General features: G+C 35.7%; 2 protein-coding genes and 1 long non-coding RNA gene across 3 annotated transcripts; 2 read left to right on the top strand and 1 right to left on the bottom strand.

The window, feature by feature from the left end:
• Nucleotides 1-7,818: 7,818 nt before the first annotated feature.
• LOC115438241 (uncharacterized) lies at nt 7,819-21,158 on the bottom strand. Its single transcript, XM_030161685.1, has 2 exons — nt 21,081-21,158; nt 7,819-8,942 (listed from the first exon to the last, which is right to left on the bottom strand). Exon 2 carries the CDS (start codon nt 8,907-8,909, stop codon nt 8,124-8,126), a length of 786 nt encoding a protein of 261 aa, XP_030017545.1. The 5' UTR covers nt 8,910-8,942; nt 21,081-21,158; the 3' UTR covers nt 7,819-8,123.
• A 2,915-nt stretch (nt 21,159-24,073) lies between these two features.
• LOC115438242 (uncharacterized) lies at nt 24,074-32,867 on the top strand. Its single transcript, XR_003938053.1, has 3 exons — nt 24,074-24,084; nt 27,475-27,478; nt 32,793-32,867. It is a non-coding gene; the product is annotated as an uncharacterized LOC115438242 (long non-coding RNA).
• A 6,613-nt stretch (nt 32,868-39,480) lies between these two features.
• ccnb3 (cyclin B3) lies at nt 39,481-62,931 on the top strand. The gene is made up of 12 exons (XM_030161623.1): nt 39,481-39,620; nt 39,832-39,931; nt 41,690-41,773; nt 49,248-49,357; nt 49,467-49,638; nt 51,021-51,119; nt 53,379-53,471; nt 53,672-53,809; nt 57,263-57,418; nt 57,519-57,668; nt 59,740-59,870; nt 62,270-62,931. Exons 2-12 carry the CDS (start codon nt 39,851-39,853, stop codon nt 62,337-62,339), a joined length of 1,284 nt encoding a protein of 427 aa, XP_030017483.1. The 5' UTR covers nt 39,481-39,620; nt 39,832-39,850; the 3' UTR covers nt 62,340-62,931.
• The last annotated feature ends 52,509 nt before the right edge of the window (nt 62,932-115,440 follow it).

Genomic DNA, 115,440 nt, shown 5'->3' with positions numbered 1-115,440 from the left:
AATGGAAATTTTACTTTTCGAAGGAGGTTATTACCTCCACCAGAAGGTATTGTGATCACTTTGCTTTGTGTGTTTGATTGTTTGTTTGTTTGTTTGTTTGTTTGTTTGCGTGTTTGTCTGTTAGCAAGATAACTCAAAAAGTTATGGACGGATTTTCACGAAATTTTCAGGAAATGTTGATACTGGCACAAGGAAGAAATGATTAAATTTTGGAGGTGATCGGGGGAGGGGGGGATCTGTCTTGGGGGAGGTCTGCGCTCTCCGAGTGCTTTTCTTGTGTTTTCATTGGGATTTTCTTGTTTATTTGTTTGCGTGTTTGTCTGTTAGCAAGATAACTCAAAAAGTTATGGACGGATTTTCACGAAATTTTCAGGAAATGTTGATACTGGCACAAGGAAGAAATGATTAAATTTTGGAGGTGATCGGGGGAGGGGGGGATCTGTCTTGGGGGAGGTCTGCGCTCTCCGAGTGCTTTTCTTGTGTTTTCATTGGGATTTTCTTGTTTATTTGTTTGCGTGTTTGTCTGTTAGCAAGATAACTCAAAAAGTTACGGACAGATTTTGATGAAATTTTCAGAAAATGTTGATACTGGCACAAGGAACAAATGATTACATTTTGGTGGTGATTGGCAAGGGTGTGTGTGTGTGTGTGGGGGGGGTTGTTTCTGCTTTTGTAGTCTGTCAATGATTTAATGGTTCAGGCTTTACAGGGTTAATTAGATGTAAATGCGTTAGATTTCATTATTATTATCCGATTACTCCCAGTTATCGGACTTTTATGGTCATGAAAACAGGCTCAGTGTCTTCATGTTTGCCTACATTACTTCTGTTTCCTACGATTTAATTGTTTGCAGAAGGAAGGAATGTTATTTTAATTTTTTTTTTTTTTTTTTCCCCTGATTTCGGCTCCGACAGCTTTAAGTAAAGAATCTGAGTGTTATATCATTTGAAACCGTCAGAAAATATACTTAATGCTAGTGCGAAGTAGAAAAAAGAGTATGCTTCAGAATAAGCATAATTTAAAGGATTCTCATCTTCATCCTGTAAAATATATGTTGATATATTTTTTTGCGTACTTTATCACTGTAATATATAAGTGTGAATAAATTCAACTGATTAATTAAATTTATTTGTCTCTACTAGGACAGATAAAGTGATTTAGTACCAGTGCCATTTATTTCCCGTTGTATATAGAAGCCCTCCTGCTATAAATCCTCCATGTGTCATCACACTTTTTTTTTTCCACCTCCTCCCTCTGTCTCCCCTCGCTTTCTGGCAGCGAACCACCACCTGACAACACAACAAGCGGTTATCCAGATGTGTGTGTGTGTGTTTCCCCTCTGACACCACAGCTGTCCTGCCCAGCCCTGCAGCTTATCTGTGTGCACGTGGATCCCTCTGCATGTGTGTGTGTGTGTGTGTGTGTGTGTGTTAGCCAGTTAGCATCCCGTGGTGTGAAGACATAATGGCGATCAGCAGCGGGAGTTAAAAGTTCAGAGTAAGCATTCCATGACATATTATGTATCAGAGCCAAGGGACTATCACACACTGCAGCAAGGTCAGAACATGTGTGTGTGTGTGTGTGTGTGTGTGTGTGTGTGGCTTGGAGGTAACATCTATATTTTATCTGAATGTTTTGTCAATTTTTAAGTCTGGAGAGACACTAGTCGTTTTTTCATTGGATATCTGCGCAAAACTTTACCGATATTTACCTCCGCCATTACCTCCGTATTGTGATCACTTTGCTTTGTGTGCGTGCTTGTTTGTTTGTTTGTTTGTTAGCAAGATAACTCAAAAAGTTATGGATGGATTTTCATGAAATTTTTAGGAAATGTTGATACTGGCACAAGGAAGAAATGATTAAATTTTGGTGGTGATCGGGGTGGGGCGGGGGGGGCACTGATCTGCCTTGGCAAAGGTCTGCGCTCTCCAAGTGCTTCTCTTGTGTTTTCATTGGGGTTTGTCTGTCTGTCTGTGACAGATTTGGATGAAATTTTCAGGAAATGTTGATACTGGCACAAGGAACAAATGATTACATTTTGGTAGTAATCAGGTGGGGGGGACTGATCTGCCTTGGCGGAGGTCTCTGCTCTCTGAGTGCTTTTCTAGTTACCTCCGCCATGAGGTATTGTGATCACTTTGCTGTGCGTGTTTGTTTGCTTTCGTGTTTGTTTCTTTGTGTGTTAGCAACTTTACGGGAAAACGATTACAACCATCTTTACCAAATTGTACCCACAGATAGGCCTAGGCCCTGGGACCAACTCATTAAATTTTGGGCCAAGTAGGCCAAAGTTCAAGGTCACAGCAAGGTCACATTTTCCTCTCTGTCATCATTGAGCAATTTTCGAAAATTCATAAAAAATTCAAAATGACTCTGATTAGCCTCCAATTTGATCCACCTGTAGCTTATAACAATATCTTATATCTGGCACAAAATTGTCCACATCCACTGTGGAATGTGGACTCTGTGGACATTTACATTTAACATTGAAAATCCCATTTACCACACATTTTTCACTAAAACTCAACAAATATTGATTGGAATTTAATATAATTTGACAAACACATGACTGGTACCAAGCTTCAACTTTTTCTGCTGTATGGAACAACCTGGAAACTGTTTAATTTAAAAAGAAATAGTCGATCCACACATGCACACTGTTCGGGGTGCTTGGCGGAGGTTTGCGTTCTCTGAACACTTGTTACTAAATGTCGAAAAAAAAGAAGTGCGTAATGTCGGCTTTTCCATTAAATCACAAATGCGATGATTAATATGATTATATTCTTAGATAGTATTTTCTTATTCTAAGAAAACTTGATCATTTTCAAGCTGCACTGGCAAATAATTTTACTTGAAATAAGACATTTGAACCAAATAATGAGTTTAATTTTCGACTTTTTCTACAGGCCTTTTTTGCAGTGTGCATGTCATTTTTAAGGGAAAAAGAAGGTTTCAAGACATATTCCAAAGGTATTAAGTCAATTTCCAACACTGTATTTGGGATTCATGGCACAATATTTCAGGATAACATATTAATCCTTACAGAGAATTTCCTCTATATTGAACTTTTACTCAGTGATTTAGCTCAATTTACTCCATTACCCTGTGTATTTTGCATTTTTCATTGAAAATAAGGTATTTTCCTGTATTTAATTTACTGATCATGTAGATGTTTATAGAAGCTTGGAGTAAATGCAAAGGTTATTATATCAAAACAGAGAAAAACAAGTCTACAACTGTTGTCATTTGTCATACCTAACACAAGTGAAAAGCTGAGCATTTTACCTTAAATATTTCAATGTATTGATAAAATTAGTGGATTAACATTTTAGATCAGGAAATGCTTTTAGTTGCTAGCAGCTGTTTAAATGGTTTAACACATGAAAAGACAATAAATATCAGCCTTCAGTCCCCCATCTGGTAGTTCACCATCACTTGTGAAAGAGTTAAAGCAGTGAAATAAGACCAAAACATAACATAGAGCTAAATAAAACAGGAAGCAGGATGCAAAAGGGTACGCATTTATTCACAATACATTTAAAACGACTGTTGAGTTCAGGTTTGGTGCTGATATAACCAGGATTTGGTTGGTTTCTTTACAGTTATGTACTTAACCCCTGTGTGCAGCATTACTCCTGTGCTGCCATCTAAAGGACACTTATGGTTATTACTGTTAGACATCAAAATTCAACTGTTAGCCTTAACAATTTGTGAAGCTAATTATCCTGCCCCCCCCCCCCCCCCCCCCCCCAAACGGAAGGCAATGGGTATTGTTTTAGGTTTGGCTTGTTTATTTGTTTGTTTGTTTACACTCTAGCAGCAACACTATTGGTTGAATTCACACAAAATTTGGTTTAAAGCAGGAGTGTCAAACTCATTTTAGTTCAGTTCCGTATTTAGATAAATTTGATCTGCAGTGGGCCGAACCAGAAAAATAATGACATAATAGCCTATAAATAATGACAACTGCAAATTTTTGTCTTTGTTTTAGTGTAAAAAACCCCATTAAATTATGAAAATACTTACTTTTATAAACTATCCAAAAAAAAAAAAAAAAAGCCCTGAAAAAACTGAAATTTAAATTAAAAAACGTAAGAAAATTTAGTGCAATTTTAACAATATTATTCCTCAACTTACCATTTCTACATGTGCATTATGGATCAGATCTACAAAGACACTAAACACTGAGGAACAGGAAGAAAAATTGTTAAAATTGGGTTGCATTTTCTTTAGACATTTCAGGTTGTTCATATTTGTTCAGGTTATTCACATTTTAGTGTTACAGGATAGTTTGTAAATGTAAGTAATTTCATAATTTAGTGTTATTTTTTGCACTAAAACAAAGAAAAAAGTTTAAGTTGTTAATTCTAGATTTTTTATTTATTTATTTTTTTTTGGCTTAATTGAAGATTTTTTTTACTTAATTGAAGTTTTTTTTTTTTGCTTAATTCAAGATTTTTTTACTTAATTGAAGATTTTTTTGTGCTTAATTCAAAATTTTTTTTCCTTAATTGAAGATTTTTTTTCCGCTTAATTGAAGATTTTTTTTACTTAATTGAAGATTTTTTTTTTTTTTTGCTTAATTCAAGATTTTTTTTTTACTTGATTGAAGATTTTTCTGGCTGAATTCAAGATTTTTTTTACTTAATTGAAGATTTTTTTGGCTTAATTCAAGATTTTTTGCTAAATTTGACATTTTTTTTAGCTTAATTGAAGCTTTTTTTTTTACTTAATTGAAGATTTTATTTTGGCTTAATTCAAGATTTTTTTTACTTAATTGAAGACTGATTTTTTTTGTGTACTTCAAGATTTTTTTTTACTTAATTGAAAATTTTTTTTGGCTTAATTCAAGATTTTTTTTTTTTACTTAATTGAAGATTTTTTTTTGGCTTAATTGAAGATTTTTTTTTTTTTTTTTTACTTAATTGAAGATTTGTTTTGGCTTAATTCAAGATTTTTGCTAAATTTGACTTTTTTTTTTAGCTTAATTGAAGATTTTTTTTACTTAATTGAAGATTTTTTTTGGCTTAATTCAAGATTTTTTCCTTAATTCAAGCTAAATTTTTTTGCTTAATTCAATACAAGACTGTGGAATTTTTGCACTTGGCAAAAACATCCCAGGGGCCGAACTGGACCATTTGGCTGGCTGCATTTGGCCCCCGGGCCACATGTTTGACACCCCTGGTTTAAAGATTAAAAATAGACCCAGAATAGATGTCATTATATTTTTGGAAAAGTAGGTCAAACCAAGGTTACAATAGTTTTGGAATTTTCATTATAGTTTAGTTTTATTTAGTTTTAACTTTTTTTTCTCTAATTCAGTTAGTTTTAATTGGTTTTTAGAGCAGGTTTGTTGGTTTTTATTAGTTTTTATTTTTTTCTAAATGCTTAGTTTTAGCTTAGTTTTGGGTTTTTTTTTAATATCTTTTATCTTTTTCGCCATCGTATTCACATAAATCCCAGACAGGACTCACAACTTTAGTCTCCATGTTTCCAGGTAGAGTGGGGACCAGAAGACGACTCTAAACGACAAGTGACGAGAAGTGACGGACCGTGAAGTGTCGTACGGTGCTGCTAGCTAAAATTACTAAAGCAAAATAAATCGCTTTTGTATCAATCCGACGTTGACAAAGACAAAAACAAACGGAATTTTATCCATAATTTTTAGATGTTTTAGTTAGTTTTGTAAACACACAATACAGTTTCAGTTAGTTATCATTTTTTTCTTTTAATTATAGTTTTTATTTATTTCAGTTAACGAAAATGTTTTTTCAATTCTAGTTTTCGTCATTTCATTAGTTTTCATTAACGATAATAACCTTGGGTCAAACTTAAAATTGTTTATGAATTTTTAAAAGATTTTTTTCCCCCATTTACTTATAATGGGTGAAATTTCAAATGTTTGTAGCAGTAAAACTATTGACTGAATTCATACCAAATTAACTTTATAGATTTCCAGTGACCTAGAATGAATCTCATTATATTTTAGGAACAGTAGATCAAAGTTTAAATTTTTAATGAATTTTTAAAATCTTCCCATTTACATGTAATGGGTGAAATATGTGCAAGGGGCGGGGTTTGTTGTGCCTGGCACCGCTTGTTACATTTGTCTCTATTGTTTTTATCATTGCTCAGTATATACTAAGATTTATGAATTTTGCTGAAAATTTGTAGCATTTACTGTACTTCTAAAATTTGAAATTTCCCGTCTATAAAGTCCTTAATTTTGCTTCAATTCCCTTCAAACTTGGCACGTATATAGAGGCAGTTGATATGCTGACATCAGCACACGCATAGACATGATAACATCAGCTGGATCGATGCCAAAATAAGCTACAATACGTGCAAGGGGCGGGGTTTGTCGTGCCTGATACTACTTGTTTTTTGTTGGTTTTTGCGCTAACCCTTTCATGCATGAATTATGAGAATTATAGTATTTTTTTTTCCTGAGTGCTTTTATTCCTCTTTAGGAATGAAAAAAACAATGAGATTGAATTTTTTTTAATGAACCTATTTTTCATGGAGTTACAAAAATGTCCACTCAGCTGGACACCATGTGTTTAATTTTTGAAGCAAAGAAACATGCATTTAAAATGCAATATCAGAAAGAGATAAACTGTGTGAAAACTATGATTTTTTTTTTTTTAATGCAGGTCATCTGATGTTTTCTCACATTTGATCATACTCTAATACACAGCAAAAATTGGAGAGTTGAATCAACTCCCACAGAGTTGATTTTAACTCTTTTTCAGAGTTTATATAGGTCCACACTATACAGAGTTAAATTACCATTTTCACTGGAGTTAATTATTTAACACTATGCCAGAGTTGCCTTTTTAACTCAGAAACCTGAGTTAACTTAACACTAACTGATTTAACCACCAACACTCACAGGAGTGCAAAAATGGTAAATGGACTCAACTTTTATAGCGCATTTTCTACACCTCCATGGTGCCCAAAGCGCTTTACAATTACACACACACACACACACACACACACACACACACACACACACACAAACTCGGAGCCAGGATTCGAACCACCGACCCTTTGGTCATTGGGCTGAGCCACAGCCGCCCTTCATAATCTCACCGACCTGGGTTAAATGAACCCATATGGATTTATTATTTACACTGTCAGAGTTTCTCCTTTAACTCAAACAGAGTTAAATTAACACCATGAAAATAACAAAAATAGCACCCATTTGACTTAATTTTCACTCTGAAAGTAGTGTTAATTTTAATCATAAAAAAAGTGAATCCATTAAAAATGACTTAAAATTCAATGTGAACAGGATGATTCAAAGAAAGCTGATGCATTATTATTATTATTATTTTTTTTTAGAAAATGTATTTTTCCTCTTTCTTCTCTCTGACAGTGACAGTCTGATAGAAATTGCACAGGTTCACCTGGTTTGAAATGCAGGGGCCAGGCAAATTAACTATGGAGAGACGCAAAACAACACTTCTCCTGAGTTAATTTCCACAGGCTTGACTAACTCTTTTCATTAACTCCAACTCTTAGTGACATTTAACTCACAGTGAGTTAAAACTACACTTTGAGAGTGAAAATTGACTCTCAAATGTTTAACCCTGAAATTTCAACTCTCCAATTTTTGCTGTGTACTAGTTATTACTCACTTCATGGCGATAATATACAATTGTTTTTTTTTTGTTTTTTTTTGTTTAAGAAAACTGTCACTTACAGTTTAATAACAAATAGCAATTGATTTACACTCAAACATGTTAGTGCAGATCAGGTTTATCAAGAACAGCAAAGTTACAGTAATGGTATGAATTACAGTGTATTATGGGATGGTGCATAAGCATCCACTGTGTTGGCTGAAATGGAACTACAACAACAAAACCCATGAAAATACAAGAGAACAGCTGGAGAATAGCTGTCCACTGTGGTGACCACTATGCATGAAAGGGTTAAATTACTTGCATTTTAGGATTAAACTCTTCGCCTGATTGAGGTTGCAAATATTTTTATCGCAGTAATACTTTAAATATCGTTAGCCAAGTGCTCTCTACTGAGGTTAGTATTTGGCTGAGTGATGTGTTATTCTTCTGCGTGTCTACAAGCCAGAACTCACAAATCTCAACAATCATATTAAAAGTCTAGAAAAGCATTGTAGCTTCATCCAGGGAAGACGTGATGATGGTCTCAGCCAGTTGGTGGGCTAACAGCTGGAGATCGCAACTGTCAGCGAAGTGGTCTTTGTTCTCCACGACACAGTTTATAATGTCACAAGACAAAGCCTCTGCAAAAGCCTCTATCATATGGAGACATCCTGCGTCAGAGTAGTCTCTAGCCAAATCATCTGTGGACAGTGAATGCATCAAGTGTTCCAGTAGCTCCACCTGTGGATCGTGGGCGACTGCTCCGGAGTCGTCATCCTGTTCCTTTGGGGTCGGAGGAGGAGGCGAAGGCAGAAACTCCTTTGCCAGACCTCCTTTCAGCTTCCGGGTGAAGCTGTTTCGGCTCCTCTCCAGCTCGGGGAGCAGAGGCGTGGTAGGGGGGGTGTCGGGGTAGTCGAGGGATCCCACAACGGGGAGCCCTGACTGGGACAGAGGCAGGTGATGGGGATGGGTTTCACTGGAGGTCCAGGCATCTGCGTCTGAGTCCGAAACGAGTTGATCCAGATAAGCCTGGCTTTGACCTCTGCATACTTCCCTCAGAGCGACCCCGATCACCGTCGAGGCTAACTCTTCAGCTAGCATCTCCTGTTTTAAATCCACACCCTGAAGGTCCACCTCCAGCTCCAGCGTGTCCATTTGACTCGTAAATGGCTCTATTATGCTCTCAGCCATATTTTGGGCAAATATCTCAACAGCTCTGATGTTTAGCGGAGTTTTCTTGAGGTTTTCTGAAATGCCATGACTTTTCAACGTGAGCTCTGGCATCTTTTGATCTGCGCTCCTTGCCCGCTTCAGATCCTGTGTGAATAAAAGAAGTAATCTGGGTAAAAGTGGAGTGATATTTTGTGAAGATGTGACGGACAAAGCACAAGTACAGAAAGCTGTCCAAAGATGGTTTGAACCACTGCCTCGTTCCTATAATTAGCTCATATTTGTGTTTTTATTGGAATATTCCTCTCCAACATTTTCTTTTAAAGCCAAGCAAGACATAAATAATTGCCCTAAATGGAGTAGTTTTTTCCTGGAGGCTGCTCTTCAAATATTTCCACATTCTTATCTTGTGAAGACATAGATAAGCAACGAATTGAAAGAATGTCATCTGCACTCTGCACAAAACAGTACAAAGAAAAAAAAGAAAAAGAAAGTGCAACCAGGACACGATTAGAAAAGGGGAAGATAAACATAAAGAACAGAAAGTCCCCTCTGAAGCGACAGATGGAAAGTAAGATTTAGGCGTCTGACCACAGCCTGTCACCATATGAGCTGTCAGCCAGCCAGGATGTGACAAGCAGGAAGTTGACTTCAGTATTCGATTACTGCAAAGAGTTGCCTCCTTATCTGCAACCTGCTGCGCCCTTAAAGCCAACATCTATGGAGCTGCATTTGATTTAGATTAGGGGTGGGTGATAGGACAAAAATATCATATGACTGTTTTTTTTTTTGTTTTTTTTTTACCTCTGCCAAGGAATCTTGGAGGTTATGTTTTCATCTGGGTTTGTTTATAGGTATTGTGATCGCTTTGCTTTGTGTGTGCGCGTTTGCTTGTTTGTTTGTTAGCAAGAGGTTCCAAAGGTTATGGACGGATTTTCATGAAATTTTCAGGAAATGTTGATACTGGCACAAGGAAGAAATGATTAAATTTTGGTGGTGATCCCGGGGGTGGAGGTGGGGGGTTGGTCCAGTCAGAAGGAGGAGTGGACTCACATCATCAGAATGAACACAAATGAAGGAAAAAATGAACAAAATGCACAAAAATGATGAAAATACAGAAATTAAATGAACACAAATGAAGGAAATAATGAACAAAATGCACGAAAATGACGAAAATACAGAAATTAAATGAATACAAATGAAGAAAATAATGAACAAAATGCACAAAAATGAAGAAAATATACTTATTGAACAAAATTAAGAAAAGTGAATATAAAAACACAATGAAGAAAAATGAAGAAAATAATGAAGAAAATGAAGAAATATCAAGAAAATATAAAAATAAAATGAAGAAAAATGAAGAAAATATTGAACAAAATGAAGAAAAAAATGAACAAAATGAAGGGGGAGGGGGGGGGCAGATCTGTCTTGGTGGAGGTCTGCGCTCTCCGAGTGCTTTTCCTGTATCTATCTTTCTTTTTTCTTTCTTTCTTTGTGTTATCTTTCTTTCGAGCTTTCTTTCTTTTTTTTCTGTCTTTTATGTTTCTTTTGAGCTTTCTATCTTTCTTTTTCTGTCTTTTATTACCTCTGCCCGGACGTATTGTGATCACTTTGCTTTGTGTGTGTTTGTTTGTTTGTTTGTTAGCAAGATAACTCAAAAGGTTATGGATGGATTTTCATGAAAATTTCAGGAAATGTTGATACTGGCACAAGGAAGAAATGATTAAATCTTAAATTTTGATGGTGATGGGGGGGGGGGGGGGGGGGGGGGCAGATCTGTCTTGGCGGAGGTCTGCGCTCTCTGAGTGCTTTTCTTCTTTTTATCTGTTAGCAAGATAACTCAAAAAGTTACGGAAGGATTTTGGTGAAATTTTCATGAAATGTTGATACTGGCACAAGGAACAAATGATTAAATGTTGGCGGTGAATGGGGGGGGGGACTGATCTGCCTTGGTGGAGGTCTGCGCTCGCCGAGTGCTTTTCTAGTTACCTCCGCCAGGAGGTATTGTGATCACTTTGCTTTGTTTGTTTGTTTGTGTGTGTGTTTGTTTGTTTGTTTGTTAGCAACTTTACGGGAAAACTATTCCAACCGTCTTTACCAAATTGTACCCACAGATAGGCCTAGGCCCTGGGACCAACTCATTAAATTTTTGGCCAAGTAGGCCAAAGTTCAAGGTCACAGCAAGGTCACAAAATCTCACATTTTCCTCTCTCTCATCATTGAGCAATTTTCGAAAATTCATAAAAAATTTAAAGTGACTCCGATTAGCCTCCAATTTGATCCACCCGTAGCTTAGAACAATATCTTGTATCTGGCACAAAATTGTCCACATCCACTGTGGAATGTGGACTCTGGACATTTACATTTAACATTGAAAATCCCATTTACCACACATTTTTCATTAAAACTCAACAAATATTGATTGGAATTTAATATAATTTGACATACACATGACTGGTACCAAGCTTCAACTTTTTCTGCTGTATGGAACAACCTGGAAACTGTTTAATTTTAAAAGAAATAGTTGATCCACATACACCATTTGAGGTGCTTGGCGGAGGTTTGCGTTCTCTGAACACTTGTTAAAATAAAATCACGATTTTATCACAATTCTTTACATTGATCTTTGAGATTAATTTGCAAGTTTCTGAACAGTGCAACCAAATTATTTCCTTATGTAAAACATAGCCCTAAAAGGACAAAAATAAAACAAACAATTTAGCCCAAAGACTGTTCCAAAACATTTTTAATTAAAATAGTTTGTGTAATTTTGCTAAACATACTAAAATGTAAACAACAACACTCTGAGTAAGTGCACTCTTGCAGCAATAAAACAAAACTGCACTTGGTTTTTGAGGAAGCTTTCAAAAGTAAAAAAACAAAAAAACAAAACAAACAAAAAAAACAGAACAAACTTGAAAAGCACTCAGAGTGCGCAGAACCACATTTTGTGGGGCTTTTAAACTGCCTTCCAATCACCTACCATGTTAGTAGAGTAACCTAGTTGTAGAGCACAGGTGTCAAACATCCGGCCCGGGGGCCAAATCCAGCCCGCCAAAGGGTCCAGGCTGGCCCATAGGATGAATTTGTGAAATACAAAACTTACACTGAAGATATCAATCAATAGTGTAAAAATCAGTTTATTTCAGATTCCATACATACACATATAAACCAATTAGATCTCAACTGGGTCATAATAACCTATAAATAATGACAACTGCAGATTTTATTTTAGTTTTAGAGTAAAAAAAAAAGTAAAATTACATGAAAATGTTTACATTAACAAACTATCCTTTTACCAAAAAAAAGTGAATAACCTGAAGATTTATGAATAACATGAAATGTCTTGAGAAAAGTAAATGCAATATTATCAGTATTATTCCTGTTACTAAATGTTTTTTTGTATTTGTAATTGTAATGTATGTTGTAAACGATAAACTATTAAACTGATGCAGAATATTATTAAAACTGCACTTGTTTTTCTTAAGACATTTCAAATTGTTGACGTTATTCAGTTTTTTAATGAAACAATGTAGATATAAACATCATCATAAGGTCATTTTACTTTTTTCACTGGTATTATTTTACTGGTCCGGCCCAGTTGAGATCATATTGGGATGAATGTGGCCCCTGAACTAAAATGAGTTTGACACCCCTGTTGTAGAGTAATAAAGTAAAGCATTTGACATGATCCAGGGGAGTAGTGGTTAGCACTTCTACCTCACAACGAGAAGGTCTGGTGTTCAACTCCATTCATTAAAACAGTGTATGACTTTTATCACAATTTTTTTTTCAAATTTATAAAACCAAAGTGATATCCTAATTAGCACTAATCCATTGGTCTTTCCCTACTTACACTACTGAATCACTTCCCTCACGGTGAACAACTTTAAAGATGACTCCATCATAAACACAGTCCACTTGTTTACATAACAAGCTGAATCAACACTTGGGCCTTTTTCAGAAATTCTGTTGTGAATTGCATTGTGGGAAGTGAAAGTGGTTTGTCACAGATTTGGCAAGAAAATGGGCCAGATCGCTACGATGCAAAACTATACAGTCCACCAGGGTTGTTTTAAAGAATGAGTCTAGTCGGTGGATGGACGTAAAGGCGACATTTGGGTTCAACACTCACGAAGAAACAGTGAAATTGCTGCTGCATGGAATTCCCATACCCACAGTGCACTTTGTGACTAAATTTCTGAAAAGGCCCGAGTGACATTTCGGTTTGTTATGTAAAGAAGTGAACTGTGTTTATGATGGAGTCATCTTCAAAGTTGGTCAACGTGAGGGAAATGATTCAGGTGCGTAAGTACGGAAAGACTAATGGATTAGTGATAATTAGGATATCACTCGGGTTGTCCAAATTTGAAAAAAAAAAAAAAAAATTGTGATAAAAGTCATATGCAGCTTTAAACATGGCATAATTGTCCTTAAACGCTGCTCTGATGAAGATTTGGAGTGGGTCCTCAAGCGCCTTCAGTGGCCGCTCACTGAAAATATAGGTATAGGCTAATGCTAATGCAGTGGTTCTTAACCTGGGTTCAATCGAACCCTAGGGGTTCGGTGAGTCAGTCTCAGGGGTTCAGCAGAGGTCAAGACACACACTCGACTCATTAGTCGGGTGTGTGTGTCGGGCTAGGTCCGTGTATGTAAACAAACGGCTTTGGAGACTCTTTCTCTGATTGGCATCCAATATACGCGGTGTATTGTTGTTGCTTATAGCACTACAACACATCCAGAAGTGTTTATAATCTCTTCCACTCATCTGACGATGAATTATTTGAGTATTTTCCACATCGTTATGACTTTTGCTACTTCCTGTTAACCACAGAGGCAGCCATGTGTAGCGTTTGTTTACATTTTTCGGTCACCGCACTGGTCAGTTACAATCATGTGACGACTGATGCACCATCACGGATGGGGAAATCGTATTACGCTAAAGCCGAGCTAGTGCCGTAATAAAACAACGATCACAAAAATACTGAAGGAGTACAACGAGAACTTTTTTTTGATACACTACATGCAATTATCTTTTTTTTTATGTCAAAATTGCGTGGTTCGGAAAGTTCTGAGCGCGATGAAATGAAAACCGGGTTGACCTGACGGCCTACATATGATTCATGATGTCACGCCCCGCTTGGCCATCACTAAAGAAGGGTTCGGTGAATGCGCATAGGAAACTGGTGGGGTCCAGTACCTCCAACAAGGTTAAGAACCACTGTGCTAATGCTAAATGCTGCATGTATTAGGGCATGAGCAATAAAGCAACCCTCAAAAATCTCAAAACAAACTCTAACTTTTATTTATTTGCTACTATAAGTGAGTATGGCTGGGTTTGCTGTTGGTTGTAACCAGTGGCAGCTGCTCATCCTTCAGACAGGGGAAGCTCATGTCGGCTTACATCAAAAAAATTGTCAAGTTATTTAAACATAAATTCGGCCCTTCACTCCTTTTTAAGAAAATGGTCAGTGACCTTATCGTACCAAGTAGGCGTCTTTTCCAGGGACTTGATAGCTAGGTCACTCTGACCTAGCCAACAGTATGATTGATTTAACTATTTACAAAACGATATTAAACCCGAACAAGAAATGATTAAATTATGTAATTGAAACAAGAAACGTTGAAATTATGTCATATTGAAACAAGGAAGTACAATGAGTGTGTTTTATTTACAGTCCAAGAAATGAACAAGTAATTTCGTAGTGGTTTCTGCCTCGATTTCACAAGCAGAATGCATTACGATATTAAACTGAACTGCGTCAGTGAAGGAGTAGATCTCAAAATAGCTGTCAATCAAACAGAATTCAGCCTTTCGACTGATCCTCCAATCAGCACATGGAAGCCCGGCGTCCAGCCCGGCCGAGCTCCGCCCACTGCTCCATTTACCCCCAGAGACGCCGAGCGTCCGGGGGCGGGACAACATTGTGGTATTTATCCAATTACCGTCCAGTTTTGAGGCAATGAAAAAAACTGTTCCACTCAGTCCCATTGAAGTGCATGGACGCTGAGCGTCTACGGACAAATGCACTGAGCAGAGATGGAATAAGAAAACAGCGCAACGGGAATGTATGAGAAGTGAACAACATCGAGTCCACTGATTTTTGATAAAGCTGATTCTGAATGAACTCATCTGTGAGATGAACGTGTTCTAACACATTTATAGTCAATGAAATGTCAACACAACCGTACATATTTAACCATTTAATTTTCATAATTTTAGGGGAAGCTGAGCTTCCCTTGGAGTCTTTGATGACTCACCTCTGGTTGTAACTTACATCTTCACCACTAGATGTCCCCAAACATCACACATTGAACTTGTGATGCAGTCATATATTCCTACAAGCTACTCAGCAGATACTGTTGAAATCATTAGGGGGATGCCTGTCTGAACAATTAAAACAAGCACATTAATCCATATTATGAACCATATAAATTGCAAGCATACAATTCTCTAAGGAATGCAAATGTTTACTTCGTAGGGTGAAAGTAAAGGAAAGTAAAGAGTTAAACACTGTTGGAGTGCAGACAATAAAAGTAGATCTTCCAAGCTCAGTAGAAACATGTGAAGCTTCGAGTCAAAGCCAATTATTAGACTGGATTTGATATAGTCCAGAGTACTAAAGCTAGCGAGCAGATGGCAACTTCCCAATAAAACCCTTGAAGATAAACAAAAGAGAACAATAATTAAAATAAGCTGCACCATTAAAGATGAAACACACCAGCAGTCATTCTGCTCAACTTTTCTTTTAGCACTTTAAGAATACTTTGATCTGAATACTTGAACACTACACTACTACACTTGAACACCAGGAAATGCACAGGTAATAGTTGTGGTGTTGTTACTTTTACTTCTGTAAATAATAGTTGCACTTCCTCCACTCATGTTTAAGGGGCGTGATAATGTGAATCAAGTCATGTTGGTGTGTTCTCAGAGTATCCTGCTCCACATGTCAATGGTGTATTTAACCCATAAAGACCCAAACACTGTCTACTGAGCTAAACTGTTTAATACCTGTTGATCCACTAATCCTATCAATACATGTAAAATACAGTTTGTCATCTTTTCATGGTCATCAGATATGACCCATTTGGACGTTCAGAGGCTCTGTAGTTACCATGGAAACACCATCATCTTCTACCACATTGATTCCCCAGGAAAACCCATGGAGCTGGATCAATGACAGTGGATGGACACACTTGGTTTATGTTCAGTTAATGATAGATTTTACAGAAAAGTCACTTTTTCTTCAGTTTTCTGTTTTTTATATCATAACCCTCAACTTCAGTCTGAGCTTTTATGAACATCTACATGATCAGTACATTAAATATTGGAAAATACCTAGTTTTCATTGGAAAATGTAAAATATGGAGGATTATTACCCCACCCCCAGAGGGGAGGCAAGGGGTATTGTTTTTGGTTCGGTTTGTTTGTTTGATGGTAACACTCTAGCAGCAAACCTATTGGTTGAATTCACACCAAATTGGGTTTATATATGACCAGTGACCCAGAATAGACGTGATTACAATTTGGGAACCGTAGGTCAAAGTTCAAAATTTTTTATGAATTTTTAAAATCTTTTTTTTTTCCCCATTTACTTATAATCGGCGAAATTTCACATGCCTGTAGCAGCAAAACTATTTGTTGAATTCATACCAAATTAGGTTTATAGATTACCAGTGACCCAAAATAGACGTGATTACATTTTGGAAAAAGTAGGTCAAAGTTCAAATTTTGTTTGAATTTTAAAAATCTTTTTTTTTCTCCCATTTACTTAGACAGGACAAAATTTCAAATGTCTATAAAAACATCATTTCTGTTTCAGTTTACTTCAAACTTGGCACATACAGCACATCAGTGGCGGCTGCTCGTCTTTCAGAGAGGGGAAGCTCATTGTCAGCTTACATGAAAAAAAAAGTCAAGTTATTTAAACATAAATTTGGCCCTCTGCTCCTTTTTAGCTTACTGGCCGAAAGGCCGTAAGCTATTGTCATCATGTGGTGTCCGTCGGCGTCTGTCGTCTGTTGTCATTGTCTGTCGTACGTTACAAAAATTTCAATCATCTTCTCCGAAACTACAATTCCAACTGACTTCAAACTTGGTATACAGCTTCTTTATGATGATGTCAACAAAAGTTAGTGAAATTATTTGGATCCGGATCTGATTCTGGATTTGGTGCGACTTTGAAAAATTTTCCCATTATAAGAGATTGGATGTGGATTGATGCAATAAATCTGTATCAATGATATCAAGTTGGAATTTGAATTTTTTACAGATCTGATTGGAATATGACCAAAACATGGGCTATTTCTGTAATATAATAAATACACATAACTAGGTGATAATAAATGGCATCTGGATACATTTCCCAAAGCTTTTAATTTGGCCGGTAAGCTACAGGGCCATTGGTCCTATTTTTAAGAAAATGGTCAGTGACCTTATCGTACCAACTAAACAAGAAAACGTTGAAATTATGTTAAATTGAAACAAGGAAGTACAATGAGTGTGTTTTATTTACAGTGCAAGAAATGAACGAGTAATTTCGTAGTGGTTACTCTCTCCATTTCACAGCAGAATGCGTGACGGTATTAAACTGAACTGTGTCAAGTGAAGGAGTAGATCTCAAAATAGCTGTCAATTAAACAGGATTCAGCCTTTCGACTGATCCTCCAATCAGCACGTGGAAGCCCAGTGTCCAGCCCGGCCGAGCTCCACCCACAGCTCCATTCACCCCCAGAGACACTGAGCGTCCGGGGGCGGGACAACATTGTGGCATTTATCCAATTACTGTCCAGTTTTGTGGTAATGAAAAAAACTGTTCCACTCAGTCCCATTGAAGTGCATGGACGCTGAGCATCTACAGGCAAATGCACTGAGCAGAGATCCAATGAGAAAACAGCGCAACGGGAATGTATGAGAAGTGAACAACATCGTGTCTGTTGATTTGTGATAAAGGTGATTCTGAACGAACTCGTCTGTGAGATGAACGTGTTCTAACACATTTGTAGTCACTGAAATGTCAACACAACTGAACATATTTAACCATTTAATTTTCGTAATTTTAGGGGAAGCCGAGCTTCCCTTGCAGTCTTTGAGAAATCGCCTCTGCAGTATATAGAGGCAATTGATATGCTGACATTAGCGCACGCATAAATGTGATGACATCAGTTGGATTGATACCAAAATATGCTCCAAAAGGTGCGAGGGGCGGGGTTTGTTGGGCCTGGCACCACTTGTTTTGTAAGAAATGGTGTTAAATTGCTTAGGAAATAGTAAATATAGAGAAAAAATAATTTAGAAACTGACAAAAGTAGCACTGGGTCTTTATGGGTTAACAGCCCCTTGTTCATGCAGCCAAACCAAACGGCACTTTACCACAGCTCCCATCTCCCACCGAACAGTCTTTGCACCATTTGTCACACTCTTATCCTGCACATTATTCAGTACATGGAGCTCTGCCCAAAAAATCAGAATGGACAAGGTTCAGAGAGGAGGACAAGATAGAGAATGAAGCACAGATGTGGAACAAATTACGGCCAAAACAAAGAATGTGTTCTCTTGGCAATCTGATTTGAACATCCTGACGGGCAAAGCTGAGTTCATGAGCCAGAGATGCTGCTTCACTACTTTCTTCTTTTCTTTTTGTGGAGCGTTCCTGCGTTATCCAACACTGTCTAAATAAAACCCTTTTGACTGTCGACGAGAGTTCGATAAAGTCGATATGAATCACTTCATCTCCACACTCCTCTAATGTTCAGACAGGTTTATTGCCACTGTATTTTAGAGAAAATAATGGCCACTTTATCTGGAATGCACTAGTTGAGCATTCAATATAGTCAAACAATATTTAACAAGTGTTGCCAGGCATAACAAACCCCGCCCCTCGCATGTATTGTAGCTTATTTTGGGGCGGATCCAGCTGATATCATCATGTCTATGCATGTGCTGATGTCAGTGTATCAGTTGCCTCTATATATGTGCCAAGTTTGAAGGCAATTGAAACAATACAGATGTTTTCATAGACATTTGAAACTTTACCTATTATAAGTAAATGGGGAAAAAAAAGATTTTAAAAAATTCATAAAAAATTTGAACTTTGACCTACTCTTCCAACAATGTAATGACATCTATTCTGGGTCACTGCCAATCTATAAACCCAATTTAGTATGAATTCAATAAATAGATTGGCTGCTACAGACATGTGAAATTTCACCCATTAAAAGTAAATGGAGGAAAAAAAGATTTTAAAAATCCATAAAAAAAATTAACTTTGACCTACTATTCCCAAAACATAATGAGATCCATTCTGGGTCACGGGAAATTTTCAAAGTCAATTTGGTATGAATTCAACCAATAGTTTTGCTGCTACAGACATATGAAATTTCACCCATTGTAAGTAAATGGGGGAAAAAAGATTTTAAAAATTCATAAGAAATTTTAACTTTGATCTACTCTTCCCAAAATGCAATGGCATCTATTCTGGGTCACTGCCAGTCTATCAACTCAATTTGTTATGAATTCAATCAATACTTCTGCTGCTCTAGACATTTGAAATTTCGCCCATTATAAGTTAATGGGGGCAAAAAAAGATATAAAAAAATTCATTAAAAATTTTAACTTTGACCTACTTTTCCCAAAATGTAATGAGATCTATTCTGGATCACTGGCAATCTATAAACCCAATTTGGTGAGAATTCAACCAAGAATTTTGCTGCTATAGACATTTGAAATTTTGCCCACTATAAGTAAATGGGAAGATTTTAAAAATTCATTAAAAAAATTTAACTTTGACCTACTGTTCCTAAAATGTAATAACATCCATTCTGGGTCACTGAAAATCTATAAAGTCAATTTGGTATTAATTCAACCAAAAGTTTTGAAATTTCACCCATTATAAGTACATGGGGGAATTATTATTTTTTTTTAATTCATTAAAAAATTTGAACTTTGACCTACATTTCCCAAAAATGTAATGACAACTATTCTAGGTCACTGTCAATCTATAAGCTCAATTTGGTATAAATTCAACCAATAGTTTTGCTGCTACAGACATTTGAAATTTTGCCCATTATAAGTAAATGGGGAAAAAAAAGATTTTAAAAATTAATTAAAAATTTTTACTTTGACCTACTGTTCCTAAAATGTGATGAGATCCATTCTAGGTCACTGGAAATTTATAAAGTCAGTTTGGTATGAATTTAATCAATAGTTTTGCTGCTACAGACATGTGAAATTTCACCCATTATAAATAAATGGGGAAAAAAAAAAAATTGAAAAATTCATAAAAAATTTTAATTTTGACCTACTCTTCCCAAAATGTAAAGACAACTATTCTGAGTCACCTGAGTCACTGTCAATCTATAAACTCAGTTTGGTATAAATTCAGCCAATAATTTTGCTGGTACAGACATTTGAAATTTTGCCCACTATAAGTAAATGGGAAGATTTTAAAAATTCATAAAAAAATTTTAACTTTGACCTACTGTTCCTAAAATGTAATGACATCCATTCTGGGTCACTGAAAATCTATAAAGTCAATTTGGTATGAATTCAACCAAAAGTTTTGAAATTTCACCCATTATAAGTAAATGGGGAATTTTTTTTTTTTTTTTAAATTCATTAAAAATTTTAACTTTGACCTACATTTCCCAAAAATGTATTGACAACTATTCTAGGTCACTGTCAATCTATAAACTCAATTTGGTATAAATTCAACCAATAGTTTTGCTGCTAGAATGTTAACAAACAAACCAACCAAACCAAAAAATGCTGTACAGTAAACAAGACTTAACATTAGTAGAGCTGAATAAAGTGTGATAAATACACTAGAAGGTAATTCAAATAAAAACAAAACAAATCTACAAAAGCCAAATGGGTCAGAAACAGGAACCGTTAAAAAGTGAAAGGAGGTAACATTAAAAAATAAAGGTTCAAATGAAGAAATCAAACTTTCTCCTTCATGCTGTTCCACATCGCAGGTGTACAGCAAATACAAACTGACATTAATAATATCATGTACGCCGTTTAAATCTGTTCCAAAAGGAATTTTACGAAACTAAAATAGAGATTAAGATATTTGAACCAAGAACGAACACAGACACAACAAACACAACAGGTCAAAGTCACACACTCTGATTTACGGTGGTGCTTGGGTTGCAGAAAGAGGCTTTCTGAGTTCCAGTTGGACCAGATTAAAACCAAAAGTTATCTTAAAAACAAAAAAAAAAATCAGCCAAAAATAAGAAAAAACAGGCAGGTTGTTGAGCATCTGTCGACCAACTTACCGGGGAGTAACTGGTTTGCTCTGGTGTCTGCAGTGTGACTGAGGTTAGAAGGAAATGGGTCGACTAATGACATTGCGCTTTATTTCCTGTGTGTATGTGTGTGACAAAGATAGAGATGCAAAGAGACAGAGGAAGTATATGTGTGTATCTGTGGGTATCTGTGTGTGTGTGTGTGTGTGTGTGTGTGTGTGTGTGTGTGTGTTATTGCATCAGTCAAATTCACAACCTTTTGCATGTTTGATCCTCCTCAGAAGTTTGTGAAATTCATGGTGTGTCTGACGCGTTTATGAAGAGACACGACCAATGTCTCAGTAAAAAGAAAGGCCAATTCATCTGTTTTTATTTTACATATCATTAGCCTCGTAGCATAATCACCAAAGTTATACACTATATGGACAAAAGTATTGGGACACATTGAATTCAGGTGTTTCTTTTCTTTTTGTTTTTTGTGGCGGCTGCTCGTCTTTCAGAGAGGGGAAGCTCATCGTCGGCTTACAAAAAAAAAAAGCAAAGTTATTTAAGCATAAATTTGGCCCTCTGTTCCTTTTTAAGAAAATGGTCAGTGACCTTATTGTACCAACTAAACAAGAAAACGTTGAAATTATGTCATATTGAAACAAGGAAGTACAATGAGTGTGTTTTATTTACAGTGCAAGAAATGAACAAGTAATTTCGTAGTGGTTTCTCTCTCGATTTCACAGCAGAATGTGCGACGGTATTAAACTGAACTCTGTCAAGTGAAGGAGTAGATCTCAAAATAGCTGCCAATCAAATGGGATTCAGCCTTTCAACTGATCCTCCAATCAGCACGTGGAAGCTCAGCGTCCAGCCCGGCCGAGCTCCGCCCACAGCTCCATTCACCCCCAGAGACGCCGAGCATCCGGGGGCGGGACAACATCATAGCATTTATCCAATTACCATCTAGTTTTGAGGCAATGAAAAAAACTGTTCCACTCAGTCCCATTGAAGTGCATGGACGCTGAGCATCTACGGACAAATGCACTGAGCAGAGATCGAATGAGAAAACAGCGCAACGGGAATGTATGAGAAGTGAACAACATTGAGTGTGTTGATTTGTGATAAAGCTGATTCTGAACGAACTCGTCTGTGAGATGAACGTGTTCTAAGACATTTGTAGTCAATGAAATGTCAACACAACCGTACATATTTGACCATTTAATTTTCGTAATTTTAGGGGAAGCCGAGCTTCCCTTGCAGTCTATGAGAAATCGCCTCTGCATTCAACATACAGTCATAAGACTTAGATGGAAAGATACTCAAAAGACAACAGACTGAAGTATCACATCAGATAGATTCATACCAACTGATTTAGACACAGACAAAATGAAACAAAGCAAAACAAAACAGAAACAAAACAAAAATAAGACAAAACAAAAACTATTGGGTGTGTGTTTCTTTTCCAACAGGGTGTTAACCCCACAAACTAATAATCCACAAACATAATAAAAAATTGCAGCTTTTAACGTAATAATCCCACAATGTAATAACTTTCCCACAAATGAAATAACAGTGACCTTCCACAAAGATAATACTTCATTTTCACACAGTGTGCTCCTACCCTCTCCACGGTTATCATAATCATATCCAGACATTTTATTTACATGGTTCAAACGTAGGCTTCTATTATACTTAATGAGAATAAATAATATCCGGTTCATACAGAAGCTTTTATAATAAAACCTTTACAGCATTTTTGCCCATTCTGTTTTGTTCCTCCATTCGTATTTGTAATTCAACACCAATTAATCTGGAATTAGTACCATGTGGTGTATCCGCAACATTTGATCATTCTAAAAAGCAAGTATCCAAAGGACAAGAATAAATGGGAAGAAAAAGAAAGATGAATGAATATTCATGAATGCATTACTTAAATGTATGTGAGGTACTGATTTCTAGGGATGCACAGATTATGATACCAGTATCAATCAATCAATCAATCAATCAATCAAATCAATCAAACTTTATTTCTATAGCACTTTTCATACATGGTACATGTAGCACAAAGTGATTCACATCAAACCCCCCACTGTCCCGCAGTTGCAACTAAAAATAAAAATAAAAATAAAAGCAACAAAGTAAAGTAATGTTTATGGTAAAAATTTAATTAAAAGCTAGACTAAAAAGATAAGTTTTAATTTACTTTTTAAAATATGAACACTTGCAGCAGACCTCAGATCCTCAGGTAGGCTGTTCCACAGTTTGGGGCCGTAAAAGCTGAATGAGGCCTCACCAGGAGGTTTGGAGTGGACTCTGGGAACAGTTAAGAGATTACTACCTGAGGACCTGAGGGTCCGAGAGGGCTCATATGTTAAAAGCAAATCAGATAAATAAACAGGGCTAAGACCATTAAGAGTTTTAAAAACCAATAAAGGCACTTTAAAATTGATCCTGAAGCTCAGAGGGAGCCAGTGCACAGACCTGAGCACTGGTGTAATATGCTCTTTCTTTCTGGTCCTCGTCAGCAGTCGGGCTGCAGAGTTTTGGAACAGCTGCAGCGGTGCAATGGTCTTCTTAGGACAGTGGTTCTTAACCTGGGTTTGATCGAACCCTAGGGGTTCGGTGAGTCAGTCTCAGGGGTTCGGCGGAGGTCAAGACACACACTCGACTCATTAGTTGGGTGGGTGTGTCGGGCTAGGTCTCTGTATGTAAACAAACGGCTTCGGGGACTCTTTCTCTGATTGGCATCCAATATACGCGGTGTATTGTTGTTGCTTATAGCACTACAACACAATCCAGAAGTGTTTATAATCTCTTCCACTCGTCTGACGATGAATTATTTGAGTATTTTCCACATCGATGTTATGACTTTTGCTACTTCCTGTTAACCACGGAGGCAGCCATGTGTAGCGTTTGTTTACATTTTTCAGTCACCGCACTGGGCAGTTACGATCATATGACGACCGACGCACTGTCGCGGATGGAGAAATCGTATTACGCTAAAGCCGTCAGTCACACTGATTTGCAGTAAATATTCATTATTATTGTAGCCTGATGGAAATTAGGTGATGGGTGTGTGTTAAAATGTTAAAAATGATAAACAGCATAAATACAATAAGTTCATTATTGGAATACATAAGATTAAAAATTAAAACCATTTCAGTGTGGTAGTATTAAAAAAGGTCATGTCTTTGTGAAAAGGTATGTAATTTGTTGTGAGTTCATGCACTGGATTGGTTTTGTTCTTTGAACACAGTGATGTTAATGCACGGTTCATTTTGTGCACCAGTAAAACATGTACAGTACCTGTGTCTTGAATTTGAAAAAAAATCACATTTTATTTTTTAATAAAGAAGGGTTCGGTGAATGCGCATATGAAACTGGTGGGGTTCAGTACCTCCAACAAGGTTAAGAACCACTGTCTTAGGAAGACCAGAAAGGAGAGCGTTACAATAATCAATACGACTTGTGACAAATGCATGTATCAGAGTCTCTGCACTGGCTCGAGAGAGAAAGGGTCGTACTCTGGCAATATTTTTAAATGATAAAAACCTGTTTTGGTGACAGACCCTATGTGTGGCTCAAAGCTAAGCTCACAATCTAGTAAAACACCCAGACTTTTAACCCTCTCAGAAGGGTCGAGTGAATGGGTTTGGAGCTTAGCTTTGAGCCTCTCACTCTGAGCCTCAGGACCAACAATTAACCCTTTCATGCATGAATTATGAGAACCTTAATCATTTTTTTTTTCCTGAGTGTTTTTATTCCTCTTTAGGCATGAAAAAAAAAACAAAGTGATTGAATTTTTTTTAAAAAATCAACCTGTTTTTCATGGAGTTACAAAAATGTCCACTCAGCTGCACTATGAATTTTATTCTTGAAGCAAAGAAACAACGTATTTAAAACCCAATATCATAAAGTGATATGAAAACAGTGAAATGAAACCATGTTTAATGCAGCTAATCTTATGTTTTCTCACATTTTAACATATTCTAATAGTAGTTATTACTCACTTCATGGAGATAATATGCAAAAAATAAATATTAACAATTGATTTCCGCTCAAGAACCAGTCAAGAACAGCAAAGTTACAATAATGGTATGAATTGCAGTTTATGAGATGATGCATAAGTGTCCAGTGTGTTGGTTGATATGGAACTAAAACAACAAAACCCATGAATATACAAGAGTAAAGCTGTAGAGTAACTGTCCACTGGAGTGACCACTATGCATGAAAGGGTTAAAACCTCGGTTTTGCCCTGGTTGAGCAGGAGGAAGTTCGCTGCTGTCCAGGACTTAGTATTTAAAATGCAATTAAAAAGGGTATCGATGGGGCTAAGGTCATCAGGAGACACGGCAGTATCCGGCACCGGTGGGTTAGGGTTAGGGTTAAGTGAAAACAAAACTTGCTCATTTCTCTTTTCTCTGCCTCCTGAAGCTTCGCTTTTAAACCTTACCAGTGGAAACGTTGCAACATTAGTACCCACAATAGTGTTACATCTGTCATCTCCATGTTTGTTATTACTGACTTTCTGCTTTTCAAAAAACTTTACTTTTCTGGTATTTGTCTACTATACTTAATTCAGAGCAGCGCCTCCTGGTGGATTAATTAAGAAACACTCATTCCAACACATTAAATGTCAGTAGCAGCACTTCGACATATCACGGTTCAAACGGTGGTTGTAATCGGGGTGTGAAGGGGATTTTAAGTACAGTCTACTCTTGTTAAACCGCCCGCCGTTATACCGCCATTTTCGCTCACCGCCGACCAAAACCATTGCACAAAAATCCCCAATGCATTATTCCATTAGCTACCGCCATTTCCGCCTATCGCCATCCGCCAGCCCAGTTCCATGCACAAACAACACTTATACCATTGATTTCCCGACCGTTATACCGCCAGCGTGATTGCCATCAAGTACACATAAATTTTAACAATGCACTGAAACAAACGCGCCAGACGCTGATCGCGACAAGCTACGAGTAGGTCTACGGAACGGCCACCGTTCATTTATCGCAGAACACTCAGTAGGTCAGGATGTCGGGAAGAGGACGTGGGATTAAGCCAAAGCCTCAAGATGATGGGGTGTCATTTCCCGACACGGTATAATAATGCTTAAAATGTTTCCCCACTTTAAATGATCCCTTACAACATAACAGAATCAAGATTTATTTAGAAACGCAATTAGAACGGGTTAACGGAGACAGCATAGACATCATATAGTAAAGACATGCACATTATGGATGCAACCCGTTGTAACGCCATTTTCGCTATACCGCCAATTTGGCCGTGAACGGAAGTTGGTGGTATAACGAGAGTAGACTGTAATATAGTAAAAAATGCTCCAGGAAAAAAATCTCGCACCCCACCATTAATGAGGAAGGAGGTAGAATTTTGCCAATTTTGAAAAGGAATTACCAATTTGTTAGACATGTTTGTGTTATATTATGTTTTTGTTTGTTCAAAAATAAAAATATTTGAGCATTGAGACCCGATGTATCAAATATGATACAAAATTGAAGCTCATACATGGAAATTGATATTTGAAAAAACATTTTTTTTGGTTGTTCAGAAGGCTCCAGTTTCAAAGAACTGGAATTTTCTGTCAATGATTTAATGGTTCGAGCTTTTTTCTGCATTTTTTGTGCAAGCTATTTTTTTCCCCCAGAGATTAGATTAAATTAGATTAGATAGAACTTTATTGATCCCTCAGGAAATCAAGGTTCTAAAAGCAGCACAATACCGAGCATACACAAGAGAAACCCCACTAGAAAAATAAAAAAAGCAATACAATAACATAACTATTTGAAAACACTAAGCTATTTAGAACAATTTCTGCAAATTATACATTTTGAAAGTAATGAGGAGAACTTTTCCATTTCAGACATTCGTGGTCACATGTGCCCAGTGTAAATGGCCCCTGTGTGGAAAAGAATTCCCAGAAAATGATGTGATGCACTGACATGACCCTGAGTTTAGTCCGTTTACTTGAGCCGTGCTGATTTCTTCACTGTTTCAACCAAATCATACTATTGTAAAAGTCTTCCACCCACTCTAAGGGAGACACAAGCAATCTGGAGGAAACTGATTATGAAGGCTTTAGGTCTTGGTTTTTAGATGAAGACAGCAGGGAGAGGAAATGAAATAAAAGCAGTATTGTGCGATGATATGTCTCTCAAGACTTCATTAGACGCCAGATTGCACCGTGTGAACTCCACGCCTTGAAGCTGCATTAGAGTATCCTGCTCAAATAAATGGAATGTGGAGCGAAATGTAAAATGGACTGGACCCAGGGACTTGTTTGGTTTTATTGTCAAAACTGTTCATTTTTTGGCACAACAGGAAATGAAACAAAAACCAAGGGGTGTTATTTAGTAAAAGGGTCAAAACACAGTATTCGAAATCTCTCTAATGGGACATTTTAGAGACAATTTGACAGATTAGTGTTGCTAAATGACCCACATTTTTACTTTTTAAATAAATTTTTGCTTTAGTTGGATCATTAGTGGTTATCCAAAACAAGGAGCTACTTTATGTTGAAATAAATGTTGGAATGGCAGTCAATTAAAGTTCGCTCTCTGACGGGACATTACTGTGTTTTGACCAAGGTTATAATAGTTTTGGATTTTTCATTATAGTTTAGTTTTATTTAGTTTTGACTTTTTTTCCTCTAATTCAGTTAGTTTTAATAAGTTGTTAGAATAGGTTTGCTAGTTTTTATTAGTTTTTGTTATTTTCTAAATGGTTTTCTAATTAGTTTAGTTTTCGTTTCTTTATATCTTTTCTATTGTTCATTGTCAAATTCAAAGAAATCCCATTCAGGACTCTGTTGCTTTCTCCCAACTTTAGTCTCCATGTTTCCAGGTAGAGTGGGAACGAGAAGACGACTCGAAACGACAAGTGACAAGAAGTGACGGACCGTTAAATGTCATATGGTGCCGCTAGCTAAAATTGTTTGAGGGAAATACATCGATTTCATATCGATCCTATATTGACAAAGATGAAAACGAAGGGAATTTTATCCTGAATTTTTAAACGTTTTAGTTAGTTTTGTAAACACACAATACAGTTTCAGTTAGTTATCGTTTTTTTCTTTTAATTATAGTGTTTTTTTTTATTTCAGTTAACGAAAATATTTTTACAATTCTAGTTTTTGTCATTTCGTTAGTTTTCGTTAACGATAATAACCTTGATTTTGACCCACATTTTTACTTTTTAAATTAATTTTTGCTTTAGTTGGATCATTAGTGATTATCCAAAACAAGGAGCTACTTTATGTTGAAATAAATGTTGGAATGGCAGTCAATTAAAGTTCGCTCTCTGACGGGACATTACTGTGTTTTGACTGAGGTTATAATAGTTTTGGATTTTTCATTATAGTTTAGTTTTATTTAGTTTTGACTTTTTTTTCCTCTAATTCAGTTAGTTTTAATTAGTTTTTTAGAGCAGGTTTGCTAGTTTTTATTAGTTGTTGTCATTTTCTAAATGCTTAGTTTTAGTTTAGTTTTCATGTCTTTATATTCTTTTCTCTTCTTCACTGTCGAATTCAAATAAATCCCATTCAGGACTGTGTTGTTTTATCCCAACTTTACTCTTCATGTTTCCAGGTAGAGTGGGAACGAGAAGACGACTCAAAACGACAAGTGACAAGAAGTGACGGACCGTTAAATGTCATATGGTGCCGCTAGCTAAAATTGTTTGAGGGAAATACATCGATTTCATATCGATCCTATATTGACAAAGATGAAAACGAAGGGAATTTTATCCTGAATTTTTAAACGTTTTAGTTAGTTTTGTAAACACACAATACAGTTTCAGTTAGTTATCGTTTTTTTTTCTTTTAATTATAGTTTTATTTATTTCAGTTAACAAAAATGTTTTTACAATTCTAGTTTTTGTCATTTCGTTAGTTTTCGTTAACGATAATAACCTTGATTTTGACCCACATTTTTACTTTTTAAATTAATTTTTGCTTTAGTTGGATCATTAGTGATTATCCAAAACAAGGAGCTACTTTATGTTGAAATAAATGTTGGAATGGCAGTCAATTAAAGTTCGCTCTCTGACGGGACATTACTGTGTTTTGACTGAGGTTATAATAGTTTTGGATTTTTCATTATAGTTTAGTTTTATTTAGTTTTGACTTTTTTTCCTCTAATTCAGTTAGTTTTAATTAGTTTTTTAGAGCAGGTTTGCTAGTTTTTATTAGTTGTTGTCATTTTCTAAATGCTTAGTTTTAGTTTAGTTTTCATGTCTTTATATTCTTTTCTCTTCTTCACTGTCGAATTCAAATAAATCCCATTCAGGACTGTGTTGTTTTATCCCAACTTTACTCTTCATGTTTCCAGGTAGAGTGGGAACGAGAAGACGACTCAAAACGACAAGTGACAAGAAGTGACGGACCGTTAAATGTCATATGGTGCCGCTAGCTAAAATTGTTTGAGGGAAATACATCGATTTCATATCGATCCTATATTGACAAAGATGAAAACGAAGGGAATTTTATCCTGAATTTTTAAACGTTTTAGTTAGTTTTGTAAACACACAATACAGTTTCAGTTAGTTATCGTTTTTTTTTCTTTTAATTATAGTTTTTATTTATTTCAGTTAACAAAAATGTTTTTACAATTCTAGTTTTTGTCATTTCGTTAGTTTTCGTTAACGATAATAACCTTGATTTTGACCCACATTTTTACTTTTTAAATTAATTTTTGCTTTAGTTGGATCATTAGTGATTATCCAAAACAAGGAGCTACTTTATGTTGAAATAAATGTTGGAATGGCAGTCAATTAAAGTTCGCTCTCTGACGGAACATTACTGTGTTTTGACTGAGGTTATAATAGTTTTGGATTTTTCATTATAGTTTAGTTTTATTTAGTTTTGACTTTTTTTCCTCTAATTCAGTTAGTTTTAATTAGTTTTTTAGAGCAGGTTTGCTAGTTTTTATTAGTTGTTGTCATTTTCTAAATGCTTAGTTTTAGTTTAGTTTTCATGTCTTTATATTCTTTTCTCTTCTTCACTGTCGAATTCAAATAAATCCCATTCAGGACTGTGTTGTTTTATCCCAACTTTACTCTTCATGTTTCCAGGTAGAGTGGGAACGAGAAGACGACTCAAAACGACAAGTGACAAGAAGTGACGGACCGTTAAATGTCATATGGTGCCGCTAGCTAAAATTGTTTGAGGGAAATACATCGATTTCATATCGATCCTATATTGACAAAGATGAAAACGAAGGGAATTTTATCCTGAATTTTTAAACGTTTTAGTTAGTTTTGTAAACACACAATACAGTTTCAGTTAGTTATCGTTTTTTTTCTTTTAATTATAGTTTTTATTTATTTCAGTTAACAAAAATGTTTTTACAATTCTAGTTTTTGTCATTTCGTTAGTTTTCGTTAACGATAATAACCTTGATTTTGACCCACATTCTTACTTTTTAAATTCATTTTTGCTTTAGTTGGACCATAAGGGATTAACCAAAACGAGGAGCTACTTTATGTTGAAATAAATGTTGGAATGGCAGTCAATTAAAGTTCGCTCTCTGATGGGACATTACTGTGTTTTGACTGAGGTTATAATAGTTTTGGATTTTTCATTATACTTTAGTTTTATTTAGTTTTGACTTTTTTTCCTCAAATTCAGTTAGTTTTAATTAGTTTTTTAGAGCAGGTTTGCTAGTTTGTATTAGTTTTCATTATTTTCTAAATGCTTAGTTTTAGTTTAGTTTTCATGTCTTTATATCTTTTCTCTTCTTCACTGTCGAATTCAAATAAATCCCATTCAGGACTCTGTTGTTTTCTCCCAACTTTAGTCTCCATGTTTCCAGGTAGAGTGGGAACGAGAAGACAACTCAAAACAACAAGTGACAAGAAATGACGGACCATTAAATATCATATGGTGCCGCTAACTAAAATTGCTTGAGGGAAACACATCGATTTTATTTCAATCCGACATTGACTACGACAAAAACGAAGGGAATTTTATCCTGAATTTTTATATGTTTTAGTTAGTTTTGTAAACACACAATACAGTTTCAGTTATTTATGTTTTTTTTTCTTTTAATTATAGTTTTTTTTTTATTTCAGTTAAAAATGTTTTTGCAATTCTAGTTTTTGTCATTTCGTTAGTTTTCGTTAACGATAATAACCTTGGTTTTGACCCACATTTTTACTTTTAAATTCATTTTTGCTTTAGTTGGACCACAAGGGATTATCCAAAACAAGCTACTTTATGTTGAAATAAATGTCTGAATGGCAATCGTTGACGGGACATTACTGTGTTTTGACCCAAAAGAGATTTTTAAGTCTGATCTAATTTGAAGTGAGTGTACTGACAAAAAACATGGCCTTTTGTGGCATTTTAATGTTCTATGGGACAAATTGTTGTTAAAATAAATGAAGCTAAGATTTATCTGGTTTTCGTAACAAGCTGGAATAAATCTTAATGGTGTCAATTTGGAGTAGAAGTAGAAAATACTCCTCCTGAGGTCCTGGCAGCTGGATGAACATTAGCTGCCAGCTTGACCTACCCTCTGGGCGCACAGATATGATCCACAGTATTACAACCCGCTGTCTTCCTGACACTTACTGCTGTAACTCATTCTGTTATGAGCTCCCACAGTCCCACTGTGCTCTGTCTGCTCCAGTTAAAGACGCACTTATCTGTGTGATAGTTCACTCCTCACTCGACATTATCATTTAAATCCCTCATAGAAATCAGTTGGCTTTATGTGACAGCCAGTGGTGTAGTGGTCCCTGGAGAAGTGGGTATACTCTTAATTTTATGCCTTTTTTTTTTTAACCCTTTCATGCATCATGGTCACTACAGTGGACAGCTATTCTACAATGTAATTTAACCTGAACTTCTGTGACAGTGCCTGAATAATATCTGCATGAGTGAATATAAAGGCTAGGAAATAAAATGTTACTAATATTTAACCCATAAAGACCCAGAGTTTTCTTCTTTTTTTTTTTTTTTATGGCAGTTCCCAAATTATTTTTTCTCTCTATGTAACCTTTCTTAAATATTTATCACCATTTATTATTATATTATCCTCTGTATTTAGCATGGGGTGTCAAACATGTGGCCATCCAAAGGGTCCAATTCGGCCGTTGGCATGAATCTGTGAAATGCAAAAAAGATATACTGAACACCAAAGATACTAACAATCATTTTAGTTCAGAGTTCCACTAATACTACAGGGTGGGGAAGCAAAATTTACAATATTTTGAGGCAGGGATTGAAAGACAGTGTATGACCAATTAGTTTATTGAAAGTCATGAGAATTTATTTGCCACAAGAAAATTGACATAATAGAAAATGTTTTTATTCTATGTGTCCTCCTTCTTTCTCAATAACTGCCTTCACACACTTCCTGAAACTTGCGCAAGTGTTCCTCAAATATTCAGGTGACAACTTCTCCCATTCTTCTTTAATACTATCTTCTAGACTTTCTCGTAATAGTTTTGCTCATAGTCATTCTCTTCTTTCCATTATAAACAGTCTTTATGGACACTCCAACTATTTTTGAAATCTCCTTTGGTGTGACGAGTGCATTCAGCAAATCACACACTCTTTGACGTTTGCTTTCCTGATTACTCAAATGGGCAAAAGTTTCTGAAAAGGTATGGATAATAGTGTTAGGTATGATTATGACATAAATATATGTTTGGTTTCAAAACAATTGACGTAGTGCCTGCTGAGAAAAAACAACTAAATGTTCATTGTAAATTTTGCTTCCCCACCCTGTACAGTTACATTAGGACAATGTTTGCATTTATCAACTATACTTTCACAAATAAAAGTGAATAACTTGAACAAATACAAACAACCTGAAATGTCCTTAAAGAAGTAAATGCAATTTTACCAATGTTCTGCCTGTTAATATTGCCACTTCCACTATGTGGTACCGGCTCAACTCGACTCAACTCGGGTACCCCTTCGCCAGCTTTTTAGATCTCATAATAAAAGGGAAATTTAGACATATTTCCCCCCAGGATGTACCTAATGATGACCTCAGATAAATGCAAAAAAAATGTATACTCTTGCTCGGAGCCATCCCAAAATTAATGAATTTTTATCAAAATATTGGGGCCAAAAATAGGACCAAAAGTGGGACAGTTAAAGCTACCTAGGTGTCAGGTGCATTTGATCTGGAAACATGGCTGTAAATGGTCTTATATACCGCTATAAATAAAGACACTGCATTAAATTTGACGTTTCTAGTGGTTTTTCTAATCCACACGTGGGTTTTTCATGAATCGAAAGTCTCATTGCAAAAATCAAAATCTTACAAAGTGTATTTTTCTCATTTTGAGTCAAAATATCTCATCACACTTAAAATAAGACATAATCACCTAAAGAGTAACTTTTCAGTGAGATATAAGAACTTATTTTTAGACAATAGATCTTGAAAATCTTATTTCAAGAAATCTTACCGAGATAATTTTCACTTGTTCCATTGGCAGATTTTTGGCTTGAATTAAGCAAAAAAAAAAAAATCTTGAATTAAGAAAAAAAAAATCAGATCAATTCCAGGTTGAAGCGGTTATTTTCAGTTCAATCAAATGCTTATTTTAAGAATAATTTTCCACTGTTCCTCTTATTTTCCACTGTTCCTCTTATTTTCAGACATATATTCTAACTGATTTTTAGAAAATAGATCTTGAAAATCTTATTTCAAGAAATCTTACCAAGATAATTTTCACTTGTTCCATTGGCAGATTTTCGGCTTGAATTAAGCAAAAAAAAAAAAAAATCTTGAATTAAGAAAAAAAAAAAAAAAAATCAGATCAATTCCAGGTTGAAGCGGTTATTTTCAGTTCAATCAAATGCTTATTTTAAGAATTTTTTCCCACTGTTCCTCTTATTTTCAGACATAAATTCTTATATCCAGCTCAGTCAGACTAAAATTCCTCGTTTAAAGTAATTCTGTCTGAAATGAGTGTGATTTTATGTCTTGCACTAAGCACGGTTTGCTAAAATTCAAGCATATCTCATCACACTTAAAATAAGACATAATCACCTAAAGAGTAACTTTTAAGTGAGATATAAGAACTTATTTTTAAACAATAGATCTTGAAAATCTTATGCCAAGAAATCTTACCGAGATAATTTTCACTTGTTCCATTGGCAGATTTTTGGCTTGAATTAAGCAAAAAAATAAATAAATAAATCTTGAATTCAGAAAAAAAAAAAAAAAAAAAAAAATCAGATCGATTCCAGGTTGAAGCGGTTATTTTCAGTGCAATCAAATGCTTATTTTAAGAATAATTTTCCACTGTTCCTCTTCTTTTCAGACATAAATTCTTATATCCAGCTCAGTCAGACTAAAATTCCTCGTTTAAAGTAATTCTGTCTGAAATGAGTGTGATTTTATGTCTTGTACTAAGCACGGTTTGTTAAAATTCAAGCATATCTCATCACACTTAAAATAAGACATAATCACCTAAAGAGTAACTTTTCAGTGAGATATAAGAACTTATTTTTAGACAATCGATCTTAAAAATCTCATTTCAAGAAATCTTACCGAGGTAATTTTCACTTGTTCCATTGGCAGATTTTTTTTTTTTTTTGCTTGAATTAAGCAAAAAATCTTGAATTAAGCAAAAAAATCTGCCAAAATTCACATTTTTAAGGAAACTTTTGTAACTTTTTTTTCCTCTGTTATTATTTTACTGATCCAACCGTCTTGAGATCACACTGGGCTGAATGTGGCCCCTGAACTAAAAAGAGTTTGACACCCCTGCTGTAAGGCATCCCATCGTCACTATGTTTCTTGCTTCCTGTCCAGCAGATGGCGCCATAATAAAACACATTAGTCTGACTGGTAGCAGTTTGCATCTTCACTGCTTACATCTCAAGATCTATACCTTTGAAGTGACACTAGCCAACTCTGTCTTTCATCATGTGCATCTATGTTCCTGTCCACCACACAGAGGATAAAGGTCAGAGGTCAGTTGTTAACAGATCCAATGGACATTGTGATGTAGACGTAAATTCATTTTTTTATTATAATAGTAGTTTCTCTTCATGGTCATACAATATAGTTGATTATTATAGCATTTTATTTGGATAAATTGTCGGTATAAAATCTCTAAAATGCAACATAATTCTTATCTGGCTATTTTGTTTAGCAGAAACAATATTACATGAAACACTAATAATAAAGCAGCATTAGTCTGGATGCATTTCAGGCAGTGGAAGAAGAGCAGATCAAGTGTTTTGAGCAAAATTAAGTTTAAAGTAAAGGCAGTCAGTGTTCCATTTGATCTATGCAAAGGCTATATGGTAGTGGTGGGCGGATCGATCCAGATATTGATAGTATCAATACCAACTCGGTATCGGTATCAGATCGATACTTGCGTGGTGAGATCGATACTTTACTTTCAGTTTTTCTCTTGTACACAGGCTATAAGGTACAGATAATTTTGATTTCATTTTTGTATTGCAATTTCTGAACACTACCTGAAAAAAAGAATTTGTTTTAATTTGTTTTCTGGTGATCATTTTGTGCACTTTGTTTAAGAAAAAAATTCCAAACATGACAATGTATGAGGAAAAATTGTTTTGTTACTGTTGTATTGTTTCTGAAAAAACTTATTTTGATAATAAAGTATTTTCTACAGTATTTCCTTATAAATGTTGTCCTGATTCTGTCCTGGGTTAAACTATTTAATAATAAGAAAGGAAACATCACAAAACACTTAAAGGTCATGAAAATTTATTGAGAATTAGTAATTTGATGAGGCATCTACCTTCCTTATTGAAACGTATCGGTATCGGCGATACTGGCCCTGTATTTACTTGGTATTGGATCAATACCAAAATATACAGTATCGCAGACCACTACTATATGGTTTTCAATGGACAAAAAGGGGAGAACTGTAAATTACAGTGTAACTAAAGTGCATATCTTTGTCCCTAAGAAGTACTGGAAGAATAGAAATATAAAGCAGTACTACAAATGAAAATATTGAGATGATTGCATCTGCAAATTCCTCAAATTTATAAGCTACTAGAGCAGGGTTGTCAAACTCATTTTAGTTCAGGGGCCATATTCAGCCTAGTATGAAATAAAGTGGGCCGGACCAGTAAAATAATATAAATAATAGGATAAGAACTTTTGAGTGACAAAAGTAAAATTCTGTAATGAAAATGTTTACATCTACGAATTGTATGTGAACATAACATGAACACATATGAACAACCTGAAAATTCTTATGTAAAATAAGTGCAATGTTAACAATATTACGCCTTAGTTTATCATTTATACATGTCAATCACAACTTAGAGATCACAGTGGATCTACAAATACACAAAACATTAAATAACAGGGAGAATATTACTAAAATTCCACATACTTCTCTTAAGACGTGTCAGATATTCACATTTTTTGTAAAAGGCTAGTTTGTAAATGTAAACATTGTTGTGTAATTTTTCTTTTTTTACACTAAAACAAAGAGAAAAAAATTGCAGTTTTCATTATTTATAGGTTATTATGATAGTATTTTCCTTGTTCTGATCCACTTTAGACTGAAATTACCTACAATGATTTTAACACCATTGATTGCTAATATCTTCAGTGTAATTTTTGCATTTCACAAATTCATCCCAGGGGCCAGATTCAACCCTTTAGTAGGCCGGATTTGGCCCCCAGGCTGCATGTTTGACACCTTGTGTACTATACCAGGGGTGTCAAACTCATTTTAGTTCAGAGGCCACATTTCGCCCAAATTGAACTCAAGTGGGCTGGACCAGTAAAATAATAACAGTGAAAAAAGTAAAATTATATTCTGATCAGGTTTACATCAACAAAGTTTCCTTAAAAATCTAAATAACATGAACAACTTGAATTGTCTTAAGAAAAACAAGTGCAATTTTAACAATATTATACCTCAGTTTATCATTTACACATGTGCGTTACAATCGCACAAAACATTTAATAACAGGCAGAATATTAATAAAATTAGTTTGCATTTGTTTTTCTTAAAACATTTCCATTTGTTCAGTTTATTCACTTTTTTTTTTTTTTTTTTTAAAGTATAGTTTGGCAATGTAAACATTTTCATGTAATTTTACTTTTTTGCACCACAAGACAAAGAGAAAATTTGGGGTAGTCATTATTTATAAGCTATGATGATAATATTTTACTGGTCTGACCCACTTGAAATCTAATTGGTCTGTATGTGTCTGTATGTGGATTGATTGTTAATATCTTCAGTTTAATTTTTGCATTTCACAAATTCATCCCGTGGGCTGGATTGGACCCCTTGGCGGGCTGGATTTGGCCCCCGGGCCACATGTTTGACACCTGTGTACTAGAGCAGGGGTGTCAAACTCATTTTAGTTCAGGGGCCAGATTCAGCTAAATTTGATCTGCAGTGGGCCCGACCAGTAAAATAATAATATAATAATATAAAAATAATGTCAACTCCAAAATTTTCTCTGTTTTAGAGCGAAAAAAGGTAATTTACATTAGGAAAAGGTTTACATGTACAAACTATCCTTTCAAAAGATGTGAATAACATGAACAAACAATAAGTGTAATTTTAACAATATTATGCTTCAGTTTATCATTTCCACATGTACATAATAACTTACAGATCACAGTGGATCTACAAACACACAAAACATTGAGTAACAAGCAGAATATTGTTAAAATTGTACTTACTTCTCTGAAGACATTTGAGGTTACTCACATTTTTTGGCAAAACTATACTTTGTTTTAGTGTAAATAGATGAAAACATTTATGTCGAGGCCCAAAACGGAATCTGTCCTGATTCAGAATTGGGCCGGCCCAGAATGGAATTCTATTCTAGGCCGGCCTAGAATGGAATCCTGCTGCTATAATGTTATTTTTATACCATGTTTAATGCAAATGATCTAAATTATTACAAAAATCAATACATGGAATTTGCAAATATGTGAAAAAAAATGAAACAAACAACATTTAAATTTTAAACTATAATACACTTTATTTACAAATAGAACCTAGTGGTACTCCCCACCAATATATGGTACAGTGAAATCGACTGAAATTGACAATAGTTACTCAAGGTATGTAAGACTGAAAATGTAAATCGGCACTAATAGACCAAAAATGTCACATTGTTGAATATGCAATCAAACTTGGACTGAAGTCTTAGAACTTGTTCTGGCATCCCTGGTTGTTCACGTGGCACTTGGTAGAACACTTGAGTCCAGCTTTCTTGCAGCGGCATTTATTCAAAATACAGCTCCCACGGCACTGGCACTTGGAGGTAGAGGTACTCAAATATATGTATATTTGACAAATTATGGAATTATGGATCATTTGCATTAAACATGGTATAAAAATAACACTATAGCAGCAGGATTCCATTCTGGGCCAGGTTGAGTTAGGATTCCATTCTGGGCCGGCCCAGAATGGAATTCCATTTTGGGCCGGCCCGATTCTGAATCGGGACAGATTCCGTTTTGGGCCTTGACATTTACAGTTACAAAGAGAGAAATTTTGAGTTGTCATTATTTACATGTTATTATGATAGTATTTTACTGGTCCTGCCCACTTGGGTTAGGGTTATTGAGATTGAATTGGTCTGAATGTAAAACCTGAACTAAAAGGATTGGTAATATTTTAGTGTAAATTTTGCATTTCACAAATTCATTCCAAGGGCCAGACTGGACCCTTTGGCGGCCCGGATTTGGCCCCCAGGCCACATGTTTGACACCTGTGTACTAAAGGATCTACAGTACCAGAAGTAATAATAACATTCCACCACTGATGACTGAAAGTAATCCAAAACCAGCTGAATAATTCTTTAAAATATCACAACAAAAACATGTAAATGTAAAAAAAACAAAAAAACAAAACTATTTCTATGCCTGTCACTACCTCCTGTTGCTGTTATCCAGAGTATTTGTATTTCCTTATAAGTCAGTTTGATCCAGCAGAAATATGTGCAGGCTTTCAGTCATGTGAGTATTTACCATATGCCTATAATTCCACAACGATCAGTTAAGGATAGCGTGCTTTACACAGGAGGAGAACATGAAGAAAGTCTTTAAGGTGGAGCTGCTATTGGCTGCAACAAGTTTGAAAATTCCGCATATGTTTTGTGTAGGGTTCGCTTCTTTCCGTACAGCTTCACGGAGTGGCCCGGAGCTGATTGTACACTCAGCGGGGAAGTTCTGATAGGATATTTGTGTGAGCCTGTGGAGCAAATACTCCATTAAAATGACGATTAATTACTTTGTTTTAATAAAAGAACACTCGTGGTTATTTAATGTTTCCTTTTTTGTGGCATTAAAATGTGAAACCCCGCTTTATTGACAAAACGGGCTCATCCCGTACACAAACTCAACGCCCCCTAACAAAGGCATCCTACACGACCCGCTGATTGGTCAGCCCGGCTCAAATTCTAGCCAATCAGAGCGCGGTACAGCAAATTTTGATTCACAGCTGAAAGACTTTGTTCTCTCGTGCTCTGTCGGACACAACGCGATAATCTCGGACTTTTAAAAACTCTCGAATAAAACACACACGGAGACTTTTATTCACTAAGTAAAAGACGAGCGGGAATTATAAAACTACAGAGAGGTAGGTTTTATTTGACGGTTTTTATGTGTTCACGTTTACATACTCCACCTAGCAAACAACGTAAATAACGACACATTCTTCTAGCGGTGTTTACTTGTATTATTTTTCTCTGTTTTCTGTTGCTAGTTAGCTTGACTGCTAACTGAACACACCGGTGTTTTGTAGCTTGAATGCTAACTATGAAGTTTTTGTATGTTTTTCTGTTTTTAAGAGGGTAAAAGGAGCTAGACATGCCTTTACCGAGGGGAAAGAAGCCCACAGTGGTCGCTGGGAGCAAGATACCCAAGCCAAGTACATCGTCTGAAAACCAGGTAACTAAAAAAATAAATGTGCGTTTTGTGTTTTTTTTTTTTTTTTTTTTTTAATGGGCAGACTTTATCTCCAAATAAGTCTGTGCAGTAAACAAAACTCAATTCCATGACAAATGCCCACAACCTTAATGAAAAAAAGAGACAAATGCCCACAATTTGTAGTATGGCATTATTCCAATGGGGGGAACTATAAGAAGTATGCAAATACTACAGATATTATAAGTGCATATGTACTGCAGATATCTACATATGTAATCAGTATTCAGTTGTTAAGCAACAATAGTCCAAATACAGGGTGTCCCATAAGTCTCCATACATAGGAGACATAATACATATGGTTCTAACATGTATTTCTTTATATTTCTTCCTTATAGTTCTTCAGCAGTGGCAGACATGCATTGAAATGTGTTCCTGACAAAATGGCAGTCATATAAAGCGTATTATATAAATAAAAATGGTTTATGTCAAGAAACGTTTATTTTTCCTATGTATGGAGACTTATGGGACACCCTGTAGTTATGTCATTGTAACATTATTGATACAGGATCTGAATTAATGGACAGTTCAATTTAACATGTAAATGCAAATACAGATTTTTCTTACGTGGGACTTTAACATATTCTCTTAAGTTTATAACTTGTCGAGGTGAATATTTCACATATGAATCCTCAGGTGATGGGACTTGTAGTATTTGTTTAATTTAACATGTAACATTTATCCTTAGTAGCTTTGTATATGTCTACATACTGAGGTGATGGGATATCACAGGTACTGTTTTTTTACAGTTCCTTACTAACAGTGTATATAATTTTGTTATTTTAGTTGCTAATAAAATTTTATGAAATAAAGTTGTGGGCATTTGTCTTTTTTTTTCATTAAGGTTGTGGGCATTTGTCTCTTTTCATTAAGGTTGTGGGCAATTGTCTTGTGGGCATATGTCTGCACACCACAAAATTCGTACGTGTAATCTGTATACATGTCTATATATGTAATTATGTGTGTAGATATGTGTGTAATTGTATAGGTGTACATCTGAGTATCTCCCCTATCTTTTTTCTTTCCTCCTTTTCTTTCTTTGTAACCTTAATGTAATTGAAGGAGATTTTACAAAGTGTTACAAAACATACCCATCTATACGGAATGACCGCTTACATATTTCCCCACCTGTATATACATCCACTCATAAAAATATACACTTACCCATGTTCATGATGATTAATGAAAATAAGACATATGTAAATACACTCACACATAAATTTCCAATAACAAATGCATACACGCTTAGAAACAATGTCCAATGTTCTTCTCCACTTTCTAACCTGTGGCATGATCAGCATGTGCACAGGTGTAAATAATATTTATAGCTTTTTTGATTATTTTTGATTTTGCTCTTTTTTGCTCATGTGTGCCACTATTGCTGCTTTAAATCTAGAATTTAACTTGGTGGGACTAATAAAGGACTATCTTATCTTAACTATGCTGAAAATGATGTAAACAAAGCAGGCATTGCAGAATTTGCTCATTGTAGGTCATCATAGGATACTGTCGTTGATTAAAAAAGGGCAATTAAAACGTTGTTTGCCTGTGCTATACATTTAAGTTGGACTTAATAAAAATATTTATTCCATATTGGAGTTATTTGTGTTCTACTGCTGCGGTCTTTACTCTTCTAATGCTCTCTTAAAGTATTGTTTTGAGGCACCTTAGAAATAAATGCAGTTTTCTTACTTGGTATTAATTTTTGTTTGTGTGTCACAGGGGGAAGGCCCACAGGTGAAGAGGTCATCCTCCCCTCCTCATGGAGCTCCGAAGAAGAGAACAGCTTTTATTGACATCACCAATGTAAGTGTTATGTGGCAGATTTGTGACACAAAGAGAGTACTGGTTGTGTATTTAAATTCATACTATGCTGTAAACAAATGTCCTCAAGATAAACTCATCACAGTTTTCTGAATTGACTCAAATGTAGCTGAATGTGCAGATCAAGGGGTAACAGCTAAAGAACTGCCTGCTGCGTCTTATCTATTGTGATTTGGAATTGGTAATGGTCAAGTGTTTTAAAGTATACACTCGTGAACAAAATCTTAAAACTGGGGGATAAAGTACGAGAATTTGCATTTTGCCGTTACGGATTGTAACCAGGTTATTGGTAGGTCTTCAAAGTGCAAAAAGAAGAAACTGGAACAAAAGATAAAAAATAGAGAGTAGGCATTTTAGCTCAAACAAGCTGTTCATCAGCTGATCTAAAGTTTAAGAGTATACCTCAAAAACAGAACTAAAAGTGTCAAAAAATGACTCTAGTGAGTGGCCCATCCATTCTTGTTGATCACTTCAAAAATTCCATCAGGCCTGCTGGATACAAGTGTTTCCAGGACACTGATGGCAACATCACTCTATGGTTATGTTCAGACTACAGGCCAATGTGGCCCAAATCAGATTTTTTTTTTTTCCCCATATGTGACCTGTATCCGATCTGTTAAAGACAGTCTGAACAGCACAAATCTGATTGATTGATTTTCCTTCTGACCCAGGCCACTTTTATATGTGGTCCTACATCCCATGTGTATCAGATACTTTGTAATGATACTTCAGTGTGAAAGACCAGGTCGCATTTATCCAATCTTTATGTCATTGAAATGTGACAAACGTCTCAATTCTGCATCCCATGAGGAGGAGCAGCGGGAAAAACATATATACTTCTGTAAACAGAGTGCGTGTCTGTGTGGTCACATATTACATCAAGACCTCTTTTGCGCATACAGATCACTTCAGGGTCACATTCAGTTCATACCCAAAACTGACAAAAGTAGCATTTAATGTGTAAAATGAATGAGCACACAAAAAATTGGAATTCACCAAAAAAATCTGAATTATGCATTAAGACCTGTTGTCTGAATGTAGTCTAACGTATGTGATGAAGATGGCTTCACAAAGTTTATCCACGGTCTGGAAATGATGTTCTAAATGCAATTTAGATTAGGGGAACATGCAGGGCGGTTCAAAAGAACAATATTATTCTCCTGGAAGAAGTCCGTTAGGAGGGCGTTGTCCTGTTGAAAGACCCAGACGTTATTACACAAACTAGGACCTTCAGTAACGAGGGACACCCGCTGCAGCATCTCCACGTAGCCAGCTGCTGTTTGAGTGAATGGCACATAGACTGGACTCACAGTAGTTGTACACTCAGTTGTGAATGTATGTTTTGTCACTTCACCTTGGTGTTAAACCAACTGTGTGTTTGTTCTGGGAGCTGCCAAAGCTCCTCTTGTCAAACAGACGTAACCCAGACTTGTTCTCCTAAAGCACAGGTGTCAAACATGTGGCCTGGGGGCCAAATCCGGCCCGCCAAAGGGTCCAGTCTGGCCCTTGGGATGAATTTGTGAAATGCAAATATTACACTAAGATATTAACAATCCTTTTAGTTCAGGTTCCACATTCAGACCTATTCAATCTCAAGTGGGCAGGACCAGTCAAATACTATCATAATAACAAAGAAATAATGACAACTCCAAATGTTTCTCTTTGTAAATGTAAATATTTTCATGTATTTACAGGAAAACAAAGTATAATTTCGCAAAAATGTGAATAATCTAAACAAATACGAACAAGCTGAAATGTCTGAAGAGAAGCAAGTACAATTTTAACAAGATTCTGCCTGATACTAAATGTTTTGTGTATTTGTAGATCCACTGTGATCTGTAAGTTATAATGTACATATGTAAATGATAAACTGAGGCGTAATATTGTTAAAGTTACTCTTATTTTTTCAGTTTGTTCATGTTATTCACATCTTTTGAAAAGATAGTTTGCAGATGTAAACCTTTGCATAATGTAAATTCACTTTTTTTGCTCTAAAACATAGAGAAAAGTTTGGAGTTGACATTATTTATATATTATTAGGTTATTATTTTACTGGTTCGGCCCACTTCAGATCAAATTTAGCTGAATGTGGCCCCTGAACTAAAATGAGTTTGACACCCCTGTCATAAAGTGTTAATGGCTGTGTTGACATCTGGCATTATTATGCGTCCTGAATGATCCCATCACAGGAGCCAGATCTAATACCAGGAGTGGAAACACTTAAGATGCAGTGAGTCCCTGTTTAGACCTGGCATTAACAACCATTCTGAAATATTCAATCACAGCTGGAAGCCAAACTTTCACACCAGCCATAAACTGCATTCCCAGATATGCAGGGTTATTCAAAAAGAATTCAACATATTTCATGACACAATATTTTAATAAGGAAAAGCAATAGAAAACTCCAGCCAAGTCACAAGTGTTTTACTCACAATCAACTTTTATTTCCTGTCTTACAAGTGTTCAATGTGGCCACCACCTGCAGCACGGACAACATCCATGCGATAAGAGAATTCCTCCTAGACGCGTATCAGCATATCACGATCCACTGAGTTGATCTCTGTTGTTATTCGATGTTTAAGGTCATCAAGGCAGCCATTCAAAACTTAGGAAACTCCTCTTTCAACTAGTCGCTGACTCATTACATGACGATGCTTGAGAACTGAAGCAATGCGTCATGAAATCGGTTAATTCTTTTGAATATCCCTGTATCTTGAGCGATTTTCTTGCAACTGGATGGCTAAGATTCCCGTGCAAGATGCAAATGAAGAAGCTCTTCTATAGCCTAAACTCTATCAGACACAAGGGACGTCACAATACCAAAAATTCAGGAATCGATACCGATACCACTAAAAGTACACAATTCTCAATACCAAATTGATACCATGGCAAAAAAATAAAAATCAGAAGAACCCATAAAGTTAAACAAGAAATACGTTAAGTATTTGCATATAATCGAATATTGCTATTCCCTCTAACTCTCTCATCACTGTCAGTCACAGTTTACTGCTTTGAATGCACAGATGTGATTGGCTGAGTGGTATCATGTGGGATGGTTCTAAATTCATGTAATTGGTCTGTGCGTTTCCTCATCTACTGTAAGCTGCGCTGGTTAAAATAGAAGCGCTCCACCACCCGCTGTAGGTCAAGGTCCGTACGGAACGGCTTCTGGGTCTGGACCCAGACCATGGTCCGCCTGTTACTGATCGCTGGTATAGTTTCTCATTGTCAACATTTCGTATCAGCGGTGGTCCGAATGAGCCAGGCTGTAAAAACTGTGTCGGACCATTGGACCGTTACCAATGTAGAGCCCTGATGATATCACATGTCTAATGTTTAATGCTGAATAACTAAACTCACCTTGGATTCTTTAAACAGATCTGGGTGCCTGTCTCGAAGGTGCTTTGCTAGGTTTGTGGTATCCCCCCCCTTCATTTGAATTCCGTGGTGGCGGCGTTTACACAGTGGCTTATGCGTGTTCATAACCACGTCATGGTCGTCTACCTGAAATACTTCCACACGTGACTTTTGGTCGTTTTTTGTCCATTAGACAAGGCAGAGCTGTAGCTGCAGCTGTGTCCATTCTTTCATGAGTTGCTGTATCTGTTGCATGCGTACTTTCAGTGCGTACTGACCCCATCAATTCCAGGAGAGCAGTAGACCAGCAATGGTATCGATTCTTACGCAGGCATCGGTTTTTCCATTTATTAAAATAAGTGAGTATCAACGATTCTTTTTTCATCATAGTATCGAATGGTATCGTGAGCATCGGTTCTCATGACATCCCTATCAGACACGAGAGTATCAAGTTCAGCGGGGTAGATTTGAGATGTTTTTTCACAAAGTTAATTCACTGTGGTGCTCAGAGGGGACCAGTTCTAAGGTGGAGTGTTTCCTTACTTGCGACTGTATGAATTTACATAGAATCAATCAATACAAGACTGATATGACATCTTTCACCATTCCATTTGTTTTGTTGGCATAATAACATGCAGCCCATCCCAGGAAGTCTTCCTGTTCATGCTTAAAGAATGTGGGCATGTGTCCCAGTTTAGCCCTGAATGCATCACGTCAGATCAGATCGGAATGCATCCTCTGTGCTTTTCACATGTCGTGTTACATCTGATAACTCATTGTGTTATCTGCATGCAAATGGATCACCCAGGATACATGTTCATGCCTGGTCTGACCACAGCCTGAGGCATCTATGGTCACTAGAGAGGGTTTTCATGTGACTGGAAAACTTGGAAAATTAGTGACCAATTTTCCAGTTGTGGAAAACATGGAAAATGAGAAAGAAAGGTCACATGTCCTGAAAACGGTTAAGTTATCCTGGAAAATTATTTATCTTCCCTCTGTCTTGTGACCTTGTGTGCCTAAACTGAGAAGAAACAAAGGAAATAGTTTTTTTTATTTTGTTTTTTTACTTTAGTTTTTATTTAAATTTTTTACACGTTTGACAAAACAACAAAAAAGAAACAAACCAACATTGCTTGGGTACATTACACATTTTTCAGTACATTTGCATTATCCAGTCTTTCCACCATTCTGAGCTCTGTAAACAGTCTATTTGTTCCACTTTTTGTCCATTTGAGTTTCCTGTAGTCTCAGTCTGTGAGTCACCCTTTCCACTGTATATATTCCTTCAACAATTGCGATAGACTGGTCCTGTGTTGATGGTTCTGTCTTTCCCCAGTTCCTTGTAATAGCTTTTTTGCAAACCACTAAAAGTATCTTAACCAAGTATATGTCATTTCCCACTACATTTCCATCAGATAAGTTGCAAAAATACAGAACATCACAGTACATTGGAATCTCATACCCCATTATTTGATTTAGTACTTTACACACCATTTCCCAAAACCCAATTATTTTATCACATTTCCTAAAACCATGTGTGCAGTGGTGCAGCTTGCCATTAGGCAAGGCAGGCAGCTGCTTGGGGCCCCTAAGCCAGCAGGGGCCCCCAAAGGACCAACAGACTTGACACAAACAGTCTAAAGCAGGGGTCACCAATCTTGGTCCTTGAGGGCCGGTATCCTGCATATTTTAGATGTTTCCCTCTTCCAGCACAGATGAGTCATTATCAGGCTTCTGCAGAACTTGATGATAGGCTTACAATTTGAATCAGGTGTGTTGGAAGAGGGATACATCGAAAACATGCAGGATTCCAGTCCTCGAGGACTAGGATTGGTGACCCCTGGTCTAAAGAATTAATTCACTAACCCTAACCCTTCTACTGGCAGGATCGGAGTTTCTACCAGTAGAGACTCTGATCGGAGTTTCTACTGGTAGAGACTACGATCGGAGTCTCTACTGGTAGAATCGCCGATCCTACCAGATCGCAGTCTCTACCCTTACATATATATGTATGTATATGTTTTTTTTTTTTTTTTTTTTTTTTTTTTTTTTCATTTTCATTTTTTTGCTTGGGGCCCCAGGGGACCCTTTCTGCACCACTGCATGTGTGTGATCTACATCAAATTCTTCACATTCCCTCTAACATTTCTGCTCTCTGTTTAACTGCTTACTTTTCTTCTTGGGTGTAATAAAGAAACACACCAGATTTTTCCAGGAAAACTCCCTCCAGATCCATGAGCTAGTGGATGTTTGGTGTATCAGGAAATAGTTTTTCAGTGATTTATTGAAAATATGCAAATATTTTTAGAGGAAGTGCAGGAGAGAAAGTAAGAGAAGAGAAAGTTGAGTTGGGAATTGTCCAGTTGAACATTGTAACTCCAGGTTGTCAGGCTAATGAAGTGCTTCGCTGTAATCTGTGGGTGTGTTTGCATTATTCTATGATACATTTGTCACAATTATTTTTCATAGATAAATTATAGCCATAACTGGCGACTCCTCCAGGGTGTACCTCGCCTTCGCCCATAAGTAGATGGGATAGACTCCAGCGTCCCTAGTGAGGATAAAGCGGGTTCAGTTGATGAATGAATGAATGAAATTATAGCCATAGACTACACATCAAATGTCTGAGTAATAAATATAGAAAAAATCTGGATAAATTCAAGTTACGACTGTAGAAAAGAACACTTCCAAAGAATGAGGGGGACAGGGGAATGGATTCGTGTGTGACGTGATAACTTGTCTCTGTAGTGGCTGAAAATGTCCTGGAAAAGAATTTCAGGGAAAGAGTGGGAACCCTGCGCTTGACCACATTTCTTAATTCGAGGAATCACCTACATCTAAATAGTCAGTGTAACAGCGGTGTCTAATCAAAGTGTTTTTCATAGTTGCAAAGACATCCAAAATTTCGAAAAGCCTATGGAGGTGACATTACTACATAATCATATATGTAGTGGTGCCCGAGCGCACCTGAACAGCACTCCGCCACTCCAAATGAGGAAATGGATTATCCAGTTTACTGAGTCCACTTCAAATCTATTACCATGTTGTAACCACTTATACAGACACCTTCATTACTAAAACTTAGGCCATATTAGAAAACAGTCTAAACAAACTGATTGAATTTTTCATATCAGCATTTAAGGCAGTGTTTTTCAACTGTGGGGTTGCCTGGAATTCAAATGGGGTCGCCTGAAATTTCTAGTAATTGAAAACAAAAAAACGAACAAACAAAAACAAACTAATAAAAAATGTATGGTGAGTTGAGAGAGACAATTCCAATCCATAAAAGACGTGACAAACTGTGAAGCCGAAACTGAAGCACTGTGGTTCTGTTTATCTGTCAGATGTTCATTGTGGTCAGTTTCAGATGCTGCAGCTCTTTCAGAATTCATAGTTTGAGTTCTTGTTTGTTCAGTATTAATTGTCAGCCTTGTAAATCCAAGCTGGACTGACTGTACATATCCTGACCAAGGAAAATAAAATTCTCACTTTGTGCAGTAATCGACACCTGGCTTTTCTGCGTCCGTCCATAATAATATATATTATATAGACTAAATGTTTAATAAAATTAACGTTTATTTGCAACATAGTATAGCAAACTATGACATGATCAAAAACAAATCAATTTTAGCAAAAAAAAAAAAAAAAAAGTCTGTTTTGAATGTCTGGGGTCGCCAGAAATTTGTGATGTTAAAATGGGGTCATGAGACAAAAAAGGTTGGGAACTACTAATTTAAGGTGTGTTGACTAATTCTTAGCTAACTCATTCATTGAGTAATCAGCAAAAAAAAAAAAAACTGTTTAAGGGTGCTAGATGAACTTTTTTGTTTTCCAATGTTACAAGGACATGTCAACTTGTCATGGGAACATGATAAACAAATGCTAATACCACATCTGATCAGGGTTGATGTTGAATGTGAAGTTATTTATTTATTTATTTTTATCGTTAGTCAGTTTTATCCTTTGTGACCTCCATGCAAAGGCCTGAATCTTGAGACATGAATATCCAAAATGTGGTTTCACAGTTAGTCACTAAATCTTGTGAGTGAATTAGTAACACCCCAACTATTATTCCTGTTTTCACCTTTGTCCATAGGCTCATAAAGTTCAGATCAGCCTTCCTGGGAGAAAGAAGGAGCAAAGTAAGAAGCTGGTGAAGAAAACAGCCACCTCCGTGTCTGCCAAGAACCAAGCCAACTTGAAAAAGTAAATATGGCCATGTTTTCCTCCTGCTGTTTCCCATCTTTTGATTTGTATCCTCCCCTCTCTCTCTTTGGCAGCAGAGACCTTTAAATCAGTGTCTCGTATTGTGTAGGTCTTCCTCTGTGGAGACAACTGCAGACACAGACAAGTCTGAAGTAGACGAGGTCAAAGTGTGCAAGGAGGAAGCAGAGGTGCTGAACGATGCAGTGGCTCCAGTTGAAGAGCTGGTGGCAGCTGCGCCCCCTGCTGTCCATGAAGTGCCAGCACACCTCCAGAAACAGAAGGTAAGTAATATAATGTACTTGTTTTTGGGTTTTTTTGGATCATTTTTTAATTTATTTTCATTGTGCATCTTCAAAAGTACAATACAAAAAAAGAAAGAAATTCACATTTTATGATATAAGATTTTGTGACACACAAGGTTTAAACCCACCCCCCCAGAACTAATGGTGACCCCCTATACCAGGGGTGTCAAACTCATTTTAGTACAGGGGCCACATTCAGCCTAATATGATATAACGTGGGCCAGACCAGTAAAATAATATAAATAAAAGGATAAGAACTTTTGAGTGAAAAAAGTAAATTCTGTAACAAAAATGTTTACATCTACAAATTGTACTAGAACATTACATAAACAAATACGAATAACCTGAAAATTCTTTAGTAAATTAAGTGCAAGGTTAACAATAATATGCCTTAGTTTATTATTTATACATGTGAATCACAACTTAGAGATCACAGTGGATCTACAAATACACAAAACATCAAATGACAGGGAGAATATTATTAAAATTCCACATACTACTCTTAAGACATTCAGATATTCACATTTTTTGTTAAAGGCTAGTCTGTAAATGTAAACATTTTTGTGTAATTTTCCTTTTTTTTTTTTTTTTTTTTTTTTTTTTTTTTTTTTACACTAAAACAAAGACAAATTTGCAGTTTTCATAATTTGTAGGTTATTTTGATAGTATTTTACTGGTCTCATCATTTTTAGATTGAAATGACGTAAAATGATTTAAACACACTTGATTGTTAATATCTTCAGTGTAATTTTTGCATTTCACAAATTCATCCCAGGGGCCAGATTAGACCCTTTGAGGGGCTGAATTTGGCCCCCAGGCCGCATGTTTGACACCTGTGCCCCATACCAACCCAGCCTGCATCTCAAAATACGAAAACCACTAATAAAAACAAATACACATATATAGATGAAAGAGGATATAATTTACAGATATGAACAGATAGGTGATCAGGATAGTCATAGATAATTATGTTGCACTCTTTCTTTAACCATAATGTAAACACTGTCCCATATACTAATGTTTTTTTTGACTGGCTGCATGCACCTCTCCATCATAACTATATCTAGAAAAGAACTGATTCATTCTTGCCGTGATAAAGTATGAGGCGGCTGCTATCTCGATGCCAGCATTTTCTTGGCTGCAGTGAGGGCAGCCCATAATATATGCCTCTGCTGAAGAGAAAGTTGTAAGGTAGAGTCATCATTAAGCAGAAGTAAAGAGGGTGATAATGGGGTTTTAATATCCAGCATATCATTCAAAGTGACAGAGAATATAATGTACTTGTTAATAAAATAATAACGCTTTGTGGAAAAATTGACATCGGAGGAAGAAAAACCACTCTTGTTTTTTCCCCTTATTAGATTCCAGAGGAGTTTGACATCGACTCTGAAAACGCTGAGGACTATTTCATGTGTCCGGAGTACGCAAAGGACGTCTTCGATTACCTCAAACAGAGAGAGGTGAGCTCTTCCACCAATAATCCATACACCATTTGAGCTCACAAGGTGGTGATTTTGGATTTAACATACAATTTCTTGCAAAAAAAAAAAATTCCCATGTTGTTGTTGTTATCTTTACCATACTGGTACAAGAAAGCTGCCAATAGTGGCGGACCTAAATATTCATAGCAGAATCTATAATGCATTGTATTGTATCGGCACCAAGTATTGAGATGATTATTAAAACACTGAAGTGGTTTAAACCGATTGCAGTTGAACTTATCAGGGTTACTGCCTCTTGTAATGATGGTTTATCGTGTTTTTCGACCGCTCCCGTATGTGGTCCTGAATCGGATCTGATTTTTTTTCAGTGTGAGTTAATGCAAGTTTAATGTCATTTTAAACAGGGATTCATCACAACTGTATACAGGGTTCCCACAGGGTCTGAAAAAGTATTAAAAGCCTTGAATTTACAAATCTGCATTTAACACCTTAAAAAAAAAGTCTTTAAAAGGTATTAAATTTGATATGGTAGGTCTTAAGTTATGTTGTCATAAGCCCATAAAGACCCAGTGTGACTTTCATGGGAGTTCCCAAATGTTGTTCTCTCTAAATTTAACCTTTCTTAAGTGATTTCTCACCATTTATTGTAATCTTATCCACTGCTTTTTTGTGTTTTTTTTTCAGTGAAAGTCATCTATTTTCCTATGTTTAATTCACAGATCATCTAGATGTTCATAAAAGTTCAGAGTAAATCCAAAAGTTTTTTGCATCAAAACAGTGAAAAGTTCAGTAAAAGTGACTTTTTTTTAGCAAAATCTGTCATTAACTTAACATAAACTCAGTGTATCCATCCACTTTCATTGATCCAACTCTGTGGGTTTTACTGGTGAATCAGTGTTGTAGAAGATGACTGTGTTTCCACGTTCAGTACGGAGCCTCTGAACATCCAAATGGGTCATATCTGATGACCATGAAAAGATGATGAACTGTATTTTACACCAATTATTTACATGTATTGATAGGATTAGTGGATCAACAGGTATTCAGCATTTTAGATCAGTCAATGCTTTTGGTCACCAGTGGCTGTTTGGGTCTTTATGGGTTAAATGTGTCCAAGCTGCAAAGAAAGTAACGCTTTAAGTTAACATTTTTTGTTTTTTTTTTCCATTCTTTGTTTATTTGGAAAAGCAGGTCATACAAAACTTCCCTGTCGGGTTTTTTGTCAATAACCACACATCGAATTGACCAAAGATACTAATCCAAGTTTTTTAGTAGACTATAGAACAAATAACAAATAAAAAAAAAAAAAATTTAAAACGTGGGCAGGAGGAGAGGGCTTGCTTCACTTCTTCGTCATCAGGTTAAGACACAATATGAGGGGGTGCTGAAAAGTTCATAGCCTGACTTAGAAGGAGTTATTCCAAAGCAATGAAACTTGGCATACATTAAATTCAACCTCTCCTGATACTAATTACATGGTTTCCTTCCAGATGAACCCACACTGGATAAATAATTTAGGACTTTGAAAAGTAGTACCAGAGACATTTGGTGAACCATCCGTGGCACCGTGGTCTTATCAAATGTCTGCAGAAAAAGGGGTTAGCCCCCAAGGACATTCATGCTGACATGGTTGCTATAGGGGATGATGCTCCAGCTTCATCAGCTGTGCAAAACTGGGAAGCTGAATTCAAGAGGGGTAGGGAGAACGAAGGAGAGGTGAAAAGCAAGCATTTTCATGAAATGCCTGTAGTACTACTTTTCAAAGTTCTAAATTATTTATCCAATGTGGGTTTATCTGGAAGGAAACCATGCAGTTAGTATCAGGAAACGCTGAATTTAATGTATGCCAAGTTTCATTGCTATGAATTAACTCCTTCTTAGTCAGGCTATGAACTTTTCAGCCCCCCCCCTCGTAAGGTGTATACATTTGCATTAACCTAAACAAAAATTTATAGCATGTAAATGTTATCACATGACCGATGTATTCAATTCACATCAATTACAGATTTAACATAGTTTGTCCATTTTGACCAAATAGTGAAAAAAGATTCCCTTAAGCAATATATCAACTTCTCCAGAATGTAAATGTCCTGTATGATATCGATCCATTCTTCAGTTGTGGCTGCTTCAGGCTTTAACCCTTTTCTAGTGATATTAGAATTGATACACTTTTTATGTTTATGTCACTTACGGTGCTCTTGGAAAACACTAATACATTCTACGGTCGCCTCTTGAGGAAAATATTTAATGGCCTGTCTTCGATTTGTGCTCATGCAGGAGAAGTTTGTCCTCTGTGACTACATGTCCAAGCAGCCCAGCCTCAACCCAGAGATGAGGGCGATCCTGATCGACTGGCTCGTGGAAGTGCAAGTGAGTGTTCAGCGTTTTCATCCGTCCGTATATGTCTTGTGAAAAAGAGCTGAAATGGTTTCTGACAGCACACAAGGAATGAATTTCAGTCTGAAATGGACCAGACGGAGCCGTTTGATCGTGGACGCCTGCGTGCGAGGTAAACCGATAGCAAACAACTCTGATCTCAAATTCGTCTGTGTCTATTTCTGCGTGTTCAGGAAAACTTTGAGCTGTACCACGAGACCCTGTACTTGGCCGTGAAGCTGACAGACCACTACCTGGCCCAGGCGCCGATCCACAGGGAGATGCTGCAGCTGGTCGGATCCACAGCCATGCTCATAGCCTCCAAGTTTGAGGTGAGGATACAGTTCAAGTAAAACGACACATTCTGTCTACGAGTTACTCAAATGAAAGTAAAATCAATCAGGAAGTCATTAGTTAGCTCCTGGAGGATTCTTTTGGGTTTCTGTAAATTGGCTCAGAGTCTGTGATTTGTAGTGTCATGAGAATACTTTTATGATTTGACGCTATATAAATAAAATTTGATTTGATTAGTGTTGTGTGGAGGAAAGATCTGATGTTCACAGAGCAATAAGGGTTAGCATCAGATAAAAGGCTCACAGGATTTTCAGTCTCACTGTAAAAATCAAAATCTTACCAAGTGTATTTTTCTCATTTTTAGTCCAAATATCTCATCACACTTAAAATAAGACATAATCACCTAAAGAGTAACTTTTCAGTGAGATATAAGAACTTATTTTTAGACAATAGAGCTTGAAAATCTTATTCCAAGAAATCTTACGAAGATCATTTTCAGTTTCATTGGTAGATATTTTTTTTTTGCTTGATTCAAGATTTTTTTTTGCTTAATGCAAGCAAAAAAATCTGTTCATTTGTGCTTCTTGTGGTCGCAGTTCGTGAGTTATTTTTTTCATTGTGTATATCTCTCCAATAATTGTGATCCATTTGTCCTTTGTCGGTGTTTCTGTTTTTCCCCAGTTCCCTGTAACGGCTTTTTTGCAAGCCACTAAAAGTACCTCAACCAAGTATATGTCGTTTCCCACTACATTTCCATCAGACAAGTTCTACAAATATAGTCCATCACAGCACATTGGAATCTCATCCCCCATTATTTGTTGTAGCACTCCACACACCATCTCCCAAAACACAGTTATTTTATCACATTTCCAAAACACATGTGTGTGATCTACATCAAATTCTCCACATTCCCTCCAACATTTCTGCTGTCTGTTTAACTGCTTACTTTTCTTCTTTGGTGTAATGAAGAAATGCACCAGATTTTTCCAGGGGAACTCCCCCCAGCTCCACGTACTAGTGGATGTTTCATGTATCGTCCACATATTAAGCCAGTCAGCATCTGTAATTTCCACATTAAGCTCCTTCTCCCATTTATCTTTTATATAATTGGTTGATGGTTAAATTATTTCAGTGAGTGTATAAGTACTTTTTGAACATTTTGAGCACATTTCAACAATACCACAATAATAACGATAACCATGATAATTTTGGTCACAATAACCGTGATATGAAATTTTCACTAGTCATGACTATTTGGTGGCATTTTATTTTTTGGAACAAGGTTGATTTATTCTTTTTGGGTTTTTTTGCCCTGTTTTTCCTGTGCCCATCAAGTTGAGTGAAATGCACCATGTGTCATGTGACCAAAACAATCGTCAGCATTGATTTCCAGTCGTGTTGTCTTGACTGAGTAACATGAATGGAATCTTATTACTATCTGTGTCAGTCAGGCTGTGAGAATATATTTGAATAGACAATTCCTCATTGAGCCAGTGAGAGGAAACTTATGGGCTTGTATTTTTTATTTTTTTTTCCCAGTTATTTTTTTATTGAGTTTTTTACAGCAGTAGTGCAAAAAAGTCTAAACAATAGGAATTGTTTTTATACAGAACAGAACGTGTAAAATACACACATACAACAAAACAAACAAAAAAAAAAAAAATCACACAGCAAGACACCCATCGTCTTGGGCAAATGTAACAGTTTGTGAGATGCAAACTTACACTTAAACATAGGTACAAAATATCACAGAGAGAAGAGGGGGGAAAAGTGTGATATATATATATATATATATATATATATATATATACACATACATACATACAGGGTGGGGAAGCAAAATTTACAATATTTTCAGGCAGGGATTGAAAGAGTGTATGACCAATTAGTTTATTGAAAGTCATGAGAATTTATTTGCCACAAGAAAACTGACATAATAGAAAATGTTTTTATTCATTTGTTCCTTGTGCCAGTATCAACATTTCCGGAAAATTACATCAAAATTCGTCCATAAATTTTTGAGTTACCTTGCTAACAGACAAACAAAAATCCCCCCCGATCACCACCAAAATTTAATCATTTGTTCTTTGTGCCAGTACCAGCATTTCCTGAAAATTTCATGAAAATCCGTCCATAAATTTTTGAGTCATCTTGCTAACAGACAAACCCCGATGAAAACATATCCTCCGCCGTTCCACTTGGCGGAGGTAATAAAAGTAGCAGGAAAGAAATTATCAATACCACAAAAAAAGATAGAGTATGTACATATATAAAGCTCTAAATATACAAACATTTATACATCAGGGTTCCTGAGGGGTCTTAAAAGTCTTTAAGAGATAGGAAATTTGATATGGTATGTATTAAGTTATGTTGCCATAAACTTGTTGGCTGTATTGTGTTTACATGTGTCTGGAAAATGTCCAAACTGTAAAGAAAGTAACATTAGTCGCCTCCACCTGTTCCAATCCAACAATTTATACTGAAAATGAGAACCAGCTACCACTAACTTTGCAGTTCCCGGTCAGATATGACTACATTTACATACATTGTCCTAAATTCTAAGAGTCAACAATTTTTGCCAGTATGAGTATGAAATGGGCACTAAATTCTGTTCTAAGTAGTCTTAAATAGGTCTTAAAAAGTAACATTTAACTTGCAAGGAACCCTGATACATAGTTCTGAATGTGTGTGTGTGTGTGTATATATATACATATATACAGGGTGGGGAAGCAAAATTTACAATATTTTGAGGCAGGGATTGAAAGACAGTGTATGACCAAATAGTTATTGAAAGTCATGAGAATTTATTTGCCACAAGAAAACTGACATAATAGAAAATGTTTTTATTCTATGTGTCCTCCTTCTTTCTCAATAACTGCCTTCACACGCTTCCTGAAACTTGCGCAAGTGTTCCTCAAATATTCGGGTGACAACTTCTCCCATTCTTCTTTAATAGTATCTTCCAGACTTTCTCGTAATAGTTTTGCTCATAGTCATTCTCTTCTTTCCATTATAAACAGTCTTTATGGACACTCCAACTATTTTTGAAATCTCCTTTGGTGTGACGAGTGCATTCAGCAAATCACACACTCTTTGACGTTTGCTTTCCTGATTACTCATATGGGCAAAAGTTTGTGAAAAGGTATGGATAATAGTGTTAGGTATGATTATGACATCAATATATGTTTGGTTTCAAAACAATTGACGTAGTGCCTGCTGAGAAAAAACAACTAAATGTTCATTGTAAATTTTGCTTCCCCACCCTGTGTGTATGTATGTATGTATGTATGTATGTATATATATATATATATATATATATATATATATATATATATATATATACACATATATTTCGTATTTTTCATTTTTAATGTTGTTTATTGGTCGCGTCCCACATGTCACATCCTTGACTTGGATAATGCATTGTACAGTTATTTCATTCTTCTGATCGTTCTAACACTGCGTTGTGTTTATCCTGAATTCCCTGGCAGGAACGCAACCCCCCGTGTATCGACGACTTCATATATATTTGTGATGATGCGTACAAGAGGGAGGAGCTGATCTCCACAGAGGTCAGCATCCTGCAGACGCTGTCCTTCGACATCAACATCCCCATCCCGTACCGCTTCCTCAGACGCTATGCCAAGGTCGGAAATGACTTCTTGAATCGTCAGTGCCTGTTTCCAGTCTCCTCTAGGCTCCGTAACAGTTTTTCTTTTTTTGTTCTTTTTTTTTTTTTGCCTGCAGTGTGTGAATGCGGACATGGACACGCTGACTCTGGCCCGTTACTACTGTGAGATGAGCCTCATGGAGATGGAACTGGCCCTGGAGAGGGGCTCGCTGTTGGCCTCTGCCTGCCTGCTGTTGGCGCTGATCAGTAAAGAACTGGGAGGATGGGTAGGTTCAGTTGTTGCCTGTAGTGGCGTCCTGTAGATACCTTACGTTTAGGAACGGGATTTCATAAGAATTTAATGATCCGATTCTCTTATCGATTCTCATTGGGTGAAGGAATAAAAGAATACAAACGGGTGTGTTTACATAAACTATCTTTTATATTTCCATCTCTGCACAGAAAATATAACAGAAACAGTATGCACAAATAATAATAACAGATGATGTGGGGCCCGGTTGAGGGGGGGGCGGGGGGCGTACAGTGAAAGTGAAACTTAAGACACTTTACTAATTCCTCTGTGTCTCCCGTTGTTGTGCACCTTATTTCCTTTCCTCTACCTTCAGAAACTTGTATTTTAGGGGGCAGGACATTTGTTTATCGCACCAGAACCGGGCCCAGATGACGGCCTGGTGTTTGCTCTGCCGGTAGATTCACAAGCGCTGCTAAGTAGCGTGTCAAATATGTGACATTCCTGTAAATTAATCACATGCTGTGGACAAATGTTTGAGCATATTGGAGAGATTTCACCCTTTTGAAGAAACAGAAGCTTTGACAGTGTTCCCAGTGGCCCTGGTGTCAACTTTTTGGAGCGTTTCTGCCTCAACACCATGTTGGCTACGTTCTGACCAAAACAATGCAGCGTGCGTGTGAAGTCATCACACATGCGCAATGAAGGTGGAATTGATAAGCAGAATCGTTAGGCAGGCAGGCAAACGATTCCAAGGAACCGAGCTACTGGGATCCGGTTCTCGATTGCCATCCCTACTTACCTCTACTCAACAAAAACGCAAAAAATCTGTTTGTTGTAATATATTCAGTGAGAATACATTATTTCATTGTATAACAGTAGTGCTTTTTTTTTTTTTTTTTTTTTTTTTTTATTATTTTACATTTTTAACAAATATTACACTGTTGCAAGTACCTTTAGTTTCTTGTTTTCTCCAGTCTAATCTAGCAAAGAATAGAGGCTGATATATAGATTTTTTTTTTTAAATATTGGCCATCAGCCTTACATTTGTATTTTTTTAAAGCCGATATTTGATCAGTAGTAAAAATGTTATAAAATATATGATCAGGCACCTGTGGGGGCAGCATATGAAGTTCAATAACTGTTAAAAGTGTACTATGTGTAAGTGTATTAATACTTTTGCTTATATTGCTGCATAAAAATCTTAATTAACTGAATGTTTCAATTGTATTTTATGGTCAATGTGCTTTAAAAAAAAATTGGTTGTAGATATCGGCCATCAGCTGACCAAATTTTTAAATATCAGCATCGGCCTTAGAAAAACCAATATCGGTCGACTTCTAGCAGAGAATTCGATTGTTTTGTCTTCAGCTCACACAAAAAAATAAGAATCGGTTAAAATCCTCCACGACACAAAAGACAAAAAAATCAAGCTCCAGTTCAAAATGTGTTAAAATAAATATTATACGTACTGGTCGTGTCAAAAACCTACTTAATCGACTTAAACGACCTTGAAAAACACACTTTGGGAACAGTGTTTTTTCTTTTCTATTAATCAAGGACTGTTTCTCAGCTTTTACAACATTAACATTAAGCAACATTTTTTCCCTCATCATCCAGTCATTTTTTTTTAGCAGAAGTGCCAAGTATTTGAAGGTATATCGCTTATAACTTTGTCCAGATGTTTTGTTTAGTTCCGCTCATAAAAAGATGAACCGATGAGAGCGAGCGACGAAAACTGCGTAATGTCGAATCGACCCCACTGTCAGCTCAACTTGGTTTATTTTCATTTTCATTCCGTGTTGTGAACAGTGCCTCACTTTCAATTTAAATGTAAATTGTTTTTCAGTGTCAATTTGAGTTATCAGTGCCGCAGTACCAGGGATATGGGGTCAATTCAGTTTAGAGGAAGTCCGACTTTTTTTTTTCCCCAGTCTCCAGCGTCAGCTCAAGTAGACTTATACATTATATGTTAATGTGTCATATTGAATCATAGAAGTGACCACCAAGTAATGAACTTGTATTACATTTATAGAGTCCAGCGTCAGCATGTTTTCATTTGTGAACTCAAAGTGATGCAAATGCCTCTGATTTTTCTTCTTCTGCAGTCTCCCATCCTGCAGTTCCACTCGGGATATCAGCTGTCAGATTTGGCGCCTGTTGTCAGAACGCTCTACTATATGCTTTTAGCACCCCCAGATGATAAACTGAAGGCCGTCAGGAACAAATACTCACACAAGTAAGTCAAAACACAGTGTGTACTTTTGTGTTTGCTGAATCAGAATATTTTAATTAATCTCAGGTGTAACTAGAAAAGCATTCGGAGAGCGCAGGCCTCCTCCAAGGTAGATCGGCCCCCCCCACCACCACCAAAATGTAATCATTTGTTCCTTGTGCCAGTATCAACATTTCCGGAAAATTACATCAAAATTCGTCCATAAATTTTTGAGTTACCTTGCTAACAGACAAACAAAAATCCCCCCCGATCACCACCAAAATTTAATCATTTGTTCTTTGTACCAGTACCAGCATTTCCTGAAAATTTCATGAAAATCCGTCCATAAATTTTTGAGTCATCTTGCTAACAGACAAACCCCGATGAAAACATATCCTCCGCCGTTCCACTTGGCGGAGGTAATAAAAGTAGCAGGAAAGAAATTATCAATACCACAAAAAAAGATAGAGTATGTACATATATAAAGCTCTAAATATACAAACATTTATACATCAGGGTTCCTGAGGGGTCTTAAAAGTCTTTAAGAGATAGGAAATTTGATATGGTATGTATTAAGTTATGTTGCCATAAACTTGTTGGCTGTATTGTGTTTACGTGTCTGGAAAATGTCCAAACTGTAAAGAAAGTAACATTAGTCGCCTCCACCTGTTCCAATCCAACAATTTATACTGAAAATGAGAACCAGCTACCACTAACTTTGCAGTTCCCGGTCAGATATGACTACATTTACATACATTGTCCTAAATTCTAAGAGTCAACAATTTTTGCCAGTATGAGTATGAAATGGGCACTAAATTCTGTTCTAAGTAGTCTTAAATAGGTCTTAAAAAGTAACATTTAACTTGCAAGGAACCCTGATACATAGTTCTGAATGTGTGTGTGTGTGTGTGTATATATATACATATATACAGGGTGGGGAAGCAAAATTTACAATATTTTGAGGCAGGGATTGAAAGACAGTGTATGACCAAATAGTTTATTGAAAGTCATGAGAATTTATTTGCCACAAGAAAACTGACATAATAGAAAATGTTTTTATTCTATGTGTCCTCCTTCTTTCTCAATAACTGCCTTCACACGCTTCCTGAAACTTGCGCAAGTGTTCCTCAAATATTGGGGTGACAACTTCTCCCATTCTTCTTTAATAGTATCTTCCAGACTTTCTCGTAATAGTTTTGCTCATAGTCATTCTCTTCTTTCCATTATAAACAGTCTTTATGGACACTCCAACTATTTTTGAAATCTCCTTTGGTGTGACGAGTGCATTCAGTAAATCACACACTCTTTGATGTTTGCTTTCCTGATTACTCATATGGGCAAAAGTTTGTGAAAAGGTATGGATAATAGTGTTAGGTATGATTATGACATCAATATATGTTTGGCTTCAAAACAACTGACGTAGTGCCTGCTGAGAAAAAACAACTAAATGTTCATTGTAAATGTTGCTTCCCCACCCTGTATACATACATACATATATATATATATATATATATATATATATATATATATATATATATATATATATATATATATATATATATATATGTATATGTATATAGGTGTTATGTAATGCCAAATATTGCAATTGTTGCCTCAGGTTCAATATGAGACCCTGTTACATCAGAGAGAAATTTAAATATAAACTGCCAAAAGTCTTTCGGTTTTGAACAAAACCAGAACATACGAGACAGTAGTATGCAAATATAACGCAAATATAACTTGCGCCTAAAAATTTACCAAATGGAAAAACAACAATTTTGCCAAAAGTCTCATTTTTCAATTAAAAGTTTTTGCGCTGGAAAGAGGTGGTTTTTCGGGCGTAGCGCAAATGGTATATCACGCAAAACTGCAATGGAAAGATCTTTTTTCGCAACTAGAATCAGGTGAATTAAAAAAACGGATGTTGACATACATTACAACAAGTGAAGAAGAAGAATCATGCTGCGGTATGAGTGGACACACCAGGAAACCCAGTTGTTTTTTAATTTAGTACGAGATAGAGGGGTAATATATAATAATAATAATAATAATAATAATGACTATATCTGTAAATCAACACCATATTTACGTTCGTCGCCATGTTTATGGAATGACTTCTTGTGTCATCTCATGATAATAAATAAACATTCATCGCATATGTGATTTAATGGAAAAACCGACATTACGCACTTCTGGTTTTTTGACATTTAGTAAATATCAGTAAAGTTTTGCATTGATGTCTAATGGAAAAGCGACTAGCGTGGCCCTTTCAGCTTCACATTCAAGTCTGATTTATTTTTTGTCAACTTCACTTTAGACCAATTCAGTCTGTGAATTGAATTACTCTGTCTTAAAGAGATTAAGGATGAATGAATGTTAAAGACTGTACTTTCTAAAATGTAAATCTGTTCCTTCTCTTTCAGAGTGTTTTTCGAAGTCGCGTCTCTGCCCTTGGTCGACATCAACGTCTTGGAGAAAGCTTTAACGGTGTGATTTTACGCCCTCACAAAACAGATCGCAAACCGGTCGATGCGAGTGAAACCTTCACTCGGACAAAACATGTATATAAATTGTGAATAATGCATTATATTTATACACAGTGTTGTGAGTCTTTTTTTATAATAATGAAAATAAATGTTTAATACCTATTTTAAAAGAAAAGAGCACAAATGTGGGCATTTGTTTTAGAAGTTACTGCCAGTGTCTTAAGTTGTAGCCGTTAATAAATTTATACCGATATATATTTTTTCAACTTTAATCTTTTAACTTTTTATATGAAGATACAGGGAAAAAAATGGTAGTTTGTTAAACCCCATGTGTTTTTATTCTAGAACTGAGTAGACATTCGTTCCGAGTCGGAGCTGAATGACGTCGGTACATTTGTTTTCATTTTTCCCGCCCCACATATTTTATAGGTTGTCGTGCTCTTTGTTTGCAGGTATGTTTGTAATTTCTTGTACAGAGTTTATCATGTTTAATGTTGCTTTGCTTATTATTTTATACAAAAGTCGACCAGAAAATACTGTGCTATTTCTAAATGGCTATAATGCGTACTCTTAAAATAAAGACTTTTGATAAAATGTCACCATTTCTTTTATTTAATACAGAGTGTTTTTGCAGGTTTGGACTTTTGAAACTGTTTTCTAGACCTTGAAAAGTCTGGACTTTTGTGTGAAAATGTTAAAGTATGGAAAAAGTTTCTCTCAGTCAAATTTTAGAGTCTGCTCAAAGGCACATTATCTTCTAAGACACAGGTCTCAAACATGCGGTCCGGGGGCCAAATCTGGTCCGCCAAAGGTTCCATTCCGGCCCTGCGGGATGAAAGTACAAAAATGAACCTGAACAGTCCAGGTTGTCCAAATCATTTTGGTTCAGGTTCCACATACAGACCAATTTGATCTCCAGTAAAAATAACACAATAAACCCATAAATAATGACAACTACAAATTTTCTTTGGAAAAAAAATTAAGTGAAAAAATAAAATTACACTGTGAAAACATCTACATTTTCAAAACTAATTTTACACAATAAAATGAAATAAATATGAATAACCCCAAATATGCAACTTTAACTATTCTGCCTGTTACTAAATGTTTTGTGCATTTATGGATCCACTGTGATCTGTAGTTGTGTTAATAATAACAGATGTAATATTGTAGAAATTGTTCAAATTTTAGTTCCAAACTGCAAAATTTTAACAATATTCTGCCTGTTACTAAATGTTAATGTAAAATTGTGTGTAAATGTACATGTATAAATAATAATTCGAGGCATAATGTTAAAATTGCACTAATTTTTCAAATGAAATTTCTTTTTTTTCAGGTTATTCACATCTTTTTTTGTAAAATGTAAATATTTTCATAATGTAATTGTTTTTTGTTTTTTTTTTTGTAGTAAAACAAAAAGAAAAACTTGAATTTGTCATTATTTATAGGTTATTAAGTCATTATTTTACTGGTCTGACGTGCTTGAGATCAAATTGGGCTAAATATGGCCCCTGAACTAAAATGAGTTTGAAACCCCTGATCTAAGATAAGAAATACAAAAGGAAAAAAAAACACACAAAAAAACTGATCTGATTTCACTAACCGGTCAATACTGGAATGATTTCAGTGAAACGTTTTTGTGATATTCTCCACTTTTGTGATTTTCATGTTTTGAAAACGTTTCTGTCAGTAAAACATAATTTACTGTGAATTATTCATTCATACATTTATTAAAATAAATGTTTCTACTACACACAACAGGTACAATCTCAACCCAAAAAGTAGGAACATGAACATAAAAGTCTGGGGAAAGAAATTGCAGTTTTGAAAAAGTCTGAAATTTTTATTTGGATAAAGAGCAAACACCCTGTAATAGTCAAATGAATAGTTGCATTATCTCTACACTTATTTTAGTTTTTATTGTTGCAAATATCAGAATATTTTATTAATTACAGGGGGAAATTATTGGGTGTTACAGTCGCTTCATTCAAGTAGAAGAAAAGAAATTATTAATATCCTCCTGAGACCCAGGAAAGTAAAAATTGTGGCTTTTTTCCATTAAATAATTGTCTTGATTGGAAACAGCATAATGCAATGTTTTTTTTGTTGTTTGTTTTTATTTTTCAGATAAATCTTTAGTTTTTTTTATGGAATTTCCTTTTCAGCAGACAGCATTTTTGTTTTGTTTTGTGTTTTTTTTTTTTTTTTTTAATAAAGCTGTGAAACTCTTGTCCCCTACAGAGAACAAAAATTCATTGCTGGGTCTCAGGAGGATATAACAGAAAAAGAAGATATATGTATATATGCTCAATATATAATTGAGGGACTTTTTACGTTCCTTTTTCAGGATAACATAGTTGTCAGGTATATTTGACATTTTTGTTGTTTTCACGTCTAAAATCAACAGAACCATAACACCACATGGCATTTTTACAGGAAGATTCTTCTAAATATCATATACGATGAGGTAAAATTTTAATTGCAAGTTATTTCTAAAGATATTGTAGTAACACTGTTGACATAAAAGTGCGATAAATACATAAATACACATTTACTCACACACTAGTTTATATAAAATAACTAAAAGAAAGAGGAGAAAGAACACATCTTGGAGTCCTGCCAGGAAATGACATCATGTGGAGCAGGTCATGTGATCTGGAATTAACACACTTCCTTCAGAGGTGTTTTGTAATGGGTAACTAAGATTTTTCGGACACACACAATTTGTTATTTTGAGTGTTTGTTTGTTTTTTAATATGTATGTGTTTTGTTTGTTGTTTTTTAATTTGTATATGTTTTGTATTTTGTATTTAACTGAAATAAACATTCATTCATTCATTAGTTTCCATCTAAAATTTGATATATTGCCAAAAAAGAAATATCTGTCATGTTTTTGTATCTCAACTTAATAAAAACAACACAATCCCAACAATTTTTGAATAAGCTAATTTTGTCTTTGTTTAGTTAATTAGAAGGTGGTTGTTATTAAATTCAGACTGTTATTTAGTTGACATTTTAGTATGTCTAGTCATTTATTAATCATTTATTAATAAGGGATTGTTTCCGTAATTAAATAATTATGGAATTTTTTAAAGACATGATCATAATGAATATAAAAAAACATTATTATTTTTAAAACTTTTAATAAAGATGTATGCAGTATAGTATATTGACCCAAATGAAATGCCAAATATTCATATTAAAATACTATTAACACAAAATTAGAACATTAATTTGTACAATATGTACTAGACAATATATTATCAATAAGGTAATTATAGAAATATACATAAGTGTGCAAAAATATAGTGTGTAATTCTAATGATGTGGTTATAAGGGGTTAAACAGTCTGATGCATTTGAATAGAATACAGTATTATTCTCTTATTTTCAAGCATTACTTTTTATGCTCAAGAATTGATCAACAATTAATGTGAAACCATATGTTAAAGGGACCTTTTAAAACCCTAAACCTCTTACATACAAGGATGTGATTGTGTAATTTAGCCACTAGATGTCACTACTGCATCATGTCACTGTCAAACTGAGGTTTAAATGTTTCTCCAGAGCCTCCTGATGTATTTAAAGAGTCATATCCTCCTGAGACCCAGCAATGCATGTTTGTCCTCTGTAGGAGACAAGATTCACAGCTTTATTTAACCTACTACACTACAAACAAAAAGTTAAGGATATTTTTAATTTTTGGGCTATTTTTTTTTTTTTTTTCAGTTGGGATTCTTGCACAGCGTTTTTTTTAATTTTTTTGTGTGTGAACTGAATTGAAACACATTTGTTTTTAATGACCAGACATAGTTTTATTTACAAAACTCACCTTTTCAGAATAGCCTACCCCCCATAAGCTCTACTCTCCATTCTACAACTTCATTTCTATATATAGTAATTATTTGTTTTAATCTGTTTATTTCTTTGTATTTTATGGATTGTTTGTTTTATCTTGTTGTACAGTGTCCTTGGGTGTCTTGAAAGGCGCTTATAAATAAAATATATTATTATTATTATTATTATTATTATTATTATTATTATTATTATTATTACCTCCGCCAAGGAGGTTATGTTTTTTTTGCCAGGGTTTGTTTGTTTGTTTGTCTGTCCGTTAGTGTGCAACATAACTCAAAAAGTTATGGACAGATTTGGATGAAACTTTCAGGGTTTGTTGGAAATGGGATAAGGAAGAAATGATTAAATTTTGGTGGTGATCGGGGGTGGGGGGGCCCACGGGGGGCGCCACTGATCAGCCTTGGCGGAGGTCTGCGCTCTCCGAGTGCTTCTAGTTATTATTATTATTATTATTATTATTATTATTATTATTATTATTATTATTATTATTACTATTATTATTATTATTAAATGGCAAAAAGGACAAAGAAAAATGACAAAAGAAACATCTGTAACTTAACACAAAAAATATAAACTTTGATTTGAAAATTGTATATAATTTATTGCATAAATAACACAAAGATGCCTAACGAAACTATTCAAAGACTTTAAAAGTGAATATTGGTTCCAAATATTAACCCTCCAGTATCCGGGTGCGCTTTTTAGGCACACTTTGCACTTTGTATTAAAAAACTTCATATTATTTTTCACAATTTAAATAAAGTTAGAATTCAAAAGTTGTTCATTTTTGTATGATCTTTAAAATTCTGTCCATCAACTAAAATTTGCCCATTGTAAACAAAAGAAAATTACAAGACTAGCATCTGTCTCCTAAGTGTGCCTAAAACGCACTATTTCTTCCATTAGAACCATTGTTTTTGATCCAAAAGCCATTAAGGCATAAATCCTGCTTTTACTGATATCTGGGCTTCATTTGAGAGGTGAGGGTGTAAATTCATTTATTAACATTGTTAATGTTGCTGCTAATCATTGACATATGCCAGGCTGCAAAAATCTAATAATATGTAATCCAATTTTTATGTAGTATTTTGAAAAAAAAAAAAAAAGTGTTTTTTGTATCAAAAAATGTAGTGACATCATGATGAAAAGAGATCGTTTAAAGGGTTAAAAAAAATGTAAAATGAATGATTATTTGATATGTACGATTAGGGCTGACCTTGATTTACAAAAATAAAATCAAATTAGAGCAAAAAAATAAATCAACATATAATATTTAATTGTTTGATTTATAGGTGTGCATTTTACGCACACTTGGTGACAGATGCTAGTATTTTTGTACATTTGACCTAGCGCCAAAAATAATAATGAGAACTAAGTGTAATTTTAACAATATTATGTCTGTTTCTAAATGCTTGATGCCTTTGTAGATCCACTGTGATCTGTAGGTTGTAATGCACATGTGTAAATAATAAACATAATATTCACATTTTTAAGGAAACTTTGTAAACGTTTCCATAAAACAGTATAAAATCATAAAACACTTCAGTGATTTAAGTTGCATTATTTGACTTTCAGGGCTGTAAATTGACATTGACACAAACTGAGTGGACTTTTATTTATCTATTCTTGTGCAAAAATCTGCTAGAATCCATACTTTTTGCTTATATTTGAAACTAGAGCTAAATAATGTATGTGAGCTTTTTCACTTTAGTGAGTTTGTGTTCCTCAGGCTTGTCTGTCAGGAAATTCACAAAACAAGACAGAAAACCTGTCACTGAAAAATAGTGTAAAAATGGAACAGACCTGAGGGTTTGCCTTAGGTTTGTGCAGGTTCTGGGTGCTGCTACGACGCCTTGTGCCTTATGATTATTTGACAAAAAAAACCCCAAAACAAACAAACATGACAGAAATTTGGATCTGTATACAGACAATCTTTACAAAACACCTTGTAATGAGAGTATTTTAGTCTTATACCATATTAACCCTATAATGCCAAACGTATCATATTTGATACATGAGTTTTGAAGCCCTCTACATGATCAGTGTGATATTTTTTTCTTGAAAAACCTGATGTATACAATTAGATACATGCAATACACAGATAATCCACCAGGGGGAGGAACTGGTTCACCAGAGGCGTTTCCAGTGACACTACAAGACTGTCATTAATGAGGAAGGAGGAAGAATTTTGCCAATTTTGAAAAGGAATTTTTTTTGGTAAAATATATATATATATATATATATTTTTTTTTTTTTTCTTTTTTTTGTGTTTAATAGGTTTTGGGTTTGAGGTATAATTTGTTTTTTGGGTGTTTTTTGTATTGTGTTTGTGTGGTTCCTTATGTCTAAGTACATGTTTATGTAAATGTATAATTTAAAATAATATAAATAAATAAATAAATACATAAATAATATTTGAGCATTGAGAACCGATGTATCAAATATGATACAAAATTTAAACTCACACATGAAAATTGATATTTGAAAAAATAAAATAAACAAATAAATTAATAATAATAATAATAATAATAATAATAATAACAATAATAATAATAATAATAATATTTGAGCATTGAGAGCCAGTGTATCAAATATGCTACAAACTTTAAACTCATACATGGAAATTGATATTTGAAAAAATAAAATAAATAAATAAATAAATAAATAAATAAAATAATAATAATAATAATAATAATAATAATAATAATAATAATAATAATAATAATTGAGCATTGAGAGCTGATGTATCAAATATGCTACAAAATTTAAACTCATACATGGAAATTGATATTTGAAAAATAAATAAATAAATAAATAAATAATAATAAACCATTTTGGTTGTTCAGAAGGACCAGTAAAGACTCCATTTTCAAAGAACTGGAATTTTCTGTCAATGATTTAATGGTTCAGGTTTCACAGGGTTAAACCAACTCCACCTCTGTTTGTCCACATATGGTTCCATGGAAAGTCCTGGAAAAGTTACATTTAGGAACAGCTGATTCCTGTCTGGCAGCAAAATATTAAAACAGTGTTCATCTGATGCCCTCTTCCATCTCAAACTCTGGCTCTGACCAACTATCTCCACCGTTCCCCATCCCTTTCTGAGGTATGAATAGGTTTCCAGGCAACCAGAAGATGCTCAAGAAGGTCAGTGCAAGGTCACCTGCTTCCACTGTGCGCTGTAGCCTCAGATTTAACCGACGGACGTGACGGTTCAATCGATCTTCTCATCTCAACTCTATTAACTATTAACCTGACGTGTCATCGCTGTCACACCCAGTTTAGACGGCTGTAAGTCTTTTACTGTTTGTGTAATTGGGAAAACTCCAACAGTTTCTGAAACCTGAGACGTTGCACTTTGTAGGTTTTATTAGGTCATTATAGTAGTCTCACCCACACCTGTACTAGAAGCTGGAGAAGAAGCCGTTTTAGCAGAATTAGAACACGCAGTGAATGGTAAACGACAGCTAGATTTTAAAAGTTTTAAGTGCTCGAGAAAAACGGGAAAAGGACTGACTCACAGTATGTTTTCTAACCTTTTTATAGTCAAAATAAGACAACAAACAAAGTCCAGATAGACCATTTTAGGCTTTAAAGGGTTAATGTATTTACCAGAGGTGATTGCTTTGAGATGGCGATAGAAGCGGAAAGTCCCCTAACATTTCAGAAAATGAATGGGCACAATTACACTGCTGAATTTACAATAAAGATCAGAGGTCGACTGATAAGGGTTTTTCTAAGGCTGAAGCCGATTTGTGAAAAATTTGGTCAGCTGATGGCCGATATCTACAGCTGATGTTGAAGACTTTTTTTAAAAGCACATTAACCGTAAAATACAATTGAAACACTCAGATAATTAAGGTTTTTATGCAGCAGTATAAATTAAATTATTAATAGACATATGCATGTATTCAGGTTCATCTGATTTCTTTCGTTATTTTTTACATCTGCACCAGTGGCGGCTGCTCGTCTTTCAGACAGGGGAAGCTCATTGTCGGCTTACATAAAAAAAAGAAAAAAAAAAGCATAAAACATAAATTCGGCCCTCTGTTTCTTTTTAAGAAAATGGTCAGTGACCTCATCGCACCAACTAAACAAGAAAACACTGAAATTATGTTAAATTGAAACAAGGAAGTCCAATGAGTGTGTTTTATTTACAGTGCAAGAAATGAACAAGTAATTTCGTAGTGGTTTCTCTCTCGATTTCACAGCAGAATGTGCGACGGTATTAAACTGAACTGTGTCAGTGAAGGAGCAGATCTCAAAATAGCTGTCAATCAAACAGGATTCAGCCTTTCGACCGATCCTCCAATCAACATATGGAAGCCTGGCGTCCAGCCTGGCCAAGCTCCGCCCACAGCTCTGTTCACCCCCAGAGATGCCGTGCGTCCAGGGGCGGGACAACATTGTGGCATTTATCCAATTACCGTCCAGTTTGGTGGCAATGAAAAAACACTGTTCCACTCAGTCCCATTGAAGTGCATGGACACTGAGCGTCTACGGACAAATGCACTGAGCAGAGATCGAATGAGAAAACAGCGCAACGGGAATGTATGAGAAGTGAACAACATGGAGTCTGTTGATTTGTGATAAAGCTGATTCTGAATGAACTCATCTGTGAGATGAACGTGTTCTAACACATTTGTAGTCAATGAAATGTCAACACAACCGCACAGATTTAACCATTTAATTTTCGTAATTTTAGGGGAAGCCAAGCTTCCCTTGCAGTCTGTGACAAATTGCCTCTGATCTGCACATGGGTAAAAAAAAAAAAAAACTCTATATAAACGGAAGTTACGTAGTGACAACGTGAGTGTAAAGAAAAAGGTAAAATAAATAATGAAATGAAATGATGGATAGCAGCAACATGTGACCTATTTTGTAGTCTTATTAGCTCCTCCCACATTAGGACAGCTAGCGCTGACACCGTAGGCGTCGTCATGGTCAACAAGACAAAACCGGATGTTTTGAAAATGATAGGAAGTGTACGTGTTACGTCAAAATGTACGTACGTACTCTGAAATAAATCAAATAATGGAAAACTGAAACATGCAACCCAGGGTTTTTTGATTATCACATTTCTGAAGTGCATGTAAATGCATCACATCTGATTACCGCAATTATCAGATTACCCCCAGTTATTGGATTTTTATGGTCATGTAAATGGTCTCAATGTTGTAGAAGATGATGGTGTTTCCACGGTAACTACAGAGCCTCTGAATGTCCAAATGGGTCATATCTGATGACCATGAAAAGATGACAAACTGTATTTTACACCAATTATTTACATGTATTGATAGGATTAGTGGATCAACTGTTATTAAACAGTTTAGATCAGTTGTTAGTTTTGGTTACGTTATGTTTTTTGTTTTTTTTTAATAAAACAGATTACAGTGTGAAAACCATTGCTGGAGACTTGTAACTTGTGAAATATATGGTTACTGACTGAGACACTGAGCAGAAGAATGGAATGGAAGAGCAGCACCGTGTGGTTCTATTTTCAGGCTGAAAATGAGACAACAGCAAGATGAATAATTTGTAAAAAGGCTATAAGGTACAGATAATTTTGATTTAATTTCTGTATTTGCAATTTCTGAACTCTACCTGAAAAAAAAAAAAAAAATTTTTTTTTTTTTTTTTTCTGGTGATCATTTTGTGCCTTTTGTTTATTTAAGAAAAAAATTCCAGACATGACAATGTATGAGGAAAAATTGTTTTGTTACTGTTCTATTGTTTCTGAAAAAAAAAACTATTTTGATAATAAAGTATTTTCTACTTAATTATAAACTTTTTCCTAATTCTGTCCTGGGTTTTAACTATTTAACCCTTTCATGCATACTGGTCACTCCAGTGGACAGCTATTCTCCAGCTGTTCTATTGTTTATTCATGGGTTTTGTTGTTTTAGTTCCATATCAGGACTCTTATGCATCATCCAAAACACTGCAATACATACAGGGTGGGGAAGCAAAATTTACAATAGTTTGAGGCAGGGATTGAAAGAGTGTATGACCAATTACTTTATTGAAAGTCATGAAAATTTATTTGCAACAAGAAAATGTACATAATAGAAAATATTTTTATTCTATGTGTCCTCCTTCTTTCTCAATAACTGCCTTCACACGCTTCCTGAAACTTGCACAAGTGTTCCTCAAATATTGGGGTGACAACTTCTCCCATTCTTCTTTAATAGTATCTTCCAGACTTTCTGGTAATAGTTTTGCTCATAGTCATTCTCTTCTTTCCATTATAAACAGTCTTTATGGACACTCCAACTATTTTTGAAATCTCCTTTGGTGTGACGAGTGCATTCAGCAAATCACACACTCTTTGACGTTTGCTTTCCTGATTACTCATATGGGCAAAAGTTTCTGAAAAGGTATGGATAATAGTGTTAGGTATGATTATGACATCAATATACAGGGGTTGGACAAAATAATGGAAACACCTTCACCTCAAGATGATAATGCTCCAATCCATACAGCTAGAATTGTTAAAGAATGGCATGAGGAACATTCTAATGAAGTTGAGCATCTCGTATGGCCGGCACAGTCCCCAGACCTCAACATTATTGAGCATTTATGGTCAGTTTTAGAGATTCAAGTAAGACGTCGATTTCCACCGCCATCGTCTCTAAAAGAGTTGGAGGGTATTCTAACTGAAGAATGGCTTAAAATTCCTTTGGGAACAATTCACAAGTTGTTTGAATCAATACCTCGGAGAATTGAGGCTGTAATTGCCACAAAAGGCGGACCTACACCATATTAAATTATATTTTGTTGATTTTTTAAGGTGTTTCCATTATTTTTTCCAACCCCTGTATGTTTGGTTTCAAAACAACTGACGTAGTGCCTGCTGAGAAAAAACAACTAAATCTTCATTGTAAATTTTGCTTCCCCACCCTGTACAATTACTGTAACTTTGCTGTTCTTCATAAACCTGATCTGTGCTAACATGTTTGAGTGTGACTGTAATAAACTTTCTTTCTTTCTTTCTTTCTTTCTTTCTTTCTTTCTTTCTTTCTTTCTTTCTTCTTTCTTTCTTTCTTTCTTTCTTTCTTTCTTCCTTCCTTTCTTTCTTCCTTCCTTTCTTTGCTTATCCTCCTGAGACCCAGCAATGCATTTTGTCCTCTGTAGGGGACAAAAGTTTGACAGTTTTGCTATAAAAATACTGTGCATTACAAAGGACATTCCATTAAAAAAAAATCAATCAATAAATAAAAATAGTTTTAAAAATGTATCTGAAAAATCTTGCATGATGCAGTTTCCAATCAAGACAAATTTTAAAGTAAAAAAACTAAAACTGTCCATTTCCCGGGTCTCAGGAGGATTTTATCTCCGTGAAATGAGTAATAACTAATATTAGAGAGTACGATAAAATGTGAGAAAACTCGCGATTTAGCAATTAGCGGCATTAAAAATGCTTTTATTTTATAGTTTTCACACAGTTTATCATTTTCTGATGATGAGTTTTAAATAAATGTTTCTTTGCTTCATGGTGTCCAGCTGAGTGGACATTTTTGTAACTCCATGAAAAATACATTCATAAAAAAAAAAAAAAAAATCAATTGCATTGTTTTTTTCATGCGTAAAGTGGAACAAAAACACTCAAGAAAAAAATACTGACTAAGGTTCTCATAATTCGTGCATGAAAGGGTTAATAATAAAAAAGGAAACATCACAAAACACTTAAAGGTCAGGAAAATTTATTCAGATTTAGCAATTTGATTATTCATCTACTTTAATTATTGAAACGTACCGATATCTGCCATGTTCATATCTGGTCATTCAGTATATTCAGGTTCCGCTGACCTCTTTTTATAGACACATAACGTTGGGCGCTGAATCTAGACCTTGAAATACAGTCTGATCTTTATGGTCTCTATCAATCTGATGGTTGTTTAAGGCATGAGAAGATACTCAATATATCTGTCAGGGTTAAAGAACTAGAACGTATTAATCACTGCGGTAATTATCCAATTACTTGCTTAGTTAAATGCAGGTGGATTTTTTTTTTTTTTTTTTTTTCCAGTCTGGGCAGTGAATCTACCACTGAATCTGCTGTTGGGCTTGTTTCTGTGAGGCTATCGTCTGTTTTTTTTTAGCAGTTCAGCTGATTGTGTTAAAGCACAGAGGTGAAACTAGTGCTTTTTCAACAACAGTGTTTAGTCCAGATACAACACAGGTGTCAAACATGCGGCCCGGGGACCAAAACCGGCCCACCAAAACTTCCAATCTGGCCCGCAGGATGAATTTGCAAAGTGCAAAAATTACCCTGAAGATATTAAGTCAAGGGCATCCAACTCGAAAATAATAGCATAATAACCTATAAATAATTACTCCAAATTTTCCTCTTTAATGTGGAAAAAAAAAAAAAAATGACATTATTCCTATAAATAATAGCAACACCATTTTTTTCTCTTTGATTTATTGCAAATAACATTACATTCTGATATCCTTTAACAATAAAATGTCAATAAACAGAACAAATTTGAACAACCTGAAATATCTAAAGAAAAATAAGTGCAATTTTAACAAATGTTTTGTACTTGGTAGATCTGATCTGTAATGCACATGTATAAATCATAAGTTGTGGCAGACTATTAATAAAATTGTGCTTATTTTTCTTCAGAAATTTCAGTTGTTTTTTTTAGATTATTTACATCTTTTTTGGTTTTGGATAGTTTAGTGTAAAAATTTTCAGAATTTAACTCTTTCATGCACGAATTATGACAACCATAGTCAAGATTTTTTTCTTTCTTCTTGTTTTTATCCCCCCTTAGGCATGAAAAAAAAAGCAATTGAGTTTTTTTTTAACGAAGTTACAAAAATGTCCATGCGTTTAATTTTTGAAGTAAAGAAACGTGTTTAAAACCCAATATCAGAAAGTGAGATAAAAACAAAAGAAAAGATTTTAGTCCTACTAATCTGATGTTTTCTCACATTTTAACATATTCTATTGCTAGTTATTACTCACTTCATGGAGATAATATGCAAAAAAAAAACCAAAAAACAAAACTTTTTATCTAACAAATAACAATTGATTTACACTAAAACATGTTACTGCAGATCAGGTTTATCAAGAACAGCAAAGTTACAGTAATGGGATGAATTGCAGTTTATGGGATGATGTATAAGTGTCCACTGTATTAGCTGATATGAACTAAAAAAACAAACCCATGAATATACAAGAGAACAGCTGTAGAATAGCTGTCCACTGTAGTGACCACTATGCATGAAAGGGTTAAGTTATTTAAGGGTTTTTTTGCACTGAAAATTTTGGAGTTGTCATTATTTATAGGTTTTAATGCTTTTATTTTAATCATTTGGCCCGCTTGAGTTTGAATTGGGCTGAATGTGGCTCCTGAACTAAAATGAGTTTGACACCCCTGAGATACAACGTGATATCATGACTCGCGTAAATATACACACCACTTTTAATTGGCGTGTTATCTTTACGTTTAATAAGCTTTCCACGTGTATGTTCACGCTGTTATTAGACCCCCGTCCAACCTGAGTCGACGCGTCACATACCAGGGTTTGAGTTATAGGAACCGGAGATCTTGGCGTAAATTGACACGTGATCAAATGGCGTTGAATAACACGCGAAAGGTTGAAAATGCATTCGTTTAGCACTGAACTGGCATGACATACAACACCATTTATGGAGATCAGTCAGCCAGATTGACACTGTTGTTGCCACTGAACAAATATTAAGTCTTTAGTCTCCACTAGGGATGGGAATCGATAAGAATTTAACGATTCCGATTCCATTAGCCCTGCAATGAACTGGTGAAATGTCCAGGGTGTACCCCGCCTTTGCCCTTAAGTAGCTGGGATAGGCTCCAAGTGACCCCCCTGACCCTAGTGGGGATAAAGCAGGTTCAGAAAATGAATGAATGAGCAATTCCATTATCGATTTTGCTTATCGATCAGATTCCTTATCTCCTTATCCTTATTTCCTCTTACTGATTCTAATTGGGTGAGGGAATAAAAGAGTACAAACAGGTGTGTTTGCATTAACTGTCTTTTATATTTCCATCTGCACAGAAAATATACATATACAGTATGTACAAATAATAACAAGAAAAGCACTCGGAGAGCGCAGACCTCTGCCAAGAGAGATCTACACCCCCCCCCCGGCTTCATTTTGTTCATTATTTTCTTCATTTTTCTTCATTTTGTTTTTATATTTTCTTCATTTTTCTTCATTATTTCCTTCATTTTTCTTCATTTTGTTTTTAAATATTCTTCATTTTTCTTCATTTTGTTTTATATTTATTTTTGTTCACTTTGTTCAATATTTTCTTCATTTTTGGTCATTTTGTTTTTATATTTTCTTTATTTTTCTTCATTTTCTTCATTATTTTCTTAATTTCTCAAAAGGCTGAATCCCATTTGATTGACAGCTATTTTGAGATCTACTCCGTCACTGACACAGTTCAGTTTAATACCATTGTGCATTCTGCTGTGAAATCGAGACAGAAACCACTACGAAATTACTTGTTCATTTCTTGCACTGTAAATACAACACACTCATTGTACTTCCCTGTTTCAATTTAACATAATTTCAACGTTTTCTTGTTTACTTGGTACGATAAGGTCACTGATCATTTTCTTAGAAAGGAACGGAGGGACGAATTTATGTTTAAATAACTTGTCTTTTTTTTTTTATGTAACCCGACAATGAGCTTCCCCTGTCTGAAAGACAAGCAGCCGCCACCGATGCATATGTATATAATATTGATATTTTAAATTCTAATTCTTTATTTATATAAATATCAAATTTCTTATTTTTCTCATTATATTTTATTTTTCACTCATTTGTGGTGTTTAAACCTGTCTTTTCCTCTGCACTTGCTTGTTGTATGTTGTTGCTGTTAAACTGTGAAATTTCCTCACGGAGGGATAAATAAAGTCTCATCTTATCTTATCTTATCTTATCTTATCTTATCTTATCTTATCTTATCTTATCTTATCTTATCTTAATGGGAAATTTTTCTTCCTAAGTGAGATGTGAAGAAAGTAGATGATTAGTTGTGGTAGGAAATTCTTATTTACAGTCAGAGCACAACAAATAAATTAGCAATTAAAAGACAGAAGGTCAGCGCAGACACTGTAAATAAAACACACTCATTGTACTTCTTTGTTTCAATTTAACATAATTTCAACGTTTTCTTGTTTACTTGGTACGATAAGGTCACTGAGCATTTTCTTAAAAAGGAACGGAGGGCCGAATTTATGTTTAAATAACTTGACTTTTTTTTTGGATGTAACCTGACATTGAGCTTCCCCTGTCTGAAAGACGATCAGCCACCACTGATGCATATGTATATAATATCGATTTTTTAAAATTCTAATTCTTTATTTATATAAATATTACATTTCTTATTTTTCTCTTTATATTTTATTTTTCACTCATTTGTGGTGTTTAAACCTGTCTTTTCCTCTGCACTTGCTCGTTGTACGTTGTTGCTGTTAAACTGTGAAATTTCCTCACGGAGGGATAGATAAAGTCTTATCTTATCTTATCTTATCTTATCTTATCTTATCTTATCCTATCCTATCCTATCTTACTGGGAAATTTTTCTTCCTAAGTGAGATGTGAAGAAAGTAGATGATTAGTTGTGGTAGGAAATTATTATTTACAGTCAGCACAACAAATAAATTAGCAATTAAAAGACAGAAGGTTAGCGCAGACGCTGTAAATAAAACACACTCATTGTACTTCCTTGTTTCAATTTAACATAATTTCAAAGTTTTCTTGTTTCAGTTACATAATTTAATAATTTCTTGTTTGAGTTTAATATTGTTGAGGGGACACTGGTCAAGTCCCTGGAAAAGACGCCTACTTGGTACAGTATGGTCACTGACCATTTTCTTAAAAAGGAATGGAGGGCCGAATTTATGTTTAACCCTTTCATGCATAGTGGTCACTACAGTGGACAGTTATTCTACAGCTGTTCTCTTGTATATTCATGGATTTTGTTGTTCTTTTCGTTGTTTTTTTTTTTTTTTTTTTACAAATATCTTTATTAAAGTGTTTAGACACTACATATCATTTCTGACATGAATTGGTAACATTATGTAGATCTCTCCTGAGGATAAACCCCCAGAATCACAAGCCCTCCCCATAGTTTTCACACAATCTATCAGTAAATACATGTTTCTGCGCGTCAAAAATTTAACGTGTGGTGTCCAGCTGAGTGGACATTTTTGCAACTTCATGAAAAATAGGTTCAAAAGAATTTTTTTTTCATTATCCTTTTTTTATGTATTTTAACATTTTTTACAATTATTTTTATTTTATTTATTTTTTAAATTTATTTTTCAGAAGAAAATTTTCAATCGCATTGTTTTTTTCATGCCCAAAGAGGAATAAAAACACTCAGGAATAAATTTGGATTAAGGTTCTCATAATTCGTGCATGAAAGGGTTAAATAACTTGACAATTTTTTTGACGTAAGCCGACAATGAGCGTCCCCTGTCTGAAAGACGAGCAGCCGCCACTGCCATAAATCTAACCGATCTAATCACACATGTTACATTTCAGTTCATCTTTGCTTCTTACTACTACAAGCCAAACTGTCTCTTAAAGCTTTTCTCCCCAAACCCACAGATGATTACCACTTCTACAGCAGTCAGTTTGTTCCTGATCTCTAGAGATTTGTCCAGGTCGATAAGTGGACCGTAACACAGGCCTGATTCTGAAATCCTCAAACTGCTGCTTCAGAGACCCACTGAGGCTAAGTGACGGCCTCCACTGAGAGAGAAGGGCAGTGGGTGTGGGTGGAGGGCAGCCGTGGAAATTGATTTGGTGTCCTTGAATTGAAGTGAGAGAGGCTGGGTGTTGAGCTTCAAGTTTCACTTTTGACTTCGTTCCATTACAAAGTTCTTTATGGAACTATTATTCAGAGACCAGTGATGGGTGACGTCTGATCAGTGGTGGGAAACGTATTCAGGTCTTTTACTCCAGTTAAAATACTGATACCACATTGAAAATCCTCCACTAAAAATAAAAACAAAAATTAAATTAAATTAAATTAAATTAAATTAAATTAAATCGCCCCTATGTAGCTGGGATAGGCTCCAAGCGACCCCCGTGACCCTAATGAGGATAAAGCGGGTTCAGAAAATGAATGAATGAATGAATAAATAAATTTAAAAAAACCCTAAAAAAATCAATTAAAAAAAAAAAAAAAATGTAAACAAATAAATAAATAAATTAAAAGATAATTAAAATTTTAAAAAGTATCAATAGAAAAATTACATTAAATTTAATAAAATTAATAACATTTTTAAAATTAAAAAAATAATTTAAAAAATTTAAAATTAATAAAAAAAATATATAAACAAAAAATTTAAAAAAAAATGTATATATATATAATTTAAAAAATCAAAAAGAAATTAAATTTAAAAATGTAAAATATCAAATTTAAAATATCAATAGAAAAATAAAAGAGCTGCTGCATCTGAAACCGACCATGATGAAGATTTGACAGATAAACAGAACCACAGTGCTTCAGTTTCAGCTTCACAGTTTGTCATGTCTGTCATGGATTGGGATTGTCTCTGTCAACTCACCATATATTTTTTATTAGCAAAAAACAGATGCAGAAGTTGACAGTAAATACATGACAGCCCGTAAAACTACACCATGGTCACTTGACGAGGTTCAGTCTTTGGTGGCCGACGTAAAAATTCAGCATGAGTTTGACGAGACAACACGCAACGAGCGAGTTTATCAGCAACTCTGAGCAGATGACATGGAAGTTGCTACGATGCTACAACGTCCATGTACTGTAAAGTCGATAGTATCCTGTAATGGAAACGGTCTCCAGGAACAGTATCTGGCACCTGAGTCGAGTAGTGGAAATGTGGCATAAGACTATTATACAGCGTTTGAAAGTTGTGTCAATTATCTTTGTGAGATAAACAAAGATTTATGCAACCGTTACTCCACCTGTTCACAATTACCTAATATAAGACTATTATATTCTGTGTAGATCAGTGTTCTTATTTCATATATCAGCCAATATATCGTCCGATTAGTGCTGGGCAGCGATTACATTTTTTAATCGCAATTAATCGTGTGGATTTCTGCGATTAATCACATAGTTATATATGGGGGGGGGGGGGGGGGGGGTTGCCGGCATCAACAGCGTGTATTGCCTTTCAGTGATATTTCAGACTGGATGTACTCCGGTGATAAAAAAAAAAATTCCACATGTCAGTGCTTATAAACAACTGTGTCCTTCTCACCTCCACCATCTGAAGACATTTAAAATGAAAATGTCCATGGAAAAGGCCGCTACTTTTCTCCACGTTTATGTCCACACCAGTTTATTTCCACTTGTGAGTGACTGACAGGAGTCTTAAGCCCACTAATAAGTACTAATACTAATAAGCCCAATAATATATGAGGTTCAGTTGTTAAAAGCAAGCAAAGGGGGGCCCTCTAGTGGTCGGAATAAATTGCACTAACGTATGTTTTGTCCTTACGGTGTTCCCGTAGTCAGTTCGGACATAAGAAGGAACTAACAGACACGTTTCTTTCACTCTGTTTTTATTGCCGCGATAAACATTTGCCTGTGAGTATTTTATGTTCAGTTGTTGTAAGAATGAATAGTATAAAATATCTCTGATGTGAACTTTTGTTGCTGGATAAAAAGACATTGTAAATCTTAAATTAATCTGTAAATGCTAATCGTTAGCATGTCTATGGATTTTCCCATTGAAGTTAGCATCGAGCTAGTGATCTTTTTCCCATTCATTTAAATCTATAACGCCATATAAACGTACTAAGGCAATGAACAGAACTCAGACATATTTTGTTTGTATGTTGCAGTTTTACAGTGAGTCTCAAGTAAAAGATTTGGACAGAAGTTTTTGGTGTCCGGCTTTTCTTGGGAAACCTGTTGTCTATCTACCGAGCTAATCGCTACATGCACACAAGCAGAGGCAGAAGAATAGGAGTTAGAATAAAACGGCATTAACGTGAGATTAAAAAAAAAAAAATTGTCGGCGTTATTTAATGCGGTAATAACGCGTTAACTTGCCCAGCCCTACAGCCGATATATTGGATATCGGCTTTTTTTAGCCCCCAATATCGGCATTGGCCCGAAAAATCCCATATCGGTCGGGCTCTACTACACACATATGCCAAACTGCAGCCGGCAGCTATTTCCAGATTTTGTGTGACACCCAAGACACACAAACAGAGTCTACTTCCATTTTAAAATATAAGATAAGTGGTTGCACAAACATGCAATAGTAACATTTATCCTAGCGCTGGGCTGATCTGTACTTTAACTCTGCGATCAAGTATCCTAGAATTGGGTATTTAAAGAAAGAAAAATATGTAAAATTATTCATTCGCAGTAGAAAGCAGCCGGTGTGTCCCCTGCCCCCATATGGTGTTCTGTATTTAAATCCATTCTCTGGAATAACTTAACATTCCAGCAGATACACAGATGGTCATTAAGTGTGATCTGATGCGACTTGTAGTGGAACATGTATTTTCTCGTAACGCTGTTTCGCTGCGATGGCTCAACAGTCACAAAGTGAGAAATACTTCATTCACAGACCGATCTGAACCCGCAGCAGCCCCGCGGTACCATGATGCAATGCAGCGTAAGGATGTTATGGAGCCAGGATCAGGACTCAAACTGTTTGTTAGACTTAAAACCTGGTGAAAGTGTGAATGTGCAGGAGTTACACCAGAGCTGTCAAACTCAGTTTAGTTCAGTTCCACATTCAGACCAGTCTGATCTGAAGAGGGCCGGACCAAAAAAATAACAACATAATAATATATAAATAATGACAACTCCAAACTTTCCCTAACCCAAACTCTCTAACCCTGACCCCTAACCCAAACCCTAACCCCCTAACCCTCCCTAACCCTAGCCCTAATCCTAACCCCTAACCCTAACCCAAAACCTAACCCAACCCTAACCCCAACTGCTAACCCTAACCCTCTAATGCTAACCCTAATCCTCTAACCCTAACCCTACCCTAACCCTAAACCTTAACCCTGTAACCCCTAACCTTAACCCCAACCCCTAACCCTCTAACCCTAACCTTACCTTAACCTTAACCCTACCCTAACCCCTACCCCTAACCCTCTAACCCTAACCTTACCTTAACCCTAACCCCTAACCCTAACCCTCTAACCCTAACCCTCTAACCCAGTGGTTCTTAACCTTGTTGGAGGTACTGAACCCCACCAGTTTCATATGCGCATTCACTGAACCCTTCTTTATTAAAAAATAAAATATGATTTTTTTCCAAATTCAAGACACAGGTACATGTTTTACTGGTGCACAAAATGAACCGTGCATTAACATCACTGTGTTCAAAGAACAAAACCAATCCAGTGCATGAATTTACAACAAATTACATACCTTTTCACAAAGACATGACCTTTTTTAATCCTACCACACTGAAATGGTTTTAATTTTTAACCTTATGTATTCCAATAATGAACTTATTGTATTTATGCTATTTATCATTTTTAACATTTTAACACACACCCATCACCTAATTTCCATCAGGCTACAATAATAATGAATATTTACTGCAAATCAGTGTGACTTCTGCTGTTGCCTTTGAGAGACCAGTTCAGAAATGCGTGGCTTCACCTTGGCAAGTGCCACTCTCTTTCTCCATCCGCGATGGTGCGTCGGTCGTCACATGATTGTAACTGACCAGTGCGGTGATCGAAAATGTAAACAAATGCTACACACAGCTGCCTCCATGGTTAACAGGAAGTAGCAAAAGTCATAGCAACGATGTGGAAAATAATTCGTCAGACGAGTGGAAGAGATTATAAACACTTCCGGATATGCTGTAGTGCTATAAGCAACAACAATACACCGCGTATATTGGATGTCAATCAGAGAAAGAGCCTCCGAAGCCGTTTGTTTACATACACGGACCTAGCCCAACACACACACCTGACTAATGAGTCGAGTGTATGTGTTGACCTCCGCCGAACCCCTGAGACTGACTCATCGAACCCCTAGGGTTCGATCGAACCCAGGTTAAGAACCACTGGTCTAACCCTAACCCCTAACCCAAACCCTAACCCCCCCAACCCTAACCCTAACCCTAACCCCCTAATCCTAACCCTAACCCAGTCTGTGGAAACATAGTGTTGATTGTTTGGTGGTTTTGGTCATCCTGAGTGTGTTCTGGTGTGTTCTTCCTCCTGCCGTTATGAATTGATCAGTGAATATCAATCAGGCCTGTAGCCTTTAGTCTACTGTGTTGTTTCCTCTGCCAAGGAGGTTATGTTTTTGTTGGTGTTAGTTTGTCTGTTTGTGTGCAAGATAACTCAAAAAGTTATGGATGGATTTGGATGAAAATTTCAGGAAATGTTAATACTGGCACAAGGAACAAATGATTAAATTTTGGTGGTGACTGGGGGGGGCACTGATTTGCCTTGGCGGAGGTCTGCTCTCTCCGAGTGCTTCTAGTTACCTCCACCAAGGAGGTTATGTTTTTGCCAGGGTTTGTTTGTTTGTTTGTCTGTCTGTCTGTTTGTCTGTCCGTTAGTGTGCAACATAACTCAAAAAGTTATGGACAGATTTGGATGAAATTTTCAGGGTTTGTTGGAAATGGGATAAGGAAGAAATGACTAATTTTGGTGGTGATCGGGGGTGGGGGGGCCCATGGGGGGGCGCAGACCACAAAATTTCATCCAAATCTGTCCATAACTTTTTGAGTTATGTTGCACACTAACGGACAGACAAACAAACAGACAGACAGACAAACAAACAAACCCTGGCAAAAACATAACCTCCTTGGCGTGGGGGGGCCCACGGGGGGGGGCCACTGATCAGCCTTGGTGGAGGTCTGCTCTCTCCGAGTGCTTCTATTTATACATGATTCTTGTCAGAAACAGGTTGATGATACAAGGCATAATCACTCATGTCCACAGGGATGTTTCTAACCCTGATTCTGTCAGCATCAGCTCACCTGCCTGAGGTCATTCCAATCGACTGAAAAATGGTTGTGCAAACCATTGATTTGTATAATCTCGAGGTCATTTTTCATTGACGGATCGGTGGATGATATTGGTGGAAGAGGTGGATGATATTAAAAATCATGAACCTTGGGATACATCTCTATGCTGATGATACCATCATTTACTCATCTGGCTCTTCACTCTTTTCTGCCACATCCACCCTTCAACTCAGCCTCACTTCTATCGAGAAGTCCTTTCACGACCTTCACCTGCATCTCAACTCAAAGAAGACTAAATGTAAATGTAAATGTTATTCAGTCGTAAAAACAGTGTCACATCCCCTCGAAGATCACCTGTGCTGACGGATCAGAACTGATTTTTGTCAGCTCCTACAAATACCTTGGTCTCTGACTGGACCACTCACTTTCTTTCAAGCTCCACATCAGTAACCTACAGGCCAAAGTTAAGGCTAGACTGGGGTTCCTTTACTGTAACAAGGCTTCATTCACACACTCTAAGTAAGTAAGTAAGTAAATTTTATTTATAGAGCACTTTTCACAGACAGAGTCACAAAGTGCTTTATCAATTCAAATCAGAATCAAATTAAGTTAAGTTAAGCTGACAAAGCTGACACTCTACCAAACATACTCTGGTGAAGATGACCATACGCCCTATGTTCAGTTATGGTGATGTAATTTATAAAATGGCTCCCTAGTGTGCCCTTAACTGCCTGGATGCTCTCCACCACTCATCCATCCGTTTTACCGCTGGTTCACCTATTTCCACCCATCATTGCGATCTGTATAAACTGATAGGCTGGCCCTCCCTTGATACCAGGCGACTTCATCATTGGCTTCTATTTATCTATAAGACTCTTCTAAGGAAAACACCTCAATACCTCTCCAATCTTTTGCACCTTTCCCACAATAACTACCACCTGAGGTCCAGTGATTTCATGACTCTATCTCTTCCAAAATCCCACCCTGTCTTTGGCCAGAATTCCTTTCGTTTTGCTGCAGCAAATGATTGGAACTCCCTTCAAAACTCCCTTAAACTTTCAGCTTCCCATCACTCCATATGTTTAAACAGAAACTACAACATTCCCTTTTTGACTGTTGCATATGTTGTCTCTCCCCTTCTGCTCTAGGAGTTATGTTGTTTTTAACTTCATTGTCTCTTCGCTATTGGTTGCAAGTCTTAGATTCATCACAAATTAATTTGATTTTAATTTGATGTGACAGTTTGCTATACTATGTTGCAAATAAAAATTAATTTTAGACGACATTTAGTCTATATAATGTATATTATTGTGGACGGAGACTGAAAAGCCAGGTGTAGATTACTGCACAAAGTGAGAATTTTATTTCCCTTGGTCAGGATATGTACAGTCAGTCCAGCTTGGATTTACAAGGCTGACAATTAATACTGAACAAACAAGAACTCAAACTATGAATTATGAAAGAGCTGCAGCATCTGAAACCGACCACAATGAACATTTGACAGATAAACAGAACCACAGTGCTGCAGTTTCAGCTTCACAGTTTGTCATGTCTGTTATGGATTGTGATCGTCTCTCTCAACTTACCATCTATTTTTTATTAGTAACCTTTTATTTTGATCAATTACAAGAAATTTCAGGCAACTCCATTTGAATTCCAGGTGACCCCACATGGGGTCCTTACCCCAAGGTTGAAAAACACTGTCATAAAGGTTCTGTGGTTGAAAGTCTCAATAAATGTATGGCGTTTTGGCGGGCTGTCGGAGAGTGTGACGCATATTTTGAGCGACGAAAAATAATACTACATATATATATATATATATATATATATATATATATATATATATGTATATATATATACTTTTATTTTAATATTTTGAGATCACAATAATCTTACAAATTACAACTACAATTAAACAAACGAACAAACACAAATAAAATACTTTGTTCAGATATTGTGCAGTTTTGGTGTCGCAGGGCATTCCGCGCATGCCGGCTGCCGGCTGACACATCAAGTCTGTCAAACGTCTCTGAAGAAGGTGAATGCTGATCACCGAAATTGCACAAGGTCTGAAGAAAGAAGTTAAAAACTTTGACTTAATAAGAAGACATGATACACGTTTTTGAGACAAATAACATACACTTCAATCGGACACTTATAATTTATTTTCCCAAGCCACGCAGAGCCGCAACACAAGGATGAAAGAGCCGCATGCGGCTCCGGAGCTGCGGGTTGCTGACCCCTGTGCTAGCCTAACAATGGAGGTGCTAAGCAAAAGCAGTGCACATGCAAAAGAAATGTGCTTTTCTTAGACTTAGCTTATGGAGTGACTGACATGTTCTGCCCAGTAACTACCATTAACCAATAATAAGCCTACGATGAATGAGGTCATTGAATAAAGGGAGTCTCAAACAGTCACTAAAGACTATAAAAAGTAACAAAGGAAACTCTTATTGGGGCGGGCTTTTTTCTTTTTCTCTCTGTGACGAAATGTGTGTTTGATGCTAATTTTTTTTTTTTTTTTAAAACTTTTGCCTGAAGCAATAAACAAAGCTATTGTTTTAACTTTTTAAATCTCAACCCTGCCTTTTGGTGAATTTTTCTTCCGTCTCCTGTTGTGTTTCTCCAACACCGAGTCTTTTACCATACAAGTGAACCCCCATCTCCTGGCAGTTTGGGTTTTTATCCTAGCCCTTCAAACTTCACTGGGCATCTGAGTAGATAAAGAGACACCGATTTCGTACTTTGCATGACATACTGTAGACGTTATTCAGGAATCTGCAAAGTTACTCTTCCGGTGGAACAATAATGTAAAATTTTGGAACAACGATCCATTTAACCCTCCGGTATCCCGTCCAGCAAGGCCCTTACTAAGCACCAAGTGTGCCATTTTGGCACACTAGTGGAATAATGTCAAAAAATTTTTCATACAGTTTGCTTTTAATTCTTTTACACTTTTTTCTATTTCATCAACTTGAGCCGTAAATAAAAATACCAAATACTCAATAATTGTCACATTTTTTAACCCTTTAAATGCTGTGTTTGTAATGTAAACAAACCAATTTTTTGGATGCAAAAAACACACAAAAAATTTTTTTTTTCAATATACTACATAAAAAGTAGATCACATATTATTTGATTTTTGCAGCCTGGCATATGTCGATGATTAACTCCAACACTGGTTAATTTGCATCATTATTTTTGGCGTTAGGTCAAATGTTCAAAAATACTAGCATCTGTCACCAAGTGTGGCAAAATGGCACACCTATAAATCAAACTACTAAATATTATATATTCATTTATTTTTCTGCTCTAATTTGATTTTATTTTTGTAAATCAAGGTCAGCTCTAATCATACATATGAAATAATCATTCATTTTAGATTTTTTTGTTTTAACCCTTTAAATGATCTTTTCATCATGATGTCACTACATTTTTTGATGCAAAAAACACAAAATATGTTTTTTTTTTATTTTTTTATCCAAAATACTACGTAAAAATTGGATTACATATTTGATTTTTGCAGCCTGGCATATGTCAATGATTAACAGCAACATTAAGAATGATTTATGCCTTAATGGCTTACAGATCAAAAACAATGGTTCTAATGGAAGAAATAGTGCGTTTTAGGCACACTTGGGAGACAGATGCTAGTCTTGTAATTTTCTTTTGTTTACAATGTGCAAATTTTAGTTGGTAGCCAGAATTTTAAAGATCATGCACAAATGAACAACTTTTGAATTCTAACCTCATTTAAATTGTGAAAAATAATATGAAGTTTTTTAACACAAAGTGCAAAGTGTGCCTAAAAAGCGCACCCAGATACCGGAGGGTTAACTAACATAATTGTAGTTTTTTGAGATCCTTGAGTCTACGTGCTACAAATGGAATCGGAAAATTCTTATCAATTCCCATCCCTACTTACTGTAGTTTCATCTACACACACACATGTAGCCACAGGACATGGAAACCTGCCAGTTCATTTCAGCAGCCATCATCTCCCACGGTCGCTCAGATACACACTGCTGCATCTGTGCCCGGTGACTCCTGAGCCCATTCTTCCTCTGTTATTCACTCAATCAATTAAACTGACTGATTGGCTGCGTTTTGTGTGTGCATATATATGTGTGTGCGTATATATGTGTGCGTGTGCATTTATTTCCCAGTTCACTCCCAGCCGCCGATCCCAATAACTCAGTGTGATTAAAGTGTGCTGGTGGAGACAGCGCCGACTCGGCTGGGCAGATACACATCTAAACTGACGCTGCCAAACTGCATATGAGCTATTGATCAGTGGAGAGCTGGGAAACAGGCTTTCGCTTTCTTCGCTTTGCCCAATCAGAAGGAGCTGGCTGAGAGCTGGCATCTTTGCGGTCTTTAGTTCTTATTTTTGAGCCACAGCTGCTGAGTCGGACTTCAGATAGTGTCTGAATAAGCAGGAGAATGAAGCCTTACAGTAGTCTATATTTGTTCTGCTCAACCATGCTGGCACCGCAGTTTAAAAGTTTAATGTTAACCCAAGAAATCCTACTTTACCCCATAAATGTTAATATTTGATGAGTCTCTTTGGCCCTGATTAAATCCCTCTCAAACCAAAATACACCCTTGGCTCACAGAGTCTGAATTGCTCCCCACTTGTCCAATTTGTTGCTGGCGTTCTGCCCGACGATACCATTTTTTTCCCCCTATTTTTGCCTCCTGGAAAATTAACATATCAGACCTTCGCAGACGGACTGACAACGGGGAAGCCACTTAACTACCCAGCCATGAAAAACTGGGACAGAAAATAACCGGTGACAAGCAGTGTCATACAACGTTGAGTACCGACTTAAAGAGGAAAATGGAGTGAAAAGCCTTCATTTCATCCAAAAATGTGAGCAGATGCGAAATGAGAGCGCTGATGGGACGACGGAAGACAGATCATATTTCTCCCAGATTAGCTTCTGTTCGTCAGCTCCCTGGAAAATCCAGAATAGTGCCTCAAATCCTTCTCTGTCCCAACTAAAGTCCCTGATGACCAATTAGGCTCCATAGTGCTATATTCAAGACCTCCTAGTACTGGTGAATCCCCGTGGAACATTTTGCTGTCAGAGTGCACATTTACTGGAGTTTCCTAGAGTTTCCGAAAAGCTTCAAGATTCAAGTCTGGTTGTTTTCACCATTAACCCTTTGGTATCCGGGTGCGCCTTTTAGGCACACTTTGCACTTCGTGTTAAAAAACTTCATATTAACAGAAATTTCTGCAATTTTAAGCCCTATTATTTGTTTTATAATAATGTTCTTCCATATTTATAGGTAGTTTTATTGTTTTAATGCATGTAAATATTCTTTATTAAACATTAAAAAGTCAAAAAATATGCAAAATGTCATGTAAAGTTAGGGCAAAAGACTGGATTTTAATTATGGAAAACTACCGTATTTTTATGAGACGGTTTTTTTCCGTTATTTAACAGTGTTTTTTCAGCACCCCTGCGACCGGAATGATACCGTTTTTTTTTTTTGGTTTTTTTTACAGTGTGTTTTTAATGGGTATTGTTGCTGTTCTTGTTGTTTTTCTCAACTAAATATTACTCACTTTGTATTTTTAACATATTCTTGATTTTTGCACTTTTTAGTACTTCTGCCATGTCAATAAAGACGTTTGAATGATATCTTGTTATTTATTAGGGATGTCCGATAATATCGGCCAGCCGATAATATCGACCCGATATTAGCATAATTATATCTGTACGTATCGTTATTGGGTTTTTTTCTCCGATAATGAAAACCCGATAACATAATGGCTGGATTTCGCCAAATATGCTGGAATATGGAATGAACACTTGTGGGGTCCTGAAATGTTTACCGGCGGGTGAAAATTAGTTTTGGGTAAAAATGCCTGTATATATCGGGATCGGGTGATATTGGAATTGGAAATTAAATGTTTGGGCAATATCGGCATATTAGATATCTACAAAAAGTCAATATCGAACATCCCTATTATTTATAATTATGTTACTATGACAATGACAAATTATTGAATTGAATTGAAGTTTTGTTATTCAGTGGAATGGGTTTTCTTAGCTGTGATGGGAGACATTAGATTAGATGAACTCATATTAGATTAGATTAGAATAGATTAGATTAGATTAGATCAGATTAGATTAAATTAAATTAAATCAGATTATATTAGGATAGATTAGATTAGATTAGATCAGATTAGATTAGAATAGATTACATTGGATCAGATTATATTAGATCAGATTAGATTACATTAGATTGGATCAGATTAGATCAGATTAGATCAGATCAGATTAGAATGGATCAGATTAGATTAGATTAGATTAGATCAGATCAAATCAGATTAGATTAGATCAGATTAGTTTAGATCAGATTCGATTCAACTGGTTTAGATTAGACTAGATTAGATTAGATCAGATTAGATTAGATCAAATCAGATTAGATTAGATTACATTAGATCAGATTCGATTAGAATAGATTAGATTAGATTACACCATATTAGATGTGATTCAATTCGATTAGTGAGACCTCCAGTGCTCCACAAGCACTCCCAAGTAGTCCGCTAGAGGATTTCATAAAAAAGTCAAATTTACATTAATGTTTCTCAAATCAACCTCATCTCACTCCCAAAGCAAAGTTGCCAGTACAGATAATTGTTTTCTAAATTAACAGTGAATCAAATGTAGCCTAAATAAGCCTAAGAGTAGACTTTTATTGAATTTGTCTCTGCAAACCCACATTTTCGTCTCTATATAGTTAGGTTACCTATTGTCATATCAAAGACCTCTCGTGACTTGTGAATTGTGGTGGAAATGAAATAGAATAGCTAAGTAATCAGAAATGAAGAGTGAAATGAAACAAAAACTGACGAACAGTTCTAAAATACGACAATGGATCGGTGACTGAAGAGAAAAACTGGAGAAACGACGATCAATGTTAGCAACAAGGTGCAAAGACATTCTGTTAGCATGGAGCTGTTAGCACCATTTGTAATATACTGCAGACTTCATTTGTAACATACCAAATATAATAATATTGTAATATAGGCTGTTTAAATATGTTTTTTTAAGGTGGGAGTGGGAAACTGGCTGGCTGGTTTGGCGATCCATGATTTTAAAAAAAATTTTTTTTTTTTTTATGATAAATTCTGAAAAAACCTGGTGCAGATCCAACCGACTTCAATAACTTCTGCCCTATTTCTAATTTACCCTTCATCTCCAAAATTCTTGAGAAAACACTAGCTATTCAACTTCATTCCATTTATCACACAATAACCTACACAAACAGTTCCAGTCTGGTTTCCACCCCCTTCACAGTACAGAAACAGCACTCGTAAAAATCACCAACGACCTCCTCATGGCAGCAGATTCTGGTCTTCTCACCATCCTCATCCTCCTTGACCTGACCTGAGGCCTTTGATACCATCTGTCACAACACCCTTCTCAATAGATTATCTTCCATCGGCATCACCCACACTCCATTAGACTGGTTTAAATCATACCTCTTTAGCCGCACTCAGTTTATTCAGCTCAAATCCTTCACATCCTACCACTTCCCCGTCACTTCTGGTGTGCCCCAGGGATCTGTACTGGGGCCCCCCCTCTTTTCATCATCTACCTCCTTCCCCTCGGCAATATATTCCGGAAATATAACATCAACTTTCACTGTTACACGGATGACACCCAGCTCTACCTCACCAGCCTTTTTTCCTCCAAAAATAAAAAGTCATGCCATAGAGGGTTAAATATACTCCAAGAACAAAATTTAGTTTGAAATATTTTTTTTTTATTCTCTTTTTATTTGAAAGAATTTAGATTTTTTTTTTTTTTTTCAAACACTGAAAAATCTGTCAAATACACAAACTACACACATCCAGAGAGTGGGTGTAAAACAAAACAAAACAAAACCATTTACAGCAGCTCATCGTTGTCTTGGCAGACAGAACCTCAAAGTAAAGAATCAATGTATAAATAAAGATAAATAAAAACACAAAAACATACTTCCTTCTGAGGATTTTGGGCTCATATTCATGCATTCATCTCAGCAAAATCAGATATCAAAGGCATCACATTGGTCACCCATCCCTCCCATTGTTGCACAAAAAAACACCTTCAGATTTACAGTAAAGGTTATTCTTTCCGTCCTATAAACTCCCATGATTATTTATTGTCGGTTCTTCTTGTGTCATCCGTAATCTGCTGAATAAGTATTTATTTATGTTTTTGACCTCTGAAGAAATGTATCCCAAATACATGTTTTTGAAATCAAAAGGTAAATACTGTAGGTATTAGGAATGATTTCTATTCTTTATGTACTTCTTTCCAATAACAATTAATTTTTGGGCATTCCCAGAATATTTGGAAATGAAAAATATCAAAAACTGCACGGATGGACAAAAAATGAATATCTATTTTTTGCAAGAATTACAACGTTCTCAAAAATGAAGCTCCTCTGACATTTTCATCCTACAATGTATTCAGTGTATACCTTAAACCCTCTATTTTACAACCTAATAATTGGTTAAAGGAAAAATGTATTTGATCATAACTAAATAGGAAGAGTTTTGACAAATAGCACCGTCACAGATGGACATTTTTTATTTCAATTATCAATATCATATACTTTTTTTTTTTTTTTTTTTTTTACAATATTTACAACATACACATATGAACATTATATTCAAATTTATTTTGCATAGATATATGGATTTATTAATTTTAAACATTGTGTGTTTAGAATATGACATACATAATATAATAGTCAAATATCAATGTATTTGGAATAAATGTAGTTTACTTATGAGAGTTTATAAAATTAAATAAAGTCCAAACATTCACACTCACAAAACTCCCCAAATATTTTTTTCACAAATTGTTTCACATTTCAAAATACATTTCCCTGAAAATATAAGTAATTACCTACCCCAAACATATAAGTTTGATGTAGATTATTGTAATAAAATTTTTTTGACCAGATGTTAGTTTTCCCTTGACTCCGCCCAGTGGCCATTTGTGTTCCTGCAGCTTTAAAACTATAACGCTACCTTTCAATGTGTTCACTAGGAGACTTTAAAGCAGGGGTGTCAAACTCATTTTAGTTCAAGGGCCACATCCTCCCAGTATGATCTGAAGTGGGCCGGACCAGTAAATTAATAACATAATAATTTATAAATAATGCCAACTTCAAACATTTTAATATGTTTTTTAGTGAAAAAAGTAAAATTACATGATGGAAATATTTACATCAATAAACTGTCCCTTTAAAAATGTGAATAACATGAACAACTGTGGAAAAAAAAAGAAATTTATTCAGAAAATAAATGCAATATTACCTCTATTATGCCTCGGCTTATTATTTGTAAATGTGCATTACAACTTAGAGATCATGATGGATCTGCAAATTTACAAAATATTTTAGTCACTGGCAGAAAATTAGTAAAATTACACTTCTCTTAACACATTTCTAATTTTTCATATTTTTTGTGGAAGGCTAGTTTGTAAATTTACACATTTTCATGTAATTTCACTTTTTTTTTTTTTTTTTTTTTACACTAAAATAGAGGAAAAATTTGGAATTGTCATTATTTGTAGGTTTTTAATATAAGTATTTTACTGATCTGACCCACTTGAGACTAAAGTAGGGCTTTTTATGGCCCCTTAAGTAAAATGATTGACTGTTAACATCTTCAGTGTAATTTTTAAATTTCACAAATTCATCTTGCGGGCCAGACTGGACCCTTTGGCGGGCCGGATTTGGCCCCTGGGCCACATGTTTGACACCTGTGCTTTAAAGTGGTGGAATGTTGTATGGAACAATCTGAATCACGAAACCAAAACAACGAAATAATATAATACATTTTTAAAAAAGTAATCAAAACCAATATGTTAAGGAAATATGACACAAGTATGAATTAATGGATTGGACTGTTATTGTTTTCCACTCACATTTGATTACATAACTTCCATTTAAGTGTGTTATTTGTGCAGATGTAAAAGAACGAAATAAATGAGACATCACAGAAGAAATCCAGGTGTGTCAATCTGATTTCTCATGTTCAGATTAACCCGTTTACATGGTCACTTGAATAATCCGATAACTCCAGAAACCGGATAATGATCGGAGTATTGCCGTGCGCGTAAACGGTCTTATTGTTCATACTCGTGCTGTTACCACCACCACAGCACACTGAACAGCTGTTAGGACGAGATCATTAGTTACCATTAGCCTCGTGTCAGACGATGAAAAATTTCTTGTTCACTGCCCAAACAGCAGCAGTAATTCACCCAGTTCTCCATAGATACAACCGACTCTATGGAAACATCTATAAGAGCAGGTCTGGCAGGCACATTGTGGATTGTACCTAAATTGTTTTCCCCACCACTGTGTGCTTGATGATCTGGTTTCCTAGCATTCACTTAGCTAGAGGAGACCACATCATTAGTATATATATATTTTTTTACAAAGCATTATTAGGAAAACTCCCACTTTATCTGTGTAATTTATAACCTGTGTTCCTATAGTTGGCTTCTACAAAGCTGTTCTAACTTTTAGAATATTCTACATGTTCCTTTTTTGTCTTTATAAGAAGCAGTGTGGTTTCTGTTTGTACCTTTTATCTCATGTACGTATCCTTCTGGTCTGACATCTTTGCTTTTACCTGTTGTTTTTATGTGTTACATTCTATACATTTGTCACGTTAGAAGTTTTACATAGATGGAGATGCTTTCTGGTTAAATAAAGGACAAAAAAAATGGATAAATGATTATATCAATACATGCGTACATAAATAAATAAATAAGAATGTAACCGAGTTTCCTTAATAATACATTTGAAGCATTTATACCATGTCTCAGAGGCAAATATTGAAACACAGAGAAAAGTGTTGATTTTAATGTTTGTGACTGAAAAATAAAGTGAGGCAATTCTCATCTTGGATTTGTTGTAAAATGCATTGTCACAAAGATGAAAACAGACCCATTTTCCTTTGCTCATGAAAAGATTATTTTTAACCCTATAAAACCATTCGCATCATATTTGCTACACCAGGTTCTGAGACCTTTATCTACTCAAGACCAACACTTTCCTAAAACAAGAAAAAGCGCAGACCTCCGCCAAGACAGATCTGCCCCCCCACCCCATCCCCGATCACCACCAAAATTTAGTAATTTCTTCCTTTTGCCAGTATCAACATTTCCTGAAAATTTCCTGAAAATCCGTCCATAACTTTTTGAGTTATCTTGCTAACAAACAAACAAACTCGCACGCACACACACACAAAGCAAAGTGATCACAATACCTCCTGGTGGAGGTAAAAATAGGACCAAGCGTCCTGTAGTCCAAGGGTTAGGGTTAGGGCTAGACATCTGTTTGATCTCTAGGTCACTCAAGGTCAAAGGTCATGGCACCAAATGAAAACCCATATGTGACTTCCGATCTATTGCCAATAGTGATTATATCAATGTCTTCAACTGTTTTGAAGTTATAGCACTTTGAGATTGGTCCCATTATAAACCAGTGGGGATTTTTACATTTTCAAAAATTCATAAAACATTGAAAAGTCAATATTTTTCAATTCTTTGAACAAACTTGCTAAACCTTACCCCAAGGAATCTCTGCTATAAATTTCAATTGATTCTGGTTGACGGTTTTGGAGAAGAAGTTTCTAGAAATCTGGACATAGATGACCATGGGTTTGACCTTTCAAGGTCACTCAAGGTCAAAGGTCATGGCACGAAATGACAACCCATATGTGACTTCCTATCTATTGCCAATAGTAATTATATCAACATCTTCAACTGATTTCAAGTTATAGCACTTTGAAATGTGTCCCATTATAAACCAATGGGGATTTGTAACATTTAAAAAATTCATAAAGAATTCTAAAATCAATATTTCTTAATTATTTGAACAAACTTGGCAGACCTTACCCCAGGGGTGTCCAAACTTTTTTTTAAAGAGGGCCAGATCTGATAATGTGGACATTGCCAGGGGCCAGTGGTCCCTTCAGACGTTTTTTAAACAGTAAAAATTACATATAAATGCGCTGTTCTACAATAATTTTATTTTCATTGTCACAATATAATTTTTTAAATGGCAATGTAACCAAATCTACGCCACTCAGGTGTGAACAAATTTTAAAAAAAAACAAAAAAAAACAAAACAAAACAATTCTGCCTTCCTTTCACATCTGGAGTCAGATAATATAGAACAAACTGTATGGAGTATCTTAAACATCCAAGAAGTTGATAAAAATCTTAACCCCACATTCATTTTAAACATGACTTATATGAGTAATCATTACTCATATATTACTCAGTAATGCAAAGTCTGTTAACGTTTAAGATGAAAACATATGACTCTTACTCTTGTCTTTCACAAAATCATTCAGAAAGTAATATTTGTGTCACATCTACAAGTACATAACACCAGCAATTATAGGCAACTAACCTGGCAACTTGGTATCCTGCCTTGGTGGTGAATTCATTGAACTCCCAGGTTCACATGAAGAGTCACTGTTGTGAGTTTAAAGCAGCTTGAATTTGCTTCACTTTTTCGGAACGCTCACTCCCTGTTAGCTTGTCGTATGCGTTAGCATGTTTTGTCTGCTCGTGTGTCTTTACATTGAATTCCTTAAACAAGGCAACAATCTCTCGACAAATTAGGCAAACACAATCACCTCGATTTTCAGTGAAAAAAAATTGTAATTCCTATCTCTCCTGGAAGCGGCGGCCCTCACTGTCAACTTTCCTTTTTTTATTTACAGGCGCTATGGTTAGAAAGTAGCGAAAATGGTTCACGGCAAAGTCACAGAGCCAGATAGAGTTAGAGTGGTGCTGCCACCATGAGGTGAAAGGAGAAACTGCATTTTGAACCTTTTATGATTCATGTACTCGGATCAACAGTCCAAGCGGGCCATAAATAATACATTATAAAACCGAAGCTGTGGGCCGTATAAAATCTGACCGTGGGCCGTGATTGGCCCCCGGGCCGGACTTTGGACATGCCTGCCTTACCCCAAAGATGTTCCACAACAAATATCAAGTCATTCTGACAAAGGATTGTTTTGTTGAACGACAACTGATACCAATAGTCCTAAAAACCTGTTGTATATGACATTGTATACACATGTTTTCTGCCCCTGGTGGGTTATCACCCACTGCAGCCAGTAGAAGGACTTTTTTTTTCCTTTTTCAATATGGCTACTATTGTTAAATCACACACTTTTTGCAGGAAAGTCTGGTAATTTTCACAAAGTTCTTCTTCTTTTTTTTTTAAAAAAGTACTTATGTACTGACACAGTGCACAGTTACTAGATAATTGATTCTTTATGGTACAGTTAAATTGTGTTAAAAGCAAATGTATCAAATTTGATACTGCAGGTATTTAAGGTGCTTCATAAAAATGGCCAATATATCTTAAACAAAATGATGCGGCAAAATGTTTTGTTTGGATATTGTTAAAAGGTCTAATTATAATCTGAATTCAAGAAATGTGAATTATTGTGTCTAGGTTTTGATGGGTCAGGTTTTACAGGGTTAACAGTTTACAAACCCAGGATGATGTATCACTGTAGATAAAATGAGCTCAACTTTAAAGTTTAACCTCTTCTGAGTCTAAATGTAGAGTTTCGTGGGCAGTGTCTGAATGTCCAGGTGTGGATGTGAGACAGGAGTACTTCAAGGACATCCGTAAGACAGAGAATCACAGGACAGTTATGCAGAACCATAAAGAGCCCTCAAAGGTTAGTTTTTGCTTTTGTACTTTTGTGCCAAAAAATCAATATCCATTAAACGGTGTGCTACATTTAGAATACCGTCTCCTCCTTCTCTCACCACCATAAAGTCCTTTCCTGTGGGGAACCAAAGCCCTGGAGCCTCTTAAACCTACTAGAGTTTGCCCTCTGCTCCGTCATAGAACGCCTGCAAACAAAATGTCAAATGCTTCAACATCATTCCAGCCACTTGGGAACATGTCACCAAAGACCGTCACCTATGGCAGCAGGAAATCCGTAACGGCCCCCAGTCCCACAAAACCACCCTGACTCAACATCAAGAAACAAAAGGAAAGTTGAGGAAGAAACAAGCTGCTGCCACGTCAGGTGTCATCTGAAAAATCTGGTTCAGCACTGGACAGCGCTACAGTTAACTGTGCCTTATGAACAGGTTCAGCACTGGACAGCGCTACAGTTAACTGTGCCTTATGAACAGGTTCAGCACTGGACAGCGCCAATACACCTCTGTTCAGTGCATTAGACAGAATACAGTTGAGCACATATATGCAGTCTGAAAAGAAAAAAAAAATAGAGCTCTGGCTCCTATCATTCACTTGACAGAACCAGCTCTAAGAGCTGTTATGTTTGCAACCAGCACATCTCTAATCACTAGGCTTGCGCTAGCCTATCGCCACATCACCATTGGCGATGCTTTTTCCTGGTTGGTGAAGTTGTTTTCAACCCGTGTAGCCACAGTGGCGAAGGTGTTTTTTTAATAAAATCAACCAACTTATATCTCTGATCGAAAATGCCCGAGCGATAACCAAAGAAAATAACGAATGCAGTCTCCACTACTGACGAGCGCTGCTGAGAGCGATCGAATTTATCCAAACGTTTCTGATTTTTTACAAATTCACACTGCACAGACAGAGAGGGGTACGGAGTGGTGCAGACCGCCACCAGCGGAAGTGAAAACCAAACTTATCACTCATTTCTCTTTTCTCTACCTACTGAAGCTTTGCTTTTAAACCTTACCAGCGAAAACGCTGCAATATTAGTATCACATTAGTGTTGCCTCTGTTGTCTCCATGTTTGTTATTACTGACTTTCTTCTTCTTCTTCTCAAAAAACTTTACTCTTCTTCGTGGTATTTGTCCAGTATGGTTAATTCAGAGCGGCGCCCCCTGGTGGATTAATTGAGAAACGCTCATTCCAGCACATTAAATGTCAGTAGCAGCACTTTGTTCCAGTCAGACTAATGACAACGACAATAAAGCACATTTACAAAAGGAACTAAGAACTGGAATGGGATTATTAAGTACTAGTATCGGTACTCGGTATCGGCAAGTACTCAAATGTAAGTACTCGTACTCGGTCTGGAAAAAAGTGGTATCGGTGCATCCCTAATGTATGGTATCATACTCAGAGGTGTCTCACTGGTAAATTTATTTTATATTGAATCTCACATTGAATCTCATGAACATCAGTGGTCAGAATAATTGTATTTATAAGTCTATCATTTGTTTTGTTATACATTAGATTAGAAATAAAAATAGTCTAGATGAAAATGTTGACTTAAGTTAATTTTTTATGATTTTTTTTTGTATGAAACTGAAGCCAGATTGAACATATTTTTAAGCTCAAAATGCACCAGAATGCAGGAAAAAGACTTCATTTTTCCCAGAATTTCCAGGGGGAGCTATGCTCGTCACCACGGTCCGCTACGCACCCCACCGCAGGGACCCAGACTGGACCCTGGCTGGCTGTGGCTTTTTGTGGCTATACTCATTTCTACTAATATAGCCACAGTGACTGTATCTTTCATTTTCCTAGCACAAGCACAGAATCAGAATACAGGCTTTAACCTCATCCACTAACAAATGGAACTGACTTTTAAACATTTTGCCATTATTTTATTGAACAACCAAAAATTAAACACATTTTATTTTAATGTGAAAAAATCGCCATAGTCTTCAAATTTAGAACTACATTTTAAAAAATTAAGGAACTAAAATGAAATTTAAACTAAATACTCATTATTCATGTTCCCAAAGCCACAGGGAGCTACAGTAGAGGGATGAAACAGCCACATGCGGCTCCAGAGCTGTGGGTTGATGACCCCTGGGCGAGACATTATCTCGACGTATTTCATCTTATGAGTAATTCAGAATAACTCCTACTTACACATCCCATCAATATATACTCTATTGGTGGGAATTCTTCTGCAATATTGATTATAATTTAATTTGTCTTGTGCAGAGATTCTCCGCGGTCGTCCAACTTGAAAGATATAGTCACTCTCTGATGAAAATGAGCACTGACGCTAACTCTGGCATATTTACATGTTTATACTGAAATGGAATGTATAAATGTGGTCAATAATGTGCACTGTCCCGCCTAAATAAAGATACATAGGGTGTATTGGCATCTGAAAAGCCCTTTGGTCCGCTTGTTTGATTCGGATCGAACGCTTTCTTTATTTTTTTCATTTGGGTTGGATCGCATTCTCATTACACTTTTTGCTAGTGGACCAAAATGTGTAAACAGAAGCATGCATGTGACGAACGCTCTGGCATTGGAAAGAAGTCGGAGGCGGGGTGAATCGGAGATGGCTGGTGCAGGCTGATGTTGATGAAAACAGTCATGGAGGTCAGACATACAGTTATCATTTTTGGAATATATATTCTACTTTTACAGACACAAATTTATAAAAAATAATGTGAACTGTCAAGAACAGCTCATTCGGAGCCAGTTTCATAATACGGACATCTGACCAAATGTCAGTAAGACATTCAGTCTCCTCATTGGTCCACGTCTGTCCATGGCTCATGGCTGCTACTATTAGCTCTGACTACCCATGAACCTCGGCTACTTCCAGCTGCTACAGTGGCTCGTCAAGCACAAAAAGGCACAAAATTCCTTGGTTTATTTCGGCTTGCGTTATATTCACACCAGAAGTGAACTAGCCGTCCTCTAGCTTGTAGACTAATACTACTAAAATGGAAAGATAAACAACCTCCAACATTTAAATCTTGGTTTCTGGATCTTTTACAACATTTAACATTAGAAAAAATCAGATATTCTATAAGAGGATGTGCCAATAAGTTTTTCAGTACCTGGCAACCTGTTCTGAATCACATAAAAAAGGTAGATCCCTCACTTATTCCACTGAAGTCTTATTAATACAACTCTGTGACTAATATCTGTGTTTCTTATTTATTTATTTATTTATTATTCTTATTGTCAATTATCTTTTTTTTTGGTGCAACAGGGTGGGAATGTTCATGGGTTTGGATTTAAAAACAAAACAAAACAAAACAAAAAAAACAATGACTGTATTATATTTTTCTGTGACTCAATATGTAATAAAAACACTTTGAACAGAAAAGAAGTGAACCGGCCCAGAGTCCACTTGGAAGCAGACCCAGACCACCTCTTCTAGGTGGTCTGGTTTATGTTTAACCCATAAAAACCCAGTGCTACTTCATCTTCATTTTGTTAAAAAAAAAAAACCCTGTTAATTACTGTCTAAGAACAACAACAAGCAACCGATTTATACTCAAAAATGTTAGTGCAGATCAAGTTTATGAAGAACAGCAAAGTTACAGTAATTATATGAACTGCATTGTATGGGATGATGCATGAGCGTCCACTGTGTTGGCAAATGTGGAACTAAAATAAAAAAATAGGACCAATGGCCCTGTAGTTTACCGGCCAAATTAAAAGCTTTGGGAAATGTATCCAGATGCCATTTATTATCACCCAGTTATGTGTATTTATTATATTACAGAAATAGCCCATGTTTTGGTCATATTCCAATCAGATCTGTAAAAAATTCAAATTCCAACTTGATATCATTGATACTGATTTATTGGACCACCTCTTCTAGGTGGTCTTGGTCCGCTTGTTTGATTGGAATCAGATTTTGCATGTTTGTTTTCACACCTAAAAAAAGTCCAGACTTTCCGGGGAAACAGACTCTGGTCCATTTTAAACAGACCAAACGAAGAAGGTGTGAATACACCCATACATCATACTCTCTCCAGGTGAGGAAATGCATCCCAGTGTGTTAGGCAAAATTATTCTCTGAAACGGAAATGAAAATAAACAAAATATTGGTAGAGACAGTTAACCCTTTCATGCATGAATTATGATAGCCTTAATAAAGATTTTTTTTCCTCAGTGTTTTTATTCCTCTAGCCATTAAAATAACAATGCGATTGACATTTTTTTTTAACCTATTTTTCACGGAGATGCAAAAACGTCCATTCAACTGGACACCATGCATTTAATTTTTGAAGCAAAAGAAACGTCTTTACTGATATACTGTGTGAAAACTATGAAATAAAAACATTTTTGTTACGACCTATAGGTGGGTCGTAGTGTCACTCTGTGGGTGTGTCCTTTGTTGTGTGTGTGAGTGGATAATATGTTGCAGGTGCCGAGCCAGATGCTCCCCCGTGATTGGAGCAGCAACAGGAGGCGGACCTTTAAAGACCGCGGAGCTGGGCCGGACCTGTGTCGCTCTTCCTCCACTCCCAACCCTGCCTCCATTTCGCCAGAAATCCTGTTCAGAAGTAGGGGTGGGCTGCCCTGTTTGTTTTATCTCGTTTTCTCCTGTTTCTGGTAGGAAGGTTAGACCTTGTATTTTGGTTTCTTTTATTTTGCAGGTCAGCCTAATTTCTCATTAGTGCAGTTTTGTTTGTTGTTTTGGCCAGAGCCCACCCTGAAGTTTCAGTTGCTTTCTGTCTAGTGTTCAATAACCTTATGTTGCACCTTGTAAATAAATCACCTTTTTGTTAAACTTGTAAAACCCGTGTCCAGGGTTTTATTTCTCTATGGCTTGGGAGTGAGGAAAAGTGATCACAAACTTCGTGTTGCACCCTGGGTCCCCTAGCCGGGGCGTAACATTTTTAATGCAGCTAATCTGATGTTTTCTCATATTTTAACATACTGTAACACTGGTAATTACACACTTCATGGAGATAATATGCAAAAAAAACAAAGCTTTTTGTTTAACCCATAAAAACCTAGTGCTACTTCATCTTCATTTTGTTAAAAAAAAAAAAAAAAAACCCTGTTAATTACAGTCTAAGAACAACAACAAGCAACCGATTTATACTCAAAAATGTTAGTGCAGATCAAGTTTATGAAGAACAGCAAAGTTACAGTAATTATATGAACTGCATTGTATGGGATGATGCATGAGCGTCCACTGTGTTGGCAGATGTGGAACTAAAATAAAAAATGGGATCAATGGCCCTGTAGTTTACCGGCCAAATTAAAAGCTTTGGGAAATGTATCCAGATGCCATTTATTATCACCCAGTTCTGTGTATTTATTCTATTACAGAAATAGCCCATGTTTTGGTCATATTCCAATCAGATCTGTAAAAAATTCAAATTCCAACTTGATATCATTGATACTGATTTATTGGATCAATCCACTTCCCATCTGTTATTAATGGGACAATTTTTCAAACTCGCACCAAATCCAGAATCAGCTCTGGATTGAAATAATTTCAATACCTTGTGTTGACATCATCATACAGAAGCTGTATACCAAGTTTGAAGTCAATCAGAACTGTAGTTTCGGAGAAGAAGACGATTGAAATGTTTTCCCCATAAGAGCCCATGTTAAATTTTCCGTAAGTTCCCGGATCCAGAAGAAGATCCTGATCAGCATGTGGACATTATGTTTGGGTCATCTCCCCATCAGGGCTGGACTGTAGAACTTTACACTGGATATCATTTATATTTACTGAGTTATTGCATCGATCCACTTCCTATCTCTTATAATGGCACCAAATCCAGAATCAGATCCGGATCCAAATAATTTCACTAACTTTTGTTGACATCATCATAAAGAAGCTGTATACCAAGTTTGAAGTCAATCGGAATTGTAGTTTCTGAGAAGAAGACAATTGAAATTTTTGTAATGGATGACAGACGATGACAGACGAAGACGACAAACGACAACGACGGACGCCGCATGATGACAATAGCTTACATCCTGTCGGCCGGTAAGCTAAAAAATCCATGAATAGAACAGCTGTAAAACAGCTGTCCACTGTAGTGACCACTGTACATGAAAGGGTTAATGCCTTGTCCAAACTTGGTAGTGACTAGTCACTACCATCAATATACAGGGTGACAAAAAAACGGGAACTTTTTAACAATCCAATAAAACCAAGAGTGATGGAAGAAAAATATTTTATTCATAGTAATTGAAACCTTAAAACATGCCATTTAAGAAACAATGATGGAATTTTCATTTTTAAAAAATTACAGGGTGACCCAAAAAAACGAGAATTTTTGAAGTGCGTATTTGGCAGACATGAGCAAGTGGCAGCACTGCGAGACAGTGACCTTGAGCAAGTAAACACACCCCCATTTTAGTAACCATTGGCGGCAGTGCGAGAATTGTTCGGTAACCGTGTGATCTCAAGATTCGGTAACGTTCCCTGACCCCTAAATCGCCAGATTTGTCCGTTTGTGATTTTTTCGGTAACACTTTACTTGAAGGTCTAGTTTATAATGCATTAAGCGCACATTCATAAGACATTATAATGCATTTATAATGCATTATAAAAGTCATTACAACAGTTCATGATCATGTAAAACAATTTATACCAAGGTTAATAAAGTATTATAAGTGTAGACATAATGTATTATAAATTCAGCTTTCATAATGTTTTAGACATCCATACCAAAGCAGTGTGAAGGAATTTATGTTTTTTAGGTGGGGAACTTTTGTTAGGTTTTGTCACTGGTTCCTATACCTTTCTATTTTAGGGATTTCATATTTATAGAAAAAAAAAAGTATGTGTTTGAATTAACAAAGATTTAGAGCTGTCACATTATTTTTTATTTATGTATAAAGCAACATGTAACACTTCTATTTACTGTCTCTGTTCTTTTAATATTTTGTTTTTGCAAAATAAAGAGTTATTCAGAACACTTTGATGTATAATTTTTGACTTACACTTTACTTAGAGCCAGCAGATACTGCTCATATGTCATCATACTTGTGTTATAATATCATACAATTGATAATGTGTTCTGTAACCCAGGACTTGAGATTATTCCTTCAAACACTGTTGTCACTTTGGTATGGATGTATAAAACATTATGAAAGCTGAATTTATAATACATTATGCCTACACTTATAATACTTTATTAACCTTGGTATAAGTTGTTTTACATGATCATAAACTGTTGTAATGACTTTTATAATGCACTATAAATGCATTATAATGTCTTATGAATGTGCGCTTAATGCATTATAAACTAGACCTTCAAGTAAAATGTTACCATTTTTTCTTGTGGGGCTATCTCAAGAGTAAAGTGTACACGACTCGACCAAGAACTCTGGATGAGTTAAAACAGAGAATTCAGGATGAAATTCACAGTATCCCAGCTGAGATGTTGCAGCGGTCAATGAGGAATCTCAACAGCAGATTTCAAGAATGCATTCGTACAGGAGGACGCCATCTACAGGAAGTCATTTTTAAAAAATGAAAATTCCATCATTGTTTCTTAAATGGCATGTTTTAAGGTTTCAATTACTATGAATAAAAAATTTTTCTTCCATCACTCTTGGTTTTATTGGATTGTTAAAAAGTTCCCGTTTTTTTTTGTGTCACCCTGTACAAACGTGGATCCTGTGGTTCTGCAGCTTTGTCCACTGCATTCATAGTCATGCTGCTTGTTTCCATTCTCAACTATTTGGAATGCACACACACACACACACACACACACACACACACACACAAAGACAATCACTCGAAGCAGCCAAAGCCAAGAAGCTCTATTGTTTTGGCTCATCCATTTTCTCACCTCGCGCTCAGTCTTTCCTCTTTCAATCCTTCTTTTCGCCGTCAGGGTGAGGCTGCCCTTTCCTCTTGGTCCAGCTGGGGAATGCTAATGGTAAAGCGGCTGAGCCAAGACAATTAGACCTAAACACGCTGTGTATCAGCAAACAACAGAAAACAAATAGTGACACACACGTACACAAAGTGAAACAATTGCTAGCGTTGAGCTTTTGTTGTGCAAATGTATAGTTCGGTCCACCAATCAGCGTAAAAGAAAGAGACACGCAGACAACCCGAGAGAGGCGAGCACAAGAGATTAGATTGTAATAATCGTACACGTAACAATGAGCGATTTCAGCACAAAGGAAAATGACGCAAGAGACGCATGACCCTGAGAAATGTGTTGATGTGGAAAGAGGGGTTTCAGTCTGTAGTTACCTTAAATGGATCGTATGTAGCAAGAGAGTAGGTTTGATTCCGACAGTGGTGGGGACACAAGTGCTCCAAGGCAGCGCTCCTGAAAGTTGATGTTTTTTAGCTTACCGGCCGATAGGCTGTAATCCAGGGGTGTCAAACTCATTTTGGTTCAGGGGCCATATTTAGCCCAATTAGATCTCAAGTGGGCCAGACCAGTAAAATAATGACTTAATAACCTATAAATAATGACAAATCCAAGTTTTTCTTTTTGTTTTAGTCCAAAAAAACCCAATTAAATCAAGAAAATATTTACATTTTACCAAAAAGTTGTGAATAACCTGAAAAAACAGAAATGTCGTTTGAAAAATTAGTGCAATTTTAACAATATTATGCCTCGACTTATTATTTATACATGCACATTTACAAACAGTGTTACATAAACATTTGGTAACTGGTGGAATATTGTTAAAATTTTGGAGTTTGGAACCAAAATTTGAACAATTTCTACAATATTACATCTCTTATTATTAACACAACTACAGATCACAGTGGATCCATAAATGCACCAAACATTTAGTAACAGGCAGAATATTGTTAAAATTACACATTTCAGGTTGTTCATCTTTGTTTTTATTTATGTATTTATTTGCATTTTATTGTGAAAGAATAGTTTTGTAAATGTAAATATTTTCACAGTGTAATGTTAGTCAATTTTCTACTTCAATTTTTTCCACATAATTTTTTCCCAAAGAAAATTTTGTAGTTGTCATTATTTATGGGTTATTGTGTTGTTATTTTTACTGTAGATCACATTGGTCTGTATGTGGAACCTGAACCAAAATGATTTTTGACAACCTTGACTGTTTAGGTTAATTTTTGCACTTTCATCCTGCAGGGCCGGAATGGAACCTTTGGCGGGCCAGATGTACAACTACATGTTGTACAGAAATAAGTATATCTTTTTTCACCCCTGCAGACACTGAGAAGTTGGACTCAGGCATCGCCATCTTCCTCACATCGAAAAACTGCGTTTGTAAGTTTTACTAAATAAACAATTGCTTTTGTTATTTCACCCAAGCAGAATCTGTGTACGAGAATAAAGTTACATCATCGTTGTCACTGTTGGGTACGTGTTTTCAAATACCGAATTTCAAATGGATTATGTGATATGTGGTCGGTGGCTTTCATTGTACATGTCATTTTATGTTTACTTTTAAGTGCAATATTTCATTTTTACTTAAAATAAATTGGGAACAGAAATAATAGTATCTTGTTTTCCCCCCTGCAGACACTGGGACTATAGTACATCATATGTAACACTGGTAGGAAGCAGTTAAAAATCAACACTCTTGGAGTAATTTATTTATCAACATGTAGTGTTAAGTAGGTTTAACACTGGAAAAGTTATTTCTTAACACTTAACTCTTCAGTGTTGAATGTGAATAACACTATGGGTGTTACTTCTCACATAGTGTAAAACTTGATTGACACTGATTAGTGTAGTGTAGTGTTAAATATTAACTCTAACTAGAGCAAAGTTGACTCTGGAGATGTAAAACTATGTTCAGTGTAAATTTTACACTTTGTAGATAGGGACCATATGTTCACTGAGGTAGTGTTAAAATTAACTCTAAGTGTTATATAAACACTGGCGATTTTACTGTGTATTCAAGGTTAAACTCAGGTTAACTTTGGTCTTTGTTTTTTACCCATCCTAACACACACAGCTCCCAGCATTAGTGGAGTTTGTCATCAGTGGAGTGGGGACAATAAAAATGCGAGTGGAAGTCATGTGTAGACGAATTTGTTGCTGTCAACAGATTTGATCGCGATTGCTTCTGCACAAAAACAGCTCTGAATAAATAAAACCTATACATTTTCTCGATAAGATCTGTCTTGACACTACTAGTGACGTTTGGTGTTGATTCATCATCTACTTTACATTTACCTAGAGGTTCTTTTCCAAACTTTGCTAGCGGTGCAGAACCATGCATTATTTATGTTTAGTCTCATCGTGTATCACCTCCTGTAACTCCGAGCGTCCCCCAGTTTTATTTAGGAACCACCGGACTAAATGATGCATGGGTTTAGAAAAGCCTGAAAAACATCATTTAAACTACAAGTGGAAAATACAACAAAGACCTTTTTCAACTCTGCTACATTGACAGATAATTCGTACTTTTTACCCACAAAGATGAGTCAGTAGAAGATCTGCATATACAGTCGCAGAAAAAATAATTAGACCTTCAAAAGTCATCAAAAACAATGGTTATTGAATCAAGTATTAACTCCTGTGTGTATCACGTGACTAAAACAGACAGAAAAGAAAACATAGAATGTCAGCGTCATCTGTTACTATTACACTGGTCAACGACAAATTTATTGTTTAAGTTTTTTGAGCTGATTTAGGATAATTTTGGTGTGCTGAATCCAAAAATCACATTAATTTTGCTCAATCAGGTCAACTTTCTGAACTATGCTACATATTGGCTTTTTAACATTTTTGCTTACATTTATGGGCATTTTCACATCATATGATACAAAATTCTTTCATATTTCTTGCAATAAATGAGTTCTGAAGATTTTACTTTTGCCAATTTATGATTAATGTTTTTTTTAATATTACAGGTGAATGAAATGGCTTCGACTAGAAGATCTTGCCAAATAAGCCTGACGTATTCTGCTACATCTGCGGTGAATACACCATTGTACCTAACAGGAATCCTGTTAGAAAATGATTTTTTTTCTCTTAAAACCTATTTTGGGTGAGAACTATATAAAAAATAAACTGACAAAGTCACAAAAATGTAATCAATTTTGTGAGAAGATCAAATTTTTCAAAATCAAATTAGCAAAAAAACCTGACCTGATTGAGAAAAACAGATGTCATTTTTGGATTTAGCGCTGCAAAATGGTCCTAATTCAGTTGAAAAAACCTAGACAACTTGCAAAAAACATTTTTTTGTAACCCAGTGTAATTAATAACAATAATAAGTGTCCTAGACTAAACATACTCAACTTTCTGAACTATGCTAGATATTGGCTTTTTAACATTTTTGCTTACATTTATGGGCATTTTCACATCATATGATACAAAATTCTTTCATATTTCTTGCAATAAACAAGTTCTGAAGATTTTACTTTTGCCAATTTATGATTAATGTTTTTTTTTAATATTACAGGTGAATGAAATGGCTTCGACTAGAAGATCTTGCAAAAATAAGCCTGACGTATTCTGCTACATCTGCGGTGAATACACCATTGTACCTAACAGGAATCAAGTCACAAGTTTCATAAAGTGTGCTTACCAATCTTATTTTGGTATTAATTATTATATTTTGTGAGAAGATCAAATTTTTCAAAATCAAATTAGCAAAAAAACCTGACCTGATTGAGAAAAAACAGATGTCATTTTTGGATTTAGTGGTGCAAAATGGTCCTAATTCAGTTGAAAAAACCTAGACAACTTCCAAAAAACATTTTTTTGTAACCCAGTGTTATTGATATAATAATCCTTAACTTTATGCTGAACTTTTATGAACATCTACATGATTAGTAAATTAAATGTCGGAAAATACATGATTTTCACTGAACACCCCCCACATACCAAGGTTATTATCGTTCACGAAAACTAACGAAATGACAAAAACTAGAATTGTAAAAACATTTTCGTTAACTGAAATAAATAAAAACTATAATCAAAAGAAAAAATGATAACTAACTGAAACTGTATTGAGTGCTTACAAAACTAACTTAAACGTATAAAAATTACAGGTGAATGAAATGGCTTCGACGAGAAGATCTGGCAAAAATAAGCCTGACGTATTCTGCTACATCTGCAGTGAATACACCATTGTACACAGGTACAATGGTGAAATGATTTTTTTTCTCTTAAAACCTTTTTTGGGTGAGAACTATATAAAAAAATCAACTGACAAAGTCACAAAAATGTAATCAATTTTGTGAGAAGATCAAATTTTTCAAAATCAAATTAGCAAAAAAAACCTGACCTGATTGAGAAAAACAGATGTCATTTTTGGATTTAGCGGTGCAAAATGGTCCTAATTCAGTTGAAAAAACCTAGACAACTTGCAAAAAACATTTTTTTGTAACCCAGTGTAATTAATAACAATAATAAGTGTCCTAGTGTAAACATACTCAACTTTCTGAACTATGCTACATATTGGCTTTTTAACATTTTTGCTTACATTTATGGGCATTTTCACATCATATGATACAAAATTCTTTCATATTTCTTGCAATAAACAAGTTCTGAAGATTTTGCTTTTGCCAATTTATGATTAATGTTTTTTTTTAATATTACAGGTGAATGAAATGGCTTCGACTAGAAGATCTTGCAAAAATAAGCCTGACGTATTCTGCTACATCTGCGGTGAATACACCATTGTACCTAACAGGAATCAAGTCACAAGTTTCATAAAGTGTGCTTACCGATCTTATTTTGGTATTAATTATTATATTTTGTGAGAAGATCAAATTTTTCGAAATCAAATTAGCAAAAAAACCTGACCTGATTGAGAAAAACAGATGTCATTTTTGGATTTAGTGGTGCAAAATGGTCCTAATTCAGTTGATAAAACCTAGACAACTTGCAAAAAACATTTTTTTGTAACCCAGTGTTATTGATATAATAATCCTTAACTTTATGCTGAACTTTTATGAATATCTACATGATTAGTAAATTAAATGTCGGAAAATACATGATTTTCACTGAACACCCCCCACATACCAAGGTTATTATCGTTCACGAAAACTAACGAAATGACAAAAACTAGAATTGTAAAAACATTTTCGTTAACTGAAATAAATAAAAACTATAATAAAAAGAAAAAATGATAACTAACTGAAACTGTATTGAGTGCTTACAAAACTAACTAAAACGTATAAAAATTACAGGTGAATGAAATGGCTTCGACGAGAAGATCTGGCAAAAATAAGCCTGACGTATTCTGCTACATCTGCAGTGAATACACCATTGTACACAGGTACAATGGTGAAATGATTTTTTTTCTCTTAAAACCTTTTTTGGGTGAGAACTATATAAAAAATCAACTGACAAAGTCACAAAAATGTAATCAATTTTGTGAGAAGATCAAATTTTTCAAAATCAAATTAGCAAAAAAACCTGACCTGATTGAGAAAAACAGATGTCATTTTTGGATTTAGTGCTGCAAAATGGTCCTAATTCAGTTGAAAAAACCTAGACAACTTGCAAAAAACATTTTTTTGTAACCCAGTGTAATTAATAACAATAATAAGTGTCCTAGTGTAAACATACTCAACTTTCTGAACTATGCTACATATTGGCTTTTTAACATTTTTGCTTACATTTATGGGCATTTTCACATCATATGATACAAAATTCTTTCATATTTCTTGCAATAAACGAGTTCTGAAGATTTTACTTTTGCCAATTTATAATTAATGTTTTTTTTTTTAATATCACAGGTGAATGAAATGGCTTCGACTAGAAGATCTTGCAAAAAGTATTCTGCTACATCTGATGTATTCTGCTACATCTGCGGTGAATACACCATTGTACCTAACAGGAATCAAGTCACAAGTTTCATAAAGTGTGCTTACCAATCTTATTTTGGTATTAATTATTATATTTTATGAGAAGATCACATTTTTCAAAATCAAATTAGCAAAAAAACCTGACCTGATTGAGAAAAACAGATGTCATTTTTGGATTTAGCGCTGCAAAATGGTCCTAATTCAGTTGAAAAAACCTAGACAACTTCCAAAAAACATTTTTTTGTATCCCAGTGTTATTTGTGCATACTGTATATGTTCTATTTTCTGTGCAGAGATGGAAATATAAAAGACAGTTAATGCAAACACACCCGTTTGTACTCTTCTATTCCCTCACCCAATAAGAATCGATAAGAGAATCGGATCGATAAGCAATATCGATAATGGAATCGGAAAATTCTTAATGATTCCCATCCCTATTCCCAGGTATCTCATAGATTCTGATGAAAGTACGATCTAACCTGCAGATACCTGTAGAAGGCATCCTTTTCCAGCACATGAGATCTCTGAAGTTCCTCAAAAGTCTAGTATTTGGTGTTGTCATTATTTACAGGTTTTTCTGTTATTTTTCGCCACCACTTCTGGAGTCACAGTTTTGGTCTTCCCCATCACTATGATGTTGTAGCACTGGTCAGTATACTCTGTCAGGCTGGCCAGGTCTTCCTCGCTGTGCTCCAGAGTGAAGAGTTAGGTACTCTATTTCTCTACTTTCTCTACTTTTAGGTATGAATTAGCAAAAGAATTGGCAAAAGAAAATGGTAAAATAGCTCAATACTAGGCCTGTAACGGTACACAAAATTTTCGGTTCAGTACGTTTTCGGTTTTCAAAGCCACGGTTCGTTTTTTTTTTTTTTTTTTGGTTTGGTACAGGAAGAAAGAAAACCCCTCAAAATGTCTTTAATACATTTATGAATTTTTGAACATTTTTCCCCCAATTTTTGGACACAATAGAATATAGGAAAACAGGAATAATATAATTCTGCTGCTATAAATCAAATAGAAAATAAAATAAATTATTAATATTACTAAATATATTTTAAACATTAGTATTGCACTTTTCCCTGAAAGGTAGTTTTGAACAAACAAGAAAAATCTAATCACAGTTCTGTCAGTTCACATTCCGCAGAAAAATATCAACAAAAAAATTCTGCATGAAGTGCAACATTAACAGGAGGGTAAACTGGTATTCTGTTTAAACAAACTGAAGAGCAACATTGACAACAAACTGAACCAAATTATTTATTTTAGGACAGAGAACAAACTGTTTAGGCCACTTTGTGTACTTGTGTGTGTGTGTGCAAGGTGCGATTTGTCTGGGGCATGGTTTGTTTGTTGTTTTTTTGTTTTGTTTTTTTGGTCGGAGCCGGGGGGTTGGGGGGCTGCGGTCCGGTCCATAACTAACGTAACTAACACTGGCGTGAAACGAAAGTGAAACTCTATTTTTATATACTTTCAACGTCCAACTCCGAGTTCTATTCCTCTGTTATACAGCGTGAGAGAGAGAGACACAGACAGAGCTAGTGTCAGTGTTTTAGAACTACCGTAGTTCATAGGCGGTAAACAACGTTCGTGTGAAATTTTGCACTTTGGAAATTCATCCCACAGGCCAAATTGGAATTTGCAGCGGACTGGTTTTGGCCCACGGGCCGTGTGTTTGACACCCCTGTTCTACAGGATTTGAACTTTTCATGTATAAGAGAGTGAAAGTCTTTATCAGTTAATGTATTTCCAGGAAGACAGCTGAGCGACTGATCTGTGAAATTTGTTGGACTGATGAAGCTTCTATTTTATGCTGGGACTGTATTCGGCCTTGTTGGACACTCGTACTGCTTTTTTTATGTTTTTTATTTGTTGTTCTTCTAAAGTGTAGAGTTGGATTCAGCACAACTGTTCTCTTTTATCATCTTTTCGCTAATGGCCTCCTCCCGGGGACATTCGATGAACATGTTGCAGCTCTCACAGGAGGAGAAACGCTAATGTTTCATGTAAACTCAGAGGAGTTAAAGCAGTAGTAGCTTTGTGGTGAAGCCTCTTTTCCTTTCAGTCTCTTTTTTGTGAGTTTTTTTTTTGTTTTCAGTGCACCTCAGGCTGTTACATTTGTGAACAGATACGAAAAAAAAGAAAGGTTTTACTTGAAATTGATGAAACGTCGAAGTTTGAGTGATTCATTGTGTTTGAAGCCAAAAGTACGTACACGTTACACACATTACACACTCCTTAGTACTAGAGCTGTACAGTTTATATTGGCAGCTGGAATCCCCTTCCTTCTATGCATATTCCTCCAGCTGTTTCCGCGTTTCAACCTTTTCCGCGGCATGTTTGTTTTATCCATATGTTGTGACTTTATTTGGGGAAAGATAGGGTACAAGTAATTTGTGTTTGGATGTATTATAATTTCATGATACATATGATACACATTTTCATGTTAATTTATTTCTGAGTAAAATATAGAGTATATTTTATTTGTGATTTATGTTAAAAGTTGAGCTAAAATAAGCCATAGTGAATGCTAAGATTAAGATAACTACGTTTCCCATGAGGCTTAGCATTACCCAAGAGGTAAGGGAAATTTTCACCGAAGTAGATATATGTATGCCACAAGTTGTGAAAAAAGTTGTATGTGTTTTCAAGTTGCCGCACGCAGTAAAATGAATGTGTATTTTTAAACCGAGAGTCTGGCTTCGTTATTTTTGGACGTAATTTTGATAATTACAACACCATATAATATCATACGGTTGCACGGCCACTGCTGCTGTCAGGTGGCTACGTGAACCTCCGTTTCCCACAATGCACATTGCGACAAAATTCCGAAGATGCCCGAGTACCGTCCCGGGTCAATTTGTAAACACACGGTTTGTTTATGGTGGATGGCACCACGAAATTGTTTAGTGTAATGCAAGAGATTCAGGTGAGTAATCACAGAAAGACTTACAGATTCGTGATACTGAGGATATGACTGAGGTTTGACAGATTTGATGAAAAATTGGTCATGTAATGCACGTAGACTCAAGGATCTCAGGAAGAGACTGCTGTTACAAAATTTTTCATATTTGTTCCACCGAAAGGGCACCTTCGCAAAATTAGGAAACGTCTACGTCAGGGGTGTCAAACTCATTTTAGTTCAGGGGCCACATTCAGTTAAATTTGATCTGAAATGAGCCAAACCAGTAAAATAATAACATAATAATAAATAAATAATGTCAGCTCCAAATTTTTCTCTACGTTTTAGAGTAAAAAAAAGTAAATTTGCATTATGAAAAGGTTTACATTTACAAACTATCCTTTCAAAAGATGTGAATAACATGAACAAACTGAAAAAATAAGTGTAATTTTAACAATATTCTGCCTCAGTTTATCATTTACACATGTACATTATAACTTACAGATCACAGTGGGTCTACAAATGCACAAAACATTTAGTTATACGTAGAATCTTGTTAAAATTGTACTTATTTCTCTTAAGACATTTCAGGTTGTTCATATTTGTTCAGGTAATTCACTTTTTTTTTTTTTTTTTGCAAAATGATGCTTTGTTTAAGTGTAATTACATGAAAATATTTACATTTACAAAGAGAAAAATTTGGATTTGTCATTATTCATATGTTATTATGATAGTATTTTACTGGTCCTGCCCACTTGAGATTGAATTGGTCTGAATGTGGAACCTGAACTAAAAGGATTGTTCATATCTTTGTGTAATTTTTGCATTTCACAAATTCATCCCAAGGGCCAGACTGGACCCTTTGGCGGGCCGGATTTGGCCCCCGGGCCACATGTTTGACACCTGTGG

The sequence above is a fragment of the Sphaeramia orbicularis genome, chromosome 18 (assembly GCF_902148855.1).
Source record: "Sphaeramia orbicularis chromosome 18, fSphaOr1.1, whole genome shotgun sequence".
In the NCBI taxonomy this organism is placed as follows: domain Eukaryota; kingdom Metazoa; phylum Chordata; class Actinopteri; order Kurtiformes; family Apogonidae; genus Sphaeramia; species Sphaeramia orbicularis.
This window is presented reverse-complemented; position numbering and strand designations above follow the sequence as displayed.

Bases quoted from the DNA above. Each gene is read 5' to 3' on its own strand.
- LOC115438241 (XM_030161685.1), bottom strand. From the start codon at position 8,909: ATGCCAGAGCTCACGTTGAAAAGTCATGGCATTTCAGAAAACCTCAAG.
- ccnb3 (XM_030161623.1), top strand. From the start codon at position 39,851: ATGCCTTTACCGAGGGGAAAGAAGCCCACAGTGGTCGCTGGGAGCAAG. The intron at 41,774-49,247 runs GTAAGTGTTATG...CTTTGTCCATAG, and splicing joins CTTTTATTGACATCACCAAT to GCTCATAAAGTTCAGATCAG. The intron at 57,669-59,739 runs GTAGGTTCAGTT...CTTCTTCTGCAG, and splicing joins GTAAAGAACTGGGAGGATGG to TCTCCCATCCTGCAGTTCCA.